General features: G+C 36.3%; 6 protein-coding genes across 8 annotated transcripts in view; 1 reads left to right on the plus strand and 5 right to left on the minus strand.

The window, feature by feature from the left end:
• Positions 1 to 14,758: 14,758 nt before the first annotated feature.
• LOC129277654 (uncharacterized) lies at positions 14,759 to 40,664 on the minus strand. The gene is made up of 9 exons (XM_064109984.1): positions 40,575 to 40,664; positions 33,090 to 34,966; positions 32,236 to 32,452; positions 31,443 to 31,510; positions 30,279 to 30,422; positions 24,540 to 24,622; positions 23,545 to 23,665; positions 21,900 to 22,025; positions 14,759 to 20,296 (listed from the first exon to the last, which is right to left on the minus strand). The coding sequence occupies exons 2-9, from the start codon at positions 34,897 to 34,899 to the stop codon at positions 20,163 to 20,165; spliced, it is 2,703 nt and encodes a 900-aa protein (XP_063966054.1). The 5' UTR covers positions 34,900 to 34,966; positions 40,575 to 40,664; the 3' UTR covers positions 14,759 to 20,162.
• Positions 40,665 to 43,687: 3,023 nt separating this feature from the next.
• Positions 43,688 to 66,592, minus strand: LOC135156804 (uncharacterized). 2 transcript variants are annotated; one of them, XR_010295847.1, is made up of 8 exons: positions 66,456 to 66,569; positions 62,826 to 63,116; positions 60,030 to 60,172; positions 59,257 to 59,373; positions 58,083 to 58,346; positions 56,732 to 56,943; positions 44,147 to 47,052; positions 43,688 to 43,840 (listed from the first exon to the last, which is right to left on the minus strand). XR_010295847.1 is itself a non-coding variant. In XM_064110340.1 (7 exons), exons 2-7 carry the CDS (start codon positions 63,092 to 63,094, stop codon positions 46,723 to 46,725), a joined length of 1,335 nt encoding a protein of 444 aa, XP_063966410.1. In that variant the 5' UTR covers positions 63,095 to 63,116; positions 66,456 to 66,592; the 3' UTR covers positions 43,688 to 46,722. The 2 variants fall into 2 exon arrangements, 1 of the variants encoding a protein (XP_063966410.1); XM_064110340.1 differs by having other exon boundaries at positions 43,688 to 47,052; positions 66,456 to 66,592.
• A 7,907-nt stretch (positions 66,593 to 74,499) lies between these two features.
• On the minus strand, positions 74,500 to 98,776 carry LOC129277655 (uncharacterized). Its single transcript, XM_064110483.1, has 7 exons — positions 98,666 to 98,776; positions 91,921 to 92,211; positions 89,110 to 89,252; positions 88,343 to 88,459; positions 87,463 to 87,723; positions 86,016 to 86,227; positions 74,500 to 78,114 (listed from the first exon to the last, which is right to left on the minus strand). The coding sequence occupies exons 2-7, from the start codon at positions 92,187 to 92,189 to the stop codon at positions 77,785 to 77,787; spliced, it is 1,332 nt and encodes a 443-aa protein (XP_063966553.1). The 5' UTR covers positions 92,190 to 92,211; positions 98,666 to 98,776; the 3' UTR covers positions 74,500 to 77,784.
• Positions 98,777 to 113,239: 14,463 nt separating this feature from the next.
• On the plus strand, positions 113,240 to 120,511 carry LOC129278247 (polyisoprenoid diphosphate/phosphate phosphohydrolase PLPP6-like). Of its 2 annotated transcripts, XM_064110231.1 has the most exons (5): positions 113,240 to 113,318; positions 114,757 to 114,946; positions 115,796 to 115,913; positions 117,977 to 118,344; positions 118,885 to 120,511. In XM_064110231.1, exons 2-4 carry the CDS (start codon positions 114,779 to 114,781, stop codon positions 118,327 to 118,329), a joined length of 639 nt encoding a protein of 212 aa, XP_063966301.1. In that variant the 5' UTR covers positions 113,240 to 113,318; positions 114,757 to 114,778; the 3' UTR covers positions 118,330 to 118,344; positions 118,885 to 120,511. The 2 variants fall into 2 exon arrangements, with proteins under 2 accessions (XP_063966301.1, XP_054770429.2); XM_054914454.2 differs by having other exon boundaries at positions 117,977 to 120,511.
• Positions 120,512 to 122,053: 1,542 nt separating this feature from the next.
• On the minus strand, positions 122,054 to 129,525 carry LOC129277656 (uncharacterized). The gene is made up of 5 exons (XM_064110230.1): positions 128,285 to 129,525; positions 127,693 to 127,891; positions 126,851 to 127,033; positions 126,099 to 126,241; positions 122,054 to 125,500 (listed from the first exon to the last, which is right to left on the minus strand). The coding sequence occupies exons 1-5, from the start codon at positions 129,517 to 129,519 to the stop codon at positions 125,374 to 125,376; spliced, it is 1,887 nt and encodes a 628-aa protein (XP_063966300.1). The 5' UTR covers positions 129,520 to 129,525; the 3' UTR covers positions 122,054 to 125,373.
• An 8,030-nt stretch (positions 129,526 to 137,555) lies between these two features.
• Positions 137,556 to 144,179, minus strand: part of LOC129278251 (alpha-N-acetyl-neuraminyl-2,3-beta-galactosyl-1,3-N-acetyl-galactosaminide alpha-2,6-sialyltransferase-like) — a 14,609-nt gene continuing 7,985 nt past the window's right edge. Inside the window, exons 4-6 of the mRNA XM_054914458.2 lie at positions 143,816 to 143,923; positions 138,316 to 140,707; positions 137,556 to 137,709 (exon numbers count right to left, since the gene is read on the minus strand). Coding sequence (XP_054770433.2) covers positions 140,512 to 140,707; positions 143,816 to 143,923 — 304 coding nt within the window. The 3' untranslated portion in view covers positions 137,556 to 137,709; positions 138,316 to 140,511. The remainder of the gene's footprint in view (positions 137,710 to 138,315; positions 140,708 to 143,815; positions 143,924 to 144,179) is intronic.

Here is a 144,179-nt window from a genome sequence, read left to right on the forward strand (position 1 = left end):
GTCTGCACCTCTTCGCTTCCTTGATTTCTTCACTATACCATGGAGCTTTGGGCTTGATTGTGATGATCTTACTTTCAACAGGAGCATGCTTATTGAGGAGATCCAACAATTTCATATTATACATGTTTACAGATGCTGTAGGATAAGACGATAACAAAGACATGACTAATTAATTCAAAATGTCTTGTCTGAAGGAGCAGATATCAACACTCTGTAACTTCCTGTACGTGATCCGCTTCCTCGGATTCCCAGAACTTTCAGTCTTAATTCTTGCAATGACAGCAGAATGATCAGAAGGCAGGTTGGACAGAAGATGGATACCAGAGACTATGTCATCAACTCTCCTTGAAATGATTAAGTCTATGGTATGTCCAGCACGGTGAGTTGGCTCCTGAACATGCTGCTGAAATCCAAGTGAGTCCAGAGAACCGAGGAACGTCCTTACGTAGCTTGCACTAGTGTTATCAACATGAATGTTGAAGTCCCCAACTATTAGGGGACAATTATCATCGATAGCTGCATACTCCAAGAGAGTGAAGAATTCAGATGTGAACATTCCGCAAGTCAGTTTGTTCGAAGAAGAAGGTGGCGGTCGATAAACTGCATACAGATGCAGAACTGACGACGGTGAGAAACGGATGCTTAAGTCCAGGAGCTCGAAAGATGAAAACTTGTGTATTTCCTTAACGGATGTGGTGGCAGATGATCGATGGATGACACATATGCCTCCTCCTCTAGCGGTCTTTCGAGGACAATGTAGGATTTCATAATTGGGAAGCGTTGACTTTAAGTCAGCTATAACAATGTCATCACTGACAATACAATGTCTTCCCGTCGTTTAGCTAATGGAAGAGAATTTTGTGATTCAAGTCTTGGTTGGTGTTGATGGAGTTTATTATTAGGATTTAGATCCCATGATGTTTGTCATTTATTTCTAATATAAGTATTAACCTTTGATTTTAGATCAGTGTAAGGTATCTGTATTTCTGTTATATCCAGATCTAAAGCTTCTTTGGCTAACTTATCAGCTTTTTCATTACCTTGAATACCTGTATGGCTTGGTATCCAAACAAATATTATTCGTTTACCTAGTGTATTGATTTTATACAGAATTTCAAATAACTGAACAATATAAGGATGTTTATGATTTCTATTTTGTAATGTTGTTAAAAAAGACAAAGAATGACACAATGTTGGGTTTAATCGTTGAAATAACAAACTCAACTGTTAGAATATGAAATTAAAAATGCCATTTCATGGTTTATCTAAAATGATTGAAGCAATATGAATTCAAGGCATTACAACAGTAAAATTAGACAATAGAATTAATTTCGTTTATTTCAATCGTCAGCTGGCCTGGGCACTCTAGCTCAGGAAAAAAAATGATCGGTGTTTACTCAAAGAAAAAATAGGATGAATATACATTGATTTTTGGCATGCGTCACATATTCATTAACATAATTTACTTTGACTAGCACGGTGTAATTCTTGTGTTAGGAGAAACAGGTAAGGTTCCAGATGGTGTTATAACACCAACGTGGCTGTAGTAGACCGTTTCGTTTGACTAATTGATGAGCTCTCCGAGCAGATGACGAATCATAAGCTCCATGTCTACTCGTTTTTCCTCCTCCTCCTCATCCGAGGTGTATTTGTATACGTTCTGCTTGTTCAGTGTCGATGATTTCGCTTCATAGTTTTGAGCCCGTACGTTGTACGACGTAGTGGCAGCGGCGTAACAGGGGTCGGTGGCCAGGGGGGGCAAGAGTCAAACATTTTCCGGTCATATATCATGGAACAGGCAATGGCGTCATAAGGCGAAAAGTTTGAGGGGGCGATATGGCGTATCGGACAAATATATATATACATATAAGCGAGCGAGCGAAGCGAGCGAGCAAAAATTTTTGACATTTTTATTGCAAAAATTCAATTTTGTGATAGATTTTGACATAATGTTAAAAAGATATCATATTTCACCCTCCTCTCTTACGGTTTTTTTTTTCTTTTTTGTACGCCACGGTGAACAGGAGTTTTGTTATGATTGTGAGCATCAGGGCGAAGCTCTATATGCTCGAGGGGGCCGAGTAGGGCGCTTGTGGCAAGAAGTAGCTTAATATAGGTCCCGAGCGAGCGAAGCGAGCGAGATAAGAAATCACCTTTTCATGAGAATCTAACATGAAGATAGATTTTAACGTGATATTCAAAAAAATATAATACACTTTCCTTTATTTCCTCATTTTGGTTTGTTTGGTTGTAGAACTTTTGGGGGCCATGGTCCAAACTCATTAATATAACAGTGCTTTATGGGTGGGGTCCAGGGCAGAGCCCCGCAACCTCTTGATACCAAATTCATGTTAAACCTTACAGATGGCCACTTATTTTAATCAAATTGCGTGTATATTTATATAGCTTTCACACAACATATAAATTCAATGCAGTTGTGTATCGTAATCATCCAAATATTGTGAGGGGCACACCATAGCAAATGTGGGAAAATTTGTAAAAAGTCGCCAGCGAGCGAAGCGAGCCAGAAAAAAAATGGCCTGTTAAAATGAAATTCTAATTATGTGATCGATTTTTACATCATTATAGCAAATATCATGTCATATATATTTTTTTCATTCATGTCATTTCGCTGCCTCCTTTATTTTCTTTTATTTCCCCTTGGCTGTGGAACCACCCCCCGGTACGCCAATGCTTCAACGTAAAGCTTAATGCTTAAAGGAAGGGTCCATATGGGGGCCCGTTATAGAACCAATTAAAGGTTACAGATGAAGAGCCCCCACTGCACGGGGTCTTGACTCTTGGACAGAGCCTTTGGAGATTTAGCAAGATTATGATAGACTTTCATGCTATATTCCATCCATTTTTCTTCCCGCTCGATATCTCAATCCTCGGCAGCCCGGTAGTGTACGTTATCTTGTCCCTATTCTTTATTTTCCAATTTAGATTTTGGCTAATTCCATTCTGCCTTTATTTCCCGCTTTTGTTTGCCTTTTTGTCATCTTTAATTTTTTTCCTGTCTTACTAATCATGCTAATGTATTTGTATATCGGGGAGAATTGTTCTTTCTCACTTGTTCTTCTTTCCTTCCTTTTCCCGTTATCTTTCCGTTTTCCCTTTTTTTGTGTTTTTTCTTAGTTTTATTTTCCTTTCCCTTTCCCCTTCCCGTTTTTTTCTTTCCTTTCCCTTTCCCTTTCTTCCCCCTTTTTTTTTTTTCCCGTTTTTTTTATTTTCCCGGTGAGCTCCGCCAGGGGGGGCAGCTTGCCCTGCCCCTGCCCCCCCCGCCTGTTTCGCCAATGCGTAGTGGTTTCATCTTGACCCCGACTCTCGATATCAGTGCAATAGATGTCCCTTGGCATGAACCCAACAGGCCAAGACAGTCCTCCGACGATGTCGGCCACCTCTTCGATGTCCTCAGCGGTGACACCCGGCAGGCCCAAGCGGTAAATGAGGTACTCGATAGCATCGTGGCGATTCTGGACTTCACCAATGGTCTTGATCTGATTTGGGTTATTCAGTAGATTCATGCAGAGGGGGTGAAGGATTTGTACGGGTTGGAGAGCGGGTGCGGAGGTAGCTTGGTCGTCTTCTTCATCGAAGTCGTCACCGTCCGTTCTCTTTCGCACGAGGTCCTTGTTATCCTAAAAGAAAACACATAAAATCATATTCTAATAGATTTACAACAGGAATTTTGATCCATAAAAAATTGTCATTATTAGAACCGATATCGAATAGATGTCTTCAGTAATACAAATTAACAGCTCAAGCTAGTCTCTGAAAATAAATCAGATTAGGTGTGGGGTGGGACGGTCTTGGAGTAGAGAAGGGACTCGTGGTTCCTGGAACCTACCTAATTCAGGGGCCGCGGAAGCGGGGGGCTGGGGGGCTTCGACCCGCCCCCCCCCCCCACACTTTTTTTTTCCAAAACCGTGTACAAAAACGTAAAAATGAACATATGATTGTGATTTTTTGCATGGTCAGCCCCCCCCCCCCCCCACTTTTGGCTCAGCCCCCCACTTTGAAAACTGTTTCGCGGCCCCTGTAATCAACTAGCATTCTATAACTAATTTCAGTTTGTTGTGTAAGTTTTATAATCCATGCGTTGCGTAACGTTGGGGAAGTACAATAAGAAACAAGATAGCGGCGTAAACATCGGGCAAGTCTCTTTCGTCTTTTCACAATATTTTTTAATTTTTTTGATGAATTCTGGTTTAAAAATAACGAGAGCGTAGAAATGTCGGAAATTAAGTTTTATCCCATGTACATGATTTATGGCTAGATGTTTTAGAAGGAAAGTAGAAATCTCGGGGGCGAAAGTTCCAGGTTTTTTTGTGGTACACGCAGATGAATAGGAAGGACTCCCTGGCTTCATTTAGAGTAAGCCTAAGTACGTTAGTAAATGATTTTTACTCTCAAGAAGCCGCCTGGCTACCCCATCCCCCTCTTAGCAATGGGTCTAAATTCCCCAAGCGCCATCCTCCCCCCGCAAAAAAAAGTATCGGTTTCTGTGATAAGGGAACGTTTATACACAAATCACTTTTTTAGATGAAAATCATAATCTTAGCCCTTGAAAAAAATTATTGTTTTCTGTGATAAAAGAACGTTAATACAAAAATCACTATTTTAAATGAAAATCATAATCTAAGCACTTGCCATTTTTTTTTAAGAGGAATATTCGCCGGTTTTTTTTTTTTGAAAACTGCCCCAAGCCCATCCTAACAATAACTTATGACATAATTGGTTTTCTGCGTATAGAGAGCAATGATAGAAAGAGCATAAAACAGAAATGATCAATTATATATTATTGATAAATCATGAACCCACCCCTTAACATTTTCTCAAATAAAAGTACAATTCGGGATTTTCTCCTGAAAATTGCCACGAAAACTCTTTAAACAATTGAGGGCAGTAATCAGCTTTCCGGGATGGGGACCATTGGTAGACAACTAAAGATAAAAAGTACAAATTTCATATTTAATAAAATCGTGATCTAACCCCCTTGACGTTTTTTCAAAAAAAGATATGATCCTAGAAATATCTGAAACTGCCCCAAGCCCCTTCTAAACAAGATTGGATGAGGGATTATCAATGGAAATATAGAAATAGAGAAAAACAATGTGTTTTTTAAATAAAAATCATGAACTATGATATAAAAACGGTGACAAATCGGGATATTTTTTCTGAAAACTGCCCAAACCTTTTTAAACAACATGAATCATAATTGGTTTTCTGAGATAAGGGGACGTTAACAGATGAATATTTTAGTATAAAAACGTTAACTCCTTGCTGTTTTTCGAAAAGGTGATGATCCCAGGGATTCTGAAAACTGCCCAAGCCCAATTTAAATAGCTTAGTCTAATCTACCCAAACTCCCTCAAAATAAGTAATTCCGCATTATGAATTGGCTTTCTGAACTAGCCAAGGGAACATTAAAAGACAAGAATAAAGATTTAAAGAAACATTTTACATTTATGATTGATAAAAGTCATGACATCCTTATTTCTTTCAAAAGTAGAAATTTAAAAACTGTCCAAAATATCATCTTCCAATGACGTAATGGAAATCCGATATTCTGAAACTGGGGAGCATTAATTATATTTTCTCTAATAAACTCTTGAACAAAACCCTTGCCATTTTCTCCCACAATAAATGATTTCGGGTTTCTTTTCATGAAGACTTTCTCAATGTCTCAATCCCCATCTAAACAATCATCTTTCTAGAAAAGGGACAAAATAAAGTGAAAATTTCTGGATTTTTTTTGTTCTAAAAAACTGCGCCCAAGCCCCCATTTAACAAAAATGAAAAGGTCTACTCGTTTTAGGTGAAAAACACGTATTAAGCTTTTACTATTGATGCTTATAATGGATTTTTCGTATTTGCATCACTTTGCTCTAATAAATTTAATAAAAGAAGGACCTTACACTTTTGAAACTTACTCTTATCTTGAAGTTATGATTTATAGTCGGAGCCCGGTGCGTCGGAGCTGCTGCAGACAAATGGATGCTGCAAACTACGAGAACGAGGACGGTTGGGAGAAACATCATGACAAAAAGCAGTCACTGAATCAAACTATTTAAAAGCTGATCGGTTCTTGCTGAAGAGTTTTCGTCTCATGAGATGCAGAGCAAATGCGATTTATTAATATGGCTGAATTTCAATGTAGAGTGGGTCGTCTGCACCGCGAATCCTCCAGAAGTGACGCTTCACTTCCCGCCCCGCCCATGGGCGTTGCTACAGAGGAAATTGGGGTAGCCGCCCCTATGAGTTTTTTGTTTTTCAAACAATGGGGAAAGGACAAAATGGAAATGGAAAAAGGGAAGACAGAAGAAAGAAGAGTAGAATTTTGGAAAAGATGGTTTGGTTGTAAAACTTCGGAATTCTCAATTTGTACTTAAAAAAATATATATTTAAAAAAATAAATAAAACACCGACAACCCTTGAATTGTCTTGCCACCGTACTCCCTTCCCCCTTACCTCAAAATAAACAGTTGACTCCCCTCCTCCCACCCATGTGATGCGCAGACGTCGTAGAATACAGCACGAATGAATATAGTCCTTCCACCTCAAATAATTCTAGGTATTTCAAGTTTCAAGGATACTAATTCCGTATGATATTCAAATAAATGCATATTTCTTTGCTGCTCCATTTATACTCTGACATCTGTAACAAATACTTTAATCTTAATTGTCGGAATGCGAATTACATTTATAAACCGTTAGGTAAGTTTAAAAAAAAAATCTTGTTTGTGTAGCATGGCAACATAGGCCTTGTTTACACAACATGAATAAGACCTGAAATAGCTATCGTGATAATTTTTTTGTTCTAACTCAAAGATTTTCTTGTGTTTTAGCCCGTCAGATGGACCCTTAATTTTCAAACTCTTATAATTACGCCCACGGTCCTCACGCTAAAACATGATAACGGTTCGTCACTGTTCATTTGTTTTACGCTCGGGAGAATAGTGCACACAGGATTCCCGGTGGAAACTCTAGCGTGATAGAGCTCTCATTTATTACCATAAGTCCAGTTTACACGGAATAAAACTAATTAAAGTTTCACTACCGTCTGGACATAGCTGCAAGAATCGATTTACATTCTGATTAATGAAACCTTCTATCGGCTGGCTTGTAAATGATTAGATGCATCCTTTTTATTCCAGGCACATAACTGTCATTAATGAACTGCAAGTATGAAAGACCTGCGTGGAATTTAGTTCGCCTGTTCTACCTGTTGCTATGTCTGGCAAGACTCTGAAATACTGACAGGGTGTCAAAAGAAAATTCCTTTCCCCTAAAAATATTAGCATAAAGATGGAAGTCAACAGATATGCAAGAAAGATAATTCGAGTTGATATAATTATGCCTGCTTCCTAGGCCTATACAGCCGCAAAAACCCGGGAGGAATGTTTATCGGGACGGGAATAAAAGCTGAAGGCCTTATTAGCCAAGTCTACCCTAAAATTTAGGTTTTTTTTACAAACTGAGGAAAATCAGTGCAATAGAGCTGGAATTACATGTATTATCCATTCTTTGAAAAGGTCCTTATTACAATGAGAGCATTCACAAAGGGTATAAAATGACAAACTTTGCGTGGTTATAGGGCCTTTGCAAAATAAGGAACAAAATATCAGACTGTCACTGCTCAAACTATTGTAATTGTTATTTTTTAGATTCAAATTATTACAATTTGTGTGATAAACTACAACCATCGTCATCATTATAATGAGGGACAGTGTCAGGGCCATGAGTTTTAAGAGATGGAGTTGCAACGAAATGCAAATAAATTCATGTAGCTTTCGATTTCTAAAGAAGTATTAAAGGATACACATGCTTTGGTGGTGACTTGGGATGCTAACAGCTTGATGGAAAAACTGTAAAGTGATTTGTCGAAAATAGATTATTGCAAATATTTCAAATTTTATTTGATCACAAAATGTTGATATTAAAGACATGACGAAATGTATATCAAAGCCTCATTATGTCCTGAAATTGGACGAAATATTGTTTATAATAACAGTTTCAGAATGTGAAAAAACCCTCACATTTTACAAATTTCCACACTGGCTGACTTCCACATTACAAAAAAAAATAGATTCGTTTCAGGGAATTTGTCTATTTGTGAAGTGATGTGTCACAGTTGCGGCCACATGCGGCCGGTCGAGGGATTTAAAATTATATTTCAATAAAATATTGCAACGTTTATTTTTACTTACCCCTTAAGGATTACCAACGTTTCTGCTCATAATGTCCGACCAGAGGCGGCGACGAGTAAGAAATTATCATTACAAAAGTATTTTCCTATTGTATCTGGCCAGTACATCTGTAAGTAGGAATCTTTTGTCTACAATCTGCAAGACAATCCAGTGAAGAACGTGTCTAACATATCTTATTATTTCGGTATCAAAGTGGCTTAAAATGGAATGCGTTGGATGGTTCTCCATCGCTTAAAACTCATTGGTCAGGACATTTTGACAGGAGGTAAAAGGCCTAAAGGTGACGATTATTTTCTTTTTTTTTCTTACAATAGAATAACAAATCTTTTATACTCTTCTTTCTTCCCTTTTTCTCATTTTCTTTTTTCTTTTTGTCGCTATTTTCATTACGACTAAACAAAAAAATCAGAGTAGAGAGGTCACACCTGGGGACCGCTTCATCAACATATCTGTCTGACAAGTTGTCAGATCTGTTATCTTTCCTTGATACTGGTTGGATAAAAAGCACTGTTACTATGGTATCTGATAAAATGGGACTTGTCGGATAAAACTTCCGACAAGTCCTTTCATGAAACGCTCCCCTGGACCTTATGTAACGCAGCCCCTGAGAAATCTATCTTCATCACCACTCCAACATTATTTGTTTTATCTGTATTGGTATACATTTAGATCAGAAAAAAAGAATCAGAATAAGATATCTGTTTTGCAACCTGTTCCTGGGGGGCCGTTTCATATAAAGCTGTCCGTAAGTTAAAAACGACTTTAAGAACGACTGGAGATCCTTGCTTGTTGTAAATAATATGTTCGTTCGTAACTATTTAGCGCGTATGAAAGGTTCACCAGTCGTTCTATAAGTCGCTCTTAACAGTTTTATGAAACACCCACCCGGACAAAAATAATAATTAAGAACTTATGATCGTGGAATTGTCATCATCATCATCATCACCGTATCATCACCACCACCATTACCATCAATGTCATCTTCATTCTCCTTCTTCTCATCACCACCATCATCATCGTCATCACCATCATTGGAGCTACTTTACATCGTCGACTAAGGCTACATCGTGCCAATTCTGCTCAACTTCGTCAACACCCGGGGAGCGTTTCATCAACATTTTCATCCGACAAGTTGTCAGATCTGACATCTTTCCTTGATTCTGATTGGCTGAGAGGTACTGTTACTATGGTGACTGTCGGGTAAAATGGGACTTGTCGGATAAAACGTCCGACAAGTCCTTTCATGAAACGCCCCCCAGATATCCGCTTTTGTATGATTATACGCCTTCTTTTTGTCTTCGTATCTTTTATCTTGGTGATCCGGATTCCAATGTTCTCACCTCGACTCATCACATCATCGCACCTGAGATAACCTCTTCTGTTAAAAATCAAAGCTGCCCTACTTTGTCCATCAAGGCTCCACATTGCCATTTCTGCCGAATTTCGTCAACGCCTCGAATTACCGACGCACTCACGGAATTAACTATGTATGAAGGAACTTTAGCTCCATCTACTGTCCATCATCAGAACAATATAGGGCACACGAGAGTAATAAGCCTGTTCACTGTTGTAAACTGCGCACGAGCAGAAAAAGGTCATTGGAGACAACCATGAAGGTGGCTTTCAAATTCACTGACATAGGCATTTGTCATTTGATGATTATTCATGTATTCCTTAAATTTTTTTTTATCACATCCAAGCTGAAGAGTAATAAATAGAGCTTTCATAATCACTGGTATTTGACAGTAGCCTAAACAATAGTCAAATATGCCAAAGGCAGACAATAAAACAGATTTCCAAACGTTATCCCTGATGTACTATTCTAGTCACCTGGTCTATACAATGCCTTTTGTTCTTAGAATTTGAATACTCTACAGGTAAAGCTTACGCGACATCTACATTTGAAAATGATAGTGCTTATCCTAATGAAAAATCACAAAGGTCATTAGAGAAAAGTTGATCATGAGCTAACCGTGAACTGGCTTATTCATCTGCGCGCAAAGCATGTCGGACAGGCCTATCATCCTAGCTCACAACAGTAAGTTCACTGATTCGACACTAAACAAATCCTGGTTCACCTCTGCGTTTCTGAGTGTGAACATCAACCATTTTGAACTCTACATGACCCGGTCTGCTACCTTAGAACTTAGATAACTCACTATTATCATTATTATTGTTAGTGTTATTATTATTATTATTAGTTGCTGCTGTTGCTAATTTTTACATTTGTCTCTTTTTCCCCTAAATATTTTTTTCTCGTCTCATTTTTTTTTCTCATGTTCTTTTTTATAGACTATTTGTATTTGATATACACAAATACATATAATATTGAAATTCGTTCTTCACTTATCGAATTGTTTGTATATTGTATTTTTGTTTATTATGGCTAACATGACATATACTTGTAAATACCCATGTGCTTCTTGCAAAAAACCTGTTAAGAAAAATCAGAAAGGACTAAAATGTACCATGTGTAACCAATGGCTGCATATAATTTGCGCAGGAGTGTCACGTAATAAATATGATAACATGTCAGAAGGTTTTGTAAATTGACAATGCAACATTTGCATTTTCAAGCAAGTGCCGTTTCATAACATTTTGGTTGAAGATGAAGGAGAGCCACGACTTAAAGATCAGTCAAGTCATGTACAATCAAATTTTCAAAATAATCTTATGTACAATGAATTGAAGGGTTATCAGGGCCTTAAAATTGCCCAGCTGAATGTTAATAGTATCCTTAAGCACATTGATGAGGTGAGGTCATTCGTTAAATGTAACAATATTCATTTACTCGCTTTAAATGAGACCAAAGTTGACAATTCAATTTTTTATGACGAAATTAAGATAATTTCTCCCTTGTACGGAGGGACAGAAATCGACACGGGGGTGGAGTGGCGATCTACATTCACGCATCACTTCACTATGAAGAACTAAGTCATGACTCTATGAATGAATTAGAAATTGTCTCTGTCAAACTTTATTTAAAACATTCAAAACCAACTGTTTTCTCAACCTGGTATAGACCACCATCGTCAAACATTGATGTACTAAATCTCTATGAGCATTTTACAAAATACATAGACGGGCTAAGTCTTGACGTAATTTTAGTCGGTGACATAAATTGTGATTTACTGTCACGAACGCTATCAAGTATGAGTAAACAATATAAAGAAATCAATGATAGGTATGGCTTATTTCAAGTAAACAAAACAATACCAACCAGAGTAACTCATGTTTCTGCTACTTTAGTTGATCACATGATTACTAACTGCCCTGATAAGATAAAAAATTACGGTGTTCTACACAACGGAATGAGCGATCATTCTATTAGTTTCTTAGTATGGAATTCTGGAGAAAAAACATCCCCCAGATTAATATCATATAGAAATTGTAAAGATCTTAATCCAGAATTGTTCAAGGACGACATCCGTGCCCAAGAATGGTCAAAACTCAGTGAATGTAAGACAATAGACGAAGCTGTCAACTTATGGCAGAACCTAGTATTAAATGTAATAGACAAGCACATGCCCATACGTTGTAGGAGAATTAGAGATAGAGAGTCAACCTGGATGAAATCATATATCTACAAACTCATGAAACAACGTGACAAAATAAAAAAGAAAGCTTGTAAACTTAGTGATGATAATCTTATGCGCGAATATAGAAAGTTGCGTAATAAAGTAACTTTCGAAATTGCAAAAGCAAAAAAGAAATACTACTCGAATAAACTGTCGGAATGTAACAATTCCAAAAATACCTGGAAAACTTTGAAATCAATTATACCGAATAAGAAATGTGATTCAAGGGTCACTCTCGGTTCTGATAATGCTTCAAAAGCTGCAAACAATTTTAATAATTTTTTTTTTCTAGCGTTGGAAGCGATCTTGCTAATAAATTACCAAACATTCCCCGAGACCTGCAGGATAACACAAGTACTGGAAAGGGCTCATTTGGCTTTTTCCCTGTAAAAGAAACTGATGTACTAGATATCATACGAAATTTAAGAAACACGAAATCAGTGGGACTGGATGGCATTTCTGTATTCGTTTTGAAATTATGTGCTAACGAAATAACACCCAGCATCACCTATTTGATAAACTTCTCGTTGAAAACGGGCAAATTCCCCAAGCAATGGAAGATACAATTATCCCAATTCATAAAAGTGGAGATAAAACCATTCCATCAAATTTTAGACCCATCTCCCTCCTTCCTTGTGTGTCAAAAATTTTAGAACGTATAGTTCAGAGGCAGGTCCTCTCGTACCTACATATTCACAATATTCTCTCGCCGGCACAATCCGGTTTCCGGGCAAGACATTCAACGATCACAACATTGATCAAAGTAACTGATGACTGGTACCATGCAATTGATAAGAAAGAGTATACCGGTGCGGTGTTTGTCGATCTCAAAAAGGCTTTCGACACCGTAGACTGGGGGATTCTTCTAACGAAGCTTACTAATATCGGGATAAAGGGTACTCCATTGCTATGGATGGAAAGTTACTTGACCGACAGAATTTGTAGGACGCTTGTCAACTCTGAGCTTTCTGCAGAATCTAACATTACCTGCGGAGTCCCGCAAGGTTCACTGCTAGGACCACTATTTTTCATCATGTACATAAATGATTTAATGGACTGTGTGAAATCATGTCAGGTTCAATTGTACGCCGATGACACGGTTCTTTACTTTTCTCACCCATCTATCCAAAACGTAGAGTCAGCTCTTAACTCCGACCTGGAGAATGTTCATAAGTGGATGAATAATAGTAAACTGAGTGTCAATTGTAATAAAACAGAATGCATCCTAATCGGAAGTAAACATATGCTTGCTAAATGCAATGTCTTGAATGTAACATTAAACAATTCCCGTATAAACCAAGTGCGTGAATTTAAGTACTTAGGACTGATCTGTGATGAAACTTTGACCTGGAATAAACATATCGAAAAACTAGTCCAGAAAGTAAGTAAGATGGTTGGTTTTCTAGGACGATTAAGACGCTCGTTGAATGAATCAGTTGTAAACTCGATTTATAAGTCTCTTATACTCCCATATTTTGATTATGGCGATGTAATATACAGCTCAGCATGTAATAAATATATCGAACAACTCCAGAAGGTACAGAACAGAGCAGCTCGTATCATATTAAGAGTAAAACCAGAGTCACACATATCTGTCGCTGAGTTGCATAATTCTCTGGGCTGGCAATTTCTTAACAAAAGGAGAAATCAGCATTGTATTGTTTTTATGTACAAGGTAATGCACGAACTAACTCCACAGTATTTACGTAATGAATTCACGGTCGCACCTCAGTATTACTCTTCTCGTTATGGCGAAAAACTACTTTTACCTAAACCACGGACAGAATTCCTTAAGAAATCCTTTAAATATAGAGGTGCCAAGGTATATAATGCCCTACCTTTGGACTTAAAATTGTCTCCTACCATAAACAATTTCAAAACCAAATTATCATCTCACTTCTTTTTTTTTTTCCCCCTTTTCCTTTTTTTCTTCCCATTTCCCCATTGTTCTTTGAACAAACTTTAAATTACTAACTGACTTTAAGCTTATTCCACTAAATAGTTCCACAAAGCGCATTCTCCTTTTCGGTCTTGTATTTCTTACTGGTCATATGAATCAAATTAGTGCATATACATATTTTTATATATTTATTCCGATGTTGTCTCAATGCAATCTGTACTTTTATCCTGAATTCCATTCAATATTCTTACGCTCTCACTGTTGCCCTCTTAAAATTGTATGCGTGTACCAGAATCAGTTCACAATGATTACATATTCATTTTTATACAATGTATATTCATATTATTCATTTTATTACTCCTTGCTCCTTGTGAAAACCTTTTTCAATAACTTGATAGCAGCCTAATTCATTCAATTATTTCATTTTAAAAATATTTAGTGTAAATTCTTGCCAAACTATTTAATTTTATGATCTTTTCTTATTAGTAACAACATGTATCATGTCATTTTTGTTATTTTGTTTGATTTACCGTATATGTTATGCCTCTTTCATATGTGTTTACTTTTTACTTTGTATTGTATATGGACCCCATGGAAGAACAATATAGTCATGTCGACTAAACTGAAAATGGGCTATCCATCCGTTTTGCTTTTATGTGTTTTTATACGGAAAATAAATACTATACTATACTATACTATCATCATCATCATCACTATCGTCATCTCCACCATCACCATCATTATCATTGCTACCACCAATCATCATCATCATCACCACCACCACCATCACCACCATCATCACCATCATCATCATCATTATCACCATCATCATCATCATCATCATCACCATCATCATCATCATCACCATATCATCGTCATCACCACCACCACCATCTTCTGATAACCCTCACCATGGCCTTTGTATATAAAAACCAACCTCCACAGTTTACAGAGATGTCACTCTTTTTTTTCAATTAATCTATCCAGCTTATTAAATCAACTTTTTCAGAAAATACTGAACCCAATGTTACACAAGTTAATCATGGACAAGACAAGCTTTGATGCAAATAGATTTAAGATTATTAATATATTTTTTACATATCTTACAGTCAGATCTGTACAGAATAAAGCCTCTATGGTATAAAAAGACACACTAGATACACAAAAATATTAGTGTTTCTTAGACATAATACTGAACCCTTAACAGCATATCACAAGATGCGTATGATAAACATATTGCTTATTATTTTTTATTACAAAAAACTTACCTTTAGAAATAACTGCATATGGAAATGTAAAACGGCATCTTAGCTTAAAAAGATGATTATCATTGCATGATTTTCTACAGCAGCATTTGTTAACACTTTGATTATTTGTAAATTTAAAAGGCTGCACCAGTCAAGTGTTCATTAACATTGATGAATCTAATAAAGAATCTAAGAAGAATGTTTTAAAACCATCTCAAAAGGAGATTTTTTTTTCCTTTTTGACTTCATTTTTCTTACTGCTGCCAGGTAGGATCCTCTCTTGAATCTTAAAGACCCTAATTCTCTTAATGGTATCTTTAAGACAGTGCTCAGAAGGATTGGTGTCGCAAACACTTGAAAATGTAAACTGAAAGTCAATATGAAGTTAGATATTAACAGGTAATTAGGAATTTGTTTGTGAATAAAAGAAAAAAATATTTGCAAAGATTAAACAATTTGTCAACTACTTGCAATCTGTTTAGCTTTCACAAACTGACAAAACCAAAATTTGGCTACACTCACAAACATTAACTTTTATTATGGTAACTGGATATGAAAGGTGCAAACACCACCATTGCACTAAATGTCTGCAAGCGTTTTCTTATTGTTTTTCTTTCTCTGGTGTTGGCCTTACCAAGAAATAATAAACAAATATATTCCTGATTTGGAGGAGAAAAAAACATATGGAGGTTTCAAAGACTGCATTTAAGAATGATGAACCATTTTGCTGAACATCCCCCAAAGTTCTCCGGGGACCTCCAAAGTTCTCCGGGACCTCGAAAGTTCTCCAGGGACCTCCAAAGTTCTCCGGGGACCTCCTAAGTTCTACGGGGACCTCCAAAGTTCTCAGGGGACCTCCAAAGTTCTCAGGGGACCTCCAAAGTTCTCCGGGGACCTCCAAAGTTCTCCGGGGACCTCCAGGTCCTCATGATACAAAGTTTTGCAATCAATCACAGAATGACAATGCCACTTCAAAACCATATTTGCATGCATATAGGGTTCAACTCGCCACAATCAAATGATTAGAATCACCCATAATTCATCTTAAATCTTCATGTTAGTGGAACTGTGACACAAGGCTTAGAAAATGATCTTCGAGCAAATCTTTATGATTAATTGCATTCAACACAATGTACAATCAATCATAAAAATCATACATATGACCAATAACTTTGCTTTAAGTTACACTACCTAAGACTTAATGGAAAGGAACAAAATTATGCATTATAATAAAGTAATTTTGATATTGTATCATAACATAAAGCGGACGGAAGTGTTTTATCTGAATTGTTTGAAATATAGACAATTAGTGCATAATACAAATTTGATTACACAACCTGGACAGAAATATGTACCGTTTGAAAAATAGACTAAAATATTTGCATTATGTTACAAACTGGACGGAAATATATGCCTTTAAAAAATATATCTTTCCACTGTGACATTAACTATCTATCTGTACTTTTTGCTTATTTAGTGACAGAATACTTGTAAAACAATTCACAATTGAGCTGATAGGAAGATGTTTGGAATTGCTACAATACAGGACTAGAAAAAAAAGACATTCATAAAATCCATGGAGAGTTATGTTGTGACAGAATTCTTCCAGTAATGTTTGGATTACTGTACAGTGTGTTCAAGAAAAAAGGAAATTCATGAATTAAGTTTTTTTTAAACTATAATACTTTGTCAGGAATTTCTTCAAATGAAAATTCAACCTATTCTCTTTCTTTCAACACCAGTTACAATATGTTTCTGCTATGCATAGCCAGATGAGGACCCTTTCAAATGGTGATATCACACAAAAAATGTGTAGAATAGATATCAAAGATTTAACAGTCTGTAGCACAGGATATTTAAAAAGACATTCAATAGTATTTCCTTTATCTCTTTTATCATGCTTCAGAGAATAGACACCTAATTTTGGCATGGATTATCTAAACTGTCCGTGGCCAATTCGATAAAACACCTGCATTATTCTACACAAAGTGGTTCTGACATGCACAAGTTTAAATTGTTCCATTTTGGTCAGGGATTCAGATACCACCATATGTTTGGTATCTGATGAAAGAAGAGAAAATGTCCTTATTACAAAGTTATAGGATGATTAGATTATGCGCAACAATAAGAAAATCTTCAAAAATACAGGTTTTGTTTTTATTTGGGAAAACATTATAAACAAAAACACACTGATACAACAGACAGGACCCAGTTAGGCTATGGAAGTGATGGGAGTGGCCATTCTTATTCCACAGACAGAATGCGGGTTCGAGAAAGCGTCTGTTTGAACCTGCATTAATGGAAACAGCTAAAATGATGTACCCAGATATTGTTATTCTACCAGGAGGCCGTTTCATAAAGCTGTTCGTAAGTTAACAGCATCTTTAAGAATGACCGTTGATCCTTTCTTGTGGTAAATGATATTCACCATTATATGTTCATCGGTGATCATTTAGCACAGTAGAAAGGTTCACTAGTCATTTTAAAGTCGCTCTTAACTTAATACAAACAGCTTTATGAAACACCCACAAGGAATGGATTGATAAACCTCTTCATGTTATCACAAATAATTTACATTTCCTCAAAGTCTGAAATGCACATACCGTAAATTATCAAGTAAATACATAGGAAGGATTTTGTGCATCAGAAACTGCAAAACATACTTAGTAAAAATAATTCTGGTTCTAGTAATACCTCAAAATGAATTAAGTATGTAGCTAACTTTGTTCAGCCTATATTGTTTTGTGTAATGATTACATCCTAACCATGCATATGTTGTTCATATGTTGTTCCACTACAATGAATATTAAGCTCATTATTTCAAGAACTTGCTGGAAAATCAATAAATCAATGATTAAAGCATGATAAAATTGTTTCTGCTTTTTACTCATGATACAGAGAAATACCTTAATTGTTATTCTTACAAATTGGTAAAAAGGGACATTCTTATTTCTATAAAATAAATTAATTACACTGTACCCAACTGAAAGAGGGATATTTTATCAACCTTTTCTTTCCAAGCTAAGGACCTTAAGAAACCGTCAAACACTTACTTTCAAGTCTAACAACCTGAAGAAAAACTTCAGATGTTCTGAAAAATGTTTGTGTCTGCTGGGATGTGCACCCAGTCATCCAAAGAATCATGAGTCTATTGGCATTTGACAATTTAAATTGTCCAACTGACAAGATCTTCATTGTGTATTTTTATATTGAATAACTTGTAAGTTATAAGGTTATCATCTCAGCCTCATCAGTAGAAGTACAGATTTCTCTTGGAAACAAAATAACAACACAAACATGTAGCAATGCAGGGAGACTGACACACTTCCAAGTGGAGTGACACCCATTCTTCAACACTCCTGCAGCACACACACAAAAATTAAAAATTCAAAGCCTGCAGAAATGTGTCAGTAGCTGGAAGTTAATGACAAATCTTCATATTAATGAGATGTATCTTAAAAAGTTGGAGACTTATCTCATGCGACAACACAAGGGCAGTACATGTATAAGATTAGTTTCACAGCCGCAGCTCAACTGGTGACTGGATGTGTATAATAGCTCTGGACTAGAAGGTGCATGAGCCGATAATGAAAGCATTGTACATTATATTCTACTTAACATTAAGATGGTTGTTAATGGAACAATCTATCCTGACACCTCTAAACTATCAAATACTAATGTAAAGCATGTGGTCCCATGGCATGTCTTTTAGGTGTCCTGATCAACCAAGATGCTGAAGGTGCGGCAGAAAACCTTTCCACAGCAGAACTTGGGTGTAAAGATTCGTGGATAGAACTTGGGGGGGAAGCGCCGTAGTGTAGCAGTTCTGACTCTCGCCTTGTAACCAGAGGGTCGTGCGTTTGAATCCCAGCATGGCCTAGCATCCTTTGGCAAGGCATCAATCCACAGTTTGCCACTCTCACCCAGGTGCTAAATGGGTACTGGTAGGAAACAAACGTCGTTGTAGTTGGTTTAGCAACAGGCTGCTAAAAAGCTATGAATACAGTGACCGGGTAATGATAATTGTGAAGCGCTTTGAGCAGTCGTAGATTGATAAAGCGCTATATAAAAGTCAATTATTATTAAAGATTGTCCTACCCAAACTGCTGTACCATTCTTCAGAGTGTAGCATGTGGTCCTAGGGCATGGCTTTATTGCTTCCTGATCCCCAAAATGCTGAAGGTGGGGTAGCGAACCTCCCGTGAAAAGAACTTGGGTGTGATGATTGTCGTTACTGAGGTACTGTACCCATCCTTCAGAGCGTAGCATGTGGTCCTAGGGCATGGGTTTATTGCTTCCTGATCCCCAAAATGCTGAAGGTGGGGTAGCGAACCTCCCGTGAAAAGAACTTGGGTGTGATGATTGTCGTTACTGAGGTACTGTACCCATCCTTCAGAGCGTAGCATGTGGTCCTAGGGCATGGGTTTATTGCTTCCTGATCCCCAAAATGCTGAAGGTGGGGTAGCGAACCTCCCGTGAAAAGAACTTGGGTGTGATGATTGTCGTTACTGAGGTGCTGTACCCATCCTTCAGAGCGTAGCATGTGGTACTGGGCAAGGCTTTATTGTTTCTTGATCGCCCGAAATGCTGAAGGCGGGGTAGGGAACCTCCCGTGAAAAGAACTTGGGTGTGATGATTGTCGTTACTGAGGTGCTGTACCCATCCTTCAAAGCAAAGCATAGCATGTGGTCCTTGGGCATGGCTTTATTGCTTCCTGATCCCCAAAATGCTGAAGGCGGGGTAGGGAACACTCCCTAAGCAGAACTTGGTGTGAAGATTGTCGTAATGAACCTGCTGTAGCATTGTTCAGAGTGTAGCATGTGGTCCTAGGGCATGGCTTTATTGCTTCCTGATGCCTGCTCTACATCCCACCTCCTTACTACTGCTCAGAGTGTAGAATGTGGTCATGGGCATGGCTTTATTGCTTCACCCGAAATACTGAAGGCAGGGTAGGGAACCTTCCAACAGCAGAACTTGGTGCAAAGATTGTCGTAATCAACCTGCTGTACTATTGTTCAGAGTGTAGCATGTGGTCCTAGGGCGTGGCTTTAAGGTTTCCTGACGCCTGCTCTACATCCCACCTCCTTACTACTGCTCAGGGTGTAGAATGTGGTCATGGGCATGGCTTTATTGCTTCACCCGAAATGCTGAAGGCAGGGTAGGGAACACTCCCCGCGCAGAACTTGGTGCAAAGATTGTCGTAATGGACCTGCTGTAGCATTGTTCAGAGTGTAGCATGTGGTCCTAGGGCATGGCTTTTTGGTTTCCTGATGCCTGAGATGGTGAATGCTGGGTATGTTACCTTTCTTGATGTATAGTTGGTGTGCGGGTTGTAGTAGTTTGGTGCTGGTGTGATTTCTGTTGAGGCAAGGTATGATAAATTTCAAGACATAACAACATAGGAAAATATATGATTTTAAAAATTAGTATACAGTGCGTACCAGAAAAAACGAAACCGAGATTTAGAGATGATTTATCATAACTTAATCATAAATACAATAGATAAATGACCTACCAATGTAAAGCTTAGAATCTCCTCATTCATCTGATATTACTTAGATTATTCCTCATTCACGCATGAGTGAGCAAAAACAATTCGAAGAAAGGATGCCAAAAACTCATTTGGCGGGGGGTATCTGAATTTCAAAAAGAAAATCACATGAATAAAAAGTTCAAAATCTGCTCTTTCGTTTGATACCTTAATCACAGAAAATGGTCAAGAAGTAAAAAAGTTATGATCCCTTTGAAACAATGCTTGTATTTCAATAATTTTATTAAATAAACGTGTTTTCACTGGTTTCCCACAGAAGTAAACTCACGGTAACAAAAGACTTAATGCATGGCTGATCGTCAACAAAACGGAGTGTCGAGTGAGTTTGAACGCTAGCCTGTAAAACCTCTTCATTTTATGAAATTATTGAAATTCAAGCCTTATTTCAAATAACCAGAACTTTGTTGTTTCTTGACCATTTTCTGTAATTGAGGTATCAAATTAAAGAGCAGATATTGAACTTTTTAAAATTGTGGTTTTCTTTTTAAAACCAAGATACGGCCCGCCAAGTGACTTTTTGGTATCCCCTTTTCAAATTGTTTTTGCTCACTCATGCGTGAATGAGAAATAATCTAAGTAATTTGAGATGAAAGAGGAGATTCTAAGCTTTAAAATGGTAGGTAATTTGTCTATTGTGTTTGTGATTAAGTTATGATAAATCATCGATAAATCTCGGTTTCTTTTTTTGTGGGACGCACTGTATAGTATCATTCAGGACAATATTCAATCATTAGAGGAGATGAATGATGGTGCATATATATTTTTTTTTCCTACAGAGGTTATAAAATTATGAACAGCAAAAAAAGATAAATGTCACTAAAGCTAGGAAAGATGATATATGCAACAAATTGTAGTTTGAACTTCAAATAAGGATGGGCTCTGCTTTGAAATTGTATACAAATTTTTGAAAATGAACTTAAAAGACATAGTGCAGGCATACCTTTTAAAGTTTTTACACCCATGATTTCCCATGTTGGGTAAAACACTTAAGTCTGCTGCACACTACACGATCCTACCACATACGATGCAAATTTCAACAAATTACATTTTGCATTCAATATGAAAATTTCAAGAAGGAAAATTATTTTATTTGAAGTTTGGTATAATGCTAGGAATACTAAAATCAGAATTCTGCTTTGCTGAAGGCTTTATTGTCGGAGTATAGTCCAAATAGGATTCAAGTACTTACTGATGATGACATCATTGCGATTTGGAACTGAATTTGTATTTATTCCTACAGTGAGGCTCCAAATAGACTGAAATATTTTTTTCAGTGTTCATTCAACTACTTGGAACTTTGATTGTTAAGATTTTATAGGTTGAAATTTTCATATCTAAGGCTATTACGATTTCTTTGAAAGCAGATCGTGTAGTGTGCAGGGAGCTAAATATGGCAGAAGATGTACTTACCAGGTGCGCCAAAGAGCCTCCCGCGGTTCAGTTTGGCTCCCATACTAAAGGCTGGAGCTCGACGGAAGAGTAATGGATCAGATCGCTGACGGTGATATTGGTCTGGGCCGGGTTCATTCTCAGATCCTGCAGGATAAAACGTTTCATAAAGGTTTTATTCAGGCACTTTTGTTTTGGCCTACCATCAGGGCTTTAAAAAATGTTTAGTTTAGTATCCAGTGTCAAATTATAAAAATATAACTTCTGACAAAGCCAAATATATATACACATAAGCCACAATATCAAATATTTGGTAGTATGCCATTTAAAACATGGCGTAAATCGGTTGAAGCCAGCGGTCATCTAAAGCCATGACTGTGGATGACCTGTCAATTGACCTCTCGCTGGCCTTAGAGATTTGGCCTGAATATTTTTCTATGTGTGCTATAATATAGAATTGTGCCCGAGAGTCCTTGCCCTGAAAATATAAATATTACGCCATTTGTTTTATCCTCATTATGAGGTAAAAAATAAGTTGTTTGCTTGTAATTTTATGACTGCGTTTCATCTGTATATGTCATAACTAGAGGATTAACACATGACTTCCAAATTCTTTCATTCATATAAGCTATGTCGGCATTATTATCATTATCAGCAGTAATGGGATGATTAACAGTTTATGATATAAACAATAATTACATGTAGTTCTACTCTACACGTGCTTACGATATACAAAGCAGATGTTACAGAGAAAATAGATAGATTTTTAGTTTGCTTCTGAGTAACTGTACAAAAGGACATGAATGGATGTCGCTGGGGAGACTATTTCAAATACAGGGACAACTGACACTTTGTTGACCTTTCTTGGGGTTCATTTTTTGATATTTAAAGGTTAAGTCCACCCCAACAAAAGGTTTATTTGAATTTTAAAAAAGAGAAAAATCCAACTAGCATAACACTGAAAAATTCATCAAAATTGGATGAAAAATAAGAAAGTTATGACATTTTAAAGTTTTGCTTAATTTCACAAAACAGTCATACACTGTATGTACATCCTGGTTGGTATGCAAATGAGGAGACTGATGATGTCATCCACTCACTATTTCTTATGTATTTTATTAAGTGAAATACATGTCATCCACTCACTATTTCTTATGTATTTTATTAAGTGAAATACGAAATATTCTAATTTTCTACTCAATGTCAAGGGGAACAACAATTAATTCCCCCCTGAACATGTGGAATTGACATGGTTTAATACTATATGATACAGTCAAGTTGGTCTTTATTGTCAAATCTGTAAAAAAATGAAATATTATATAATTCAAATGATAAAAAACAAAAGAAATAGTGAGTGAGGGACATCATCGACTGTTGTCATTTTCATGTCACTGAGTTGTGCATATCACTGTTTTGTGTAAAATAAGCAAAACCTTAAAATGTCATAAATTTTTATCTTTTTATTTAAATCAATATTTTTCTGGGGTGGACTTGACCTTTAAAGTGGGTCTGTTCTACAGCATACAGAATAGTGAAATTGGTGGACGGAAGAAAACAAACATGAAACGTACTCTGGTGTCAGGTCATTTATGGACATGGATATTTATAGACATGTAAAGAAACAAAAAGCAATCTCATATGTAATTCATGTTGTTGGATGCCTCACCTTTTTTGTTGATGACAAAGTTTGTCTTTCCTCTCATGCTAAATGCCGGATAGTCTTTCTTATCAGGAACCTTCCTACCAACCATAGACCTCCCTCTACCATAGGCGTTGGGTGATGGCCACTGTTAACAAAGAAAGTATTGGGAAAGAAGGTAAACTGCCGATTGGTCTATTGCCATCTCGTCCACTCGTCACATGGTCTACCTTCATTTAGTCTTATGTCATTCCGTCCATCATCATTTCGTTTAGCAGTCATTTGGTCCAATGACCATTTGGTCCAATAATCACTTTGTCTAATCACCAGTTCATCTATGACCATTACGTCTCATGACCAGTTGGTCCAATACCCATTCTATTTTCTGGACTAAGTGGCTATTGGACCAACTGGACATTAGTCCAAATGGAGAGTGGACAAAATGCCAATTAGACCAAGTGGATAGTGGACAAACTGATGGTAGACCAAATGATAGTAGACAAGTTAGTAATTGAACGAATTGGCATTAGACCAACTGAAAATGAACCTTGGTGAATGCCACTTGGTCTAATGACACCCGGTCTAATGTACATTTGGTCAAATGCCAATTGGACTAATGGACATTAATGCCACTAATTCTATTCCCCCTTTATCTAATCCCACATGGTTCAATCTTTCCAAATACAGAATGGTTTAGAATTGCCTAATTGAATTCATCAAACTTACTACCTGCATTTAAACCTGTTCTTTCGTGATATTCTATTCTACTTTTTGGAGCACACAAGGAGCAGTTTGTAAGGTTGTTGCAAACTATAATTATTACTCTATAGCGATGATACATGGCTTATAAATCTCAAACAATGACTCTGATTGGTTGCTGGTGGTAATAAGGGCTTACAACAGAGACCCTGATTGGCCATTTCAATATTGCGATTAATTGCAGACATCTGTGTTACTGGGTTCAGAGTACCAAGACTGGAGGAGAAATGCAGAAATACATGCAGGGCTTGAATCGTACTCACCCTCCTCTCAAATCTTGTTTTGGACGTGAAGTTATCAGTACTGTTGAACCAGGTCTTGGAATAGGCAGTGCGTCCACCCCCAGCTGCGTGCACGACAAAGCAAAAGTGGTTATGATAAGAACAAGGTGCAATTCATTAATAAACATTCATGGATAAGAACAAGGTCATAATTCATACCCCAACAAATTATTCATGTATAAGAGCAATGTCAGTGTAAAATAGTGGACAAACCCAAGTAAGATATTGCTAGAATTTATTAACAAAATTTTTGGTCCATTAATGAGCACTGAATGCTTCTCTGAAATGAATGCTTGACCTACAACTGATCCAATGATACAGGAGCCATCTCTGTTCATCTTCAACATAAACTTTGCTTAGGGAAAATGTGATAACAGCAAATGTTCAACATTTAATGTCAGAAATATCATGCTTTCCACACCTTTCAATAAAAAATTTCAGTTTTTAAGTAAATGTTGATTTTATATACAAGTGGTCTAACATAAACAAGACATCAGTAAATCTAGATTTCTACCTCTCTCTGGAGAAATCATTTCAAAGGTGTACTCAGAAGCATACTCCTTGGACTGAGGCTTAGTCCGGGTTATAATTGAGCAAGATGCCACACGGAAAAGGAGAAATTTTCATATAGTGCCTCTAGACCAGTTTTTTCCGCTGAATATGAATATATGAGGTAACCAGGCTGTATCCTGAAAATTAACCCGTGAGGGCGCTTTTTTCAAAATGGCCGCCAAATTTTCAGAACATTTGAATTTTCGTACATAGATTTTGATATAAACATTCCATTGCCACAAAATTAGTGTCATATGAAAGACAAATAAATTTTCTACAATTTGATACCATTTATGGGGGATAAGTAGGTCATTTGGCTGAGATTTTAAGTAGAAAAGTGCATTTTTTGTCATTTTTTTCCAAAAATTGAAAATTTTGCAAATACATGATTTTACATAATTCAAAAAAAAAATGAATCAATTACCTTGAAATGTTCCAGAAAACTTTATTGATATACTATCATTATGTGGATGAAAATTCAACTCTGTATCATTCTTCTTAGCAAATTTATAAAGTATCAAACTTGAATACGTCAATTTCAGAAATGTCGCTTTTTGTATGCATTTCCATAGACTAATGCGTATAACATGTATAATATGTATAATGTATAGTTACAAATTAAATGCAATTATCTCTGCTCGTTAAAGGGGAATCCAGCCTTGGCCATAAAATGTTGTGCTGGGAAGGAGAAAAATAAACTGAACAGAATGATGAAAGTTTGAAAGAAATCGGACAAGCAATAATAAAGTTATAGATGCTTTAAAATTGAGATCACTAATACTGTGTAGATTTCAAATTGGCAACTGGGTAAGTAAATTATGACAAGGGGCAAGGACAACTTTCCCATAGGCCATGTACTTTATTATCAGGGATTTGTGGTTTTCTCCTAAGTACCCATGCCCCTGGGGCAGTAATCTAAATATAACCCAGATAGTATATTGTTTTATGTCCTCATGAAAGAAAAATTTAATTTGAAATAAAACTTTTAGAAAAAAGGACATTTTAGCCATAATATGTATTGGAGTACATAAAAGAGTAGTCCTTGCCTTACATCACTATGACATCACATATGCGGCCAATTTGAAGTCTCCATGAGTATAGTGATTACCAATATTTAAAACTTTTAAAAATTCATAACTTTCTTGTTGTTTATCTAATATTGTTAAAACTTTCACCTATCAACTTGTCTGATTTTTCTTGTCCTTATAAAAACAAGTTTTTATTTCGGTTGGATTCCCCTTTAATCACTTGGATATTTAAGAATAGGCTTTTCTCTATCAGCTATATAAAAACTAAATGTTGGCACATCAAGGCCTAACACTCTCATGTGGTGGGGGTGTCGAAGCCCTCCCCCCCCCCCCCCCCTTCCTGTCTATATCATGTTGTTGTATATTGCCTATTTGTTGGGAAAAAATCACTGTTTTTTTTAGCCTTTGAAACCACTTGGAGAGGAAAAGAATAAGTTGTTCTACCAGCTACATCAAAAGAAGTGACACGTACATCGTAGCCAACCCCTTTTTTTTTTGGGGGGGTGCGCTGGGGAAGTCACCCCTCCCCTTATTGCTTATTGCCAATTTATTTGGAAATTCACCATTTTGGACCCAAAAAAGCGTTTGTGCTTTATAGTATTTTATTTCTTTGAGAGAGTAGAGTTCGTTCTACAAGCTGCATAAATAAGCGCTAGCACATCGAACTCTAGCCCTCTCTAGCCATGTCTAAGTCGCCCCCTCCTCTATATCATGTATATTGCCTATTTATTGAAAATTTCACTATTTTGGATCACCCATTGAGGCATAAGGGCGTTTCTATATCATACAGCCAATTTTATTTTCTTGCAATTACTTGGAGAGAAAAGCTTAGACTTTGCTCTATCAGCTACATATTATTAAGAAGCGCTGGCATATCGAAACCCGTCTCAGGGGCTGTCTTAGTCAACCCCTTCCCCTCTATGTCATATATATTGCCTATTTATTGGAAATTACACCATTTTGAATCGCCCATTGAGGCAAAAGTGCATTCCTACTATATAGTACAGCCAATATCATTTTCTTGCTATGACTTGATGGATTAATTGATTCTTTATTTCCATGCAAAAATAAATCATACAACAGAAAATATATTGACAATATTTCACGGTAAAATAACAATAAACAATCATTGCATGGGATGGAACAGTCATAAGCACAAAGGCCTGAAAAGGACGCCCCTCAAGAGAGACTACGGCCCTGAATAAAATCAATATAAGTCATATTTAAAAATTACTGTAAAAGCAGGGCCAAAATGAAAACACATCAAGCGTGTCAAGAATAAATCAAATGATAATAACACACAAGCCGTGTATCGATTATGTTTAACATAGATACGTCGTATAAAATAATACAAAAAAAAATAAAGTATGCAATATGATGAAACTGATGATAGAACAATATCTTAACTCAAATAAGTGCTAATAATGGAATGCTTAAACTCAAACTTAAATTTGTTCAATGTAGGAGCACCACGTATTGTTAAAGGTACTTGGACATGCAGGAAAGAGTAGGCTTTGCCCTATCAGCTACATATAAACAAGTGCTGGCAAATAAAAGCCTACCCCCTCCGGGAAGCTGTTGAAATCACCCCATCCCTTTCGCATTATTGCCTATTTATTGGAAAATTCACCATTTTGGAGCCCCCATTTAGGCAAAAAGGCGTTCCTGATATAGATATATAGTTCTGCCACTTTTACTGCCTTGAAACCACTTAGGGAGGAAAGAATAGGTTTCGCTTTATCAGCCTCATATAAAGAAGTGCAGGCAAATACAAGCCTACTTCCTTCAGGGGACTGTCGAAATTACCCCCCCCCCCCCTCCCTTGAAATTCACCATTTTCGATCCCCCATTGAGGCAAAAAGGCGTTTCTGATATATAGTTCTGCCACTTTTAATGCCTTGAAATCACTTAGGGAGGAAAGAATATAGGGTTTTCTTTATCAGCCACAATAAAGAAGTGCAGGCAACTAAAAGCCTACCCCCTCCAGGGGGCTGTCAGAATCACCCATCCTTTTTGCATTATTGCCTATTTATTGAAAAAATCACCACTTTGGAGCCCCCATTGAGGCAGAAAGTCATTTCTGATTATGTTTTTGCCGGTTTTCACCCTTGAAAACACTTGGAGAGAAAAAGAATAGGCTTTGCTTTAACAGCTACGTATAAACACACGCTCGGAAAAAAGGCCTATCCCCATCAGAGGGCTGTTGAATTCACCCCACCCCTTTTTTCATTATTGCTTATTTATTGGAAAATTGACCATTTTGGAGCCCCCATTTAGGAAAAAAGGCGGTTCTGCTATATAGTTCTGCCACTATTACCGCCTTGAAACTACTTGGAGAGGAAAGAGTAGGCTTTCCTCTAACAGCTACATATAAAGAAGTGGCTCTACTATATACCAGAAACATGTTTTTTGCCTCAATGGGGGCTCCAAAATGGCGAGTTTTCCAATAATTAGGCAATAATGCAAGAGGGGTGGGGTGATTTGACAGCTGCCCAGATGGGTAAGCTTTATAGAGCAAAGCATATTCTTTCCTCCTTAATTGGTTTGAAGGCAGTAAAAGTGGCAGAACTATATATATCAGAGATGCCTTTTTACCTCAATGGGGGCTCAAAAATGGTGAATTTCCTATAAATAGGCAATAACGCAAAGGAATGAGGGGGCTGATTTCGACAACAACCAGAAGGGGTAGGCTTTTATTTGCCAGCACAAAATTATGTAGCTGATAGAGCAAAGCCTATTCTTTGCTCTCTAAGTGGTTTTAAGCCAATACAAGTGGCAGAACTATAAATTATATCAGAGACATCTTTTTATTTCAATGGGGGCTCCAAAATGGTGACTTTTCAACAAATAAATACAAAAAAATTAGTGGGGTAACCTCTACAGCCGCCTGAAGGAGATAGGCATTGATTTGCCAACACTTCTTTATATGTAGCTGATAGAGCAAAGCCTACTCTTTTTTTCTCCAATTCATTGCAAGAAAATAAAATTGGCTGTACTATATAGTAGGAATGCGCTTTTGCCTCAATGGGTGATCCAAAATGGTGAAATATCCAATAAATCGGAAATATACATGATATAGAGGGGGGGGGGTGACTTAGACAGCCCCTGAGAGGGCTAGGGTTCGATGTGCCAGCGCTTGATTATATGTAGCTGGTGGAACAAACTCTACTCTTTCCTAAGTGGTTTCAAATCAATAAAATGGGGTGTACAACTAAGCACAAACGCTCTATCGGCCTCAATGTTGGGTCCAAAATTGTGAATTTTCAAATAAATATGCAATATTAACCAAAGGGGGAGGGCTTCGACACCCCCACCCCATGAGTGTGTTAGGCCTTGATGTGCCAACATTTTGTTTTTATGTAGCTGATAGAGAAAAGCCTATTCTTAACTATCCAAGTGATTAACGAGCAGAGATAATTGCATTTAATTTGTAACTATACATTATACATATTATACATGTTATACGTATAAGTCTATGGAAATGCATACAAAAAGCGACATTTCTGAAATTGACGTATTCAAGTTTGATACTTATAAATTTGCTAAGAAGAATGATACAGAGTTGAAATTTCATCCACATGATGATAGTATATCAATAAAGTTTTCTGGAACATTTCAAGGTAATTGATTCATTTTTCTTTGAATTATGTAAAATCATGTATTTGCAAAATTTTCCATTTTTGGAAAAAAATGACAAAAAATGCACTTTTCTACTTAAAATCTCAGCCAAATGACCTACTTATCCCCCATAAATGGTACCAAATTGTAGAAAATTTATTTGTCTTTCATATGACACTAATTTTGTGGCAATGGAATGTTTATATCAAAATCTATGTACGAAAATTCAAATATTCTGAAAATTTGGCGGCCATTTTGAAAAAAGCGCCCTCACGGGTTAATTTTCAGGATACAGCCTGGTTACCTCATATATTCATATTCAGCGTAAAAAACTGGTCTAGAAGCACTATATGAAAATTTCTCCTTTTCCGTGTGGCACCTTGCTCAATTATAACCCGGACTAGTTACTTGGAGAATACTGTTATACATCCTCCCCATTCCCCCCCCCCCTTTTTTTAAAGGAGGATTTCAAAGACAAGTGATCTTAAATAAACAGGCAATCACTATAAATCTAGGTCTTTACCTCTTTCAGGGAATTTCGTGCCAAAGGTGTACTCAGGAGCGTTGTCTTCATACAAAGGCTTGTTTCTTGGAGAATACCGACACGGCCCAGGAGTATCAAGGTCAAACTGCATCGGAGGTCGGCTGTTGATGCACTCATCAAGAGCTGAAAAGAAAAAAAAAGTTAAAAAATTGCCAATTTGTGTTAGAAATCAGTCGTTCTAACTTTAAATCACACTGCTATAGATTTGAAAGGTCTTATTTATCATTTTCCTTTGAATATTTTTAGCAGCATACAAAGATTGATGCAGTAAAAATGGGTAGTTTATCTATTATTTGTTTTGTTCTCTCTGCTCTTGAATGGGTGCGTATTTCAGGCTCTGAATCAAGGTTATTGGGCCAAAATGCAAAGTTTGCAAACCATTTGTATAGAGTTGGGTATGAGGGAAAGAGGAAGGAGGTTATCAAAAATATTACTCCTAAAGTCATCTCTACTTTTAGAGATGACTTTTATTAGTCCCTTGATTAATTTACAAGCACTGCTTTCTTGAAAGTTGGGTAAAACATTCAGGTAGGTTTTCATAAAGCTGATCGTAAAAGTTATGCACGACTTTATGCATAACTTAATAGACATGTTCTTAAATGCTAATCAAGCTATATAGGGATACAGGTTTTAGCACAAGGGTCACCAGACAGGAGTACAGTCATTCCTACGGTAAACTCCCGATTCGTGTATTGCCAACTCGTCAACTCATCACATGGTCTACCTTCATTTAGTCTAATGTCATTCCTTCCATCGACATTTCGTCTAACAACCATTTGGTCCAATAACCACTTCGTCTAATCACCAGTTCATCTATGACCATTTCGTCTAATAACCAGTTGGTCTAATACCCATTTTTTTTTCATTCATTTCATCCAATTAAAATATATCCAATTAGACCAAATGGTTTATGGACTAAAATCACTAAATGGCTATTGGACCAACTGGTTATTACACGAAATGGTGAGTGGACGAAATAGCAATTAGACCATGTGGATAGTGGACAAACTGATGATAAGACCAAATGACAGTAGATGAGTTGGTAATAAGATGAATTGGCATTAGACCAATTGGAAATAAACCATTCCTATCTACCAAAAAGCTACGTATGAAGCATCAACATTGTAAATAGATTATACGTACTCAAGATTTTGTGGAACTGTTTCTCTTCATAGTAAACACTCGCATTTCTGTTCTTCACAGCTTTTTTCCTGAGAGCAATGAGAAATTGTTTATACAGATTTGGTGAAAAATGCAATCCACTGATTGCATAGTAATTATATTATCAATTGTACATGTAATACTTATGCAATGTGGAAAGGTGTCTTAAGAATAAATAATGCTGCTTCACCTTGGTCCTCAATAAAAGAAAAAGACAACCTGTCTACATATAATGTATACCGTTCAGGAGCCTGCTTTATACAGGACTTGCAACTGTTGTAACTTTGCCATAATGGCAACTGCCATGGTAACAGGGCTCAGCAGCCAATCAGAATCAAGGTTACCATGGTAGTTGCAAGTCATTTGTGAAACGGGCCCTGATCATTTATGACATTAATATTAACAAATATAAGTAATACGTTCAAAACTTATTTGAAAGTTCTGTCCTCATATCTAGGTATAAAATAGAGATCTCTACCGAAAGAAGTTATTACCTTGAACTGTAGTTTATAATGATGTTTTTCTTTAAATATTATCAAGGTTCTAGGCACAGAAATTTTGGATGAGTGACACAGGTGTTGAACCTGTTACAGCGAACAAATTATTAATGGTTTTCCTCTCACTATAATACAAAATGAAAATACAATGTAAACATGGCAAAGCAGAGAGGCTGATTCCAAATATAACTAAGGAGGAAATGCGAGTTGTGATGTGATCATCTCAGCAACATGACCATCTGCGCTACAAAGACCTAAAAAATATTTTGAATCCTTACCTAGCATTGACCATCACCGATGACATCTTCATCACCGATGGGGGTAGCCTGCTGGACGTTCTAGTTGAGGCTCTCCTCTCTTCTTCCATCATCATTTGAGCCTTGACGTGAGCGGGCGGGGACGGGATGCGTGCTATCTGGACCCGAGACAGGTTGGTCGCTCGACTTGTTGATTCCAGCTTTGAGCCACTGTGAGGATGTTGCTGGTGATATGGAGCTAAGTATTAAGAACAAAACAGATAATTACGGTTCGGTTTCGAGTAAACAGTACACTGACAAATGGCAACATCTTTCGGTGAAACCTGTAAAGAGGTGCCCTGTACTTTCATTGTAAAACTTGGTCCAAGGTAAGATGTGAATAATCAAAGTAAAAATGGTGGCAGATAATGTTTGACAGTAACTGAACATGATCTTTTGGAGTTTAGTTCCTTTGAATGCACATACATTAAATTTCTTAAAGTAAGTTACCAGGCCTCGAAACACAAAGGTCTGCGATTGACTGCTAAATGAAATGGCCTATCAAGACCATAATTGCATGTGCATTTTGCTCAGTAGTCTGACTAGGAAATTATCAGAACTGTTCTTTCATATTAGTGATTAGCTACGGGGACCAGGTGTACAGTAAAACCCTACACATGAATGCTTCCAATTTCTTCAATCACTATACTTGATTTTTCATCAGAAATCTCTGTTTCCACATTTAAATGTAAGTGCTTACCAAATCTAAACAGATATCCATTTTCTTAGGTCTTAAGATTAGGGTAGGTTTCATAGTAGGGGTAATAAGCCCAGTAACTTTTAAATCTTGGATTAACAATCCACAATAAAGACTCGGCAGAAAATAAGGTACTTACATCTGAGAGGAGATGGTAGAACTCCATGAGCTTGATTGGCCTGGGTTAAGAGCTCTATTGGACTAAGACCTTCCATCCTCTGCCGTTCTTGCAGCTGACGAATGTCATGCCTCACCATCTCTGGTTCTATAGGAGGTAGTGGCTCGACATCAATCGCCAACATTGGTGGTTGGTCATACTCTGAGAAGTTACCATCCGTTGGAACATCCTCTTGGTTGACCGAAGACAAGTTTGGATCTGTTTCATATGGGACAGACCCTGTAGGAACTGTCAGATCTTGTTGATAGGGTTCATCTTGGCTTTCCTCAAAAATTTGACTTTCTAAAGCACTGTCTACTTGAAGTTCTGTGCGATTGTCCACTGCTCCATCATCAGCAATGTTCTCTTCAGGAATGCCATCGAGCAGTTCTTGTTGATTGTCATCCACATGTGCCTCTTTTCCAGCTTCATCACCTTCAGGCACTGGGACTGGGCTATTTAATTCTTGAGCTTCCTCGCTTGTCTGCTCTTCCATAACTAGTGCTTCAACACCATGCTCAGGGGCATTTGACATATAGCTCCTTTGAACATCCACTTCAGTTTGAGCAACATAATGCTCAGCTTCAATCTCCTCAAGTGGAGGGGCATGAACATCCTCTTTAGTTTCATCTCCATCTCCTTCCTCCGGTCCTTCAGCAGATGTTCCAACCTGTTCTATGATTTCCTCAGCAGCAGCTTCAAGCGTAACTTCTGGTGCACTTGACTTCATACTTCTATGAACAACTGTCTCATATTCAATAGCTACCTCCCTTTCTGGTTCTTCAATAAGTTGAGCTACTGGAATATCATCAAGTATCTCCTCTCTATTGCCTTCAGCTTGTTCAGCCTCCAGAACCACCTGTTCTGATGAATTTCCATCTTCTACAGAAGCTTCATTGTCCACTCCTGTATCACTCAAAGGTGCCATCTCTGGAAGCTCTTGCTCACCAATATCATCATGCTCTGTTGTGACTTCATTACTTTCTTCAGGTGTCTTTTCAGCAACTGCTTCCTCAGATGGAGCAGTATTTTCTGCAGAAGCTATGTCTGATGGTTCCGGCTGATCTGATCCAGGTTCTGCCACTGGGGTATCTTCCAATACATCGCCATCTTCTTCATCTAAAACCCGAGCTACAACCTCTGCTTTGTCATCGCCTAGTGAAGGATCGGCTTCAGTTATCACATCGGCAGAGTTATCGTCAATCTCTGCTTTATTTTCATCAGGTTCAACGATGCCTTCCCCATCACCATCTCCCTTTTCAGCAACCACTCCACCATCATCCCCTTCAGCTATTGGCCACTGTTCCTCAAGCTCATCTTCATTCAGCACTTGGACTTCACTGGCAAAGGACACAGTGGTGACTTTGGAAGACACTACCTCATCTCCTTCATCCCCCTTCTTTGATCTTTTTAGCTCTTCTTCTATCTGGACCTCTCCTTGCTCTACAGTCTCTTCACTTGTTCCTTCGGGTTCTATTGCATTGGCATTGTTTGCCTGACTTTCCCTTTCTCCCTCTGCATTCTCATCACCCCCTTCACCTCCTCCATCTATCCCACCCTCGGCCTGTGCATCATTTGTCTTGGTTTCTTCATTTGCATGACAGTCCCCTGCTCCCTGATCTTCCTGCAGCATACTCTCACCTTCATTCGCTTCTACATCTTCCTCATGGCCATCCCCGCTACCATCTTGTCCTAAACTTGCTACCACTTCACCGGTCCCATCATCTTCACATTTGACCTCATCCTTGAGCTCCGACCCGTTATCCAGGCCTTGTTCAGCCTCAGATTCCATGGTGCTTCTAGGCTGCCTAATGTTTCAGTGACAGACAGGCCTCAGTCATCTGGATTCCATGGTGCACCTGGAAAGAAGGGAAAAAATATAATCAGCAAAGTTTACAGATCTAACTGATGTCTACTTTAAAAAATTCCCAGTCATTTAGATTGTATAAAAGTATAAAAGATTGTAATCTAGTCATCATAGCTTGAACTTTTCAGCCTCTTACACACTACCGACAACCTTTCAGTGGATTCTATTATTATGTTTATGAAAAATATGAAAACTTTTACTTTAATGTCTATACATAGATCAGAAACATCTTTAAATGGGAGGCTGGGGCGATTTAGCCCCCAAAATGCCCAAAAGAGCCTTGGAAACTAAAAAAAGGAGCCCAGGAAATCTCCATTGCAATGTTAAAGCTTATCCAATTTTGAAGATTTAGGCAGTAAGTTGTGAAAAGTAGCACCGAAAATAAAAAAAGAAATTTTTGCCTGACAGGTGTACAATAGCTGCGTAGTTATGTCAGACAGAATAAGTAAAACTTTGACCTTGATTGTAAAACTTTGAATTTTTATGTGGCTAGTCTATACTCTTGAGAAGGAGCTGCGGAAGCGGAGGGCTGCAGGGGCTTCAGCCCCCGCACTTTTTTCCAAAACCGTGTACAAAATCGTAAAAATGACCGATTATGATTTTTTTGCATGGTCAGCCCCCCCCCCCTCCCTTCAGTCCTAGGTCAGCATAAAGACTTTAGCCACTAGCCCACACAGTATAGCATATACATGTATTATTTTTAATTACAATTTTAAGTTAGATGGAGATGGCAACAGTGATATACCTGGAAACTACTGCATAATTAATTGCATTTTTCCAGTAGATCTGGTAATAAAGGTAATACAGGGATGGACCAATATGCATGATTTTATGGATTAACATTTAAGCCTCATTTTTCACTATTTAGGAAATTTTGAGCAATGTCTATGATAATACTTAATACTGAATAATAGGCCTCATGCTTGAGTAGACAGGAATAACCGTCGTTTCTGGGGATTTATTCAACAATTTCTGACATTTTACTGTATGTATGGTGAGTGGAGCCAACGTAGTTCAGCGGAACAACCAAATTACAGAGACTGAAGCTTTTGGTCTAATGCTTGAGGTACCGGTACCGGTAATGCTTTTAAATTTTAGTAGAAATGTTGTTTAATTTTTTTGTTTTTTTGTTATTGTCCTACCTCTATCTAGACTTAATATACCACAAACTCAATGATTCAGTTGGGGGGGGGGGGCAAAATCAAAATCACCCGCAACAACCTCATCCCATGCAAATACAGTCAGACCGCAGCTCGCGCGATAATGAGCATATTCATGGAGATTTATTCAGCGGCCCTCTAGCGGTCTCCGAAGGAAAACGTGCGATCAATTTGGCTTGATTTTCCCACTGAATTGGAGGGGCTGAAGTTATAGCTCTGTACTGGTCGCTAACTTCAGTTTACGTTGAAACGAATTGTGGTAAGTTATTCTCAAGACCTTCATCTACATTTTGGTATATAATTTTCCATATTTCGACATTTTCAACCTACCATTTTTACCTCTTTAATTGATGCTTATTTTAGTAATATTTTAACTGCGATTTTGTAGTCGGAATTTCACTTTTGGTTCCTGACTTTGCTACATAACCAAATTGTTTCGATCGGGTTTTTTTAGAAAGAAGAAAAGTCACTGTTCAAAATATGTCAGAACCAACTTGACGCAAACTCACCTTATATTTTTATGTTAGAGAAAATGATACCCTAAAAATCAAGAAATTTACGTTTTACCCGGAAGTAACCTTCTCGTTCACTCCACGATGGCGCGAAATAAAAATTAATGCCAAAATTACGTTCGTCGCGGGTTGGTAGAATTTCGCCTTTGGTCCCATACGTTGAAACTTCTGTAATGATGGCAGATGGCTCGCATTATATTTGTGACTGTGGACGGTGGACTTGTTTTTTTTTTTATTAAGACTTAATATAAACGAAGCTTAATAAGTAGATCCCTTCTAAAGTTTTATTCAAATGATTATCAGGTTTCCGAATTCCATCAAGTTTTTATAGATTGAGATATTTCTTGATTTATGTTGAAAATTGTTAACCTTTTTTCTTAATTAGTCGAAGTTGAGCTGAGCCCCATGATTTTTTGCCCCAGGCTGCGGTTAAGAATTAAATGATGATTAGCTCAGACAGTCTACTCTAGAGACTATAAACAGTTTAAAGTCAAAGTAAAAAGTCTGGTACTACCGTACTCAGTAGTATTTATAAACCATTTTGTTCAAATAAAAAAATTGTGGCTGTCACAGACAGTACTTAGTAATTATTAGTTAGTCTCTTACATGTAACATAATTCATACTTTGAATAATTTAGACTATTTCTCTCTTTTTTGTCTCTTCTACACATAGATATGCATACTTGCTGACTCTGGTCTCTGCTTGCTACTTCATTCTGGGAGATTCCATCATGTACTATAATGGTCAGACCATGATTTGGACAAAGCCCTTTTTTCGTTTGCAAATTTTGGACTGATAATGATACAACAGAAAATTGATCTTTATCGATATTGGAAACAAAAAAATTAGAGCACAGTTTTGGGGAGGACTAAGAATACTGACTTTGACAGGAATACAGCTTGACAAAAATAAAAATTCACAATTCAAAACCAAAGAACATTTTTAATGCATTGCAAGAAACTTTCTACTCAATCACACATTCCAAAATTAAGGGTAAGTCCTTTGATTAAACACAAACATGTAGTTGATTTGCGATTGAACATACATGTAAGTTTCTTGCAATGCCCCATAATTATATTTTGTTCTCAAGCAACTCTGTTATATGTTATCTAATGTGCTGAAGGTTAAGTGCCATGTATGTTCACAATTTTTTTTTTTCGAAAGGTATAATATATTTGTCCTTTTAAACGGTATTTGAATGTGGTTACGCCTTGTTTTTGTTTTCCACAGTAATTATTGCATATATGAACAGAAGTGAAATATTTGTTGTGAAGCACTGTATGAATGTTGTGTGATCATGGAGCTATGGTGTGATGGTATTATAATTAATTCAAAATTTTTGTTATAAGACTGTAAACCTGGTGGATGTGAGGGAGTGGCCTGGATGAAAGGAAAGTGAGCATGTGTCCAATTACTGATTTGCATATGTTTAGACAATGTTGTTAGTGGATAAATATTAATGTGCATTCCCTATTCCAAGCAAAGAGTAAAGGAGAAGTCCACCCCACCAAAAAAATTAATTTGAATTTAAAGAAAAATAAAGTATTGCAGAGAATTTCATAAAAACTATGATTCAAAATTCAAAAAATTACTATTTTGACATTGAGAAATTTGCCTAATTTTATAAAACAATTATATGCTCATCTTGGTCAATGTGCAAATTACAGAACCGATTATGCCACACGCACTCTAATTTCTTGTGTATTTTTTTGTTTGATACATGTACATGACATGTATATTTTATTTTAATTTTCATTAACAAATTTTGAGAGGGATTTTAATTCCTCCATTAACATTCGTAGTTTCCATAAATGTAACCTATTGTGATTCGAGAAAGATTTTTTACATCAAATTTGCTAAAATTTATATAATAAAAATGCAACAAAAATTTAAAAAGTAATTTGATGTGAGTGACATTATCAACTATTTGCATACCATTGTTTTGTGTATATAACTGTTTTGTGTTAAAACAGGGAAATTTCTGTATTTATTCAAATACTTTTTTGTTGATGTGCACTTGACCTTTAACTCACTTCCCTTCCCACCCCTGCCCAAATAAGTGTAATCAAGAACTTGAAAATCAAAAGCAGTGATTAAGAAGAAGTAAGAATTAATCATAGAGCTATTAATAGCTCCATGATTTAATAAATACAGGCCTAAAATAGAACTTCATATGAAAGTAAAAAGAGAATAAAGCTGGGTAGGAACGATGAAGGAATATGATTTAAAGAAAAAGCATAAACATATCCCCATCAACCCCCCCCCCCCCCCCAAAAAAAAAAAAAAAAAAAACACAGTCCGGCGGGTTCGAACCAGGGTCCTTGCACACGTCAAAAACATATCGTTCACGCAACTCGCCATCGATCTCTTCCGTACTACTTCCGGGTTTTTTAAGCTATATATAATGTTGTTAGTCTGTGCGCCGCTGTTGACCAATCAGAACGCGTTGGCAATTCTACTACAATTCCAATCATTTCGCGATGGACATTGCCGTGGTTTTTTGTGGTTCCTGACTTTGCTACATCATGAAATTTCATAATTCTTTTTCAGTCGTAAAGAAGAATGTCTACGCTTTATATTGATTATAATATCAATTTGACGCAAGTGTGATTTCGATGCAAAAATGCGCTCTGTTTATTCACATATATTTCTTGAAAAAAATCATTTTTTCTAGGCTAAATATCGGTCTTCAAAATACATTAAATGTGCATTTTATTTAGCTGATCAGAAATTTCAAAGTTTTATCTATAAAATAAGACCAATTATGTGAGGAATAAACGATTCTAAGAGCAAAAAACACCGATCGGAAAGTTCGTCTTCACAGCTCATTACGTATGCATAACCACTCATTCAATGAACAAGGTTATGATATAACCTTGTTCTCAGTTATATCTCCATGTGTGGCAAAATAAGGATGGCAATGTTTGGCTTATTTTCTCTTTTTCTTTGGGACAAATGCTTGATTTTTTTACACTGACAGTTTCCATTACACCTATTCGTCATACTACTTGGCCCTTAAGTAAATTTGATTCTTTAAATTATTTTTTTCTTCATTAAAAATAGATATAAAAAATGAAAATTTTCTTGCCATATTATTTTCCACCAATAGAGGGCGTACACAAAAATATGCCCAAAATTCAAGTTTTTGAGCGCTCTAGTGAATACAAAAATTATTCCCAAGTTAATAATGAAAAATAAATTGCAACTGTACGAAAATTAGTAATTTTGGTCACAATAGTGATGTTTTAATCATTTTTTAAAGGGTGTGCTATGTACAGCATTGGCATGCCATAGTCCAACCTGTAGATTCCCCACAGGCAGGGTGGTTGCAGTGAACAAGTGTGCATAACCACGGACGGCTATGCATACCGCTGAATAAAATAGAGCACTTTCGGACGGGCTGCGGACTGACTGAAATATTTTTCTTGATAAGATTGCAACTTAACTTCACGAGGGCCTAGAAAAAGTAAAAGAAACTAGGCCTAGTCTTATTTTTAGCTGCTGTGATTAAAAATGATTGAGAATCTAATCTCAAGAGTACGGTACCAGTACCGTAATTGTACCAAAAATCTCATTAAAATTTGAGAGAAATAAATGATTTTCTTGGAAAAAACGCGGCCAGTCATTTTCTCATTGAATAAAAATGGTGCAACATGTCTGCGCACCATTTCACTTACACACCCACATCATACCATGCGGAACGGTAATTCAAAGGCAACTACCCCGGCAGGTTTGGGGCAGATAAGATCTGCGGACCGCTGATGCCGATGGTTGACACCCGTAAACATGCATGACGTTTGCCTAAATCATGGGGAGTTTGCACCAAGCGAACACAGAATTATTACACTTCATATAATTCAGAGCTTATTTCAATGAACACACAATATGATTGAATAAATCAAAACAATCAACAAAGTCAATATTTACCATATTTTATCGGTCGGCTTTCTTGGCTCAGCTCAACGACGAAACCGGATCGATCATGCACGCGCACGTACGTACCGTATACCGTACCCTGGCGCGGCTGTAGCGTCGGGGCGTTACCCAGGCAACCCTAACCAAGCGTACGATCGGTCGTCGCGCGTGCGAGCTCGGACCGACTTCACAAATCGTGTTCGCAAATCGGGTCTGCTCCACTTACCTCCCATTTTTTCCTGTTTTTAAGATGTTCCAAAAGGTTTTCAAAAACATCTTTGACATGGACTTCAATAAAATTATGGAATTGCCAATTACTAACAAGAATTTATAAGTTGACACAGTCCGTGAGAACTGGATAAAGCACCAGCAGATTTTTTTTTTACATTCTGGGACTGGGAACTTTCTGTGTCACAAAATATATAAGCCAACAATATTAAAGGACAAGTCCACCCCAACAAAAAATTGATTTGAATAAAAAGAGAAAAATCCAACAAGCATAACACAGAAAATTTCATCAAAATCGGATGTAAAATAAGAAAGTTATGACACTTTAAAGTTTCGCTTAATTCACAAAACAGTTATACATCCCGGTCGGTATGCAAATGAGGGAACTGATGACATCACTCACTATTTCTTTTGTATTTTATTAAATGAAATAAGAAATATTCTAATTTTCTCCTCATTGTTCTGTGAAACAAAGTTTTACTTCCCTCTGAACATGTTGAATTACCATTGCTTAACATTTTATGGTTCAGTAAAGTTGGTCGTTATTGTCAATCTGCAAAAAGTGAAATAATGTTTAATTCGAACAATAAAATACAAAAGAAATAGTGAGGGACATCATTGATTCTCTTGTACGAATGTGACTAAATTGTGCATATAACTATTTTGTGAAAAGTAAGCGAAACTTTAAAATGTCATAACTTTCTTATTTTACATCCGATTTTGATTAAATTTTCAGCATTATAAGTTCATAAGTTCATTTTATTTGTCTTCCAACTTTGAGTTTGAATACATGACAAACATATAAGTGTGTATGAAACAATGAGCAGAGTACATGATAAAACATACAGGTATATATAAAACAGAGTATGCAGAAAACATTGTTTATAAATACATTATACAGCTTAAGACAGAAAAGAAATAATTTTAAAGGAAGACGAGGAGACCTAAGTGAAGCAATGCTTGTAAATTAAGGTTCCTCATTACGAATTCAAAGAACATTGGATAAACAACAAAGAAATGGCAATACAATATAATATGATAACTAAAGAGAGAGGCGGGGAGAGAAGAGGGACACATTTATGTACAAAAGGGACAAAAAAGGGGACATGAGGACAGAGACCAGCCAGGCCCGGGAAAGGGGGGGATGTTAAGTATTGATAATTTAGCATTAACTGATAAATAACACACGAAAAATAGGCTTTACGAATCACTTCCATAGTTACTCAGTAAATAAGATTTCAATTTTCGTTTAAACACTGTAGAACTGACAGCATGTGTAATGTCAGGGTCAAGTGCATTCCAAAACCTGGGTCCAGTGCAAACTAGAGTGCTCAAAGTGAACTTTGTTCTTGCACGAGATATATGGAGAGTGGAAGATTGTCTAGTATTGTAATTGTGTACTTGACTATTTTTCTTAAATATCAGTGCCAGGGCTGAAGGGAGACTTCCTGAATCAAAATCATACATAAGAGATCCTAGCTGCATAAAGTAAATATCTTCCACTTTCAATAAGTGATTGTCATGAAATAAAACATTATGCTTGTCGGATTTTTCTCTTTTGATTCAATTCAACACTTTAATGAGGTGGACTTGTCCTTTAACAACAAAGACTGGAGCGGATCCAGGATTTTCCAAATGGGGGGACACATTTTCCCAAGGAAAATTTGACAAGCAAAAAAAAAGTTTTCACCAAAAAATTAAGGTAATTTCGTCAACAAAAAATGTTGAAAAGCATAAAAAGCGATCTCGCTTTCGAAGGGGGAAGGCACGCTTGTGTTATAACGGCATATTTACATGACAAATGGGGGAGCACGGGCCGGCTGTGCCCCCCCCCCCCCCCTGGATAAGCCACTTAACACAGACCTAATTCTATAAATGCACCCTTTCCTCTCCCTCTCATTAGAAAGAAATCTAGTTTTGGGTGGTACTTTTGAAAAGCAAGATTTATATAATCCATGAGTTGGCAACAGGGACACTATATATTTAAGAGAATGAAATAAACTGTAAAAAAAAAAAAGGTTTGGAATTCTGAGTTTGGAACATAAATTTTCTAATCTCAGTATTCCATACTTGGTACCATTATAAAGATAATTCCCTTTTTGAATTATTCTCTACTATTATGATATTGCCATCAGTGAAAGGTTAGTATTCAAAAGAAAATGTGAATTGAAAAGGTGAAAAACAAACACAAATGGTCATGAAGAGTCAATAAATTATTTTTCTTTTCTTTTTAATGTATGAAATGACTTTATTGTGGTTCTGTGAGATAGAAAGTTATTTTAATTTATTTGTTATGTGTTTCCTTGTGAAGACGCTTGTTTGTTAGATGTTGATGCTGATGATAGAATGCATGAAAACAAAACAGTCATGGGAAACCCACTCATTGACCTGGCAAAAAGTTACTCAAAATGATGTCATTTTTATGTTTCCCCCACATTTCAAATGACTGTACCTAAATGTCATCACAATAAGTAGGGCGTTTATTTAAGAGAATTATTGAGTCTTTTGATTGTGTAATCAATCATATATCACTTATTACTGTGATGAGAAATGATTGATCAGACTGCCAAACAGTTTCGGAGCTTTTACACCAGGGGCGGTATTCTGAAAACACAATTAGCGCTCAATTAGCTTATTATTGATATACCAGGGTCCCGTTGCATAAAAAATATCATTATCGCAACTCTGTCACCCAATGGTAATTTGCATGGAATCCTTGATTCTAATTGGCTGTTGATCATCGTTACCATTGGATGGCAAAGTTACCATAATAGTAATTGTTATATCCAACAGGACCTGATTGGAATACCACCTTGTTTTCACTTTGCAGTCTTCAACTTTGTGTTGTCTTTTTTCCAATTAGATTACAAACAAAAACAATGAACAAAGAAATACAATTATCTTAGATCCCTGATTTCATTTAATGATTATAGATATTTCATTATTTTTTCATATAATTTCATGATTTCAGAAATTTATCAATGAACACACATATATCAAATGAGATTTAATATTCATATGACAAAAACTAAATCATATAGGCCCGTATTCTGAAGTCGGGTTTAACTCAAGCTCAGGTTTAAAGTTGTGGTTTAAGTATGGACAGCCAATTGTTTCATAATCATTAACAGTAGAGATATCATACGTCAGCTCATTCGGCTCTCAAATCATTCATAATTGTGTAGGAAGTATAAATAGATGATTGTCTTCACCATCGATGAATCAGAAAAGAGCACAGTAAACATATGAAACATACAACTGAATAAAAATTTTGATACTTTTGGCTTCCCATACTTAAACCACAACTTTAAACCAGAGTTTAAGTTAAACCCGACTTAAGAATACGGGCCAAAGACTCTTGAACATAACTTTAGAAGAGACAAAAATACTTTGAGCAGGATATCACCGTTACTGGCAGTTGCAAGGCTTATACTCTTACAAATGAAGGGGTAACTTTCAAACTATGTACAAGGTGGAAATGAGTTGCACACACCTGGTTGATATGGCTTTAACTTGCACATGCTCAGATTGTTATCTAAGAAGTTGGTTATTACAGGTGACCTCAAGATATTGATATAAACACAGATTGTTAAATAAAAACGGATGGGGAATCATAGCAATACATGATGCTTATTAGAAGTTAAGCTGTCTAAAAACGGGGGTATAAATATATATTTTTAAAGGTCAAGTCCACCCCAGCAAAATGTTGATTTAAATAAATAGAGAAAAATCAAACTAGCACAACACTGTAAATTTCATCAAAATCGGATGTAAAATAAGAAAGTTATGACAAAACAAAAGAGTGATATGCACAACTGAGTGACAATAGTCGATGATGTCCCTCACTCACTATTTCTTTTGTTTATTATTGTTTGAATTATACAATATTTCATTTTTTACAAATTTGACAATAAGGACCGACTTGACTGAACCATATAGTATTAAACAATGCTAATTCCACATGTTCAGGGAGGAATTAATCGTTGTTTCACTTGACAATGAGGAGAAAATTAAAATATTTCATATTTCATATAATAAAATACAAAAGAAATAGTGAGTGGATGACGTCATCACTCTCCTCATTTGCATACCAACCAGTATGTGCATATAACTGTTTTGTGAAATTAAGGGAAACTTTAAAATGTCATAACTTTCTTATTTTACATCCGATTTTGATGAAATTTTCAGTGTTATGTTTGTTGGATTTTTCTCTTTTTATTCAAATCAACTTTTTTTTGGAGTGGACTTGTCCTTTAAATATGATTGCACTTGTATATATGGATTGAGGTCATTAAATTCAGGATCCTAGATATTGGCAAGGAAAACATTAAATGGATTGATACAACTCAAATCTCTGGAATTTAAAACATTTTTATAAAAAATAAAACCTAGCAAAAGATGGGGAATAATGGCATTTAAGTAATAATAAGAATGGAGGTAACAAACATGAGAGAGAATAAACCCCATTATCTGAACTGACATTGAATTGATCCCTTCTACACTACTAAGTTCATCTCTAATTAAGGAGTAAGCTCTTTGTTTGCTTAGTTCATCATAGTTATACAAAAATTATCTGAGGTAAGAATTAAGTCTCTGGAATTTTTCTGATCTGTATTGACACCACGACTGAAATACCTTGATAAAGTTGTCACAATGAAAGCACACCAGGAATAACTCAAGGCTAATTCATATTCACACAAAATACAGTAGATATGTATGTACACTTAATAGATATTCAAAGCTAGACAATTCATTTAAAAAAAATAATAATAATTTTGCAGCATGTTCAACGCTCATGAAAAGCAAGAATAAAAATATCCTTCCAAATAGGTAAGCAAAGAGAAACAGTATGAATTGGGCATGTAACAAAATAAAACCAATTTCAAAGTGAAGGAAAATGCTCATATCAATAACATATCTCCCTATCAAAGGTTCTGTTCTTTTCAAATATTACTTCCATGATTCTAGCAACAAATTCCAGTGTAAATTACAATTTACGGTTTTCGAAACATCAATGATTGGCGTGTATATTCATACCATTTATTTCAAAGCATCAAATTGACCAAACCATTCTTTCATGGTTAGATTGTCCTTGTTCATCGGTATTGATATCATCAGCGACTACTTAACACAAAATGTTATCTTTTCTCTATACATCTTCATACGGGGGCTGTGGGTGAATTATACTGCCATACACGTCACCACAGGTTTTTTTTATCCACCCATGAACATTTTTTTTTTTCATAGCATTACCGTACACACATAATTCCAAACAAATAAATGCCCTTATACAGTTAAAACATATAAAATACACTTAAGTCGCCTACTAATCTAGACCAAAATAAGGGAAGATATCCTCAATGTGAGTAGCATTCACAGATACATACCAAATAAAATGATACCGGTATGTTAAAAAAATTTTCACCCTCAATGCGCCATGCGCGTATCATAGTTTTTAATGCCTCTCATGGGTTTGGGTAAATCTGCCAAAGGGGTACTTGGTAACTATTCCAGATAATTATTCATACCATTAATTTGAATGTCCTTAAACTGTTTTATAGTGAGGATGAAAAAGAACAATGACATACATTCGGTTAATGTAAATAAATATGTTGGTCTGGATACTGACCTAGATAAGAAAAAATAAAAACATATTTTTGTTTCTTTTTGGTATAAAACCATTTTTCAAGCATGGAATCTGCTGTAGATTTAAAATCTGTGTTTTTTTCTGGTCACATGTACAACAGTTGAGTGATCCCCTCCCCCACCTAACATTTCATCCACAGTACTTTTCAAAAACCATTATGACTACTCGGTTAACCAAGTACAAAATGTTGAGTCACATGTGCTAGTGGCACTTTCACAAGATACTGCCAACTGCATGAATCCCCATTAAGTGGTTTTACTATAGGGTCAAATTGAAAAAAACCTTTTATTTCCCGATATCCAGAATGTCAATGATAGCATCGCGTAGTGCATAATATTCCTCTTTGTAGTTGTACACTTGCGCACTGATACGTATAAAGATATCCTTTTCATCCCCAGTGACTGCACAGACAACGCCATACTTTTTCAAGACCTCATAACAGAATTCTTTATGCGTCTTATAGAGGGCTCGCTTGGGGGTAGGTGGTACTACGATGAGACGCATATATGGCGCCCTCAACTCCTCGTCAAGTTCAATCCAGGTTGTGTTCCATGCCTTGGCCAACATTTCGGCTGCCCACTGGACAAGATTAGAGTTATAGGCCGTGACTCTTTCCTAATGGTATAAAGAAAGCAAAAATGATTTTAAAAAAGAGAGAGAAAAAAAAAGAGGGGATATATACAGAAAGTAGAACAAAGAAAGGAGAAATAAAGGGAGGGGGAGGTAGACAAAAAAAGTAAAGAGAAAAGAGAGACATATAAAGAGGGTAGATAGAGGTTGTGAAAGAGAGAGCAAGGAGAATGAAAAAAAATACTGTCTGGAATAAACTTGTTTAAACAGATTTGTGTTTAATATGATTGCATATTAACAGTTCATTCTTACATCATTATTACTGTATTATTTGAAACTATAACAAACTATTTACGAGACCCTTTCAAGATTGAAAATGACAATTTAAACATGCTTAGACAATCACACTATACTGTTCTTCACTCAAGGTAATTATATGGGTCTATCTGATATTTACTATTCCCTAAAGTGCATGAATTACCTTGACAACTTACTTCATCAAAATCTAAATCGACTTTTCAGATATCATTTCTCTTATGCTTTCCAACAAAAACAATCTTTTAAAAAATTACAATTTATAGTCAGGACTTTATATTCCCTTTCAAAAATCACTCTTTATTGGAAAGAGAATTTAGGTTAAACAGAATGATTTAAAGGGGTACTCCGGAGTGAAAATATTTAAATCTAAATAAATGAGTAAAATTAACAGGGCAAAATGCTGAAATTTCATCAAAATCTGATTACAAATTAATGAAGTTATTGAATTTTGAAATTTCACAATATTTTTTTTAAACAGTTATATGTACGTTGTCATAAATATTCATTAGGTGGACTGATCATTTTGCATCCCCACTATCACTTTTCCTATGCTCTTACATGAAATCATAATTGCTTCAATTTTTCATACATGAAATAAGTTGCAGCAATGAATATATAATGCACCAAATGAGTTGTCATTTTTTTTAGTTCTTGGAGGAAAAAAAATTGAATAAACCTTATTTTATATAATAAAATACAAAAGAACAAGTGGGGATATAATATTGTCAGTTTGCTCATTAAATATTCATGAAGACATGCCTATAACTGTTTCACCGGAATAATGCAAATCTTTTAAATGCCATAGCTTTGTTATTCCTCATCCGATTTAATCAACTTTCATTGTTCTTATTGTCAGATTTTTCTTTTTCTGTTAACCCTATCTAGGCCGGGGGGGCCTCGGAGGCCCCCCCCCTCAACGAGTCGCGCGATATTTTTGCCGCGCAAAATTTTTTGACCTCGCTGCTCGCTGACTTTTTACTGTCAAGTCTTGCACAACTTTTGAGACCAATTATGCGTCACCCGGGTACGCGGTCCCGAAATTACGCAACATTATGTAAGTGCATGTCAGACCAAAAATTGCTCAAAAACGTGATTTCGTGTACAAAGTCAATGTAAATTGTGTTTTCAACCAAAAATCATAAATGTATGATTATTTTTAGTTTTGCTGGTCTAAATGTATGTATTTTATGCTGTTTATGATCTTAGAAGAGTCCCCAAAAAATTTCATTGAAAAAACAATGAAAAAAAAGGGTAAAAAAAACATAGAAATACATAAGAAATTGCAAAAAACAATATAATACATAAGAAATTGATCTGATATCACAATTTTTTTCATGAAAACTTGCTAAGAACACCACAAAGAGTTTCTATGCCAAAAATTAGAACATTTGGATCTTTATTTAAGGAGTTAGAGGAAAAAGTATGATTTCGCATACTAATTACGCATAAATTAGCATAATTACTTAATAACAATTCGCAAGAAATAAATTACTATACAATTTTGTAGATTATATCCCAGACAACCTGCGTGCCAATTTTCGGCGCGAACGCGCGGTCGATGGCCGAGATCTCAAGGCGGGGCTTGGGAGGCCCCCCCCGGCCATATGAACTCCCAAAATACCCCGGCCTAGATAGGGTTAAAATCATATTATTTTCAGCCTAGAGTACCCCTTTAACAAACTTATTTTAGTAACATTTAGTAACATCACAGAAAATTCCAATGTTTTGTACAAAACTTCAATAAAGCAACCTGTAGGCCACTAAATTTGACATTAAAAATTTTTATGTTCACATTTACTTTTACCTTGTATGCACCGCTTTGTTTGAATTATTTGATAGGTATGCAAGTATATTTCAGTTTGTATATTACTGATGTCTTTGTCAACTTCTTCTTCTCCTCCTGTTTTTAATGTGATTTTCTGATATTGCCATTGATTCTTTTTGTATGGTGTCTAGCCACCATGGTCAGTGTAACGGCTTCCCGGAACCTGCCGGGGCCAAGTACGGCTAAGACTCCCAGAGCAGCTCCTGTGGCTACTAAGCTGTTTAGTAGAGTGAAGAGAAATAATGGCATCTCTTCCTATGCTGAGAATGAAAATATAGTAAGGGATTATGTAAAGGCTTTTACAGAAACAACACCTGCTCGGAGCACTATCTCTGCATCTCGCATCAACAACCAACGAAACGCAATCTATTTAAAATCAAGGGAGGCTGTTGTGTGTGCTGTAGACAAAGGTTTCACTTTCGGGGGAGCACTCATCTCATTTTCCCCTCTTGTACTACCCACGACGAGAATCACCTTGTCAAATGTTTACACCGAAATCCCAAATTCATTAATAGTTACACATTTGAGTTCATTCCGTAAAGTTATTTCACAAATTTGCCCCATACCAATTGGTTTTAAAGACAAAGAATTTGCACACATCATGTTTAGCAGACCGCATTTATTAGCCAACATGTGCCCGCCTTTATCCAGAATTAGAGCACGTTCACAACCTCTGCGCGCATGCAGAAAACGTACCCCTTGTACTGCGACGGACAGTGGTAGTAGTTTGGCTATTGCTAACCACTTGCTGAGCAACCAAGCGTGCACTGAACAATACTGTTCATCTTGGTTTAAGGTGCTCAGCCGAGCAAGGAGTTTCACTCATTTGCACATGCTCGAGTCAACGTATATCCATCTAACAGACCTGATTCTGTGCTGCCAGAAGGAATTCGTAAGAACCCTTGCGTTATTTTAGTTGCTTCGCTTCAATATATGGCTGGTATCAAGCTTAACTTGTTTACTTGACAGCCAATCACGGCTCGCCATTTAGCGTCCATTGTCTAGTTTCAGTTCTATTATATATTGTTTTGCTCTAGCGTTTTAGTCATTCATGTGATTTTACTCCGATAAGTGCATGTCGAAAAGCTTCAGTATGTCCGTTTTATGATATCTTTTTGTATTATCTGTTAATTGATTTGTACTTATATGTCTGGTTTATTAATAAATTTAACTTGAACTTGTATCTCCCTCTTTTTTACAGGCTCAATTGAGTCCCTTTACCCTCCACTCATGCAAGATGACATTGCAGTTTTTCTTTATCTTATCAATGCTTGTCAATATTATTGTTATACAGTGCGTCCCAAAAAAAACTATACACTTTTGAAATGGCTGCCAAATAAAAAATGTAGCACTTTGGGGAAAAAGACTTACATATATGAAAAGCCAATAAAGTCAACTTTCAAATGACACCAAAAAGTTGGAAAACTATTCATGCTTGAGCGAGCACTGCCCACTGAAACAAAGGGTATGAAAATTAGGGTGGGCTGGAATTAGCCTTCCAATTTATGTAAGTTTTTGAGAGGCAAATCCTTTCGAACTTGCAAAGTTAAGGGCGATGTGATAAATTAATGATCAACCATGACCAGTTTTGGTTGCTTAAGCAAATTTTATAAATTATTAAATTGAACTTCAATGCATGAGTGAACACAAGGTACACTTTTTGGGGAGCATTTAAACTTTATCATTTGGATCTCTTTTTGGGCAGCATTTCAAATTTATCATGTGGATCTCAGCAATGTGTTCATGGGCGTCGGGAGAATAGGGGGTGAGATAGGACTTAAGTGAGAGAAGTAGGTTGATGGAATTAGGGTCAACAGAACATTCAGCCCCCGCCCCCTCCCTCTCTCCCGCCCTCCCTCCTGTTGAGAGACTGATGGCTATTGTCATGTACGCGTGAAGTCCAGAGCAGAATGTTGATTTAATGATTAATTCTGAATTGGGACATCAACTTTTTCCTATCAATCATTTAATCAACAATTTATCAGTAAATCAACTTATTCAATGTGCAATGTGATCAATCAAACATTCAGTTTTTTTCAATTAATTATTTCATTAATCATCATAATCATTAAATTTCTTGGTAGTCATTGAAAAAAAAAACTGACCATCAGCCACCGGTCACTTGGCAGTTAAGTTTTGAATAGGCTACAAATGATGCAGGAAGTGAGACAGAGAGAGGGGGGGGGGGGCTGGGAAATGGAGGTGGAGAGGGGAGGGTACATATGACTTTTAATTTGTAAAAGGAAAAAAAAGAAGAGGAATGCCCTTTTAACCAAGTCTTAGCATATCTCGCCCTCTTGCTTGTAACGGGTACCATCACATTACTCTGACTCTCACGAACACACTTTTGAGGTTCACAAGATGAATATGCTACAATAAAATTACAATTCCTGTTCACTCATGCATTACATTTCAATTTAGTAACTCATGAGATTTGCCTAAGAAACCAAAACGTATCTCACTCATTAATTTAGCTTAACAAGTTCCAAAGGACTAACCACTCAAAAAACTGTAAGGCTAATTCCTGCCCATCCTACTTTAGCTGAGCTTAGTCTCTCAGGAGGAGAGAAGCGGGGGGGGGGTGAGATTGAGAGAGGGGTTGCTAAATGTTCTGTTGACCTTTATCCCATCAACGTACTTCACCTACCTAAGTCATATTACCCCCTCTTCTCCTGACTGTCGTGAACACATTGTTGAGATCCACATGATAAGACAAAATGCTGCACCCAATTCATGATCACCCATGCATTAAATTTCAATTTAATAACGCATTAAATTTTCACAAACAACAAACTGATCACAACTGATCTTTAATTCACCAAATAACCATCAACTTTGCAAGTACCAAACAAAAAAAACTGAAAGAAATTGGAAGGCTAATTCCAGCCCACCCTAATTTTCATACCCTTTGTTTCAGTGGGCAGTGCTCGCTCAAGCATGAAAAGTTTTCCAACTTTTTGGTGTCATTTGAAAGTTGACTTTATAGGCTTTCCATATCTATAAGTCTTTTCCCCCAAAGTGGTACATTTTTTTATTTGGCAGCCATTTCAAAAGTGTATAGTTTTTTTTGGGACGCACTGTATTGTGCTTACTTTTTTTTTTACGATGCTCGCTGTTTTACATGTCTATATAGCAATAGTTGAAATACGATCACTACAAGTGTAAAGTACAACATTGATTACATCTTTTTTATTTGTAAAATTTTTATTTTAATAAAGTTTTATTTTAAAATGTCAAGAAAGTCTTCTTGTTCTTCTTTGCCCCTCCTCTTCATCTTTCTATGATCCCTTTATAATATTTTATTGATGCTTAATTCTGTTGATGTTAACATAAAATTTGATTTTATATTGCTTGTTAAACACTGTTTATTAATGTATATTATGTCAATTGTATATTATGTTCCACACACACCTCCAATGGAAATCAGTCTTTGAACTGTTTAACCGTGTATCTTATCTGATTCCTAAAGCCTGCCTAGTGATGTGCGAATGACTGTGGCTGAATCAAATAGAAATTGCAGCCCAGGACCAAAATCCAATTGAAACCAGTTGGATTTCCAACTGGTTTCAATTGGTTTCAATTGGTTTCAACTGGTTTCAATTGGTTTTAACTGGAATTTAACAATTTCCAGTTGAAACCAATTGAAACCAGTTGGGCAACTGGAAATCCTAACTGGAACCAGTTGGGTAACTGGAAATGACTTCCAATTGGGAATGATTTCTAACTGGAACCAGTTGAGTAACTGGAAATCCCAACTGGAACCAGTTGGGCAACTGGAAATCCTAACTGGAACCAGTTGGGTAACTGGAAATGACTTCCAATTGGAAATGATTTCTTACTGGAACCAGTTGAGTAACTGGAAATCCCAACTGGAACCAGTTGGGCAACTGGAAATCCTAACTGGAACCAGTTGGGTAACTGGAAATGACTTCCAATTGGAAATGATTTCTAACTGGAACCAGTTGGGCAACTGGAAATCCTAACTGGAACCAGTTGGGTAACTGGAAATGACTTCCAACTGGAAATGATTTCTAACTGGAACCAGTTGAGTAACTGGAAATCCCAACTGGAACCAGTTGGGCAACTGGAAATCCTAACTGGAACCAGTTGGGTAACTGGAAATGACTTCCAATTGGAAATGATTTCTTACTGGAACCAGTTGAGTAACTGGAAATCCCAACTGGAACCAGTTGGGCAACTGGAAATGACTTCCAATTGGAAATGATTTCTAACTGGAACCAGTTGGGCAACTGGAAATCCTAACTGGAACCAGTTGGGTAACTGGAAATGACTTCCAACTGGAAATGATTTCTAACTGGAACCAGTTGGGTAACTGGAAATCCTAACTTGAACCATTCAGTTGTGTAACTGGAAATCCTAACTGGTACCAATTGGGTAACTGAGATGACTTCTAACTGGAAAGATGGGTAACTGGAAATGAATTCTAATTGGAACCAGTTGGGTAACTGGAAATTATTTCCAATTGGTTTCCAATTGGAAATTTTCCAGTTACCCAACTGGATCCAATTGAAACCAGTTAATTTGCATATTATTTGCCAGTGTGCACAGATTAATGTTTTATGAGATTAATCATCATTAACAATGTATCTATTTAATTCTTTACAATTTCAAGTACCACACTTTTTAAAGATTAGTATTTAGAATACTTAGCAGTGAAAACCATGTTCATAAATGTTATAGATTATAATTAAAACAGATTAAAGGATAATTAGTACACCACTAACTGTTACCAAATTACATCAAATAAAAGTACATATATTTGAAGATCTTCCATATAAATATATATACATGAAAGTCTGTATTTTATCAATGCCCTTTACATTGGTATTAATAGACATATAACACTGCTTCTGTGTTGGCATGAGAAATAGTTACTGCAAATGCTAATTAATTTGTAACTAATTAAGTTCGTTCCAACTGGAAGTTCCAATTGGATCCAGTTGGAAACCAATTGGTTTCAACTGGTTCCAGTTGAAACCAGTTGCCTCCAATTGGTTACAACTGGAACCAATTGAAACCAGTTGCCTCCAATTGGATTCAATTGGTTTTAATAGGGAAATTGGAACAACTGGAACCAATTGACAACAATTGCCAACTGGTTCCAGTTGCCCAATTGGTTTTAACTGGAACCAATTGGCAACTGGTTTTCAATTGGTTTTTAACTGGAACCAATTGGCAACTGGTTTTCAATTGGAACCAGTTGTTCCAATTTCCCTATTGAAACCAGTTGGCCAACTGGTTTCAATTGGTTTTGCCCCAATTGGTTTTAACTGGATTTTGGTCCTGGGAGTGGGAGTTTCAACTTGTAAAATATATCCGACCAAGGTCCAGAGTGGTCATCCAAATCATTACGAGAATCCTGTGTTTAAAAAATACCCCACCAGCTTATAACACAGGAACTCCATTGCCTTGCGTGTTGTGTCAATGGGAGCTCAGGTGGGGTATTTGAAACCCCAATTTCAGATTTTGGGAGAGCTTCATTTCTCTCGTTTAAACTGGGGTGGGGTTCATTTGACTACTGATAATGTCTTGCGTGTTAGGGTGCGTTTATCCGCCACTTTGGGTGCGTTTATCCGCCACTTTTTTACCCTAGAATCATGATCTGAATCATGATTCAAATCATGATTCTGCAGAATCACGATTGCGTTTAGTCGAAATTCAATATAATCATGATTAGAATCACAAACATGACACACGAAAAAAGGGGCGTTTGGAAAGACGTTTCTGCAGAATCACGTACGAAAATGTTCGAATAAACGATATCGTGATTACAATCATGATTATATGACCTCACTGTTGTGTCGGGCTACTTTCGGTTTGACTCTTGCCAAGCTCAAGGCGCTCTATGTGCTCATTGTATGTACATGATTATGTACTACGCATGCATTTCTTGTCATGTTCAAGTTCTGTGTTGGTCATCGCATCGTCCACTACTTTCATTTTTTGGTCATGTCTTCAACTTTAAGTTCTAGTAAATGAATTAACTGGACAGACAATGATCTCAGTTGTTGTTGAGTATACAGTATCAATATTAAATTGGATCTACGTTGAAATTCACTTCCGAACACCATTTTGGATAAACATAAACTAACAAGTTGAATAGAAGCATATGGGCCCTATATGATAGAAGTAAACAAAATGAGGTATAGACTGAATTCTGGAAGCAAACGATTTTTCGAGAGCCGAAACACGTGCGAAAAACTTCCTCTGTCAAACTGCGCACTAGCGATGCGCACTGGATTGGCCCGAATCTGAGGAGAAACAGCATTGGAATGAAAATCGTCCAAACGCTGATTCTGTGATATTGTGATTCATGTTTGTGTTTTGAATCATGATTCAAATCATGATTCTGGCTTGGGGTCGCATAAACGCAGCCTTAGTCAATGGGAGCTCAAGTGGGGTATTGACACCCCATTTTCAGTTTTTGGGAAAGTTTCATTTCTCTCATTTAAACTGGGGTGGGGTCGATTTAGTGACTGCAGCTGCTGATAAGAGCTGATAAAACACTGTGCATGCCACCACATCAGGCTGATGAACGCATGGAGTGGGATTGCAGCTGTCCTTGTTACGTAATAGTATAAACAAACTCTTCAGAGCTTCCTGGCTGACAGTAATCTTGAAAGAATATATTTGTATTCTATTTGTTTTAGGACATTAGCATGTCTAAAAAAGATTCAAAATTTAGATGGAGATCGAACTGAAATTTTCAACGATGCAAAATGACCCACAATTGCCGAAATAACAATAAGTTTAAAAAAAATCACCCCCAGTTAACTCCCTCTCTTGCTCTCTCTCTCCCTCTCTGCCAGGCCTTATGAAGGTCACTTCTCCTGGGGGAAGGTGGATTAGCTGGGAGAGTGCGTGGTTGTTTACTTAAGGATAACCATTCCTTGTTGATATTGGGATGGGGGGGGCGAGTGAAAGTAGCTTGGAATTTGAAATTGGGGTGTCAGAGGAGATCCATTTTTAAACACAAAGTTTCGTAATGTACACACAAAAAAAATATCAAAATTGTCAATTTTTAGCATAAAAGTCAGAGAGAGGGCCAAATGGGATACCAGTTACAAGGCAGTTGTGATGTCATGATGGGTCTTGGGGCCTGTTTCATAAAGGACTTGCAACTATTGTAACTTTGCCATTATGGCAACTACCATGGAAACCTTGATTCTGATTGGCTGCTGAGCCCTGCCATGAAAGTTGCCATTATGGCAAAGTTACAACAGTTGCAAGTCCTTATGAAATGGGCCCTTGGCCTTTAGATTTTTTGCTATTGTCTTGAACAAGACTGGCCGTATCACCCTGTGATCCCAATCAGGGGCGATCCAGGATTTTCCAAAAGGGGGGGGGAGGATTTTTTTTTTTTTAATGATGTGCCCCTATTTGGATCTGCCACTGATCTCAATATTCTTATTCATACATGGTAAATGATTCAGGACATAAATTCAAAAGACTCTACTTTGTAAATAATGTTCAGAACATCTTATCACAATTTCTATCAAAAATCCAATTGTAGCCAATCATACAGTGTAAGGAAGGCTTAGCACATTCACTCAAACTTACCAATCCCCCAAGGTAATTCAGGTAGTGGATACAGTGCTTGGCTGTGAAGTACGGGATCGCATCCCTAGTCCCAATGTAATGGAAGCGCTCTTGGAGATTCTCATCAAATGTCTGATGTGAAGAGATAGCCGTCCGGATCCAACTCTGGTGCTTGGGATGAATATAGAACAAGGCACATCCTCTTGGTGAATAAAGCCACTTATGTAGGTTGCCTGGAAAGTTTGAAGATAATACAGTTTGGCAATAATTCAAAGAGATGGATTTGAATACATCATGGTCTGCAAGTTTATGAAGACTTCATTCATTAATTACCCTTAATTCAGCACATACATGAATATTGAAAAAGAATCCGATAATCAATCACCCTTTTTTCACGGGGAGCTAAATAACACTCTTGTTACAGCATTTATGAGCCAACTGTTCATTCAAATGTATTTTATATCAACAAAGTGCTCATTATTAAAGTTAAAACAATGTAATGTAACTTAACAAGAGCATGAATTTTGCACCCTGTGACAAAAGCAAGTGTTCATTATTGAACTCTCTCAATATACGTGCAAAATTGAATGTTATTAATCAATGAAATTGATTCAAACCATGGATTCCAAAACCATCTTGGTGAATTTGGAACAAACTGTCTAATAATAATGACTGGGCAGTGTATATAATGCACCAAGAAGGCACAAAAGATGTAGGATTATTTCACTAAATGCCAGATATCTTGAATCAACTCTGCTGATGAGAGTTACGAACACCACAAAAAAGTGCATGTATGGGACTACAAAAGTAGTTTGGCCCACTGCTTTTTGTTAAAGAGAAACTTAACATTTCAAAAGCTCACAAATAATATCGTTTTCATATATTTTCCACAGCCTGACTCGCTCTAAGAAGGAACATCAACATCAAAATCTCAAAGAATATGTCAAATAATGTACCTTGTGACAAATTTTCATTTAAAAACAAATCTTTGAGACATATCATTATTACCAACATAGGCCACTGCAGTTTTCGGTGATAATGTGACATTTTCCAGAGTCTGAAAGATTACACAGCCTCAAAAGTTCAATTACTATCTCAGAATAGGATGCAGTATTACATATACACAGAATATAAGAGGTCAACTATCCTTGTGGTAGGCCTATATTTCCGATAAAATGCAAATATACAAGTACCTACATGTACCTCACAAATACATATAATATATAGATTAGGTGAACTAAATGACCCTTGAGGTAGGTGTATATTTCTGATAAAATGCAAATATACAAGTACCTACCTCATGATGCATAATATACAGAATAATAGAGGTCAAATCAAAGATACTTGTTGGAAGCCAATACATGTAACTTACCAAAGTAGAAATCAGCTCCAAGTTCTTCAAGCCTAAGAGGGAGCTGTCCTGGGGCATGCGCTCCATCGACAGCTACTATTACACCACGGCTGTGACACAGCTCAATCAATTCCTTAATCGGCAAAACGATTGCTGAGAAGGACGTGATGTGATCCAGCATTGCCATCTTGATATTTGGGTTCTCATCAAGGGCACGGGCATGGAGATCGATGATCTCCTTGGCTGTCGTCTGGACAGGGATCTTTATTGGCACAATACTAACATCTAAGAGGAAGATGAAAATTGTTGCAGGGACCTTAAACAAATCGCATTTCGTCATGACAGAGCAAGATATTAAGGAAGGATTTAAAAACACACCTAGTCCAAGATCCTTATCACAGTAAGAGGTCAATTAAAAATCATAAAAGAGATGGGTATTATTCTGGAATGTTGTGGCCCAGTGGATAGGTCTCAAGACTTGGGTGGATCGTGAGTTCAAATCCCAGCCATGGCATTATTTCCTTCAGCAACAAATTGATCCACGATGTGCTGCACTCAACCCAGGTGAGGTAATGGGTACCTGGCAGAAATGTATTCCTTGAAACGCATGAGCACGTAACAGCTGCTCTGCTGAAGCCAGGGTAAATATGCTGCATTTCTGTAGAGTGTTTATAATAATAATAATATAGAGTATTTCTAAAGCGCCAAATCCACATTGATTATGTGCTCAAGGCGCTGAAAATATACTTGGTATATTATTACCCCGGCTGTAGCCGAGCATCCATATAGGCGCTAAAGCATTCAAGGAATAAATCCTACCGGGTACCCATTCACCTCACCTGGGTCGAGTGCAGCAGTGTGCATAAATTTCTTGCCGAAGGAAATTACGCCATGGCTGGGATTCGAACCCACGACCCTCTGTTTCAAAGTCCGAAGACTAATCCACTGGGCCACAACGCTCCACGACTTATAGACTTCTTATGAAGTGTTAAGCGCTATATAAGCAAGTATAATTATTATCATAATCATTATCATCATCATTATTGTTATTACTATTGCACCTAAGTTTATAAATTGTATTATAGGAACCTGACAGCATCAGTCAGATTCAAGTTTGCTGCATGAAAGACACGAGGCCCAGTTTTTCATAGACTGTAATTGATGGTAACTGAGGTAAGTAATCATCCAGCATTACCTTTGTTAAGACTGGTAACAAAATCTAAAGTCTTCAGCACAGCCCCGTATGTATGATTGGTCACTAAGATTTGATCACCAGCACTGAACTTGAAAGATTTCACAATGCTGTTAGTTGCTGAAAGAGAGTAGGAAAAAATATTATTACAGATGAACAGAGGTTGTTCAAATGATGGAAATAATTATTATGAACTATCAAATTCTTTCCTCTGAATTCAGGAGGAAAGAAATTGTAAAAAAGGTCTGAATTGTGAAAAAGATTGCTCTACAAATGTCATTACATTAAAAATATAAAAATGACTGCTGTCATGACTGTTTATGACATAGTTTTTCAAAAGTTTGGTGATTTGTGAGATGTAAAGTTTCTTCTTTTTTTACTCACTCGGTACATGTTGATATTACATCATTCATTAACTACAAAATAAAGGAAGATTGTTTGAATAAAGTTATCCCTCAGTTAAGAACCAATTTCTTGAAAGGTAAAACCCAAATTTCTCTGGCTCCTCACAAGCTTTCATAAAAAAATGTTCATGATTTTATAAGACCTTTGTTAGAAAATCATTCTTACAATTTAATAGCTGGAATGGAGTTTGGAATTTACTTCCAGCCAGAATCTAGAGAAAATTAAAATAATCAGAAAAGTAGAGTCTTTGTGATATGTTCAGATATTTAATGAGAATTGCTTTATTTCTGTTCAATATCACAACTTAACCTCAAAGATATTTTTCCACCTAAAAAGTTTGAAAAAAATTGCCCGGCTATTCTAATACCTACCAGTTGTAACATTTTCAATTAAGACAATATTTTCTGGTTTAGCGCTCACAAACTCTGCAACGTTCTTGACAGCATTCCTGTACTTCTCCAGCCTAAGATGGCGACACCACATCTCAGGATTTGATTCTCGTTCATCCATCATTCTATGAAAATAAAGAAAACATGATTGTCATCAAGAACATCCTTGAAGTCATGGACAGCAGAGCAGAAAATTAACTTTTGTGTAGGGGTGGGGGGGGGGGGGTAAGCAACAATATACCCCCCCCCCCCATGAACAAAGGATAATCCTCTGCGCTGACGTCCGTGCTCAAAGTTTCTGTTTCTGTTTATGGTAACTCCCGTAGGAACTCGGCAGGACAGCGTTTTGCTGGTAAACGTCAAGCTGGTATAATATAACCAATTACCTAGGAAACATTTTACGTCTAGGTTAATCAGTCATAGTGGCTGACCTTATAGACGACAGATATTACTCTTGGGCCTTTTTATCAAAGTGGAGACAATGGCAGAGTTGGGATTTAAACTCACAACCTTGCGATTATGAGTCCAATGCTCTAACCACTGGACCACCCGACCCAGTAGAAAGTTACCTTGAGGGCCACATCTTCCATCATCGTGAGGTATATACATACAGAGGTGGGGTTGTGTGGTCTAGTGGTAAGAGCATTGGACTCGTATCGGTAAACGCAAGGTTGTGAATTCAAATCCCAGCTCTGCCATTGTCTCCACTTTTATAAAAAGACCAAAGAATAATATCCGTTATCTATAAGGTCAGCCATTATGCCTGATTAAAAAAGACGTAAAATTTTTACTACATTATTGCTTATTGGTATATACCAGGTTTACCAACAAAAAGCTGTCCTGCTGAGTTCCTACAGGAGTGACAGAAACAGAATGTTTGGTGTGGCAGGTGTGAGGATGTCCCATGGGACCCATTTTAAAAGCCCAGGTTTTACAGTTCTTTCTTAAAATTGAGGAGTGTGAGAGCATCAATGGCAGACTGGCGAAGCTTATTCTATATATGTTTATAACTCTTTGACTATAAAAGTGTTTCCTGAGGTCAAGGTAGTTGGATATGTCGTTCAGGCGCCTCAATATTGACTAACTTGATTTAGTTTACCAGACAGGTATGATATGTGAACTTGATAACAAATGAAATGATCGTTATAAAAATTTTCCGCTTATTACTTTTCAGAATCCCATCAAGCCTTCAAGCCATTCTCAAAATTGTTCTCAACTTGGCATCATCTTCGTGAAAGACCCCCTGTCTAAACTAACCAGTAGTTACATTTTCAACCAAGACAAGGTTTTCCAGTTTAGCGCACACAAACGCGACAAGGATTTTGATGGCATTTCTGTACATATTCAGCCTACGATAGCGACACCACATCTGAGGATCATAATCTCTTTCGTCCCTTATTTTATGAAAATATGGAGCATCATCAATAAACTTATCATTTTTACTGCAGAGTAATTGTTTTTTATTATGGTGATTGATTATGATTGTGTATAAAAGTACACTCATTCTGAAACAATTATACAAATGATTTATGATGATGAAATGATTATGATATTAAGGTATTTGTTATTCATGCTGTAATATCACTGATGCATGAATACAGCACTGTATTGCAAGAATTATATTCATAACAGGTTTTATAGCCTTTTATCACAACAGGGGGCCATTTCATAAAGCTGTTCGTAAGTTAAGAGCGACTTTAAGAACGACTGGTGATCCTTTCTTATGCGCTAAACAATCGCCTATGAATATACCATTTACCACAATAAAGGATCACCCGTCGTTCTTAAAGTCGCTCTTAACTTACGAACAGCTTTATGAAACACCGACCGGAGCTGTTCAGGAAATACCCATACACAGGAAACAGATGTGAATACAAAAAGTGAGGTCATCCAATTCCTTTCTAACCATAAGTAATCTTACAACAGAAACTGAAGAGGTGAATTTGATTTTGAATACTGGATGTAAAGTAATTTTGCTTTCAAAACACCACTCTCTCTCTCTATCTTATGGTTGAAAATGACATAGGCTTTAAACATATAAAGATTACCTATCCAAAGGCTCTAATAGACAGTTTGTATATAAAGATATTTTTTTTGGTCTCATATACATTTTTTTTTCTTCAATTGAATGGAATTTATTCAAACCAGTCAAAAGGAGAACAAAGTACAAACAAAATAAATGGTTACATTGTAAAGAACTGAAAAATTACAGGTTTGGGACCCCAAAGAAGCACAGCTTGTAATCAGCTTGTAACATTCTTAATGGCAAATTGCCATTTAGTCTACACCCACCTGTCTACCCCTGGTTTGGTATCCTCCTACACAGTCAGTTCATCTACAACCAATTCATCTAATAAACATTTAGTCTTATTGCCATTTAGCCCACTAATGTCATTTTGTCTCATTTCCATCCTGATAGGCTAAATATCCATTTCATCTAACGCCAATTAGTCATTATGAATATATAATCTGTTTATGAACCAAATTTTCATTTGCCAAAGAGTAAAATAATAACTAGACAATGTTGAAATTAGGCCATCTGGGCATGAGACTACTGTACAATGTCAATGGCCATTAGACTAAGAGGCAATTAGATTAAGTGGATATTAGACCAAGTGTAGGCTAGACAAAATGACAATTAGGCCTAGACCAAATTGAGAGGACCAAACTATGGTTTAGCCCATGTGGTATTAGGTCAGCTGAGCAGCTGCTTCAGTTGTAGATCAAGTCAATATAAAACTTCTTATGAATATATTCATATGATTAATTTTAACAAACCTTTTCTGGGCATTGAGCACTCTCTGGGGGACGCAACCGTATGAACCATTGTTCAGTGGATAAAAATTCTCGGGAAAGGTGTATTCCCGATCACGCAGACTCTTCCCGAATTCCGGCAAAACGCCACTTTCATGGAGATCGTCAGTTCTCTTCCCATCCTGATCATCTCCAATAGCCCAGGATGCGAGCCGTCTGAGAATCTCATAGATGACGACAGATGCGCAGCCGGAGATGGCGGCTATTGTTAAAGTGTTACTTCTTCCAGACATTGCTTAACTTAGATCCAGTACCCTGATGTTAACACACACAAAAAGAAATAATCATTAAATCAATATACCGTACATGTATGATGTAGCTGGTTTTCAAATATAGCAGACATCATAATTTAAACTCCCAAGAAGGGGGTGGGGGGCATTGCTAAATTGGATCTGATGCTTGTACACAAAACACATAGGCCCGAATTCACAAACGTGGTTTTGAAAACCCACGGTTGAGTCAATGGTTTATGCAGATTTCCTGTATAAATTACGCTTAATTTAGCGCATATCGGGGCTTGTATAAAAAATGTCCAATGCTGATGCGCGCTTTTGTCACAGTGCGCCAAATTGACGCCTGTTACCATGGTTAGATACGCTATTTTATACATGAGTCCACTGTTTGAAGAGTGGACTCATTATTCAAAACAGTAGACTAATGAATAAAATATTGTGGATAACAACGGCAAAAGGGATCAATTTGGCGCACTCAGACAAAAGCGCACATCAGCATTGGACATTTTTTATACAAGCGCCCGATACGCGCTAAATTAAGCGTAATTTATACAGGAAATCTGCATAAACCATGGACTCAACCGTGGGTTTTCAAAACCACGTTTGTGAATTCGGGCCTATGTGTTTTGTGTACAAGCATCAGATCCACCTGTAGGGACAGTGATTTTCCGTTCCAAAAAATTGCCTTTTCCGTTTCAGAATATTTTTTTAAAAATTAAAAAATGCGCATAAATTAGCAAATTTAATGAGTTTCAAAATTCTGTGTAGAAGTTTTGAATCCCCCACCTAGTGCTATCATATAAAGCAAACAGAATTGAAATCGGACTTGAAATGGCGAAGAAGAAGCATTTTGAAATTGTGGACGGACGACAGACAACAGACGACAGACGATGGACGCCACGCCATGGCATAAGCTCATCTGGCCCTTCGGGCCGAATGAGCTAAAAACTGATATTTAATTAAGAAGGAAAGCAAGAGAAAGAAGGAAAGAAAGAAAATGAACACAGAGAGAATGAGAAAGGGTCAGGAAAGAAATATAGGAAATAAAGAAAGATGGAACAAAAAGGGCAAGCAGGAAGGATAGAAGGATGGACAATGAAGGATAGAAAAGAAAGAAAGAAGAAAAAAGGTTCAAACTTCAAGCAGATCCAATCATCTAACAAAAATTATAATGATATTTGGTGTTTTTTAAATATAGGCCTACTTTTAAAATTTCAAAAAAATGTTTTAGAAATGAATAAAATTTCAAAGTGAAACATAGTAAAACTTCAAAATTAGATGAAACATCGCGGCATCATACACACCAAGACTCAAAACGAAAGCTGAAACAACTACTAGATCTAGTTATGAAAACTCAATAACTTGTTCCTCCGATTACATCTCCAAATCAGCAATCTGATAATCCATAATATAATTATTAAAATTTTCCCGCCGATTTTGTGATTATTTTGGTGGACAAACTCAACTGTTTATCATGTGAGATTGTTTGCACCATTGAGAATCTGCTCCAATCTTACATGCCTAGGCCTAGCTAGAAGCCTGCCACACATAGGCAGGAGGCCTGTTCATTTACAATGTATTGGGTTAGCAAGAAAATCACCGCAGAACTTACAAAAGTTTACAGTTATCGATTTTATTGTTGTCTCTGCTTAATCATCTGTTGGTTATTTGATGAAAATTTGTCACTTTTATTAAATGTATTAACTACATTTTGTTCAATATTCTGAAATACGGGACAAATAGGCAATTGCCAATGCAAAAAAATTGACATTTTCCAGGGCCTGGGGCTGGGTTTACCAATTGACAACATACAATTCGGTAGACCAAAAGCTTCAGTCTCTGTATTTTGGTTGTTCCGCTGAACTACGTTGGCTCCACTCACCATACATAGACTGAAGGGGATGGGGCCCCGTACCTACAGCCAACGTATAGTGAACTAGCGTTTTATAGATCGCGATTTAAAACTGTTTTTTAAGCAAAATTGAAAGTTTCAAGGTTTCCATTATCAGGTAAATATAAATAACTTAAGTAATTGCATACCTTGGGCCGGAGTTATTGAAAAAAATCCTCTGGATGATTGAGAAATCTGTCATCTAAGACATTTTCACCTGACCTGACGGTTTTTCTTGCAAGTTGCCATCTTGAATGACGTCATTATCGTTATTAACTTAATGTCTTGAATCGATATATCGCGATTATAACTAGTATGGTAGTGGATCGTATTACCGAACACTTTTCATGAATTCAATCATATCAAACACATTATTCTCATAAAATTCACTAAACTTTCACCATAAATACACAATTACCTACAAAATATAAATATGTAAAAATTTTGCCGAAATTGTTTTTCCTTTTTAGATATTAGCTTCCAATCGGACCCCTCTTCGCATGTGAAATATTTTGGTCACTTGAAAAAGGTATCGTATTACCGAACGTGTGGTTTTTATGGGAAAAGTTGAGAAAACAACAAAACCACTGATGAGCTATTTTGACCATATTTTATTATTTTTAGAATATTAAGACTTTGAAAATGTGTTTTTTACTATTTTTCATCATCTTTCTATTCAAGTTCTCTGTGGAAGGATGTTGCAAAATTATGAGCGTATGAAATTATTTTCTGATGCGTATGATGCGCGCGTTCGGTAATACAAGGCCGGTCGGTAATACAATCACTCACTATACTAGTACTAGTATAACTAATATCGTTTATCTTCGGTTTCGTTCGCATATGGAGCAGATCGTATAATATCGAAAGCAATATCGATATCACATTCGTGATTGTTGACGTTCGTTTGTAAATATTTTATAGTTTGGCTGCCATTTTGACCATTTTTATCGTGTTCAACCCAATTAAACATCGGTAAAGTATATTTTTCATGCCTTTTTCATCTATATCGTTTAAAGTATTTAAACATTGAAATATCAATTTTTAAAAGTTTGTTGTTTATACATCCTTAGATTGTAAATTCGATCTGAATCGATGTGTAAAATTACATCAAACTTTGGACTGTGAATTGACAAAAGGGAGGGAATGAGAACACATGCGAGCCCACACGTACACCCTACCGTCGGTAAATGGGGATTACAGTAAAATGTCAGAAATTGTTGAATAAATCCCCAGAAACGACGGTTATTCCTGTCTAACAATTCGGACCCTGCCTTTCAACTTTCAGCTTAAAAAAGTGGGCGTGGCCACCCGCTCAGGATCCAGCGATGTCGGCTGTCGCTCGCAAAGGCAAAGCCAAAACAAAAGCAAAAGCAGCACTCCTCATAAATAATCATCATGATTTTCGCATTTTTCAATTTTTTTCCATTGTCAAACTTATTCCATGATAATCACAAACATATCAATACATACCCACAAACGTTTGAACAACAAAAGCTCACTAGCACTGTAGTTTTAGGACTTCGTTGTGGATGAATATTGGAAATTGTGAGTCCGTCTCTCTGGAATAGATGGTCTGAAATTATAAGTCTTCTTCTTCTTTAAAGCATGCAGAGAGAGAGAACGTATGGTATCCTTTCATGGAAAATACCATAGAGGTGTACATCTCTATGGAAAATGCCATGAAAAAATAAAATTATTGTCACTGTTGTCATTGATTTTGGTAATTTTTTTAAGTTTTTGTAATTTTTTTTTTTAAATAGTTGGAGCCAAAGCCCCCACCCCCTTCAATTTGCGGCCCTTTTATTGGCTCCAATCCAAATGACTTAGTTTCATGTGACTGTGATGATTAAACTCGGACGACGATAGAGAGTGCGGTGGCATATGGGGTGGAAATCCCGGAAATACATTGGAAATTCCATTTTTGTTCGCCGAAAAATCAAGTAGAATCCATGGGGCCGATTGCACGAAAAGGTCTTTCCAAGGACCGTCTTTCGTGTCGCCCATCTTTTATGATGCGCTATAAGCGGCCGCGCGACTTCACAGATCGTGTTCGCAAATCGGGCCTGGGAGTGCTCGGAGTGCTCCATTTACTCCAATTTTTTTCTCAGTTTTTAAGATGTTCCAAAATGTTTTCAAAAACATCTTTGACATGGACTTCAATAATTTATGGAATTGCCAATTACTAACAAGAATTTATAGGTTGGCATCCATGAAACTTGCGAAAATTTGATAAAGCATGCACCAGCTAATTTTTTTTTAACATTCTCTGGGAACTTTCTGTGTCGCATTGTAGGCCTTGTGTTGAAAGGTAATACGTTTTCTGCTAATAAAGTCACATGCAGAGTTATGATCTCATTTTTAACAATATTTTACTCTCTCCGCACAGGGTGTGTGTTTGGAAATACCACCTACCAGGCAATTTCCGCGAGGGGGTACGTCGGGATCACAGCAAATTGACAAAAATAAAGAAATATTCAAAGGGTGAGGACAAAAATTAAAGGGCCCGCAAAAGGGCCACGCCGGAAAAGAGATTGGGGGAGATAGTTCTTGCTGTGAATCATATCTGCCAAGCACTAGCGTACCTACGGGGGGCCGGGCAGAGGGGGCACTCTGCCCCCCCTGACGAGCCACAACCCATACAAAAGACATATACCTGCCCCCCCCTGACCGTGAGCTTAAAAGACCTTTTTTGCCCCCCCCCCTGACGAACTTGAAGACCTTTAATGCCCCCCCCCCCTGAAGAGCCTGAAGACCTTCTTTTTTTTTTTTTGCTTGTCAAATTTTTTCTGGTACGAAAACCTAAAATTTTTAATGGAAGACCTTTTTTTTTTTTTTTTTTTTTTTTTTGCTTGTCAAATTTTTTGGCGGCCGATTTTGCCCCCCCTGTGGAAAATCCTAGGTACGCCACTGCTGCCAAGTGTATATAACACGGATAAGAATCCGATAAGAATATACTATATGAACATGAAAAATATGTAGCCGATACTATATAGGCTACTAATTAAATTTACTTTGGCTTCGAGATTTTTTTAAAAAATTTATATATCTTTCTCCACTTTCGCTCTCATTATGTTGAGCAATTACTGCAATAACGACTTTTGTCATATTTTTGGTGTTTGATTTTTTATTCTTTGGTCATGCAATACTACATAACAGAATGACCAGCACCCCCCCCCCTTTTTTTTTTTTTACAAATGATGCACCCGTCCCTTTCTCTCTCTCTCAATTATCCTTTCTCCAATTCTTTCCTCTTTTATTTAAGATATTCCTTTCATGAATATTATCCGGGAATATCATCAGAGAACTTAAAATGATGGCATTCAGATATAGCCAATTACAAATATATAAGCCAAGCGGATCCAGGATTTTCCAAAAGGGGGGGGGGCATATTTTCCCCGAGGAAAATTTGACAGGCAAAAAAAAAGTTTTCACCAAAAAATTAAGGTCATTTCATCTAAGATTTTTTTTTTTTAAATCCACAAGAAAAAAAGTCCTTGCTTTCAAAGGGGGAGGGGGGCACAGCATATTTACATTACAAATTTTAATTCTGCCTCTCAAAGGGGGGCGCAAGGACCGGCTATTCCCCCCCCCCCCCCGGATCCGCCACTGAACAAAGCCCTACCCAGGACCAAAATCCAGTTAAAACCAATTAGGGCAAAACCAATTGAAACCAGTTGGCCAACTGGTTTCAATAGGGAAATTGGAACAACTGGTTCCAATTGAAAACCAGTTGCCAATTGGTTCCAGTTAAAAACCAATTGGTTCCAATTGAAAACCAGTTGCCAATTGGTTCCAGTTAAAACCAATTGGGCAACTGGAACCAGTTGGCAATTGTTGTCAATTGGTTCCAGTTGTTCCAATTTCCCTATTAAAACCAATTGAATCCAATTGGAGGCAACTGGTTTCAATTGGTTCCAGTTGAAACCAATTGGAGGCAACTGGTTTCAACTGGAACCAGTTGAAACCAATTGGTTTCCAACTGGATCCAATTGGAACTTCCAGTTGGAACGAACTTAATTAGTTACAAATTAATTAGCATTTGCACTAACTATTTCTCATGCCAACACAGAAGCAGTGTTATATGTCTATTAATACCAATGTAAAGGGCATTGATAAAATGCAGACTTTCATGTGTGTATATTCATATGGAAGATCTTCAAATATATGTACTTTTATTTGATGTAATTTGGTAACAGTTAGTGGTGTACTAATTATCCTTTAATCTGTTTTAATTATAATCTATAACATTTATGAACATGGTTTTCACTGCTAAGTATTCTAAATACTTATCTTTAAAAAGTGTGGTACTTGAAATTGTAAAGAATTAAATAGATACATTGTTAATGATGATTAATCTCATAAAACATTAATCTGTGCACACTGGCAAATAATATGCAAATTAACTGGTTTCAATTGGATCCAGTTGGGTAACTGGAAAAATTCCAATTGGAAACCAATTGGAAATAATATCCAGTTACCCAACTGGTTCCAATTAGAATTCATTTCCAGTTACCCATCTTTCCAGTTAGAAGTCATCTCCAGTTACCCAATTGGTACCAGTTAGGATTTCCAGTTACACAACTGAATGGTTCAAGTTAGGATTTCCAGTTACCCAACTGGTTCCAGTTAGAAATCATTTCCAGTTGGAAGTCATTTCCAGTTACCCAACTGGTTCCAGTTAGGATTTCCAGTTGCCCAACTGGTTCCAGTTGGGATTTCCAGTTACTCAACTGGTTCCAGTTAGAAATCATTTCCAATTGGAAGTCATTTCCAGTTACCCAACAGTTAGGATTTGATTTCCAGTTACTCAACTGGTTCCAGTAAGAAATCATTTCCAATTGGAAGTCATTTCCAGTTACCCAACTGGTTCCAGTTAGGATTTCCAGTTGCCCAACTGGTTCCAGTTGGGATTTCCAGTTACTCAACTGGTTCCAGTAAGAAATCATTTCCAATTGGAAGTCATTTCCAGTTACCCAACTGGTTCCAGTTAGGATTTCCAGTTGCCCAACTGGTTCCAGTTAGGATTTCCAGTTGCCCAACTGGTTCCAGTTGGGATTTCCAGTTACTCAACTGGTTCCAGTTAGAAATCATTTCCAATTGGAAGTCATTTCCAGTTACCCAACTGGTTCCAGTTAGGATTTCCAGTTGCCCAACTGGTTCCAGTTGGGATTTCCAGTTACTCAACTGGTTCCAGTAAGAAATCATTTCCAATTGGAAGTCATTTCCAGTTACCCAACTGGTTCCAGTTAGGATTTCCAGTTGCCCAACTGGTTCCAGTTGAGATTTCCAGTTACTCAACTGGTTCCAGTTAGAAATCATTTCCAATTGGAAGTCATTTCCAGTTACCCAACTGGTTCCAGTTAGGATTTCCAGTTGCCCAACTGGTTCCAGTTGGGATTTCCAGTTACTCAACTGGTTCCAGTAAGAAATCATTTCCAATTGGAAGTCATTTCCAGTTACCCAACTGGTTCCAGTTAGGATTTCCAGTTGTCCAACTGGTTTCAATTGGTTTTAACTGGAATTTAACAATTTCCAGTTGAAACCAATTGAAACCAATTGAAACCAATTGAAACCAGTTGGAAATCCAACTGGTTTCAATTGGATTTTGGTCCTGGGTAATTCTATGAATTCACCCTCTCCTCTCCCTCTCATTAGAAAAAAATCTTGTTTGAGGTGGTACTTTTGAAATGCAAGATATATACACTACTCAAAAAAAGTTAAGGACCACTTTTTAAAACGTACATAAAGATTTTATACAAGGTGTTTTATTTCTGGAAATACCTCAGTACAACTGTCCTAAATGTCCTTAAACACGCTGTAATCAATTTCACGCATGGGTGGTTTCAGTTGTTGCACAATGTCTCTCGCATCACTGCACATCCTGAAAAGTGGGCCCCGAGGGGTATCAGCTACCGACATGAAGTGGTAAAAACGAATGTCTGAGTGTCTTTCAGGCAGTTCAGTAACGAGTGTGACCACCTCCTGCAGCAATAACGGCTTCACAGCGCTGTCTCATGGAGCTGATGAGGCGATTGATGTCTCTGACGTCCAGTGCATCCCATGCAGCCTCCAGAGCCACACCCAGCTGCTGCAGTCCAAGTGGATGGGCTTCGAGCTGCTCGAGACTCCTCCCCATCATGTCCCAGACGTGCTCTATCGGGTTTAAGTCCGGGGACCTCGCAGGCCACTCCATACGCTCAATCCCCTGGCCCTCAAGGAACTCGGTCACCACCCTAGCTTGGTGGGCATGGGCATTGTCATCCATGAAAATGATGTTTTGTCCCACATTTTCTGCAAATGGCACCACTATAGGTTCAAGGACCTCATCCCTGTACCTCACTCCTGTCATTGCTCCCCCTGGGACCACGTAGAGACGAGTACGGTTGGCGTAGGTGATGCCTCCCCACACCATGACGCTGCCTCCCCCATAACGGTCATGTTCTGCAATACAGGGGTCTGCAAATCTCTCTCCTGGTCGCCTCCAGACTCTCGAACGTCCATCATTGTGGTCAAGGGAAAATCTGCTCTCATCTGTGAACAGAACTCTACGCCATTGCTGTCTGGTCCATCTGACATGCTCCCGGGCCCAGTTGAGACGAATTCTTCTGTGAGCAGGGGTGAGTGGGACACACTGAGCTGGCCGTCTGGCATGCATATTGGCTCTGTGAAGTCGGTTACGGATTGTTTGAGTGGAAACAATCACTCCAGTTGCTGCAGCGAAGTCATTGTTGAGGCGGCGTGCACTGTGAAAGCGGTTGCGGAGGCTGAGATTCGTCAAGTAGCGATCATCTCTAGGGGTTGTCGAAACTGGTCGGCCACTGCGGGGTCTCTCGGAGTATAGCCCTGTCTCTCGGTGTCTTTGATTTGCTCTGCTAATGACACTGTGTGACACGCCCATCATTCTGGCTACTCTTCGCTGACTGAGGCCAGCTTCCAGCATCCCTAGGGCTCTGGCTACATCTGTTTCACTTAGGTGGTGTCTTGGCATTGCTGTTGTAGGCAAGTTGTTGATTGTACAGACTAAAGACGGAAAATGCTTTGGAAGACACTTGTCTTATGGCCCACTGCAATGATGCCAGAGACATCATGAAAGAACTGCATGTGTGAAATTGATGTCATTGTGTTTGATGGCATTCTGGACAGCTGTATCTTGGCATTGCTATTGTCAGCAAGTTGTTGATTGTAGAGACTAAAGACAGAAAATGCTTTGGAAGCCACTTTTGTACGGGCACATTGCAATGATGCAAGAGACATGAAAGAACTGCATGTGTGAAATTGATTTCATTGTGTTTGATGGCATCCTGGACAGCTGGATAGCAATGCCAAGACACCACCTAAGTGAAACAGATGTAGCCAGAGCCTATAGGGATGCTGGAAGCTGGCCTCAGTCAGCGAAGAGTAGCCAGAATGATGGGCGTGTCACACAGTGTCATTAGCAGAGCAAATCAAAGACACCGAGAGACAGGGCTATACTCCGAGAGACCCCGCAGTGGCCGACCAGTTTCAACAACCCCTAGAGATGATCGCTACTTGACGAATCTCAGCCTCCGCAACCGCTTTCACAGTGCACGCCGCCTCAACAATGACTTCGCTGCAGCAACTGGAGTGATTGTTTCCACTCAAACAATCCGTAACCGACTTCACAGAGCCAATATGCATGCCAGACGGCCAGCTCAGTGTGTCCCACTCACCCCTGCTCACAGAAGAATTCGTCTCAACTGGGCCCGGGAGCATGTCAGATGGACCAGACAGCAATGGCGTAGAGTTCTGTTCACAGATGAGAGCAGATTTTCCCTTGACCACAATGATGGACGTTCGAGTCTGGAGGCGACCAGGAGAGAGATTTGCAGACCCCTGTATTGCAGAACATGACCGTTATGGGGGAGGCAGCGTCATGGTGTGGGGAGACATCACCTACGCCAACCGTACTCGTCTCTACGTGGTCCCAGGGGGAGCAATGACAGGAGTGAGGTACAGGGATGAGGTCCTTGAACCTATAGTGGTGCCATTTGCAGAAAATGTGGGACAAAACATCATTTTCATGGATGACAATGCCCATGCCCACCGAGCTAGGGTGGTGACCGAGTTCCTTGAGGGCCAGGGGATTGAGCGTATGGAGTGGCCAGCGAGGTCCCCGGACTTAAACCCGATAGAGCACGTCTGGGACATGATGGGGAGGAGTCTCGAGCAGCTCGAAGCCCATCCACTTGGACTGCAGCAGCTGGGTGTGGCTCTGGAGGCTGCATGGGATGCACTGGACGTCAGAGACATCAATCGCCTCATCAGCTCCATGAGACAGCGCTGTGAAGCCGTTATTGCTGCAGGAGGTGGTCACACTCGTTACTGAACTGCCTGAAAGACACTCAGACATTCGTTTTTACCACTTCATGTCGGTAGCTGATACCCCTCGGGGCCCACTTTTCAGGATGTGCAGTGATGCGAGAGACATTGTGCAACAACTGAAACCACCCATGCGTGAAATTGATTACAGCGTGTTTAAGGACATTTAGGACAGTTGTACTGAGGTATTTCCAGAAATAAAACACCTTGTATAAAATCTTTATGTACGTTTTAAAAAGTGGTCCTTAACTTTTTTTGAGTAGTGTATAATCCAAGAGTTGGCAACAGGGATTATAGAGAATGAAATAAACTATAAAAAAAAAAGTTTGGAATTCTGAGTTTGGTCTATAAATTCTCCAATCTCTATGTATTATAGCCAATACATACTTGGTACCATTTTAAAGATAATTCTCTTTTTAATTTACCTCTACTATTATGATATTGCCGTCAGTGAAAGGTTTGTATTCAAAAGTTAAAGAAAAAGTGTGAATCGAAAAGGTGAAAAACAAACATAAATGGTCATGATGAAGAGTCAATAAAGTAAACAGTATATTTATTTATGTGTTTCTTTGTGAAGATGTTTGTTAGATGTTGATGCTAATGTTAGAATGCATGAAAACAAAACAGTCATGGGAAACCCACTCATTGACCTGGCAAAAAGTTACTCAAAATGATGTCATTTTTATGTTTCCCTCACATTCTAAATGACTGTACCTATGTCATCATATCATAATAAATAGGGCGTTTATTTAAGAGAATTATTGAGTCTTTTGATTGTGTAATCAATCATATATCACTTATTACTGTGATGAGAGATGATTGATCAGACTGCCAAACAGTTTCTGAGGAGCTTTTACACCAGGGGCGGTATTTATTCTGAAAACACAATTAGCGCTCAATTAGCTTATTATTGATATACCAGGGTCCCGTCGCATAAAAAATATCATTATGGCAACTCTGTCATCCAATGGTAATTTGCATGGAATCCTTGATTCTAATTGGCTGTTGATCATCGTTACCATGGTCGTTACCATTGGATGGCAAAGTTACCATAATAGTAATTGTTATATCCAACAGTGCCTGATTGGAATACCACCTTGTTTTCACTTTGCAGCCTTCAACTTAGTGTTGTCTTTTTTCCAAGATTACAAACAAAAACAATGAACAAAGAAATAAAATTATCTCATATCCCTGATTTCATTTAATGATTACAGATATTTCATTATTTTTTCATATAATTTCATGATTTCAGAAATTTATCAATGAACACACATATATCACCTGAGATTTAATTTTCATATGACAAACACTAAATCATATAGGCCCATATTCTGAAGTCGGGTTTAACCCAAGCTCAGGTTTAAAGTTGTGGTTTAAGTATGGACAGCCAATTGTAACATAATCATTAACAGTAGAGATATCATACGTCAGCTCATTCGGCTCTCAAATCATTCATAATTGTGTAGGAAGTATAAATAGATGATTGTCTTCACCATCGATGAATCAGAAAAGAGCACAGTAAACATATGAAACATACAACTTAATAAAAATTTTGATACCTTTGGCTTCCCATACTTAAACCACAACTTTAAACCAGAGTTTAAGTTAAACCCGACGGGCCAAAGACTCTTGAACATAACTTTAGAAGATACAAAAATACTTTGAGCAGGATATCACTGTTACTGGCAGTTGGAAGGCTTATACTCTTACAAATGAAGGGGTAACTTTCAAACTATGTACAAGGTGGAAATGAGTTGCACACACCTGGTTGATATGGCTTTAACTTGCACATGCTCAGATTGTTATCTAAGAAGTTGGTTATTACAGGTGACCACAATATATTGATATAAACACAGATTGTGAAATAAAAAGGGATGGGGAATCATAGCAATACATGATGCTTATTAGAAGTTAAGCTGTCTAATAACGGGGGTATAAATATATATTTTTAAAGGTCAAGTCCACCCCAGCAAAATGTTGATTTAAATAAATAGAGAAAAATCAAACTAGCACAACACTGTAAATTTCATCAAAATCGGATGTAAAATAAGAAAGTTATGACAAAACAAAAGAGTGATATGCACAACTGAGTGACAATAGTCGATGATGTCCCTCACTCACTATTTCTTTTGTTTATTATTGTTTGAATTATACAATATTTCATTTTGTACAAATTTGACAATAAGGACCGACTTGACTGAACCATATAGTATTAAACAATGCTAATTCCACATGTTCAGGGAGGAATTAATCGTTGTTTCACTTGACAATGAGGAGAAAATTAGAATATTTCATATTTCATATAATAAAATACAAAAGAAATAGTGAGTGGATGACGTCATCACTCTCCTCATTTGCATACCAACCAGTATGTGCATATAACTGTTTTGTGAAATTAAGGGAAACTTTAAAATGTCATAACTTTCTTATTTTACATCCGATTTTGATGAAATTTTCAGTGTTATGTTTGTTGGATTTTTCTCTTTTTATTCAAATCAACTTTTTTTTGGAGTGGACTTGTCCTTTAAATATGATTGCACTTGTATATATGGATTGAGGTCATTAAATTCAGGATCCTAGATATTGGCATGGACAACATTAAATGGATTGATACAACTAAAATCTCTGGAATTTCAAACATTTTTATAAAAAATAAAACCTAGCAAAAGATGGGGAATAATGGCATTTAAGTAATAATAAGAATGGAGGTAACAAACATGAGAGAGAATAAACCCCATTATCTGAACTGACATTGAATTGATCCCTTCTACACTACTAAGTTCATCTCTACTTAAGGAGTAAGCTCTTTGTTTGCTTAGTTCATCGTAGTTATACAAAAATTATCTGAGGTAAGAATTAAGTCTCTGGAATTTTTCTGATCTGTATTGACACCACGACTGAAATTCCTTGATCATAGTTATACAAAAATTATCTGAGGTAAGAATTAAGTCTCTGGAATTTTTCTGATCTGTATTGACACCACGACTGAAATTCCTTGATCATAGTTATACAAAAATTATCTGAGGTAAGAATTAAGTCTCTGGAATTTTTCTGATCTGTATTGACACCACGACTGAAATTCCTTGATCATAGTTATACAAAAATTATCTGAGGTAAGAATTAAGTCTCTGGAATTTTTCTGATCTGTATTGACACCATGACTGAAATTCCTTGATAAAGTTGTCACAATGAAAGCACACCAGGAATAACTCAAGGCTAATTCATATTCACACAAAATACAGTAGATATGTATGTACACTTAATAGATATTCAAAGCTGGACAATTCATTAAAAAAAAATAATAATAATTTTGCAGCATGTTTAACGCTCATGAAAGAATTAAAAAAAATCCTTCCAAATAGGTAAGCAAAGAGAAACAGTATGAAATGGGCATATATAACAAAATAAAACCAATTTCAAAGTGAAGGAAATTGCTCATATCAACAACATATCTTCCTATCAAAGGTTCTGTTCTTTTCAAATATTACTTCCATGATTCTAGCAAAAAATTCCAGTGTAAATTACAATTTACGGTTTTCGAAACATCAATGATTGGCATGATTGGCATGTATATTCATACCATTTATTTCAAAGCACCAAATTGACCAAACCATTCTTTCATGGTTAGATTGTCCTTGTTCATCGGTATTCATATCATCAGCGATTACTTAACACAAAATGTTATCTTTTCTCTATACATCTTCATACAGGGGGCTATGGGTGAATTATACTGCCATACACGTTACCATGTTTGTTTTTTTCATTTTTCATAGCATTACCGTACACACATAATTCCAAACAAATAAATGCCCTTATACCGTTAAAACATATAAAACACACTTTAAGTCGCCTACTAATCTAGACCAAAATAAGGGAAGATATCCTCAATGTGAGTAGCATTTCACAGAAACATACCAAATAAAATGATACCGGTATGTTAAAAATGTTGTCACCCTCAATGCGCCATGCGCGTATCATAGTTTTCAATGCCTCTCATAGGTTTGGGTAAATCTGCCAAAGGGGTACTTGGTAACTATTCCAGATAATTATTCATACCATTAATTTGAATGTCCTGTAACTGTTTTATAGTGAGGATGAAAAAGAACAATGACATGCTTTCGGTTAATGTAAATATATATGTTGGTCTGGAAACTGACCTAGATAAAAAAATAAAAACATATTTTTGTTTCTTTGTGGTATAAAAACCATTTCTCAAGCATGGAATCTGCTGTAAATTTAAAATCTGTGTTTTTTTCTGGTCACATGTACAACAATTGAATGATCCCCTCCCCCACCTAACATTTCATCCACAGTACTTTTCAAAAACCATTATGACTTCTCGGTTAACCAAGTACAAAATGTTGAGTCACATGTGCTAGTGGCACTTTCACAAGATACTGCCAACTGCATAAATCCCCATTAAGTGGTTTTACTATAGGGTCAAATTGAAAAAATACTTTTATTTCCCGATATCCAGAAGGTCAATGATAGCATCGCGTAGTGCATAATATTCCTCTTTGTAGTTGTACACTTGCGCACTGATACGTATAAAGATATCCTTGTCATCCCCAGTGACTGCACAGACAACGCCATACTTTTTCAAGACCTCATAACGGAATTCTTTATGCGTCTTATAGAGGGCTCGCTTGGGGGTAGGTGGTACTACGATGAGACGCATATATGGCGCCCTCAACTCCTCGTCAAGTTCAATCCAGGTTGTGTTCCATGCCTTGGCCAACATTTCGGCTGCCCACTGGACAAGATTAGAGTTATAGGCCGTGACTCTTTCCTAATGGTATAAAGAAAGCAAAAATGATTAAAAAAAAGAAAGAGAGAGATAAAAAAAAAGAGGGGAGATATACAGAAAGTAGACCAAAGAAAGGAGAAATAAAGAGAGAGGGAGGTAGACAAAAAAGGAAAGAGAAAAGAGAGACATATAAAGAGGGTAGATAGAGGTTGTGAAAGAGAGAGCAAGAAGGAGAATGAAAAATACTGTCTGGAATAAACTTGTTTAAACAGATTTGTGTTTAATATGATGGCATATTAACAGTTCATTCTTACATCATTATTACTGGATTATTTGAAACTATAACAAACTATTTACGAGACCCTTTCAAGATTGAAAATGACAATTTAAACATGCTTAGACAATCACACTATACTGTTCTTCACACAAGGTAATTATATGGGTCTATCTGACATTTACTATTCCCTAAAGTGCATGAATTACCTTGACAACTTACTTCATCAAAATCTAAATCGACTTTTCAGATATCATTTCTCTTATGCTTTCCAACAAAAACAATCTTTTAAAAAATTACAATTTATAGTCAGGACTTTATATTCCCTTTCAAAAATCACTCTTTATTGGAAAGAGAATTTAGGTTAAACAGAATGATTTAAAGGGGTACTCCGGAGTGAAAATATTTAAATCTAAATAAATGAGTAAAATTAACAGGGCAAAATGCTGAAATTTCATCAAAATCTGATAACAAATTAATGAAGTTATTGAATTTTGAAATTTCACAATATTTTTTTTTAACAGTTATATGTACGTTGTCATAAATATTCATTAGGTGGACTGATCATTTTGCATCCCCACTATCACTTTTCCTATGCTCTTACATGAAATCATAATTGCTTCAATTTTTCATACATGAAATAAGTTGCAGCAATGAATATATAATGCACCAAATGAGTTGTCATTTTTTTTAGTTCTTGGAGGAAAAAAAATTAAATAAACCTTATTTTATATAATAAAATACAAAAGAACAAGTGGGGATATAATATTGTCAGTTTGCTCATTAAATATTCATGAAGACATGCCTATAACTGTTTCACCGGAATAATGCAAATCTTTTAAATGCCATAGCTTTGTTATTCCTCATCCGATTTAATCAACTTTCATTGTTCTTATTGTCAGATTTTTCTTTTTCTGTTAACCCTATCTAGGCCGGGGGGGCCTCAGAGGCCCCCCCCCCCCTCAACGAGTCGCGCGATATTTTTGCCGCGCAAAATTTTTTGACCTCGCTGCTCGCTGACTTTTTACTGTCAAGTCTTGCACAACTTTTGAGACCAATTATGCGTCACCCGGGTACGCGGTCCCGAAATTACGCAACGTTATGTAAGTGCATGTCAGACCAAAAATTGCTCAAAAACGTGATTTCGTGTACAAAGTCAATGTAAATTGTGTTTTCAACCAAAAATCATAAATGTATGATTATTTTTAGTTTTGCTGGTCTAAATGTATGTATTTTATGCTGTTTATGATCTTAGAAGAGTCCCAAAAAAATTTCATTGAAAAAACAATGAAAAAAAAGGGTCAAAAAAACATAGAAATACATAAGAAATTGCAAAAAACAATATAATACATAAGAAATTGATCTGATATCACAATTTTTTTCATGAAAACTTGCTAAGAACACCACAAAGAGTTTCTATGCCAAAAATTAGAACATTTGGATCTTTATTTAAGGAGTTAGAGGAAAAAGTATGATTTCGCATACTAATTACGCATAAATTAGCATAATTACTTAATAACAATTCGCAAGAAATAAATTACTATACAATTTTGTAGATTATATCCCAGACAACCTGCGTGCCAATTTTCGGCGCGAACGCGCGGTCGATGGCCGAGATCTCAAGGCGGGGCTTGGGAGGCCCCCCCCGGCCATATGAACTCCCAAAATACCCCGGCCTAGATAGGGTTAAAATCATATTATTTTCAGCCTAGAGTACCCCTTTAACAAACTTATTTTAGTAACATTTAGTAACATCACAGAAAATTCCAATGTTTTGTACAAAACTTCAATAAAGCAACCTGTAGGCCACTAAATTTGACATTAAAAATTTTTATGTTCACATTTACTTTTACCTTGTATGCACCGCTTTGTTTGAATTATTTGATAGGTATGCAAGTATATTTCAGTTTGTATATTACTGATGTCTTTGTCAACTTCTTCTTCTTCTTCTCCTCCTTCTTCCTCCTCCTTCTTCTCCTCCTCCTTCTTCTTCTTCTTCTTCTTCTTTTTTTTTGTTTCTTCTTCGTCCCCTCCTCCTTCTTTTTTTGTAGAAGTATGTGTATTTATCTGGTTCCTTTTTGTTGGTGAGTTTTTGTAGTATTTTATACAGTATAAAGTTTCTATACTAAGTGTTTGTATACACATTATAATTTTTCACATTTTCAGTTATCACTCCAAGTCCACCTTAAGGACGTTCCACAGTTAAAGTAAAATCCATGTCATTTTCACCAAACTTTGCACATAGATACTTTAGAACCTTAATATTTGAAATATGCAAAAATTAACATAGGTCCATGTGCTTGATTTTCTGCTATAGAGCTTCAAAGTTCACCCAAATTGATGTTCTTAAGAATTGCGCATTCAAAAGAATTTGGCATTTTTAGACCTCCCAATATTACTACAATGAGTTTAAACCTCTATTACTCAGTCAAAATACATGAAAAAGTCATCAAATTTCGCAAGAGAGTTAATAATTGTATCGTTATAATGGAGAATCTATTTATAGTGCTATTTGTTTGCAATTTTAAGTTTAACAGCGCTGTCATTTCTTTAAAAAGGCGTAAACGATAACAAAATCCCAATCTAAAAAATGTAAAATTTCAGTAACAAACTACAAACGTACAATAAATGCTGCACTTTATTCAAAATCCATGTCATTTTCACCAAAACTTGCAGAGTTGTAGAGAAAGGTATACCTAAGAGGTACAAACATTAAAAAATAGGGGTTCATGTGCTTGTTTTTAAACTATCAGCATTTCATTAGAGCAAATGTGCTTTTTAAAACACCAAAAATGCGCCGAATGCTTTGTATCTATGTGAAGAAAAAAATCAAAACCACTCTACCATGTATTCAAACTTGGGGTAATATTCGTGATTCTTGGCAGCAATGCAGAGTAAAGTATTTTGAAATTGTAGAATTTTTTTTTTTGAATGGTCCATGGAACAATTCCATTTTTTAGCTTCATGAAATGACGCATCGGATCTGCAGTTAAAGTGCAGAAGATGAGAAAAATCAGCTCATACCCGCAGCTAATTAATCACCTGTTCATCCATTGTGACGTCAGCGCGCAGAGTGTAAACTATGCGCAGATCATAATGCGCACAAACATAACTGTGGAACGTCCTTAAACATGTTTTTAATGTGATTTTCTGATATTGCCATTGATTCTTTTTGTATGGTGTCTAGCCACCATGGTCAGTGTAACGGCTTCCCGGAACCTGCCGGGGCCAAGTACGGCTAAGACTCCCAGAGCAGCTCCTGTGGCTACTAAGCTGTTTAGTAGAGTGAAGAGAAATAACGGCATCTCTTCCTATGCTGAGAATGAAAATATAGTAAGGGATTATGTAAAGGCTTTTACAGAAACAACACCTGCTCGGAGCACTATCTCTGCATCTCGCATCAACAACCAACGAAACGCAATCTATTTAAAATCAAGGGAGGCTGTTGTGTGTGCTGTAGACAAAGGTTTCACTTTCGGGGGAGCACTCATCTCATTTTCCCCTCTTGTACTACCCACGACGAGAATCACCTTGTCAAATGTTTACACCGAAATCCCAAATTCATTATTAGTTACACATTTGAGTTCATTCCGTAAAGTTATTTCACAAATTTGCCCCATACCAATTGGTTTTAAAGACAAAGAATTTGCACACATCATGTTTAGCAGACCGCATTTATTAGCCAACATGTGCCCGCCTTTATCCAGAATTAGAGCACGTTCACAACCTCTGCGCGCATGCAGAAAACGTACCCCTTGTACTGCGACGGACAGTGGTAGTAGTTTGGCTATTGCTAACCACTTGCTGAGCAACCAAGCGTGCACTGAACAATACTGTTCATCTTGGTTTAAGGTGCTCAGCCGAGCAAGGAGTTTCACTCATTTGCACATGCTCGAGTCAACGTATATCCATCTAACAGACCTGATTCTGTGCTGCCAGAAGGAATTCGTAAGAACCCTTGCGTTATTTTAGTTGCTTCGCTTCAATATATGGCTGGTATCAAGCTTAACTTGTTTATTTGACAGCCAATCACGGCTCGCCATTTAGCGTCCATTGTCTAGTTTCAGTTCTATTATATATTGTTTTGCTCTAGCGTTTTAGTCATTCATGTGATTTTACTCCGATAAGTGCATGTCGAAAAGCTTCAGTATGTCCGTTTTAAAGGCCATTTTATTATATCTTTTTGTATTATCTGTTAATTGATTTGTACTTATATGTCTGGTTTATTAATAAATTTAACTTGAACTTGTATCTCCCTCTTTTTTACAGGCTCAATTGAGTCCCTTTACCCTCCACTCATGCAAGATGACATTGCAGTTTTTCTTTATCTTATCAATGCTTGTCAATATTATTGTTATATTGTGCTTACTTTTTTTTTTACGATGCTCGCTGTTTTACATGTCTATATAGCAATAGTTGAAATACGATCACTACAAGTGTAAAGTACAACATTGATTACATCTTTTTTATTTGTACAATTTTTATTTTAATAAAGTTTTATTTTAAAATGTCAAGAAAGTCTTCTTCTTCTTCTTTGCCCCTCCTCTTCATCTTTCTATGATCCCTTTATAATATTTTATTGATGCTTAATTCTGTTGATGTTAACATAAAATTTGATTTTATATTGCTTGTTAAACACTGTTTATTAAAGGAGAATGAAACCCTTGAAACTAGCTGAATCCATATCAAAGAGAAAAATCAAAGAAACATATTGTTGAAAGTTTGAGGAAGATTGAATGAATAATAAGAAAGTTATGAGCATTTGAATATTGAGATCACTAGTGCCATGTAGATCCTCACATCGGCAATGCGACCAAGATCTGTGATATCACACACGTACAACTCCCTCATTACTTTAGTACTTATTTTACTTATATTCTCATTTTTTATAGAGTCTATCACAAGGTTAGGTGTTTTCTTTATGAGATGACAAGTACAGATATTTCACAACATTATATCATTGATGAATCGTTTGTCATATGATTAGAATGAGCAAAAAGAGATGTTTTGGGGTATATTTTCAGTGTCCGAATGGGAGAGTTGTACGTGTGTGACATCACAGATCTTGGTCGCATTGCCAATGGGAGGATCTCCATAGCATTAGTGATCTCGACATTCAAATGCTCATAACTCTTTTATTGCTAGTCCTATTTTACTCAAAGTTTTGTTGATCTTATTCTTTGATTTTTCTGCTTTCACAAAAGCTAACTTGCTCCAAGAGTTTCATTCTCCTTTAATGTATATTATGTCAATTGTATATTATGTTCCACACACACCTCCAATGGAAATCAGTCTTTGAACTGTTTAACCGTGTATCTTATCTGATTCCTAAAGCCTGCCTAGTGATGTGCGAATGACTGTGGCTGAATCAAATAGAAATTGCAGTGGGAGTTTCAACTTGTAAAATATATCCGACCAAGGTCCAGAGTGGTCATCCAAATCATTACGAGAATCCTGTGTTTAAAAAATACCCCACCAGCTTATAACACAGGAACTCCATTGCCTTGCGTGTTGTGTCAATGGGAGCTCAGGTGGGGTATTTGAAACCCCAATTTCAGATTTTGGGAGAGCTTCATTTCTCTCGTTTAAACTGGGGTGGGGTTCATCTGACTACTGATAATGTCTTGCGTGTTAGGGTGCGTTTATCCGCCACTTTGGGTGCGTTTATCCGCCACTTTTTTACCCTAGAATCATGATCTGAATCATGATTCAAATCATGATTCTGCAGAATCACGATTGCGTTTAGTCGAAATTCAATATAATCAGGATTAGAATCACAAACATGAAACACGAAAAAAGGGGCGATTGGAAAGACGTTTCTGCAGAATCACGTACGAAAATGTTCGAATAAACGATATCGTGATTACAATCATGATTATATGACCTCACTGTTGTGTCGGGCTACTTTCGGTTTGACTCTTGCCAAGCTCAAGGCGCTCTATGTGCTCATTGTATGTACATGATTATGTACTACGCATGCATTTCTTGTCATGTTCAAGTTCTGTGTTGGTCATCGCATCGTCCACTACTTTCATTTTTTGGTCATGTCTTCAACTTTAAGTTCTAGTAAATGAATTAACTGGACAGACAATGATCTCAGTTGTTGTTGAGTATACAGTATCAATATTAAATTGGATCTACGTTGAAATTCACTTCCGAACACCATTTTGGATAAACATAAACTAACAAGTTGAATAGAAGCATATGGGCCCTATATGATAGAAGTAAACAAAATGAGGTATAGACTGAATTCTGGAAGCAAACGATTTTTCGAGAGCCGAAACACGTGCGAAAAACTTCCTCTGTCAAACTGCGCACTAGCGATGCGCACTGGATTGGCCCGAATCTGAGGAGAAACAGCATTGGAATGAAAATCGTCTAAACGCTGATTCTGTGATATTGTGATTCATGTTTGTGTTTTGAATCATGATTCAAATCATGATTCAAATCATGATTCTGGCTTGGGGTCGCATAAACGCAGCCTTAGTCAATGGGAGCTCAAGTGGGGTATTGACACCCCACTTTCAGTTTTTGGGAAAGTTTCATTTCTCTCATTTAAACTGGGGTGGGGTCGATTTAGTGACTGCAGCTGCTGATAAGAGCTGATAAAACACTGTGCATGCCACCACATCAGGCTGATGAACGCATGGAGTGGGATTGCAGCTGTCCTTGTTACGTAATAGTATAAACAAACTCTTCAGAGCTTCCTGGCTGACAGTAATCTTGAAAGAATATATTTGTATTCTATTTGTTTTAGGACATTAGCATGTCTAAAAAAGATTCAAAATTTAGATGGAGATCGAACTGAAATTTTCAACGATGCAAAATGACCCACAATTGCCGAAATAACAATAAGTTTTAAAAAAATCACCCCCAGTTAACTCCCTCTCTTGCTCTCTCTCTCTCCCTCTCTGCCAGGCCTTATGAAGGTCACTTCTCCTTGGGGGAAGGTGGATTAGCTGGGAGAGTGCGTGGTTGTTTACTTAAGGATAACCATTCCTTGTTGATATTGGGATGGGGGGGGGGCGAGTGAAAGTAGCTTGGAATTTGAAATTGGGGTGTCAGAGGAGATCCATTTTTAAACACAAAGTTTCGTAATGTACACAAAAAAATATCAAAATTGTCAATTTTTAGCATAAAAGTCAGAGAGAGGGCCAAATGGGATACCAGTTACAAGGCAGTTGTGATGTCATGATGGGTCTTGGGGCCTGTTTCATAAAGGACTTGCAACTATTGTAACTTTGCCATTATGGCAACTACCATGGAAACCTTGATTCTGATTGGCTGCTGAGCCCTGCCATGAGAGTTGCCATTATGGCAAAGTTACAACAGTTGCAAGTCCTTATGAAATGGGCCCTTGGCCTTTAGATTTTTTGCTATTGTCTTGAACAAGACTGGCCGTATCACCCTGTGATCCCAATCAGGGGCGATCCAGGATTTTCCAAAAGGGGGGGGGAGGATTTTTTTTTTTTTAATGATGTGCCCCTATTTGGATCTGCCACTGATCTCAATATTCTTATTCATACATGGTAAATGATTCAGGACATAAATTCAAAAGACTCTACTTTGTAAATAATGTTCAGAACATCTTATCACAATTTCTATCAAAAATCCAATTGTAGCCAATCATACAGTGTAAGGAAGGCTTAGCACATTCACTCAAACTTACCAATCCCCCAAGGTAATTCAGGTAGTGGATACAGTGCTTGGCTGTGAAGTACGGGATCGCATCCCTAGTCCCAATGTAATGGAAGCGCTCTTGGAGATTCTCATCAAATGTCTGATGTGAAGAGATAGCCGTCCGGATCCAACTCTGGTGCTTGGGATGAATATAGAACAAGGCACATCCTCTTGGTGAATAAAGCCACTTATGTAGGTTGCCTGGAAAGTTTGAAGATAATACAGTTTGGCAATAATTCAAAGAGATGGATTTGAATACATCATGGTCTGCAAGTTCATGAAGACTTCATTCATTAATTACCCTTAATTCAGCACATACATGAATATTGAAAAAGAATCCGATAATCAATCACCCTTTTTTCACGGGGAGCTAAATAACACTCTTGTTACAGCATTTATGAGCCAACTGTTCATTCAAATGTATTTTATATCAACAAAGTGCTCATTATTAAAGTTAAAACAATGTAATGTAACTTAACAAGAGCATGAATTTTGCACCCTGTGACAAAAGCAAGTGTTCATTATTGAACTCTCTCAATATACGTGCAAAATTGAATGTTATTAATCAATGAAATTGATTCAAACCATGGATTCCAAAACCATCTTGGTGAATTTGGAACAAACTGTCTAATAATGACTGGGCAGTGTATATAATGCACCAAGAAGGCACAAAAGATGTAGGATTATTTCACTAAATGCCAGATATCTTGAATCAACTCTGCTGATGAGAGTTACGAACACCACAAAAAAGTGCATGTATGGGACTACAAAAATAGTTTGGCCCACTGCTTTTTGTTAAAGAGAAACTGAAAAATTCAAAAGCTCACAAATAATATCGTTTTCATATATTTTCCACAGCCCGACTCGCTCTAAGAAGGAACATCAACATCAAAATCTCAAAGAATAGGTCAAATAATGTACCTTGTGACAAATTTTCATTTAAAAACAAATCTTTGAGACATATCATTATTACCAATATAGGCCACTGCAGTTTTCGGTGATAATGTGACATTTTCCAGAGTCTGAAAGATTGCACAGCCTCAAAAGTTCAATTACTACCTCAGAATAGGATGCAGTATTACATATACACAGAATATAAGAGGTCAACTATCCTTGTGGTAGGCCTGTTGCCCATAAAAAGAAAACATACAAGTATCTACATGTACCTCATGATTAATTTATATACAGAATATTAGAGGTGAACTAAACGATCCTTGTGGTAGATCTATATTTCCGATAAAATGCAAATGTACAAGTACCTACATGTACCTCACAAATACATAATATATAGATTAGGTGAACTAAATGACCCTTGAGGTAGGTGTATATTTCTGATAAAATGCAAATATACAAGTACCTACCTCATGATGCATAATATATAGAATAATAGAGGTCAAATCAAAGATCCTTGTTGGAAGCCAATACATGTAACTGACCAAAGTAGAAATCAGCTCCAAGTTCTTCAAGCCTAAGAGGGAGCTGTCCTGGGGCATGCGCTCCATCGACGGCTACTATTACACCACGGCTGTGACACAGCTCAATCAATTCCTTGATCGGCATAACGATTGAGCAGGATGTGATGTGATCCAGCATTGCCATCTTGATATTTGGGTTCTCATCAAGGGCACGGGCATGGAGATCGATGATCTCCTTGGCTGTCGTCTGGACAGGGATCTTTATTGGCACAATACTAACATCTAAGAGGAAGATAAAGATTGTTGCAGGGACATTAAACAAATCGCATTTCGTCATTACAGAGTAAGATATTAAGGAAGGATTTTAAAAAACACCTAGTCCAAGATCCTTATCACAGTAAGAGGTCAATTAAAAATCATAAATGAGATGGGTATTATTCTGGAATGTTGTGGTCCAGTGGATAGGTCTCCAGACTTGGGTGGATCCTGAGTTCAAATCCCAGCCATGGCATTATTTCCTTCAGCAACAAATTGATCCACGATGTGCTGCACTCAACCCAGGTGAGGTAAATGGGTACCTGGCAGGAATTTATTCCTTGAAACGCATGAGCACGTAACAGCTGCTCTGCTGAAGCCAGGGTAAATATGCTGCATTTCTGTAGAGTGATTATAGACTTCTTATGAAGTAAGTGTTAAGCGCTATATAAGCAAGTATAATTATTATTATAATATCATCATCATTATTGTTATTATTACTATTGCACCTTAGTTTATAAATTGTATTATAGGAACCTGACAGCATCAGTCAGATTCAAGTTTGCTGCATGAAAGACACAAGGCCCAGTTTTTCATCGACTGTAATTGATGGTAACTGAGGTAAGTAATTATAATCCAGCATTACCTTTGTTAAGACTGGTAACAAAATCTAAAGTCTTCAGCACAGCCCCGTATGTATGATTGGTCACTAAGATCTGATCACCAGCACTGAACTTGAAAGATTTCACAATGCTGTTAGTTGCTGAAAGAGAGTAGGAAAAAATATTATTACAGATGAACAGAGGTTGTTCAAATGATGGAAATAATTATCATGAACTATCAAATTCTTTCCTCTGAATTCAGGAGGAAATAAATAGTAAAAAATGGTCCGAATCGTGAAAAAGATTGCTCTTCAAATGTCGTTACATTAAAAATATAAAAATGACTGCTGACATGACTGTTTATGACATAGTTTTTCAAAAGTTTGGTGATTTGTGAGATGTAAGGTTGCTTCTTTTTTTTACTCACTCGGTATATGTTGATATTACATCATTCATTAACTACAAAATAAAGGAAGACTGTTTTGAATAAAGTTATCCCTCAGTTAAGAACCAATTTCTTGAAAGGTAAAACCCAAATTTCTCTGGCTCACAAGCTTTCATAAAAAAATGTTCATGATTTTATAAGACCTTTGTTAGAAAATCATTCTTACAATTTAATAGCTGGAATGGAGTTTGGAATTTACTTCCAGCCAGAATCTAGAGAAAATTAAAATAATCAGAAAAGTAGAGTCTTTGTGATATGTTCAGATATTTAATGAAAATTGCTTTATTTCTGTCAATATCACAACTTAACCTCAAAGAGATTTTTCCACCTAGTTTGAAAATATTGCCTGGCTATTCTAATACCTACCAGTTGTAACATTTTCTATTAAGACAATATTTTCTGGTTTAGCGCTCACAAACTCTGCAATGTTCTTGACAGCATTCCTGTACTTCTCCAGCCTAAGATGGCGACACCACATCTCAGGATTTGATTCTCGTTCATCCATCATTCTATGAAAATAAAGAAAACATGATTGTCATCAAGAACATCCTTGAAGTTACCTTGAAGTCATGGACAGCAGAGCAGAAAATTAACTTTTGTGTTGGGGTGGGGGGGGGGGTAAGCAACAATATACCCCCCCCCCATGAACAAAGGATAATCCTCTGCGCTGACGTCCGTGCTCAAAGTTTCTGTTTCTGTTTATGGTAACTCCCGTAGGAACTCGGCAGGACAGCGTTTTGCTGGTAAACATCAAGCTGGTATAATATAACCAATTACCTAGGAAACATTTTACATCTAGGTTAATCAGTCATAGTGGCTGACCTTTTAGACGACATATATTACTCTTGGGCCTTTTTATCAAAGTGGAGACAATGGCAGAGTTGGGATTCAAACTCACAACCTCGCGATTATGAGTCCAATGCTCTAACCACTGGACCACACGACCCAGTAGAAAGTTACCTTGAAGGCCACATCTTTCCATCATCGTGACGTATATATACATACAGAGGTGGGGTTGTGTGGTCTAGTGGTAAGAGCATTGGACTCGTACCGGTAAACGCAAAGTTGTGAGTTCAAATCCCAGCTCTGCCATTGTCTCCACTTTCATAAAGAGACCAGAGAAAAATATCTGTTAGCCATTATGCCTGACTAAAAAAGACATAAAATGTTTCCTACATAATTGGTTATTGGATACCAGCTTTTGAGTTCCTACTTCCTACAGGAGTTTCATTGACAGAAACAGAATGTATGGTGTGGCAGGTGTGAGGAGGTCCCATGGGAACCATTTTAAAAGCCCAGGTTTTACAGTTCTTTCTTAAAATTGAGGAGTGTGAGAGCATCAATGGCAGACTGGGGAAGCTTATTCCATCCGTTTATAACTCTCTGACTATAAAAGTGTTTCCTGAGGTCAAGGCAGTTGGATATGTTGTTCAGGTGCTTCAATATTGACTAACTTGATTTATTACCAGACAGGTATGATATGTGAACTTGATAACAAATGAAATTATCGTTACAACAATTTTCCGCTTATTACTTTTCAGAGTCCCATCAAGCCTTCAAGCCATTCTCAAAATTGTTCTCAACTTGGCATCATCATCGTGAAAGACCCCCTGTCTAAACTAACCAGTAGTTACATTTTCAACCAAGACAAGGTTTTCCAGTTTAGCGCACACAAACGCGACAAGGATTTTGATGGCATTTCTGTACATATTCAGCCTACGATAGCGACACCACATCTGAGGATCATAATCTCTTTCGTCCCTTATTTTATGAAAATATGGAGCATCATCAATAAACTTATAATTTTTACTGCAAAGTAATTGTTCTTTATCATGGTAATTGATTATGATTGTGTATAAAAGTACACTCATTCTGAAACAATTATACAAATGATTTATGATGATGAAATGATTATGATATTAAGGTATTTGTTATTCATGCTGTAATATTACTGATGCATAAATACAGCACTGTATTGCAAGAATTATATTCATAACAGGTTTTATAGCCTAAGTTTATCACAACAGGGGGCCGTTTCATAAAGCTGTTCGTAAGTTAAGAGCAACTTTAAGAATGACTGGTGATCCTTTCTTAAGCGCTAAACAATCGCCAATGAATATACCATTTACCACAATAAAGGATCACCAGTCGTTTCTTAAAGTCGCTCTTAACTTACGAACAGCTTTATGAAACCCCCACCGGAGCTGTTCAGGAAATACCCATACACAGGAAACAGATGTGAATACAAAAAGCGAGGTCATCCAATTCCTTTCTAACCATAAGTAATCTTACAACAGAATCTGAAGAGGTGAATTTGATTTTGAATACTGGATGTAAGGTTATTTTGCTTTCAAAATACCACTCTCTCTCTATCTTATACTATAGTTGAAAATGGCTTTAAACATGTAAAGATTACCTACCCAAAGGCTCTAATAGACAGTTGTATATAAAAAAAAAAATTGGTCTCATATACATGTTTTTTTTTTGTTTTTTTTAATTGAATTGAATTTATTCAAACCAGTCAAAAGGAGAACAAAGTACATACATGTACAAACAAAATAAATGGTTACATTATAAAGAACGGAAAAATGACAGGTTTGGGACCCAAAAGAAGCACAGCTTGTAATATTCTTAATGACTACACCCACTTGTCTACCCCTGTGGACTGTTGCATAAAACTTTTTACCTGAGAAAACTCTGGTAAAAACTTAAAACTAAGGTTAGTCCGATTTCTGCCATTGACTTTAATACAGGGCAAAAACTCCGGTAAAAACAACCTGAGTTTTCTCAGGTAAAAAGTTTTATGCAATGGGCCCCTGGTTTGATAGGCTAAATATCCATTTCATCTAATGCCAATCAGTCATTATGAATATATAATCTGTTTATGAACCAAATTTTCATTTGACAAAGTGTAAAATAATAACAAGACAATGTTGAAATTAGGCCATCTGGGCATGAGACTACAATGTCAATGGCCATCAGACTAAGTGGCCATAAGACTAAGTGGATATTAGACCAAGTGTAGGCTAGACAAAATGACAATTAGGCCTAGACCAAATTGAGAAGACCAAACTATGGTTTAGCCCATGTGGTATTAGGTCAGCTGAGCAGCTGATTGTAGACCAAGTCAATATAAAACTTCTTATGAATATATTCATATGATTAATTTTTACAAACCTTTTCTGGGCATTGAGCACTCTCTGGGGGACGCAACCGTATGAACCATTGTTCAGTGGATAAAGATTCTCGGGAAAGGTGTATTCCCGATCACGCAGACTCTTCCCAAGTTCCGGCAAAACGCCACTTTCATGGAGATCGTCAGTTCTCTTCCCTTCCTGATCATCTCCAATAGCCCAGGATGCGAGCCGTCTGAGAATCTCATAGATGAGGACAGATGCGCAGCCGGAGATGGCGGCTATTGTTAAAGTGTTACTTCTTCCAGACATTGCTTAACTTAGACCCAGTACCCTAATGTTAGCACACACAAAAAGAAATAATCATTAAATCAATATACATGTATGATTTAGCTGGCTTTAATTTAAACTCTCAAGAAGGGGGTGGGGGGCATTGCTATTACAAGGTGGATCTGATGCTTGTACACAAAACACATAGGCCCGAATTCACAGACGTGGTTTTGAAAACCCACGGTTGAGTCCATGGTTTATGCAGATTTCCTGTATAAATTACGCTTAATTAATTTAGCGCGTATCGGGCGCTTGTATAAAAAAATGTCCAATGCTGATGCGCGCTTTTGTCACAGTGTGCCAAATTGACGCCTGTTACCATGGTTAGATACGCTATTTTATTCATGAGTCCACTGTTTGAAGAGTGGACTCATTATTCAAAACAGTAGACTCATGAATAAAATATTGTGGATAACAACGGCAAAAGGCGTCAATTTGGCGCACTCTGACAAAAGCGCACATCAGCATTGGACATTTTTTAATATACGCGGTAAAATAAGCATAATTTATACAGGAAATCTGCATAAACCATGGACTCAACCGTGGTTTTTCAAAACCACCATAGCTCAGTCGGTAGAGTGGGGGATTCGTATTTCGGTGACCCGGGTTCGATTCCCACTTGGTGCGCTAGTGCCATTTGGTAAGGCATTAATCTTCATTACCAGGTCCTTCGGAGAGGACCTTAAGCCGTCGGTCATCTGGTTGCTTGCTTACAAGCATTCATGCTTTCTTAGCAATCAGGTAAAAATCCCAATCAATCAATCAATGAATAGTAAAAAGTAAAAAAGCCTTTTTTCTATCTGGAGCTTTCAAATAAATCCCACGCAAATAACCTCAGAACTATTCAGCAGCCAAATTTTCATAAGGCCAGGGTCTCATGTTAAAGTAGACAGGAATAACCGTCGTTTCTGGGGATTTCCTTAACAATTCTGATATTTCACCATAATCCCCATTATGTATGGTGAGTGGAGCCAACGTAGTTCAGCGGAACAACCAAAATACAGGGACTGAAGCTTTTGGTCTAATGTTAAAGGGGAAGTTCACCCTGAAGAAAAGGTAGTTGGAAAAATACCTGAAAAAAAATACTAAAAATTGGTGACGGTTTGAGGAAAATCCATAAAAGATTGAGGAAGTTGTAAGAATTCTAAGTTTCTGATTTGTGACGACAGTGACATCATATACGAGCAGCCAGCGGCCCCATATGTTATATATAAAATGCATAAATCAGAGGAGGATGTGCGTCATGCAGCTTGGCGAAGAACAATAAAGAAACAAGATGGCGACGTAAACATCGAGGCAAGTTTTCCCCGTCTTTTCATTATATTTTTCTCGTGTTTTTTATGAATTCTTGATTAAAAATGAAATCAATGTCGTATAAATGTTGGAAATTAAGTTGTATCCCATTTACATGATTTAGGGCTAGATCTTTTAAAAGGAAAGTAGTAATCTCGGGGGCGAAAATTTCAGGTTTTTTCGCGGAACATGCACATGAATGGGACACAATCCCTGGCTCCATGGAGAGTAAGCACACGTTAGTAGACTCTAAATAATTTTTTTCTCTCTAGGAGCCTCCTGGCTACCCAAGAAGCCAAGTAGGCTACCGGTATTCTAACAATTATTTAGGCCTAACAATTTGGTGACCAGTTCCAAAAAGCATGGAATCAGGGTGACCAGATTTCACAAAATGAAATACAGGACAATCGACAAACAAAGAAGGCTACACAGTGTTAGACTTGTGAAAAAAAACTAAAGAATTGGAAGGGAGGGTGAACGAAAGAATGAAGGAGAGAAAGAAAAGACGAAAGAAAAGAGATGAATTGAGAAGAAAGAAAAAATGAAGGGAAAAACTAAAAGAAAGTTTAATACAATAACAGAAGGATGAAAGAAAGAATAAAAGAGAAAAAAAAATGTTTCTGTCATTCTTTTAAATGAATATAGAAAGAAAGAAAAAGAAAGGAAGGGAAGATGAACAAATATGTGAAAGACAAACTAAAGGAGAAAGGAAAAAAAGAAAGAAAAGGAGGAGGAAAGAAGGAAGTAAAGAAAAATGTTTCCTTCATTCCTTGAAAGAAAGAAACAAAGAAAGAAGAAAAACAGGATGGAAGGAAGGAAAGAAGGAAGGAAGGGAAAGAAAGAATTAGGGGAAAGAATTAGAAGGGAAAAATAAAACAAAGAATGAAAGAAAGGAGAAAAGAGAGGGAGGGAAGAATGAAGGGAGGAGAGAATGAAAAAAGAGAAAATATTGGAAGGAGAGAAAAAAGAAAAGGGAGAGGAAGGGAGAAGGAAGCAAAGAAAAGTTTAAGGAAATAAAGAATGGAGCAAATAACTAGCACATCAATGATGTGGAGCTCATCCGGCATCTCGCAACGAAATTTAACACAATTCTAATTTCAGCCCAGTTGACACTGTAGTGAATTATAGTGGTGACATTAATTGAGGATATAGAATTGAAATTTATGAAGAAATGACATAGGAGCATTTTTTTGTGATCTATGAATAAATTTCATATAAATTAAGCATAAATAATTTTCTAGTCAAAATTTCTGAACTCTGTGTAGAACCTTGGTGAATTTCATGTAGCTCTCAGATGGAACAAAAATAATCAAAATCAATCAACAAGTATTTTTGTGAGTTTTGAAAATATATGAATAAATAAGCATATTTAATGAGTTTCAAAATTTTGTGTTGAAATTTTGTATCACAACCTAGAGCTATTATATAAAGCAAATAAAATTGAAATTGATCAACAAATGAAGGAGAAAAAACATTTTTTGTGATTTATGAATAAATTTTTGCATAAATTAGCATAAATAATTTTCTATTCCAAATTTCAAAATTCTGTGTAGAATTTGGTGCACCTTATGAAGCTCTACCAGATGGAAGGAAAAAAATCAAAATCGGTCAACAAATAAAGAAGAAGCATTTCATGTGAATTTTTTAAAATATGCATAAATTAATTTTGCATAAATTAGCATAAAAATTGTTCTAGTCAGAATTTCAAAATTCTGTGTAGAAGTTTGGTGAACCTCATGCAGCTCTACAAGATGGAAGAAAAAAAAATCAAAACCGGTCAACAATTAAAGAAGAAGAAGCATTTTATGTGAATTTTTAAAAATGCGCATAAATTAGCATATTTAATGAGTTTCAAAATTCTGTGTAGAAGTTTTGAATCCCCCACCTAGTGATATCATATAAAGCAAACAGAATTGAAATCGGACTTAAAATGGCGAAGAAGAAGCATTTTGAAATTGTGGACGGACGCTGACAACAGACGACAGACGATGGACGCCACGGCATAAGCTCATCTGGCCCTTCGGGCCGAATGAGCTAAAAACGGATATTTAATAAAGAAGGAAAGAAAGAAAATGAACACAGAGAGAATGAGAAAGGGTCAGGAAAGAAATATAGGAAATAAAGAAAGATGGAACAAAAAGGGCAAGCAGGAAGGATAGAAGGATGAACAATGAAGGATAGAAAAGAAAGAAAGAAGAAAAGGATCAAACTTCAAGCAGATCCAATCATCTAACAAAAATTATGATATTTGGTGTTTTTTTTAATATATTTTTAAAATTTCAAAAAAATGTTTTAGAAATGAATAAAATTTCAAAGTGAAACATAGTAAAACTTCAAAATTAGATGAAACATCGCGGCATCATACACACCAAGACTCAAAACGAAAGCTGAAACAACTACTAGATCTAGTTATGAAAACTCAATTACTTGTTCCTCCGATTACATCTCCATATCAGCAATCTGATAATCCATGGTATAATTATAAAAATTTTCCCGCCGATTTTGTGATTATTTTGGTGGACAAACTGTTTATCATGTGAGCTTGTTTGCACCATTGAGAATCTGCTCCAATCTTTCATGCCTAGGCCTAGCTAGAAGTAGGCACTTCAGGTGAAAATTAGGAAAGGCTGTTCCAGCATATTTGATGGGCTCACAATGAGGCTCAATATCTATGATTCACAAAACTGTTTGAATTTTCAAATTCCGATATCTAGAAGTCGAGTTATTGTCATCTTTGTGATGAAAAAACAGGCCTTTTTGTGGACAAAAGAAGATTGCGAAATCTTTTTATTCTCTTTGTTTTGGGCATGGCACATTTATAATACATAGCTTATGGGGAATTGTACAAGCTTTTTATTTAAATCTTAAAGTACTCAGATTGATTTGACATATTGGCATATGATTTCTTTGGTTCAAGGGCAACTACCCCTGGACGATAACCCCCCACCCCCCCACCCTCGGACAATTCCCCTCCCCCCACCCCCCACCCCCCACCCACCCTGGACAATTACCCCCCCCCCCCCCCCCCGGACAACTACACTGTACCCCTATCCAAAAATCTACACCTAACCTAACCTTATTTCGGGGGTAATTGCCCTGTGGTAGGTTTGTGCACAGGGTAAACATGACTTGATATTGATTTTCTTTGCTTGAACATTAAAATTTAAGTTTTCAATGAATATAATTTGTAATCAAAGAAAGAGAATTAAAATAATAATCTTAGGATTTCTAGAAAAAAATAAAAACAGATTGATTTCAATTGTCTATTATCTCATTATTGTCTTGTTATTATGGTCTCAATAAAATTGTTGATATTATTATTGTCTCATCATCGTTTCATTATTGTCCCAATAAGTATTATAATTATAATAATTATTATTATGATAATTATTTTTCTTTCATTAATATTATTTTCTAAATAATTATTACAATTATAATTACTATCATAGTAATTATTGTTATAATTATTTCATAATAATGATTATTATTGAAATAATAATTATTATTGTCTCAATAATTATAAGGCCTATAATTATAATTATGATTATTTTTATGATTATAATTATAATTATAATAATTTTTATAATAATAATAATTATTGATGACTTATCAATATTACTGTCTCAGTAATTATTACAAGTACAATTACTTTCATTATAATTGTTATCATTATAATTATTTTATAATTATTATCATTGTAATAATAGTTATTTGTCTCAATAATTATAAGGCCTTTAATTATAATTATGAATTTTTTAAAATATGCATAAATTAATTTTGCATAAATTAGCATAAAAATTGTTCTAGTCAGAATTTCAAAATTCTGTGTAGAAGTTTGGTGAACCTCATGCAGCTCTACCAGATGATAGAGAAAAAAATCAAAATCGGTCAACAGTTAAAGAAGGAGCATTTTATGTGAATTTTTAAAAATGCGCATAAATTAGCATATTTAATGAGTTTCAAAATTCTGTGTAGAAGTTTTGAATCCCCCACCTAGTGCTATCATATAAAGCAAACAGAATTGAAATCGGACTTGAAATGGCGAAGAAGAAGCATTTTGAAATTGTGGACAGACGACAGACGATGGACGCCACGCCACGGCATAAGCTCATCTGGCAAGAGAAAGAAGGAAAGAAAGAAAATGTGCACAGAGAGAATGAGAAAGGGTCAGGAAAGAAATATAGGAAATAAAGAAAGATGGAACAAAAAGGGCAAGCAGGAAGGATAGAAGGATGAACAATGAAGGATAGAAAAGAAAGAAAGAAGAAAAAGGTTCAAACTTCAAGCAGATCCAATCATCTAACAAAAATTATAATGATATTTGGTGGTTTTTTTTATATATTTTTAAAATTTCAAATAAATGTTTTAGAAATGAATAAAATTTCAAAGTGAAACATAGTAAAACTTCAAAATTAGATGAAACATCGCGGCATCATACACACCAAGACTCAAAACGAAAGCTGAAACAACTACTAGATCTATTATGAAAACTCAATAACTTGTTCCTCCGATTACATCTCCATATCAGCAATCTGATAATAATCCATGATATAATTATAAAAATTTTCCCGCTGATTTTGTGATTATTTTGGTGGACAAACTGTTTATCATGTGAGCTTGTTTGCACCATTGAGAATCTGCTCCAATCTTTCATGCCTAGGCCTAGCTAGAACTTAGCCTGCCACACACAGGCAGGAGGCCTGTTCATTTACAATGTATTGGGTTAGCAAGAAAATCACCGCAGAACTTACAAAAGTTTACAGTTATCGATTTTATTGTCTCTGCTTCATCATCTTTTGGTTATTTGATGAAAATTCGTCACTTTTAAATGTATTAACTACATTTTGTTCAATATTCTGAAATACGGGACAAATAGGCAATTGCCAATGCAAACAAATTGACATTTTCCAGGGCCTGGGGCTGGGTTTACCAATTGACATTAACATACAATTCGGACCCTGCCTTTCAACTTGGCTTAAAAAAGTGGGCGTGGCCACCCGCTCAGGATCCAGCGATGTCGGCTGTCGCTCGCAAAGGCAAAGCCAAAGCCAAAACAAGAGCAAAAGCAGCACTCCTCATAAATAATCATCATGATTTTCGCATTTTTCAATTTTTTTCCATTGTCAAACTTATTCCATGATAATCACAAACATATCAATACATACCCACAAACGTTTGAACGACAAAAGCTCACTAGCACTGTAGTTTTAGGACTTCGTTGTGGATGAATATTGGAAATTTTGAGTCCGTCTCTCTGGAATAGATGGTCTGAAATTATCAGTCAAAGCAGCGCAGAGAGATATGACGTATGGTATCCTTTCATGGAAAATACCATAGAGGTGTACATCTCTATGGAAAATGCCATGAAAAAATAAAATTATTGTCACTGTTGTCATTGATTTTGGTCATTTTTTTTTAGTTTTTGAATTTTTTTTTTTTAATAGTTGGAGCCAAAGCCCCCACCCCCTTCAATTTGCGGCCCTTTTATTGGCTCCAATCCAAATGACTTAGTTTCATGTGACTGTGATGATTAAACTCGGACGATGATATAGAGAGTGCGGTGGCATGGGGTGGAAATCCTGGAATACATTGGAAATTCCATTTGTGTTCGCCGAAAAATCAAGTAGAATCCAGGTAACTTACGGTGCTGAACTTTTATATTATACCCAGTGAGTAAAAATAAAAAATAAAAAATAAAAATTGACACCTCGCAAAAAATCCCAAATTTAATGAACGCATAATTATTATGTTTATGGCTGTATGTCTCCAAGCTTGGACAATCATTAGGCATTCTTTGCAGTGATGTAAATTTTGATTTGCTCCAAAGTGAGGCATGACTGCAATGAATAAACCCCAGATGCCAATGATGTCATAATCCCACGTGAGTTAGTAAACATATCTGCAATTCCCTTTTCGATTAACTGATACCAAAAAGAGGTTAATAAACAATTATAATGTGAATTATTGAAAGGTGTTTTGAAATGGATTTTAACGCAAGACTTGTAGGATTGTGACATCATTCTCGATTCATTCATTGCAGTCATGCCTTTCGCGCAAATCAAAGCTTACATCACTGCTAAGAATACCTCTTGATTATCAGAGCGTTAAAAGATACCACATAAATCTGGTATCAAATTATTAAGGAGAACATAATTATTCTTTTAGGCCATAAATAATACTTATTTGTTCATGGCATATTTTCCCTTAAATTGGGGATTTGTGAGGTGTCAAGTTTTTTTTTTTTTTTTTTTACTCAGTCACACGGTATTTTGATTTCAGGGTGGTAATTGCCGGGTACACTTGTGTAAATCCGGTCCGAGCAGTGTGGGGGGGGGGTGAAATAAATTTCATGAAAATTAAAATTTTGATGGACGCCCCCACTCCTAGGGCTATATATAGGGGGTATATAATCGTGTACATAATCCTTTTATCTTTCAGTCAAAGGCCTCTCGTAATTTTTTTTTCTATGGCTATAATATTGTGATGAATTTGTTGTGTTTTTATACTGAACTGTATAGAGTTGATATCAAAATGCGAGCGAACAAAGCAAGCGAGCATATTTTCAGTAGTTGGAAGACGTGACCAAAATCATCTTTTATGAGGTGCGATTATTGGATAATGCGGCGAGTGAGCATAGCGAGCGAGCAAATGAGGTGGAAGAAAGATGTTGAAAAACCTCTTTCAAGTGGCGATATCACATCGCGTGCTATTTAGTAGCCCACTGGGCATTTTACCCGATATTACCCGGGTTGTAACAGGTAATAACGTAGTTATTACCACGGTAACACCAGTGGGTAGTAACGGGGAAATAGTAGACCAATCTTTCCCCGTTATTACCCGGACCCGATATTACTCCATTTACCCAATATTACCCAGTATGATGTAACCGATATTTCCAGCATTTTAATGATATCACCACCTCATATTACTCTGTTTACCCAATATTACCCAATTAATGTCGGCTCATTAAAAAAACAATTAGTGTCATTAGGGTCATTGAAGCACATTTTTACAACTCCATACTCTAAGCCATATCATCTTATCCTATCCTAAAATCCTACATCCTAATCCTAATCCTATCCTACACCTATCCACCAAACCCTGTCATTTACTTCTATATATTGAGCGAGTTTACAACACTTGACAAATTATGGTTAACAATTATTCAACCCTAAAACATTTTTCTAAAATTAATGTCATGATTATGACTAATATGATATATAAACTACACATTTTTCTGAAAATTTTCTGGGTGGAATAATTGCATAAACATAAACACATTAATTATTACAGCTATATTAGCTAAAATTTTGGCCATTTATTGTAGTAATGAATATTCATGAGTAACTAATATTCCCAGCATTTTCCTGATATTACCATCTGATATTACTCCATTTACCCAATATTAATGGGTTCCGCATGGGTTGGAGGTCTCGTTTCCATCTGAGTCCTATCTGGGCACCATGTGGGTTCAAGTATATGTTTTCATCTGGGTTCCATGTGGGCCCATATGGGACCCAGATATCCCAGATAAGAACCGTATGTGATCCAGATACTTTGCTGTCTGGGAATGGAAGCGTTTCAACATTACCCATTACCCCTTATCAACCTGTTTGTAACTGGGTAAAATGTTGGTTTCATCAGGGTGATAACAGTAATTTTTTGGACTTTGAAAATTTCGCTGGGATTGCTGTAAGATTGCTCTTATTACTAAAGTTTGCAATGTTATAACCAATCAAAGTCATTCAACATTACCCTTATTACCCCTCATCACCCTGTTGTAACTAGGTAAATGTAGGTTTCATCAGGGTGATAACAGTAACAGGTATCAACAGGAATTATAATTTCGGTAATAACATGGTAATAACGGTAATATTTGGTGTTACTCAAATTTCCGGGTGATATTACCGGTAATAACCGGTAAAATTGGTAATCGGTAACAAATTGCCCAGTGGGAGGGGTATTTGCGTTCATAATACTACCATCTTTCACTTGAAGGACAATCAATGTTTTTGGTTTTTTACGAGGGCTATAATATATATTTTTTGTGACGTAAACTACTCAGAAGATTACAGTTAGTATCCAAATGCGAGCGAGCGAAGCGAACGAGTAAATCGTTGGAAGACCGTTGCGGAGGTGAGCGTATAGTTATATAGCGAGCCTTAAAAAGTTGCTTTAATATGCATTAATTACAGAGGATGATTAGGGTAAATTATATAGCGTAAAGTTTAGAAGAATTAACAAGAAATATATAAAAAGAGCAAATAGGGATTAAATAATCGAGTTTTGTTCATTGAAAACTCATTTGCTCACTGGTTAAAGGTGGGATAAGAATGATAACAAAAATAGGATCATGATTATCAGGAATAAGGGTGTCATTAATGATCAAAGGCCATCACAGGCCACAATATAAACTTCCGGCCAGAAACGTGGAAATAGCATGCACAATAATGCATATAAAAAGGAAAGATTTCGAATAATCTTTAAGATTCTATTGGGAGATGATGCAACATTCCAAATTTTGAGCAAATTTTATTCTTTTAATATTCATTATAGGGGAGACCGGGGCTAGTTCGCACAAGGGGTAAGTTCGCCACCCCCGTTTTTTTTTCATAATCTATACCGGTGACGTCAAACGACGCATTTGCGCTATGTCATGTGACCGACGCTGCGCGCACCAGCCACATTTTTTTTCGCCATTCAAGAATATTTGAAATTCTATCTCGAAATTCATCATTTTCGTCAAAGTGAGTGAAAAATTGGTCCTTATTTAATATTGTATATGCTACTATATGCCTAGATAATTTCATGCTATCAATGCCAGTTTCCGATATGTGCCCTTTTTATCCCCGAATGTAATTTGCCTATCCCTGCCTCCCCTGTTTACACAGAGTCACTTGAGCATGATTTGCACCCGTGAGGCTAGTCCGCCGTCTATCAACGGGGCATGATCGCCCGGGAGGCGAACATGCCTCGTGGAGGAGGCGAATTTACCCCGGTCACTACTGGAAATAGAAAATAAGATATGGTGAGCGCTTTTATTTATTTATTTCAAATCTTTATCCAGAGTAGCCTGTTCAGTTCAATACACAAATATATTAAATTACACAAATATATACAATTAAAATGGTAAAAAAATCACTGGTCTTCCACAGGGCTCTGCATTATTATCTACATACATATAAAAATGCATAACATGCAGAAATCATGTCATTATAAGAATAAACATCAAACAAAGCAAAAGAAGACATCAATTATCATTATAAGAATCAAAATGAGATAGCAACCGGAAATGGTAAGGAGAGAGAGAAAGAGACCTAACGATATGCGACGTTTATGTATTATTAAGAAGTAATATTTTGCACACTTTTTGTTTTCAGGATGGTACGCACATAATCTATGCCAGAAAAACAGAACGGGCGAGAATTCCGCCTGACGTCATGAAGTAGAAAGTGTTACCTCTTACTTCAAGACTGGTCTTAAAATTCAAGTGCAATATGGGTTAAAGCTTAGCCTTACGAAGGTTTGGTCAGCAGTATCTTTTTATTTATTTATTTTGTATTTTCAATTTTAATTTTGATTTATTTTCAATTTATGAAATTTTCAATTGAATTATTTTCGTTCTATGTGAGAACAACGAGTTTTCTGGTTTGTTGTTAATAAAGCAGTTACAGAATTGAATAAAATTGTATAGTTAATTTCTTTGGCGAACTTGCCCCGTCATAGGCGCATTTACCCCGGGGGGGGGGGGTAGGTGAACCTGCCCCAACACGGGGCAGGTTCACCTACTTCGAAAATGTTCATTCAACATTGAATTCCTAAAAAAAAGTGATAGCTAATAGGATTGAAGTGATGCTGTAATTTAGCAAAGAGTCATAGCTATAAAATGAAGACATTTGGGCACTATGTTGACTTGTAATTTGGACTGTACGGCGACTTTAGTAAAAAGGGGGCGAACTAGCCCCGGTCTTCCCTACATTGTTGTGTTAATTCATGTGATTTAACTGAGTCCCCTATAAATTATTGGTAAAGATGAGTGTTTCATTAACGGATTTCATTTCATCAATGTCACCGGGCAATGTCATCATCAGTAACTCATCGTATATATACACACTTAAATTGAAAAATGCGGTAGGCCAAATATTTTTGTACAAAATCCCCGCTATTTCAAGATACCAGACCCTCTCCCCATTTTCACGAAAGTATATTTAAAGGATGTTTTGATTCGTTTATGATCAAACTTGTAATCATATTTAAAAGTCATATTGGAATCACAAATTCATGAATGGACTAATTATTACTAGACTCCCATAATGCAGTGGATATAACTTTTGCAATAAGCTAAACGTAGGGCTTTGTCATAATGGCCAAATTCTTAGATTGAACGCGGGAGCGGAGCGACCGCTGAGAAATTTTGCTTTTTCAGAATGTAAAATTAGACCAAAGATAAGTACTTTGACTGCATTTAAAGCAGGCCTGATTTAAAGATGAATCCACAGATTAACATTTGATATTAACCATTTAATTTTTCTTTTCTATCTTGAAAAGTGGGGTGATTGTAAATGCCGCACCCCTCTCCGAAAAGTATGGGAAATGTATCCCCCACCCCATGCACCCCCCCCCCCCGGATCATTACACGTGTTTCAGGCTAATATAACTACAATCCAGTTTCATTGCATTCATTTATTAATTTGTTAATTTAGTACAAAAACTATTACAGACTTTGCCATATACTCCATGATCTAACGATAATGGTTATAATTAAATTATTCAAGATTGACGCAAAAAAATATTATTAGGCCCTTAAAGGACAAGTCCACCCCAACAAAAAGTTGATTTGAATAAAAATAGAAAAATCCAACAAACATAACGCTGAAAATTTCATAAAAATCGGATGTAAAATAAAAAAGTTATGACATTTTAAAGTTTCGCTTAATTTCACAAAACAGTTATATGCACATCCTGGTCGGTATGCAAATGAGGAACCTGATGACGTCATCCATTCACTATTTCTTTTGTATTTTATTACATGAAATATGAAATATTCTAATTTTCTCCTCATTGTCAAGTGAAACAACGATTAATTCCTCCCTGAACATGTGGAATTAGAATTGTTTAATACTGTATGGTTTAGTCAACTTGGTCCTTATTCTCAAATCTGTATAAAATGAAATATTGTAGAATTCAAACAATAAAAAAGAAAAGAAATAGTGAGTGATGGACATCATCGACTGAGTCATTTGCATGACACTGAGTTGTGTAGATCACTGTTTAGTGAAAAATAAGCAAAACTTTAAAATGCCATAACTTTTTTATTTTACATCCGATTTTGATGAAATTTTCAGCGTTATGCTAGTTTGATTTTTCTCTATTTATTCAAATCAACATTTTCTGGGGTGGACTTGACCTTTAAACATCAAAATGCGACTTGAAGAAGCTAAATCAACCCACGCTTATTAGGGTTAGACTTACCTTGATGATCGACCTCTACACAGTGGCGTACCTAGGATTTTCCACAGGGGGGGCAAAACCGTCCGCCAAAAAATTTGACAAGCAAAAAAAAAACAAAAAAAAAAAAACAAAAAAAAAAAAAGGTCTTCAAGTTCGTCAGGGGGGCATTGAAGGTCTTAAAGCTCGTCAGGGGGGGCAAAAAAGGTTTTTCAAGCCCGTCAGGGGGGGCAAAGATACGTTTTTGCATGGGTTGTGACTCGTCAGGGGGGGCAGAGTGCCCCCCCTGCCCCCCCCCCCCGTAGGTACGCTAGTGCCTCTACATATATAGAGAGGGTTGCTGCTAAACTAAAACAGATTATGCAGGGCCCCATCCACCCACTCTACGAGAATTTCACTTTCAACTGTTCAGGGCAGGCATTCGTCTATGTACACCATGCACACTAAAACCCGTGTGAGACAATCATTTGTCCCCAATGCCATTCATCACTTTAAAGGGATGGTCCGGGCTGAAAGTATGTATAGCTTAATAAATAGAGTAGAATTCACTGAGCAAAATGCCGAAAATTTCATCAAAATCGGATAACAAATTACAAAGTTATTGAATTTTAAAGTTTAGCAATATTTTGTGAAAACAGTCGTCATGAATATTCATTAGGTGGGCTGATGATGTCACATCTCCACTTGTTCTTTTGTATTTTATTAGTTCAGTTCAGTTCAATTCCATTTATTTCCAATTAAAAATCACAATATCAAAATTCATAAAAATACATAATTGAGCAAATGTAAACCATATTCATGTACATGTATTACAAAAGTCTTCCACATAAAATATATATGTATACAATAAGTTAACATTTTAAACAGAGGAAATAGGGAAATTATAAAAACTCCAAAATAGAATTTGTCAAGATAACCTCCCTTAAAGGAATTAGACAAAATATAATTAACAAAATAAAACACAAGATCAAACAATAAAGGGGAACAAACAAAAAAAATCTTTAAAAAAACAAAAACAAACCAAACAAACCCTACACAAAGGTAAAAGGTGGAAAATAAATCTACACAAGTTGAAGATTGATTAAATGCTGCTTTATACTTATTTTAAATGCATTATAATTATTTATTGATGCTATATTACTTGGCAGGTCGTTCCAAACTGTTGGTGCTTTATGGACTCTCTGAATAATCTTGTCGTTCATTGATATCTTTATTTGTTCAAAAATATTTGTATGAAATTGAGATTTTTTACTATGAAAGTAGATTAAATTAGACTTTTCAGCATTCAATGATAATCTGTTACAATTAAACCAGTATGAAACATTGATTAATTTGTCATTTAAATTGTTGTTTATAGATAAGTAATTTTTTGTTGAGTAAAGAATGTTGGTATCATCGGCAAACAAAATAAATTTCAACTCATCAGAGCAATTAGGAAGATCGTTAATAAATAGTAAAAACAACAGGGGGCCGAGGATTGAGCCCTGCGGCACGCCACATGTTACGTTTAGTGAATCAGATAATGTGTTTTGATACAGAACGTGTTGACTTCTACCATAAAAATAATTCTCAAACTAAGATAAAGATAATCCTCTGATTCCGTAAAACTTAAGCTTGTGTAATAAAATTGAAAAATCAATAGAGTCAAAGGCCTTTGTTAAATCCAAGAACACTCCAATAGTATGCTCTTTTTTACTAAAAGAACGGGTAACAAAATCATATAAATCAATTAATGCCATTTCAGGAGAAAGATGCTTCAAGAAACCATATTGACAATGAGTAAATAGTGACTGAGAGGAAATAAAATCATATGTCCTGTTATAGACAATTTTTTCCAAGATTTTTTAGAAGAAAGGAAGAATTGATATTGGTCGGTAATTTGCTATATTATGAATATCATTTTTTTTATGTATGGGCACTACTTTAGCTATTTTTAATTTCTGTGGAAAAACACCAGATATCAAAGAGGAGTTAAAAATATGACTTAGTGGTTTTGAAATTACATGAATAACATTTTTTAATACTCTAGGATTCATATCATCTATTCCACAACTATTTGTAGCCTTTAACTTTTTTACAATATCTACAATTTCACTCTCAGTAACCGGCTTGAAATAAAGAGATTTTGAGCAGGGTATCGGCAAGAATTTGGCAAAGTCATTATTAGTATTGGGTAATGACCTACTTATTTCCTGTCCAATATTCACAAAAAAAATTGTTAAAGTAGTTAGAAATAGTTTTGGGATCATGAATTTCTTGACCATTGAATGAAATATATGAAGGAAGTCTTTTCTTAGACTTGCCAAGGACATCATTTATTACTTCCCATGTCTTTTTTATGTTTCCTTGTGCAATTTTAAATTTAAATCTATAATAATTCTTTTTTGCTGAATTCAAAATGCTGTTAACTCTATTTCGTACTTTATTATATTTTCTTTTGTTAAAGTTATTACGATTCTTAACATATTGCTTATAAAGTCTATTTCTCTTGTCAATTTGATGCAAAATACTACAATTAATCCAAGGTTTTTTAATTTTTCTTTTCCTTGGTTTATTCTTTTTCATTATAAAAGCTTCATTATACAATGATAAAAACAAATCTGAAAATCTATTGTAAGCTTCATCAGTATGGGAACAATCAATCACCTCAGCCCAGTTGACACTACATAATGATTTCTTAAAAGACTCGATAGCCACATCATTAATAATCCGGCTGTGGCATAACGGCTCAACTTGAATCCAATTTTTTTGTTTGGAGATTTGAAATACTGGGAAATGATCAGAAATATCACTATATATTAAGCCAGAAGAAATGTTTATATCAAAATGGTTCGTAAAAATATTATCTATCAATGAGAAAGATGTAGGCGTAATTCTTGTAGGTTTGTCGATAAGAGGAATCATATAACTAGCATGCATACCACTCAAGAAATTATTAACTAAATTATTAGAATTTTTCATAATATTCACATTAAAATCACCCATGATATAATTTATTTTGTTCTCACGATTCATTTTATCCAAACATTTATCAATTTCTTCAGTAAATTCCTTTATGTTAGATTGAGGTTTCCTGTATATAATTCCAACTAAAATGTTTTTTTGTTTCTGACACAAGATTTCAATGAATAGAGACTCATAGTTTGCAGTAGAATCAAATAGATCAGTTCGCATTTTAAAATTATACATGTTAGATATCAAAAGACCAACTCCACCTCCTCGACCTTGAATTCGATCAGAATGTATGAATGTATACCCATCTACGGTAAATAACATAGGGGTATTATTATGTAACCAGGTTTCAGAAAAACCATAAATTGAGAATTGAAAAGGAATATGAGACATGAAATTAGATATTGCATCAAAATTCTTGTTTAAACTTCGTGAATTAAAAAATGAAGAATACTAAATGTATCAGTTTGATTTTCATATATTGAAGAAAATTCATCAACAAAATAATATTTACAATCTAGCTGGAAATCTTGAATAAGTGAACTTATTGGTATATTATCATTTTCGTCATCATCGTCAAAATATGTGTCATCACTGGCATAAGACAAAGAATTTAATGATTGAAAATCAAAAGCATCAACTTGTTTATCATTGAATATTGCACAAAATCTGTCAGTTTCAAGTTCACTGAATGCAAAAATAGAGTTCATACAAACAGGAGAAAGACAATGGCAATTATCATTATTATCAAATTCAGAGATTACATGTAAGCAAGCAGAGCATGTTATATCTTCAATGTCCACTAAACAGTTACAATAAAAACACACATGTAGCATATCAAACACTATTATTAACAGTATAAATACACATGGAATAAAAACATTTGAGATACAGAGAAAAGAAAAGGAGAAGAGAAAAAGGAGGAAAGGGATTAAAGAAAGAAGGATAGAAGAGAAAATACAGATAGAAGAAAAAAAGAATAACAAAGGGCATGTAATCAAGCCCAAACAATGTAATATAAAAAAGTAGGAGCCATAAACACAACCAGGAGGCACATTACTCTATTAGAGTTTATCAATGTCTTGTTGACAGGTAATCAGTTTTTTCCTGCTACCAGGCTTCCTTGAGAGTGCAAAGATTCGACCATCCATTGTCCATGCACTCTTCACATTCTCACAATCACGTACTTTGCTAAGGAGAAACGTTCTTCGCCGTAAGATCTTCCATGATCGATTTCTTCTTTCCAGCAAGTTTGCGGCGATTTCTTATTACTTCGTTACGTTTTCTGTATGATCGAAACTTCACAATGATCGGGCGTGTTTTTTTTCTCATCAGGATTTCCAGTGCGATGACTACGCTCGATATCATCTTTGGTGAGATGTACTCCCAGATCTTCTGATGATAAACTGATGATCTTGCAGTCTGTATCTTCATTAGGCGACTCGGATATTCCAAAAAAACCGCAGACAATTACGTCTGGAGTATTGTTCCTGTCTGTTTAGCTGGTCTTCGATGTTCTTAACTCGATTACAGTTCATTTCGATTTCTGATTGCAGATGTGCATATTTCTCTTTCCGCTTTTCAGCTTCAGATTCAAGCACCAATATTTGACTATCTATCTTCTCAATATCTTCCTTGATTCCTAGCAAACACTTTGCGATGTGGGTCTCGACGATTGAAGCGAAGCGTGGGTCGGCAAAGATATCCTTAATGATTCCTGATATGAGTGAAGCATTGGATTTATCCTCATTCACCCTTTCATCCTTTCTTTTTAGTTTGTCTTTCATTTCATCCTCTCCATCAATAATATCCATATCCTTCTTTCCTCTTTCCTTCATCACCTCTTTGCCCTTCTCAATTCCAGTCTCCTTTACTCTACTTCTGGTGTACATTTTGGCGTCAGAAATTAAGTTTATTCAAATTTTTTCCTCCAAGAACTAGAAAAATATGGATTGACAACTGATTTAGTGCATTATATATTTATTGCTGCAATTTATTTCATTATAAGGGAGACAAATTATTCACACAAGTATGAAATAATGAAAAAAAATGATTTTATGTAATAACATAAGAAAACGGAAAGTGGAGATGTGACATCATCAGCCCACCTAATGAATATTCATGACGACTGTTTTCACAATTTGCTGCTAAATTTTAAACTTTAATAACTTTACTATTTGTTATCCGATTTTGATGAAATTTTTGTCATTTTGCTCAGTGAATTCTACTCTATGTATTAAGATATAAATATTTTCAACCCGGACCATCCCTTTAATGCTCAAGTCCGAAGGTCTGTGCCTCGCCCATAATAAATAAGTGCCCCATTCTATTTGATTGATTGTTAATATAATCACCGTGACGATATAGATAACTTTGACTTTTCACATATAGGGGAAGGCGGGGTAAGTTGTGACACTTTTTGCATTTTGCATTAGAATTGATATGACTAATAATATTGTTGAAATAAGTACCTTGCCTTTAAATTTGATTCTTGGGAAATATTTTTCACCTATATATAACTTCCTACCCCCACACTGAAATTCATTGTGACCTTAAAAAAAACCGATGTCAAATGGCTCAACTTGCCCCATATGTGGGGTAAGTTGAGCCAAAAAAACTGTGTACAAAATGCATGTGGGAAGAACCAGCATGTCAATTTTTTATTTCAAGTCTTCACTTGCTAATTCTTTATAAATACCAACATCCTCTAAAAGTAAAGGAACTGTCATGTGAATTTGCACCTTTCTGCCTGCATATCAATGGCTATTCAAGGTTGTTTTTTTTTTTATTATATACATTACCATACGAATTACCATGGCTCAACTTGCCCCATGTTGGCTGGCTCAAAGTACCCCAGTCCTATAACTTAATGCGAAATTTTTACATCCACACATTTCTTATGCATCCATCATGTAAAAGACTATGACAAGAATGAAGATCCATACCTGGACTACCAATATTGTTCTTATTTCTTTATTATATTTTAAGACGTGTGTGGGTAAAAAGCACTGATCTTTTTTACACCCTTTTTTTTTTGGGCTGAAATTTGTATTTTTCCCTCTCAAAAAGTACTTTTTGTTTCAAAATCGAAATCAATGTGGTGGGGTAAAGGGTTATGTAATGGGTCATCAATACATGACACCACCACAATGTCTGACTCATTCATTATTGACCTGGGGGTGGTGGCTCAACTTGCCCCTATGCTCAACTTACCCCGCCTTCCCCTTCTAATTAGAGATTTTCTAAGAATCAGACACACCACTCTTGCTCTAATTTCCTTACTCTCTATATCAACCCGGCATAATTCAAAGATTCCCCAAATATTTAGAAATAGGGAATTTATCTTAGTTTCATACCTTTGTTAGTTCCAGGGTAATCTGTTCTGGGTATTTTCTTTATCAATCCGTCGACTGTATGCGCGGAGGATCGAATTATGCGGCGATGACCTTTTGCACTGAATTGCACTAGTATTCAACCTAGTGATGATAGATAGCGAATCTCAAAATGGTTTAAATTGCTAAACTAGATCTAGATCTATGTAAGTCTCTGGCTTTGACTAATCCCTGTTTGGTCTCATCTCTAATGGTCCAGTCCATAGTCGGATGGGACAAGGGCAGATTGAGACTGACAGGGCCATCTTTCATCGCGGCTATTGAATACTAGTGCCGACGGGTTGAATACTAGTGCCAAAAACCATCGCTGTATAATTCGATCGCCCGCGCACACAGTCGACGGGTTGACGACAAAAATAACACAAAAAGAATAACCAGCAGTTGCTCTTAGAAATAAGACAGGTCGGTAAATTCCCCCGGGGGGGCCACTTACATTGACGAGTGGATACCATGCGCGACCAAAAAAACACGTAAAAAGGATGTCTTTTTCACGATAGGGCACGTTACGTACGTAACGTGATAAGGGTGTCAAAAACACCAAAATAATGAAAAAAGGGTATCTATTTCGCTAGGAAAAATACGTGTTTAGGGTCGAATTCGCGAGGATGATAATACAAAATTAAAATGTTTTATAAAGGATGTCCTTATTGCCCCCAACACTTCGTGTTTAGAGTCCGATTTGCGCGAGGTGTAGAAGGTGGGGTCGTACTAAACCAAATAAGGTAAAGCCGACGACCGAAGGACCCGTAACAATAAAACATTCCTGCACTTGTTTAGGGGTTCATTTCAGGGAACATTGGCCAAGAGTATTGTTTTGTTACCAATACTTGTTAAGGGTAGGGTTTCACACGCCAATACTTGTTAAGGGGCGCATTTTCAGAATATGGAAATTACGTGTTTAGGGTGCTTTTCGAGACCCCATGGTCGCGCATGGTATCCACTCGTGAATGGAAGTGGCCCCCCCGGGTAAATTCCATATTTCTATATATTTGAGGAAACTCTCCAAACGGGTTGAATACTAGTGCCCTTACGGTAGCTTGCACCTGCATCATTGATCCACTACTTATCTTGCCGATAACTACAGTACACTGGGACACAACTAAACATGTTTATTCTATAATATGAATTTATTCTTACACCCGACTTATAACTTTGACTTGTATTTCAAATACTTGTGTATTGTAAATTTTGCGTGAACCATACCTGAGTTGGAATTACTTCCTCATGTGGACATGTTTTCATCATCTTTTGTTATGTTCTGTGTATATACATTGTATCTACATGTGTGTAAACCAGTGAAAAAAAAATTTCCTTTATGGACAATAAAGTTATTCAATTCAATTCAATTTAGAATGCTTTCCTCATTGAATTGGAGTAATTCTTACTCTCTCTCTCTCACCCTCCCTCTCTTTCCTCATTTATTCTTTTCATTTTTTCAAAAACCTTTTCCTTGTATTTTCGATTAACCAACTTATTTTGTCTTACCCGCATTAACCCTCCCCGCCCCCCTCTCCTCTTTTCATTTTCTTGCTTTGCGTGCCCCCTTCCCTCGGCTTGTGGCTCCAAGGCAAGCGCGGCAGCGCCATGCGATGTTCATGTCAACGTTGCCAGAACTGGCATAATTATGCTTTCTGGCATAATTTCGACCCTCTCAGCATAATTTGGGGCATAATTAGACTTTTTTTTTTTTTTTTGCTTGTCAATTTTTTTTTCTGGTACGAAATCTTTTATTTGTGATTAAAGACCCTTTTTTTTTTTTTTTTTTTTTTTTGCTTGTCAATTTTTTTTTGGCGGACGGTTTTGCCCCCCCCCCCCCCCCCCCTGTGGAAAATCCTAGGGTCCAAAACGGTTTGGCATAATTTTTCGCGATTTAGCATAATTTCGCTGCTCCTCTGGCATAATTGGATTTTTTTTTCACTGGCCACGCTGGACTTCATGTTCATGTTTGGTCGGTATCTTCAGTTCAATGGTGGAAGAAGCAGACTACAGCGATCTCGCTTGTCTACAAAACACATCAAAATTGAAGGTAAAATCGATTACTTCTGAGAGCCAGTGAGATTGTGACGAGCCAACGGCACTGTGAAATGCCTGACACAGCTTTGGCTTTGATGTTCTAATTTTAAATATGTCTCTGTAACTAAGTATTCCAGATATGTTGCGTTTTTGTGATCGTCACTTGTGCGGCACAATTCGTAACTCACTAACTAGTGCTAACCCAGGGAGCTCCCGCTCGCTTCGCGGCCGGGAGCTCCCCGGGTTAACTACTGCATGCGCTGCCGAAACTTACTCAGTCAGGGTCCCACTCACACGTATTGCGAGGTTAGTAATACTAATAGTACCATACTAACCTCGCACCACGAACCGCTTGTGGCAGTGGATTTCTAACTAGTGGGTCGCGCGTGCTGGGATCTCACTTCTTCGGTCCACAACACACGACTTCTATGGCTTGATTTTTCTGTGCGCGGCGGCATGTAATGAACCCTTGGGTGCTCAGGGTCCCAGCCCCACTCATTCAATGAACAAGGTTATGATATAATAACCTTGTTCTCGGTTTCTCCATGTGTGGCAAAATAAGGATGGCAATGTTTGGCTTATTTTCTCTTTTTCTTTGGGACAAATGCTTGATTTTTTTACACTGACACAGTGACAGTTTCCATTAGCCCTACACCTATTCGTCATACAACTTGGCCCTGGCTTAAGTAAATTTGATTCTTTGAATTATTTTTTCTTGATTAAAAATAGACATTAAAAAATGAAAAATTTTGAGCGCTCTAGAGTCTAGTGTATACAAAAATTATTCCCAAGTTACTAATGAAAAATAAACTGCAACTGTATGGAAATTAGTAATTTTGGTCACAAAAGTGATATTTTATTTTTAATCATTTTTTAAAGTGTGTGCTCTGTACAGCATTGGCATTCCATAGTCCAACCTGTAGATTCCCCACAGGCAGGGTGGTTGCAGTGAACAAATGCCCAGCCCCAGGCATGCCAAGGCAAGGGGGTTCCGTGGCCGGCAAGCGCAAGCCTGTCGAATGCGGCTCAGCGCAGCCCAAGTACTAACGGAAGGGCACGCTGGGCTCAGTTCGTTCAGTCAGGTGCAGGTGACCATAGGCGGCAGAAGCGGGGGGGGGGGGGACGTACGTGTCCCCCCTAAATTTGAGGTGGGGGGATGATCCCTCCCGTTTGTTTCCTGTGTCCCCCCTAAAATTGTTGGTTGTCAACCTCGATAACTTTTTTTTTTTTTTTGCTTGTCAATTTTGTTACCTGCGTCCCCCCTAAAATTTTTGGTTGATAACCTTTTTTTTTTTTTTTTGCTTGTCGAAACATTTTGGTGGTCCCCCTAAAATTTTTGGCTTCCGCCCCCAATGCCGGTGACTGACCTGCTGGATAACCAAGGACTAAACTGCTGTTTTGATCAGAGACATAAATCATAACTTTAAACTTGACGTTTTACCCAACTTTAGATCCCAATCTTTGAAGACCACAATGACAAAGAAGGAGCACAACGACCGGATGAAGAAGCCTAGAAGGCGATCTCAGATCTCATCTTCTTGGTGGGATGTTGTACTGCAGTATGACCAGGACTGGACCAGGAGATGGGGTGTGTGTGCCACCAAGGACTCGACCTCAGGATGGCTTCGTCCAGTCATGAAGGTACTTAAAGGAGCTTTCCTTTTAGATGACGGATGCTTCTACGATGGTTTACAAGTATTCTGTGGCGTTGTGTGTTACAGGGTTTCTATCCTGTGAATAAGCCGTTTAGATTTTTAGGACGAGGAATTACTCGGGATGACGTATTGGAGAATGGTCACGTGACCAACATTCTATGCTCGTGTTGTCATTTTCAACACTAATTCATCCTGAAAATAGTTTAACAAATGGAGGACGTACAAAACTTCAGAGTTGAAGCATGGGCAGATAATTTAGTCAATTTCATTGTCGTAGAAGCATTCATTATGCAAAACGAAGCAGCTTGTTTTATGCAGGTAGAACAGTACTTCATCTATTGTACACATCAGTAAGGGGATTGGTTAGAAATCGAGCTAGGCTTCCATATGTACCATGAGGCTTTTATATTAGGTTTACAAGTCATATCTATCTACTGCATAATATTAAAAATGGATGTTGATTTACACCTACTGTTATTGTTAATGCAGTATTTTGTATGATTAATGTTACTGTCGTATACTGAGTTGATGTCCGGACAACCATTTCAAGTAATATCATAGATTGTTGAAAAGTAGTCCTGGACATTATTACCAAAAGCAATGTCTCACAATTTTTTTGTGCTGTTAGAGGCATGGAATTTGTGAGATACAAACTGAAAATAGGATTTAGATTTGTCATGTGTATCCAGATATTACTCCCCCCCCCCTAATTATATATGTAATATAAAGCAGACAGAGAATAGGTGTGATCCAGGATGAGGCTGCAAATCCTGCAATATTCTCTTAGTATATTTTTTTTCTTAGTTTTATCTTTTTGTCTGTCTCTTTGATGAAGGGTCTAGAGATCTCAGGACATGGTCTAGTGTGGTTCACCATTCCATTAGCGATTCTTTACCAGTCATACCTCTCCAAGAATACAGTGGTCTTTAATCCTACAGCAAACCTCATCCTTGGTAAGTTAAAAGCCTCGCCAACAACAAGCTGATATGTACCAAACAAGGAAAGTCAAACATGCATAGCACAAAAAATATTGGTATCAGTCTCAGATGTAAAATAAAATCAGGAAGTTTTAAGATTTTATTCAATAGTTTATAAAATGATTATGCAGATGCACAACAGCGATTGTATGCAAATGAAAGAGTGAGTTTATACCATCACCACTCATTATTTCTTTTGTATTATACAGTGCGTCCCAGAAAAAACGAAACCGAGATTTAGCGATGATTTATCATAACTTAATCATAAATAAAATAGACAAATGACCTACCAATGTAAAGCTTAGAATCTCCTCTTTCATCTGGTATTACTTAGATTATTCCTCATTCACGCATGATTGAGCAAAAACAATTCGAAGAAAGGATGCCAAAAACTCATTTGGCGGGGGGTATCTGAATTTCAAAAAGAAAATCACATGGCTAAAAAGTTCAATATCTTCTCTTTTCTTTGATACCTAAATCACAGAAAATGGTCAAGTAGTAAAAAAGTTATGATCCCTCGAAACAATGCTTGTATTTCCATAATTTCATTAAATAAACGTGTTTTCACCGGTTTCCCACTGAAGCTATCGCACGGTAACAAAAGACTTAATGCATGGCTGATCGTCAACAAAACGGAGTGTCGAGTGAGTTTGAACGCTAGCCTGTAAAACCTCTTCATTTTATGAAATTATTGAAATTCAAGCCTTATTTCAAATAACCAGAACTTCGTTATTTCTTGACCATTTTCTGTAATTGAGGTATCAAATTAAAGAGCAGATATTGAACTTTTAAAAAATGTGGTTTTCTTTTTAAAACCCAGATACGGCCCGCCAAGTGACTTTTTGGTATCCCCTTTTCAAATTGTTTTTGCTCACTCATGCGTGAATGAGAAATAATCTTAGTAATTTCAGATGAAAGAGGAGATTCTAAGCTTTAAAATGGTAGGTCATTTGTCTATTGTATTTGCGATTAAGTTATGATAAATCATCGATAAATCTCGGTTTTGTTTTTTGTGGGACGCACTGTATAGGTGTTATTATGTAATATGAAACCATTTGTTTTCTTCCTCTTACAATGTTAAACATGGGTTTGCTGACCCATTATCATGTACTTGCCATTACTGTATCAAATTGTACTTTTAAAAGATCTGCATGATTGCTAGGGAAATCTGAATGCATGTAAGAAGGCAACAGGAGAACAGACAGCATTAAGGGATGGTACGGGCTGAAAATATTTATATCTAAATAGAGTAAAATTCACTGAGCAAAATGCTGAAAATGTCATCAAAATCTGATACAAATAACAAAGTAATTTTATCAATATTTTGTGAAAATAGTTATATGCACATCATCATGAATATTCATTAGGTGGGCCGATGATGTCATATCCCCACTTTCCTTTTTCTTATGTTATTACATGAAATCATAATTGATTCATTTTTTTCATACATGTGTAAATGATGTGTCTCCATTATGATGAAATAAGTTGCGGCAATAAATAACTAATACACTTAATCAGTTGTCAATCCAATTGTTTTAGTTCTTGGTAGAAAATGTTTGAATAAACCTAATTTCATCTCATAAAATACTACAGAACAAGTGGGGATATGACATCATCAGCTCACCTTATGAATATTCAGGAAGACATGCCTAGAACTATTTCACCAGAATAATGCAAATCTTTAAAATTCATTAACTTTGTTATTATCCGATTTTGATCAAATTTTCAGCATTTTTCTCTGAATTTTACTCTTTTTATTGAGATATAAATATTAGAAAGTCAAAAAGGGGCCTAAGCTTTCGATCCTAGCAGAATCTTCGTCGGAGGTAAATATCTCCAGCCTGGACTATCCATTTAATCCTTTCTGAGGAATCAAGAGATTCTTTATTAATGAATACAGAACACTAATATGTAACACCAAATCATAATACTTGTATTTTTTATCATTCTAATCTCATGAAAATTTTTCCTTTTTTTACTCTTTTGCTGTTTTTATCAAATTTTTCAATTGGTGTATCATTTGATTACTTCTAAAACAGGATTGCTGCTTGACTTGCTCGTCAATTTCATCCTTAAAGGAACAGTACGGCGCCAGCGCCCAGCAGTGAACAAGCCAGACATGCTCCTGACCGTCTCCGTCGATAACTTCTCCTTCCCATCGGGTCATTGCACGAGGGCAGCATTCGTGTTTTATTTCTTCATAACCACATTCTCGTTACCGTTTCTCATACAGTTTCTCCTTCTTCTATGGATGACCTCTGTTTGCGTCTCGCGTGTGCTTCTTGGTCGGCATTACTGGATAGATGTTATATGTGGGACTATCATTGGACTACTTCAGGGTTTTGTTATACAAAGAAATTGGAAAACGTGGGACCTCAATGATGCTTTATGATATTCGGCCTTGATGGTATCTGTTAAAAAATATTGCCATGATTAAAAAGTACAGTTTAGTGTTATCTCTTATGAATGCTCATTCAGACAAGCTTTCACAAATTGAATCTGCTATTTAAGTATGATCACGCTTATTCTTCTGATTAAAATCTTAATCCAGATTTTTTTCCCTGAATGATCTTTATGTTTGTTTCATTGCAGGGAATAGGATGTGTGTTTTTTAAAGAAACATCGAGGATAAGTTGTGTTTACATAATGGAAACTATGTGTGCAATCTTGCCTTTGAAAATTATACATTTACCATGGAGCTTGGCTCCATGCTTTTAGCATTCAAAAAGTCATAGTGGGTGGTGTCCTTGACATGGGCTTTCCTTTGAAGCATGCCGGTAATGCATATGAACCTCCGAAACCCTATCTACTCTTATCTTTTGTTTTAGAGGGCAACTAATATCATACCTTGTTTTTCACAATATTTCATGTCCAAAATAATTATAGATAATTAAATAAGGATTGTTTACATTTGTTTTGACTCTTGAATATTTCTAACTTGTCACAGGTCAGCTTATGCAAACTTGACGGCCAACCTGGCATTTTAAACACCTCCAAGCCTCAAATTCTGACAGCTATGGGGTGTTTAGTCAGCAAGAAGCATTCCCCACTGATAGAGACATCAAGGAAAGTTTTGTCAAGATTTTTCATCTGTCAAAGCAGATTCAACTTGTTAAAACTCAAGTATCTGTATTCCATTTCATCAGAAATTGTTGAGATTTTGATTTATTTATCCATTTAGGATATATTGATATTGCTCATTCATTGTTGTGATAATGAACTTTGTAACAAAATTTATTTGTGATAAATTTTATACTTTGAGAGAAATTACTGCAATATTGCAAGTTTGTTTCTATAAACATAGATGAATATATATAAATCATACTGAGAGACATGGGTCCTATTGCACCAAATATGTTACTTTTGCACCAAAGATGTACCTTTGTATTGGCCTCATTCATGCCAAACACATAAAAATTATGATAACAAATATATTATACGTCATTTATGTTGTATACTTTGTTTTAAGTGCTGTAAACTATAATAATAATATGCAACATTTTTAGCAAGGCTACCGTGATCGGGCGCTTGAGCATTCAAGGAATTTCTTCCTACCGTATACCCATTTACTACACCTTGGTGGAGAGTGGCAAATGTAGACTAACTTGCCAAATGAGGCGAGTGCTGTGGTGGAATTCAAATCCCGGACCTTTTGGTTCAAGCCCGGTGACTTACCCACCGAGCCACAACACCTCTACAATTACCCTGGTTTTAGCACGGCTACTCAGATCTGATGATTAATCATTCAAGGAATTCCTCCTACCAGGTACCCTTTTACTACACCTGGGTTGAGAGTGGAAATGTAGATAAATGCCTTACCAAGATATGCAAGTGATGCAGTGGGATTTGAACCCTGGACCTTATGGCTCAAACTTCAGTTTAATAGAGACTTATCAGCTGAGACACGGCACCTCTAAAAATTGTTTGTCACTATACTGTGTGTTGATATTGTATCTGACCTACTTGGTAAGTTGGGTAACAACAGGGCATAAACTCGTTTTACGTTGCTCTTGCCAGACCAAGGAATTGCCATAAACAAAACAAGTAGTCAGACTCTGTCAATACATGGCTCCTAGGGCAAAATAGAGAATCCATGCTTACAGGTTGCTAAATTTTTGCCATGGTTTTGAGTTCATTGTGTATTTGAATTACTTTACATAATAGTGGATTCCTTAGTTCCAAGTTGCTTCCTCATTAATACCAATTTAATGCCAATACCAAACGTATCAAGTTGATTAATCACCCTGTGACAATGCCAAGATGGATACTCTAAAAATAAATCTAAATATCAAAAAATGGTTCGACAAGTATTATACATGTGATTTCAATGAGAAAAACTGTACAGGACTTTACAATGTAGGTATCCCATTAATGCAGAAGACATAAATATTGGGGTTTGTGGAATAGTTATCATTATGATTTGTTTGATGAAACATGAATGGACATAACTTTTTTTATGTTTATATTTGTGATTTGATGTCACTTAAGTATTTATGCAACTTTATTTGCAAAATGATGTTTTGAATTTTCTATGAAAGTCAAGTTTTTTTAAAAAGAGAATAATTCAATATTTACATTGCTATTTGTCAGTGTGCACTTTATTCAGTCATATAATGAGTGTTAAATTGTATCAATGATAATGGCGACAATAATAGAGATATTATATCATTGACAATGGTGATGATGATGATGCTGGTGATGGTAGTGGTGATGACGACATTGATAAGGATGATGATGGTAGTGATATTGAAAATGATGGTGGTGATGATGGTAGTAGTGATATGGTGGTGATGGTGATGATGGTGGTGGTGATATGGTGATGATGATGATGGTGATTATGGTAGTGGTGATATGGTGATGATGGTAGTGGTGATATGGTGATTATGATGATGGTGATTATGGTAGTGGTGATATGATTATGATGATGGTGAGTGGTGATATGGTGGTGATGATGATGATGGTAATGGTGATGGTGATTATGGTAGTGGTGTTATGATGATGGTGATTATGGTAGTGGTAAGTGGTGATATGGTGGTGATGATGATGATGGTAGTGGTGATATGGTTATTATGATGATGGTGATTATGGTAGTGGTGATATGGTTATTATGATGATGGTGATTATGGTAGTGGTGATATGGTTATTATGATGATGGTGATTATGGTAGTGGTGATAAGGTGATGATGATGATGGTGATTGTGGTGGTATGGTGGTGATGATGGTAGTGGTGTTATGATGATGGTGATTATGGTAGTGGTAAGTGGTGATATGGTGGTGATGGTAGTGGTAATGATGGTAGTGGTGATATGGTGATTATGATGATGGTGATTATGATGGTAGTGGTGATGATGGTGATGGTAGTGGTGATATGGTGATTATGATGATGGTGATTATGATGTTAGTGGTGATGATGGTGATGGTAGTGGTGATATGGTGATTATGATTATGGTAGTGGTAAGTGGTGATGTGGTAAGTGGTGATGATGGTGATTATGGTAGTGGTGATATGGTGATTATGGTAGTGGTAAGTGGTGATATGGTCATGATGATGATGGTGATGGTAGTGGTGATATGGTGATTATGGTAGTGGTGATATGGTGATGATGATGGTGGTGATTATGGTAGTGGTGATATGGTGATGATGATGGTAGTGGTAAGTGGTGATATGGTGATGATGATGATGGTGATGATAGTGGTAATGATGGTAGTGGTAAGTGGTGATATGGTGATGATGATGATGGTGATGATAGTGGTAATGATGGTAGTGGTGATATGGTGATGATGATGATGGTGATTATGATGATGGTGATTATGGTAGTGGTGATATGGTGATGATGATGATGGTGATTATGATGATGGTGATTATGGTAGTGGTGATATGGTGATTATGATGATGGTGATTATGGTAGTGGTGATATGGTGATGATGATTATGATGGTGATGATGCAATTCAGGTGATGACCAAATCCCAATTAGGCTAACTTTATATTATTAGACTAACTTTTAGTTTAGTCATGATGGTGTTAGACAATCTGAACACTGAACCAGCTGCTAGTTGGAACCCCCTTCACTCCTTCAATTTGACAAAAGTGAAATAAAAAAAATGTGACTTAATGATTGGTTTTCTTATGATCTGTTTAATAGTGCTAGGAAATATACAACTGAAGGTTGTAAGTCAAATATTTGTGAAATATTTAAATCAAACACAGCACATCACACAAATTTCAATTAATAGACTATTATTGCAGACAGCAAATTATAACATAATACAGGTTCAAGTGAGTCATGAAATAAAGTTTCTACATTTGTGAAAATCTGTTATTGGTCCTTAAATAAATTCAACCTGAAAATTTGAAAGTTCTTTTTCTTTTTTTCCAATTCTGGAATGCCTACATAACAAATATATTTAATAGAAAGTAAAACAAAAGCATTTTAGTACTATATCTTTTATTTGTAATCAAACCAATACTCTTTTTGATCAATTTGTAGTGAAAGTAGCATCTCTATCATCTGAGATCTTTATGAGCATAAATATATAGTAATATGAAAGACAGAATTGAAAGAAATTCTTTCACTAAATTGCCTTTCATTGTTCAGATGCACTAAAGTATAAGAATAACAGACTTGTAATATTGCCCTACAAACAACATATTTTCAAAAAAAAATACACATTTTCAAAGCTCTCTTCAAAAAGACGATCTACCTATAGAGATGGGGGAACAATGCACCCTGGAGAGTTTAATGAATGGTGTATGGAAAAAAATAATGTAGCCACAATGCCAATAAAGAACATAGTCATTCTTTTGTTTAAAACTGAAATCTTGAATTGAAACTTCATTCCTATTCAATACTTTGCCAACCACCAAAATCCCAAATCAGATAAATAATTGCAATATACTTTTTTTCTTTATTACATTCTGAACTTCAAATACCTTAGCATTGAGTGACATCACAAAATAAGAAAAAATCACAAAATGACTCCTCTTTCAGGAAAAAAAGCATTCTGAAAGAACCAGAAAATGATTGGCAAGTATGCTACTTGAGCTAAGAATTATTGGTAAAAAAAAATAACAGCAAATAAAAATGCCTGTCAATTAGGCCTAAAATCCTAAAATGAAAAAGTGTATACGCAATAAAAGAATTTTAAGGTGATGACCGCAACCATAAAATGTGCTACAACTTTAAAATAGTTTGACTATTAAGATGAAAATACATATTTTAGCCTTTAGGAAATACACAAAGTGCATACTTTTATCCTAAACTGTTTTGACATGGAGACAATTTGACAAGAGCAATGTCCAATCATGAAGATTCAACCTTATTACTTGTTTCATAGTCCTCTCATTGTAAAGGTTCTTAAAGGTCAAGTCCACCCCAGCAAAATGTTGATTTGAATAAATAGAGAAAAATCAAACTAGCATAACGCTGAAAATTTCATCAAAATCGGACATAAAATATAAAGAAAGTTATGGCATTTAAAGTTTCGCTTATTTTTCACAAAACAGTGATATGCACAACTCAGTGAAATGCAAATGAGTCAGTCGATGATGTCCATCACTCACTATTTCTTTTGTTTTTTATTGTTTGAATTGTACAATATTTCATTTTCTTACAGATTTGACCATAGGGACCGACTTGACTGAACCATTAGTATTAGACAATGCTAATTCCATATGTTCAGGGAGGAATTAATCACTGTTTCACTTGACAATGAGGAGAAAATTAGAATATTTCATATAATAAAATACAAAAGAAATAGTGAGTGGATGACGTCATCAGTCTCCGCATTTGCATACCGACCAGGATGTGCATATAACTGTTTTGTGAAATTAAGCGAAACTTTAAAATGTCATAACTTTCTTATTTTACATCCGATTTTGATGAAATTTTCAGTGTTATGCTTGCTGGATTTTTCTCTTTTGATTCAAATCATTCTTTTGTTGGGGTGGACTTGTCGTTTAAGGTGTGGCTATGTGAAAGAAGGATACAAATATCAAGTCACAAAATGTATGCTCGAGGCTTTTTCTGACATTTCTCACAGACGATGCCTATATTAACCTAATTCCGAGTACATATTTTGATTGTAAAAAAAAAAACAATGAAAATCAATGTTAATTAACATCAGAATATTGTAACTTTGGCTATTAAAAATCACTCAAAAACCCACCTGTCCGTCACAAAAATTTGCAGTCAGAGATTTGTTTAAATAACTTTTTGTTGTACAATGTACCAAGATTGGATTAAATGTAAAGCAGAGGGGAATATGAATGATAGAAAATCTGATTAAGCACCCTAGAATATGTTCTAGTCACGAATGCATAAAGTTGTTTGTAACTTATGAGCACTTTTATGAAACATGCTACACTACAGGAGCATTTTATGAAGCATCTTATCAGCTGTTCTCAGCCAATCAGATGTCAGGATTTCAGTAGCTTATAACAGTTAGCACTATCACTGACAAACCACATCATGAAACCTTCCCAAATGACTGAAAAAGGCCAATGAAATGCTACATTGAAAAGAGAAATTTACCAAATGGACAGATGGTATAAGATATCTACAAGCAGAAGCAACTTGAATAACATTTTTTACCACAAATGTCATTGATTCTAAAAAGAACGAAATCAGTTTATGATGGAATCTTGTGTTTACATATACTTTTTTTTTCTTTGATCAGTCTGTAATGGGAGGAAGATTGGCAAAATATTGATAAAGCATCAGAGGCACACATAATTCACAAACTTTATTTAAGTTCTTAATTCATAACATTGTGCACAGTACAATATTATATGATTAAAACTTACGGATTAAAACTCTTATTGTACTTTTGTAGGAAATCACTATGTTTCAACATAAAAAAAAACAATCCACATAATTCATCATAAAATACCACATACAAGGGTAAACTTGCACTATAATTTGACCTTCAATGTGTCATATATATACCCAAGTCAAATCAAGTGACCCAAGTAGAATCTGGGCCCCATCTTACAAAGAGTTACGATTGATCCCATCAATCGTAACTCTATGGAAATCCATCAGTGTCATAATTTTTTCTACAGGAAATTTGCAAAATGTCCTTTGTAAACAAAGGAAATCACGCAAAGTTGTTAAGAAATCAATGACTTTATGGGTATACAATCATATCTAGAACAATTTTTGAACAAACATGCATTTTATATGTTGACTTTGCTGGCTTTCCATAGTTGCGATTGATCAGATCAATCGCAACTCTTTGTAAGACGGGCCCCAGGGCTTATGACTTATGTAGACCAGATTTTACAAAACATGTGTTATACATGTATACTTTTTGTAAATTGAATTTCTCTTAACTCAAACATATATCTGTGCTACCAAAAGATTTGGATTACACAAAGTTACCTGCATGAATCAATATTGCCACTGCCAACTTGTTGAAGAACGAATCCTGGACTTTGTCAGTCTTCAAAGTAATCGTCTTCTCTATAAGGTTCGTTCACAACATGAAGAAGATGCCTGTAGTAAGGGTTGACATCTAGCTTGCACTCTGGACAGGGAAATTCTTTGGAAAAGAACGGTTCATACCTAGAAGAAAACAAATTTAAAGATATGTATTCTGAATTCAGAAATCATATCATTTGTCCTTCATTATGTCATTGGTGAATTTAATTCCAATAATGAATTGATGTGATTTTGTTAACCATGGGAGTATACTCATCATCATCATTTATATCATCCTCCTCCTCCTCATCATCATTATAATAATCATCATCGTCATCCTCCTCCTCATCATCATTAATACTTGCTCTGTATTGTAATGTGTGTATAGAAAAATGTATTAACATTATCTTCAGTATAATAATCACCAACACCACTACTATCCTCATCCTTCATCATCATAATCGATTCATCATCATTAGCATCATCATCACCATCTTCATCTTCATCGCAATCATCATCATCATCATTGATCCATCATCACCATCATCATTATCACCATCATCATCATATAATCATCATCATCATTGATCTATCACCACCATCATCTTCATCACAATCATCATCATTATCATCATCACCATCACCTTCATTATCATAAACCTTTATCGATATCACCATTTAATAAAAGTTGTCTGTTTAAAGAACAAAGAAATTAAAACCTTAAAATGACTTGGGCACTTACCAAAAATTAACTGCTAGATTCCTCCCTTCGATTTCATTTGGATAGGACTGAACCTCATGCCACCAGAACGCTGGCATAAACAGAATGTCACCCTCTGTCAATGTACAGTTTAATGGCCGAGCTTCAGCAAACTCAGGAAACCTCTGTACAGAGACATGATTAATTAAAGGAGAATTATCAAACTCTGTGGAATTATCTATTTCCATGAAATAGCGGATAGAGGGTAGAAATGTTAAAAAGTTCAAAACAGGTTACGAAATTAGAAGAGATATGAAAGTTTGAAAAGTCTCAATTTACTTTGAACATGGCAATCTTTAAATTGGCAATGTTACTTCAAAATATTTGGTGAACATCATTTTCTCTACTGTCTCTAAAGATGGCGATTGTGTTTTCTTTGTTGTTACACAATCTTAAATACATATTCAGATTTCATGATTTCACAAGTTTTCATAAACTAAACATATTAGATCTTAAATGTTTTCTCACAAAATCAATGTTTGCTCCAACTATATGAATAAGCTATAAAGCGCTTATACAAATGTTTCTAAGCAATGCACACTATTACCCCGGGATTAGCACAGCTACCCTGATCTGAATGGCATTATACTAAAAGAAGGTAGAACATGTGAGGAGTGGACGAGTAGGCAGTAGACAAATTGGCAATTTACCACCATTGCAATCACTTGCAAATATATTGTAACCAAATGGTCACAAATGATCCTCCAACCAATTGTGAAGGCCTCTTTACAAACCTTATAATCAGGATCTTTTATGTCTACTGGAGACATGACCATGGACGTGCTATCCATCAGTTTCTTACGCCGAAATCTCTGAGTGCCTGGATCAAAGCCTAGCAGGGCCTCTGGAATGTGGGCCTCGTAGAGCTGGGTGTTGTTATGGGGCTCAAAGAGCGTGAGCTCCTTCCTGCCTCGTAACTGAAAAACAAAATAAGTGGCAAGATCTACTAGTGCACATTATGTGTATTTGTATGAATATGTTTATACATTGTATCTGTTTTTTTTTTTTTGTATGAGAGATGTGAAATATATGAAACTGGAAACTGAAACATCTACAAAAGAGGCATCACACCTGGACATTAGGCTACAGCCAGTGTATGTATGACAAGCCATATAATCATTTTATCATTCACTCCTATCTCTTTATAATCAAGGATTTCAATTCCTGATATATCAAGAAATCAAATTCTTGAAATTTGATGATTATTTTATCACTATATTCATGTTTTCCTTTAACAGCAAGAAATTTATCTACACTGTGCTGCACTCGACCCAGGTGGGGTGAATGGGTACCTGGTAGGAAGAAATTCCTTGAATGCTCGAGCACCCGATCAAGGTAGCCGAGCTAAAGCCAGAGTAATAACATTATCATGTTAAGCAGGGCCCAATGGTAGAACAGTTTTCAGAACTGAAGTGGCTACCTTGGGTAAAATATTACATTATTATTATTACTATCAAAAAAACAAGAATATATCGAAGCATACCAAGGGTAGGCTAAGTTTTTTTCCTTATAAGTAAATTTTCTACTTTTGACTTGATCAGGCATGTGTGAATATGCTTATTCATTAAAGAAGTACCTGACACAGGAAGTTATCAAAGGGGTCAAAGTGTAGTTTGCCTAGAGTGTCACCGTCGCTGAGCCAGATGTTGAGGTGCCTTCTATCAAGGACATCCTGGACGTACGGCGGATCTTCAACGTCTTCCTCCAACTTTGGAAAGTGGGAAGGGATCGAGGAATACTCAAGGTAGGTGGAGACTCTTGGCTGATCTTTGTCTCTGAGGAAAGAAAAGAAAAAAATATCTGTACTGAAAGGAAAAGATCATTACACTGGCTACCAACTAAACAAAGAATATTATTCAATACATTTCATGACTACGTACAGTTGTGTATCCTGAAAAAAAAACATGGTCAAGTAAAGACTTCATATTTTTATTCAAATCTAATACTGATTGAATAATAGGCCTAAATCAAGTATTGTTAATATCTATTCTGGATTACATTCAAACAAATTCAATAGAGTACAATTCACATCCTGGAACTAGACTTCTCTGCCACTTTGTTATGACATTTTCTTGCAATTCCTTAGCATTCTTTCAAGGCTTTAAGAAAGAAACACAAAAAGAAGGAATTCAAATTTGAAGTCTGTCTGTATGAAATTGGAAATTAACCTTTCACTTTTCTTCGCATTGCTGGAATTTTGGATCAGGTCCAAGAACTCTGAGAACTTCACGTTCTGTGTAGCAGGCCTGACGACGACAAGATCGGGATACAGCAGCTGGCTGCTCACTTGCTCGGGAACAGAGAATTGACCGTATTCCTCCCACAATGCCGCTGGTTCAACTCCTTCAAAGACGCCATCAGGAGCCAATTTGATGTGGACCGACTTGTTGCCGTACATCTCTCGAAGGTATTCCATTGTCCATTTTTTGAACGCCGGCCAATGACTCGCCCCATTGGGAATCACCACTGGGCGAGATCGCTTCAGGTAATAGTTTATGAAGTCTCCTTTTGCTGGATCTGATATCCGCTCACACTCAGCCATCGGTGTATTAATAACTTGACTATACTTTGTAGCTTTATGAGCAAAAGTTTCTGATCCATCATTTTGTAGATTTTCTTCAAAGTCATCAACAGTTGATTCAGAGGGAACATTCTCTTGGTGACAGCTTTGTTCCTCCGTTGTGCTTCCTTTCGAACTTTCTGAGCAACCACCACCAGGTTTATCACATTTACCACATGAGCTTGAAAGTTCGGCCATTTTCACACTTTCTGGAAGATAGTGCATGTAGAACATTGTGTCTAGAATACCCTGTCTGTGTAGGCCCTCTATGTTCAGCCCTCCATCAACATCAACATAGGTAAGACATTGGAGATTGATAAAGTCCAACAAGAGTGCTTTACTGTCTTTACTGATCGGCCCCCGATATGCTTCCCCCGTCAAGAATGATTTCGGAGGTGGTAGGAGGCACGTACGATCCTTCTTAATTGGTGGAAATACAATAACTAAATTATCTTTGGATTCAGAGGCAGAATTCTTTATTTTCAAACGATCATCGTTTATATCAATCAGTTTTTCCACAATACCCACGGTCACTGGAGTTTCGGTCGTTGCGAGCGGTTTCATGCCTTCCCCAGTCCCCGAAACTCCGGGCATCCTGGAGCGGACCTGCGCCGGTTGAAATAGCTGCCCGATCTCTTCTGCAGTCTGCAGTAAATTTCCATCATCTGAGGGGAAAACAGCAATGACACATTTCTCTGCCACTTTAGTCCTGATATCATAAACAGACAATGTCGGCAAATTTCCTCCTACTTCACGAAGTAGAAAACAAATTGCCAAAAAGTGTATGAAATGTTTAACTACCGTAGCTGTAGCAGCCGCCATTATTAAATTCGTGAGCTGCATTGCGCCTGCGCCGTCGCGCGAGGCGACAAACCAACACGTAGCACAAAAGGAATTGATGCATTATATAGGCCTATCTCTGTATGACCAGTGATATCTCCTTGATATGACAGGGGGTGGGGGTCTATTTAATAGCTTTATTACCGGGCATATTTCGAGAAACCTTTATATATTGGTAGTTGAAATGATAAAATGATTTTTTTTAGATACATAAATATAAAGGATCATATTGAGACAACATAAATACGGGGTGATTATCCACCTCTATCATGGAACGTTTCATAAACTTGCGCAGGGATGGTGCTACAGATGGGGGGGGGTGGCATAAAAGCATGGTTTTGGGGGCAATCCTGCACCTATAGGCCCAAAGGTGCAAAGATACACCTTTGTGTTTCTGTATGCACCCTAAATGTCACAACTTTGTCTCGATATGCATCTATTCCCTGAATGGTATGTATATACACCGGCCGGTATAGTACCCATTATACGTATAGGCCCTGCAGGATTTCTTATATGGTGCAAATGTGCATTCCAAAAGGAGCAGCTCCCAAAATGTTGCATCTGGGGGGTGAAAAAGCATACTTTTTTCACAATGTGTTTCTTTAATACAGGCCTATCAAGAAAATTGTAATTAAAGGCACTATTCAAGAATAGGCGAAGAATAGTATCACCAAAGCAGAAATTCAATTAATTAAGCAACCCAAATAAAAAGCTAAAGTAGAAATTGAAAATAGGAAAGGGAATCAAGATGAAAACAATAACAAGTTTTGTACATTTACATGTAACTAGGATTCGGGAAATTTTACTTTTGAGGGCAAATAAAGACCATAAAATCGAAAAAGAAATTCACTGTCATCCACTGACTTAAGTGATCCACTTTAAATTGTTTGTCATTCTTGCGGTCATTCTCAGAGAAGAAAATATTTACTTTTCAAATAAAATCTAATAATTAAGACCAACTAACAATAAAAAGGAGTTCAAGGAATTACCAGCATAAATTTAAAAAAATACGGTTTATCAAAGAAAGGGCTTTAATTTTGTGTAAATGAGTACTGACATAATTTTCCATTCGATATCAAAATAATGTGCAAGACCCCCCCCCCCCATAAAATTTGAAAGCATGGATATGAATCACGTTATGGCACTAGATCGAGAAGTGATAGTGTCTTAAAACAAAAAGGATCAGATTTCATTATTTTTTGTTTATAGGCCTGGTAGGGCGCAGGCAATCCCCCCCCCCCCCCCCCCCCCCCCGCTTCAGGACACCATCCCTTGCAGCTCCGTCACTCCGCGACCTCGGCAAATCTGCTGCTTTACGAGGGTTGGCAAGTCGTAGACTACAGTTTCGAACTTTCTTGGGTATAGGCAATAGGGGGATTCAACCAAAAGATACGCTTTTTGACCCCCCCCCCCCCCCAAAAAAAAAAAAAAAAAAAAAAAATCACCAACTACGCTCAAGTGCATGAAAAAGAGAATAGGCGGACTGACTCACTCGGTATCGATGCCGACTTTTTCTACATCATTCAGAGATCAACTGGATAAGCTAATTACCATGGCAACGCCACGCGTTGAAGCTTTTAACTCTCATTTTCATCACACCCTCTTTAAAAAATCATGATTCAGATGGAGTATTTCGTCATAAGAGCATGAAACTAAAAAAAAAGGCCCGCATTGTTTGATGATTGAACATAATGTAAACGACACACTCGATCTCTTTTCTTTTACTGGAAAGTTAAAGCTGGAAACGAGGGTGAATAAGTTATAATTATAGGAAAGATGCTAAAATTGTATTTTTTCAGATTGCATCTCAAATAGCATGCTGAATTGTGCCCCTCACCACCGAAACAAACACACAAAATATTATTCCCTAAATGGGAAACTTTAAAAGAGAAAAAGGGGAAAAATCAGCAAAGCACAATGTGATTATAATGATCATGTATTAGGATACAAGTTACAGTTAGAAGATATGTTAGTTTACGATTTGAATGTCTTCCAATAACAGTGTTTTCTTAAGTAGAAACTCCAGAGAAACGTGTAGGATTATTCTACGGCTTGCTCCTAACAACTGGGTCTTCATATAGCCCAGCTAGCCCTAAACTAAAGCAATCGAAACGAGAAAGCAATATTGATTTTATTATCCGCAAGACATAAATAAACTACCCACATTCTATAGGCCTATTCAGCGTCAACATTCTTAAGTTGTAACAGAAATCGATGATTTTTCTTTTTCCTGTCAATGGTAAGCTTCTATTTGCATGGTGTAAATAGAATCCAACTCCTTAAAATTTTCTTATCTACGGTATGGGCATCCATATAGATTCTTCAGTATTTTCTTTTTACATCATCTCCATTGTCATTAAAATCCCAACCGCTACCATCATGACCATTATCACTGGCTTATTTTGCGTCACAATCGTGTTAAGCAATATCATCAGTATCACTGGCATAGTCAACATCAACACTATAAGAATGCCATCATCCTTCCTTCCTGGTTTTCTCCCTCCGCTGCTTTCGGAGATCAGCCCTATGAAGGCATTAGTATCGTCATCATCATAATCAATAATCACCAACATCGATCATCACCATCTTCATCACCACCACCATCATTATCATCTTCACCATCATCATCATTGTCGTCATCATTATCATCGTCACCATCATCATCACCACCACCATCTTCACCATCATCATCATTGTCGTTGTCATCATCATCATCATCATCAGTATGTCATCACCAACACACCCGCAGGAAATACCAAAACACAAAAGAATGAGGAGGAAGAAGGCAGGAGGAGAGAAAGAGGAAAAGGAAGAAGAAGGATAAAAGGAGAAGAAGATGAGGACAAAACATATTTTGTTGTGTGTATAGAGGGTAGAATAGAACCAATGTTCAACATCTAAAAAAATACAGGGCATAAAACACGGATTGAATTAGATATTTTATTTATATAAATATTGATCATCAATTAAATATCAATTAGATTTCTTTACTGAATGATTTGACAATAATTCTAAATGAAACAACCAAACAGGAAAATTTTGAATTTAGAATTAAAGCATCATTAGAATCAACAGAAACATTAAAGTTTTATTCAACTTTAACATCCTCATTTGAACTCCATAAAAAGAACAATCAACGCCAATAGTCACATTAGAATCATCAACAACCTTATCATTTGAAATATAATCATTGCACCTCGTTCAATCAATAATATAATTATTCAAATACCACATATGAAAGCACAAAAGGAGTAAGAAAAGTACAGAGGAAAAAATTGACGGAATACCAAATCTTTTAGGTCACTAACCATAATAAAAATTCCGCTCATGCTTCTCGATTGTATTATTGTTAAGCGAAGTAACGTATCGTATTTCAGGTCAATATCTAACAAAATTTCAGCTCGTGCTTCGCCATTATAAAACTAAAGAAATTAACAAAAATTATTTCAGATTACCAATGAAAAAAATCAATATTTAATTTGTCAGATATCTGTACATTGCAGAATCATTTAGGCACTTATACTTATCAAAATATTGCTCATAATATCGTTTCATAATTCACATCTTTCTTATGAATAAGTGACAACAAAATAAGTTGTCAGTTGAAATAACCACTACTGCATGTGAGCGATTGATCTTTAAATTTTGATAAGGAGTTTTATTGAAAATTTCGATGAAATTGAAAAGAATATACATTTACAATTCACTCTTTTGAAAACATGCTTGTGACCCAAGCATCATTGAAAACAAGACGACAAAATGCAAACTTTGTATTAAGAAATTTTTCTACACAAACAATCTTTTCAGTTAGTAAGAATTTAGAACAGATATTCAATTCATAAGACAACAAACTCTTCTGTCAGAATATTGCTAATATGTATTTCCAAATTCAAAGATTCTATGAATAAGTACTGTGTTGCAGAAAAGAATGCGGCATGTTTTCACCCTTAATGAATTCTTCAAATCAAAATCAAATGCTAGAGCTGAAATACATCAATAAAAATGCTAGAGCTGAAATACATCCATAAAAATGCTAGAGCTGAAGTACGTCCATAAATTATTAGGATCATATAATGGAATACAAACATTTCTAAATCAAAATTTCCACTGATGACGATATGGATTATTGCTTTTAGGGGCACTAAGGGGCATATACATATATATATATATATATATATATATAAAGTGTGAAAGAAATGGATGAAATATAAAAGAGTTGCCAAAGCTGTAGTACATGTATAACTTCACACATATATATATATATAAATATATATAAATATACTGTATATATTTATATATAAAGGCAAATATTAGAAATATATGTGAACAAAATAAAAGGGACCAAATTTCTCTTTTGTTTCATTAAAAGGCCCCAATCAAACAAAAAATTGAATAGGGAAACAAAAACAGACATTCATGTACATCTTTGATGAAAATAGCTATGGTAGCTTGTAATATCTATCCACATGAAGATTTTGCAAGATAATGATAATAATATTCCACTTTTATATAGCACTTTACATCGGAACAACGTCTGTTAAGCACTATACATATATATTATTACCCGTTCATTTGATCCTGGCATGCCCGCACACAATGTATGCACTTAAGTTAAATAAAGTTGAAGAACAAACACTCAATGAAAATTAAAACACACAAAATAAATAATCATACAATTGATTGTAAACAAATAAGTATTGTATCTTTTCATGTTACACTAGTAAACATTAAAACAAAATTATATGTGTTCATTGGTCACTTCAAGGTGTAATTAATAGAGTTAACAGGCAATTAGATATTACATAACAGCGTGACTGGATATCCAAAATCATGAACATCACGACCAATCACCAGCTTTTATGCACATCTTTTTCATTAATCAAATTCTAATATTCAATTCAATCTATTTATACTTAAAAAAATATATACAAATCAATGCAATAGACAATACATATCAATACTAGATGTGGGGGATCATAAAAAGCTTGTGTAATAGCTTACATGTATCAAACAAGTGGAACACCTCTGGCAGTCTCGCCTGCATTACGCAATTTAATATAGCAGCAGTGCTAACTTTGAAAACTACTATAAAATAATCATTAATAAAAACATCATTCATATAATGACATAATACCGCGTTCATTGACCATAAATGACATTTGAACAGAGACTTAAGACTGTCAACTACACCCATGTCCACATTTCATTCACTCTATCCATAAACTTTCAAAGTTATGATGGCACTTCAACAATTACCCCAACATGGCCTAAGTTTATTGACCTTAACTCACCTTTGACTTGGTTTGTGACCTGAAACTCACAGGGGATGTTCAGTGATGCTTGATTACTCTTATATCCCAAGTTGTATGAACTAGATCCATAAACTTTCAGAGTTAGGATGGTAATTCAACAAATACCCCCAACACGGCCAAAGTTCATTGACCTTAAATGACCATTGACCATGGTCATGTGACCTGAAACTCGCCCAGGATATTCAGTGGTACTTGATTAACCTAATGTCCAAGTTTCATGAACTAAATCCATAAATTTTCAAAGTTATGATGGTAATTCAACAAATACCCCCAACTTGGCCAAAGTTCATTGACCCTAAATGACCTTTGACCTTGGTCATGTGACCTGAAACTCAGGCAGGATGTTCACTAATACTTGATTAACCTTATGTCCAAGTTTCATGGACTAGATCCATAAATTTTCAAAGTTATGATAGTAATTCAACAAATACCCCCAACTTGACCAAAGTTCATTGACCCTAAATGACCTTTGACCTTGGTCACGTGACCTGAAACTCGAGCAGGATGTTCACTAATACTTGATTAACCTTATGCCCAAGTTTCATGAACTAGGTCCATATACTTTCCAAGTTATGATGTCATTTCAAAAACTTAACCTTCGGTTAAGATTTTGAAAATAATTTTCCCAACATGGTCTAAGTTCATTGACCCTAAATGACCTTTGACCTTGGTCATGTGACCTGAAACTCAGGCAGGATGTTCAGTAATACTTGATTAACCTTATGTCCAAGTTTCATGAACTAGGTCTATATACTTTCTAAGTTATGATGTCATTTCAAAAACTTAACCTTAGGTTAAGATTTGATATTGACGCCGCCGCCGTCGCCGTCGGAAAAGCGGCGCCTATAGTCTCGCTCTGCTATGCAGGCGAGACAAAAATGACCCCTCACAATATAACATGCAAAGATGAAATAACAGCAATGGTTACAATGTATAAGACGAAATAATAAAGGGCAAGTACCAAAGAAAGAAGGAAGAAAGGAAACATAATGTATATGAATTGAATCTGCATCAATCAGATAAATAATCCAGAGGTGTTGATTATACAAACGTTTGAATTGTTTTAGTCTTAAAATTCTTAAAATGAAATGGAACGTTGTTCCAAAACTGATTGACTTATTTTCATGACTGTCCATGCTATAGACACTGATTAATATAGGAATAAATGAAAATGATAGCTACACTAAGTTCTGCAGTACTATGCAAGCAATATCAACACATTTTTTTATAGTGATACATTTTGGATACATTTTTCTTGAAAGATATCATACATAGGGTTATTTTTACTCGCAAATATTCAAATTAAAGAATATGAAAATACAACAGGTCTCAGAAGGCTACAGTAATGTATTGAAATAGTTTTATACATGAACTGCACTACATGTAAAGATAAACTTCAGCTGCTATACATGTTGCGTTCTATGTACTTATTTTCTGCTTCTCCTTTTTAATACATATTACAGAGACTGCGGAACTGGGGGGGGGGGCACTTTTTCCAAACGGTGTACAAAACTGTACAAAAATGTCCATCTGATTGTGATATATTTGCATAGTCAGCCCCCCCCCCCCCACTTTCAAAATTGATCTGCTGCCTCTGTATTAAAAGCAATATTTTGTATTTAAGTTAAAGGGGACTGCAAGCCTGGCTTTTAAGCAGTCCGCTCCATTCCTAACCTGTTATATAAACTGCCTATTGTACATTGTTTGATTAATTTTAATACTTTATATTGTATTACTATGCACACTATGTTACTTCAATTATATTTGCTTGTTGGATATGGAAATAAATAAAATGAAAAATAAGAATACTCTGCTGCAAGCTAGGAATGTTTAAATTATATATATGATGACCGCAGTGGCAACAGCAACAAAAAGCAACAGTATTGTTAACCACAATCATAACAAACAATAAATCTTGCAAAAACAATATTTCATGGAACAGTTGTATACTCATAACATGACTGTTAGCTCTAGTGCGCCATCACATGAATTTAAAATTCATCTTCATAATGCTCATTATATTCCTGTCATGAAATTCTGGGCAGGTAGAAGTTAAAATTTACTTAATCAAGATATTTCGCATTAAAATAAACACCAGGAAATAGGCAGTTTTGGCAAAGGAAAATCAAAATGTGCACATGTGTACATATTAACCTAAGCTGCTGGCATATTTCAATTTGCAGTAAGATCAACCCATACATTATTATCGACAATATCAGATCAATTGAGTAATAATTTTTAGAGTGAATGTCAATATTTTCTCAGCACATAAATCAATAATGATATACAACTGACAGGTGACAGCTGTACAATCATATATCAGTATTGTATCAAAATGTTGTGATATAAAAAGAAATGAATAATATATTTAGAAACATTATCTTGACCTCATCATTTACATTTTAAAAACATTCTTCTTTTCATTGTGATCTGATCTGAATCAATTCAGTGCTCAACACATGTGTATGAAATAAAATATATAACATGGTATCCTTTTAAAGCAAACACAACACTTATTGCTCCAACAAAATAGTTTGTCCAATGCCAAGAAATTTCAAATAAATGCCCAATAAGTTACTAACTCTATGATAACATTGATTTGCCGTTTTCTCCGCATTGCAAATTTAGTGCGTATGATAAGCTTTATGTGGTATGATCTGCTTTGCATACTCTACTGGAAATGGTATAAATATTGTCATCTTATATTTTCCATTCCAAAGGCTTTTCTTAAGGAATACTATACCTATTTGAAAATAACCTACAAAAACTCACTGATTACCGTTAAATCAGTACATGCTCAAACAATCCAGTGACATTGGATTTGAACTCTAAACCTTTTGATTGAGTGTCAAAAATGTAAACCACACTTCTTCCATCACATCTTTAAAGGACAAGTCCACCCCAACAAAAACTTGATTTAAATAAAAAGAGAAAAATTCAACAAGCATAACACTGAAAATTTCATCAAAATCCGATGTAAAATAAGAAAGTTATGGCATTTTAAAGTGTCGCTTAATTTCACAAAACAGTTATATGCACATCTCGGTCGGTATGCAAATGAGGAACTGATGACATCACTCACTCACTATTTCTTTTGTATTTCATTATATGAAATATGAAATATTTTTATTTTCTCGTCATTGTCATGTGAAATGAAGTTTCATTCCTCCCTGAACACGTGGAATTCCATTATTTTAACATTTTGTGTTTCAGGCAAGGAGGTCCTAATCGTCAAATTTGTAAAAATTGAAATATTGTATAATTCAAACAATAAAAAACAAAAGAAATAGTGAGTGAGTGACATCATCGACTCTCTCATTTGGATGTAACTGGCTCGTTCATATAACTATTTTGTTAAAAATAAGCGAAACTTTGAAATGTCATAACTTTCTTATTTTACATCCGATTTTGATGAAATTTTCAGCATTGTGCTTGTCTGATTTTTCTCTATTGATTCAAATCAACATTTTTCTGAGGTGGACTTGACCTTTAACATAATGATACATAATACAAATATGCATGTAAACAGGCCTACATGTATGTTTTCCTCAAATGTGATAATACAAACATTAACTACTCATCAATATAAGAAAAAAATGTGTAAAAGGAATACAGTAGAAAGTACTGACTGGCAAAAATAGGTTTCAAAGTTTCTTAAGAATTACAGCATTGTATAGAAGCTATCAGCAAACTAAGTTTGCCTAAATAAAGTTGATCTTTATTTTGCAAAAAAATCAGTAGAATCTTCTTAATAATAATAATTATAGTCTATATATAGCGCTTTTCATGAGATCCATATCAAAGCGCTCTGAAATGTAGAAAATTCGAAATATACAAACAAAAATGAATCAGAAATTCTATAACAAAAATTTAAAATAACGAGGTCACTGTAAATGGAGCTATGTTGAATATGCTTTTTTTCATAAGTCGTTAATCTAGTCTTAAAGAGATTTGTATTGCTAATTTCATATTTTGCACAAATCACTTCTCTCACTGAGAGTTGAATTAAACATTCATTCAAAATCTATAGAAAACAAAAGCTATTCAATAATAACAAACATCATATCAAAACACATATTTCAGTTCAAATGTTTCTGAGCGCATGCATCACACACTTACATTGACATGGGTGAAACACTGTGATTGTAACCCTGATCATTTGGGTTGTGACCGCTTGGTCTAATGCTCAGATTGTCTAACACTATCATAGCTATATAAACACCTTCGATCATTTTGGTCTAACTTTCATTTAGTCTAATGCTCCAGATGGTCTAATTTAATCGCTCTCTACTGATTACTTTAATCTTTGTCATATGAAAATTTGGTTCATATTAACATGTTTTTGCTAATCATATAGACTGAGTTGATTTTGGAGCATAGGGGTGTAGCCTAACTGGAAATTAGTTGCATCGGGTTAAAAACCAATTAGACCAAATGGTTATAGATGACCTTAGATTAGACAACATGGGATATGAGACCAAACAGAATGTGAATAAAATGGTGAAGGCGAGGTGGAATCATTTTATCCCAATCCTCCACCTCACCCCATATAAGCAAGCCTTAAACAAGTTTTCATCTGACGGTTACAATCAGAATACAAAGAATTCAATCATGCATCACACATAACTATATAATAGTTATGAATAATACTACTATTGTACAGTTGTACATCAGTATACCTGAGAAAAACATCCTTCATTCCACAATCACGAAAATTTACCTGTTTTGGGGTAAGCTTTCACTTGCTAGGCTGCAAGCTTCGGCAGACCTTCGTCGCTTTTCTCATGTCTACACACCAATCAGATGAACCTTTTTAGTGATTTAATCAGTATACCTTATATTCTTATTGCTAATAGCAGCAGACTTGTAAAATAAATAGAACAGCGAAGTACTACTTTTTTGTTAGGAACTATTGAGATGTACTAATATTTTGACGAGATAGTCGAGGAAGAGATTTCGTTGTTGCAGATGAATCAAGGTAGAAATACTTTTCTGCTGCGACCACAATATATCATTATCTGACTGCAAACTGACCGTGAAAATGGATTATTTGAAGTTTGGTGGTGATCTGTTGGCTAATCCTGGATTAATTGTCACTAGGGATTTGCGATGAAATTGATTGCATTATTTTTACACACTCAGATAAATTGTTGGGGCTAAGGAATAGCCACCTCAAACTCAATAAGTTACCAAGGAAGGTTCTAAGCATATAACCTTAATAGTATAATTTGGTCTTCGAAAAGCAAAAAACAGAAATATAAGCTTACCTGAAAGAGTAATTCTTGTTCGTCATACTGTACAAATTTGAAGTTGTAAAAATGAATTAAAGACTAGATACAAGACTAGATGCACCCAATAGAACTGGGTGTTGTGGGGAGGTTACAAATTGATGCAGAGAATGTGCATTTTTAAGCTCATTAAAAATCTCAAAATAAATTTTCAGCAACTTATTTTTAGATTTAGGTTGGCTGATCCCAATTGTGCCGGCCTGTAACACCAATACCAAACACCCAGTAATGTGATTTAAATGTTTGTGAACTTAGATTGGGTTTTGGTGCTAAGGCAGGCATTTACAATAGTGCTTCTGACACCAATATCAGCACCAGCACCAAACTTGAAATAAACCAATATCAAGGCTTCTTTAGATGCAGCTTTGACTCACTGAAGTCCCACCAAGATAGAATTATTTTCTTGCAGACCAGTCAGGATACTTGAATGATATCCTAGGCTCCTGTTTGGACCATCGTGAGAAGACGCCTTTCTCTGTCATGAAACGATGACTGTTCTTCTTGGCTTTCTCGCTACTTCGATAGAGTGAGCATTCTTTGATGCTCTGGGCCTGGTAGTAGTGGTATGGCACTTTGGAGTTGGGATTAAGCCTGTTTTAGAATTTACAAAATGAGATTTAAAAAATTAATTAAAACCTAAAAGTGGAATTTTGTGAGGTTTTATAGGTGTAGAAAAAATATGGATTATAGTAAATTTCTTCCTTCCCCCCTTCTCCTCTTCCTTTTTCTTCTGTTTCCTCATCCTCTTCTCCCCCTCCTCCTCCTTATATCCCACTTCTCCTCCTCTATCCCCTCCTTCGGCCTTCCCCTTCTTCTTCTTCTTGCAATCATGGGCGGAAATCCCAGGGGGGACACAATATCAAATGTCCCCCCTACTATTTTTTGTCTTTTATGATGGTAAGAAATTTATCATTCTAAATCGAAATAAAACATGTATTTTGGGACGAGTTGGGATGAGATGACCGTACTTTTGGGATGATAACCTTTTTTTTTTTGCTTGTGAAATTTTCCCTCCCCTTGTCCCCATATAGGCGGATCCAGGGGGCCGAGGCCCCCCCCCCCCCTCTATTGGCGGAGCAAAAAAAAAGAAAAAAGGGAAAGAAAGAAGGAAAAAGGAAAAAAGGATGGAAAAGAGAGGAGAAAAAGAAAAGAAGGACGACGAGTGCATAAAATAAGATGAGGGGAAGACTTGGAAAATAAAAATAATCTTTCGTGCCACTATATAAAATTTTCGCTCGCGCTTCGCGCTCGCATTGCCTGTTAGGTGATTTACATATCTTGTTCAATATGGAGCTCAAATATCAAGTTTGGAAGTCAATATACAAAACATATTTCACCTCGGAAATCGAACTTTCATTATTTTGTGTGATTTACAAATGGATTTTTTCAAAGTGCTCTTTAAAAATGTCAGTTTTATGGTCTGAATAATTTTATCAACATTTGCTGCTTGCGCTGCGTGCTCGCAAATTTTGATTTATCAGGTACCTATTATTTTCGTGTATTCCATAAAGTTTTCAAAATATCCCTTTTCAGGTCTGATTGTCAAGACGTATCAGCTAGCGCTGCACGCTGGCATTTTGATTGGCGAGTTATGTATGTTTAAATATTGATTATACAACAAACTACTTAAAATCCCCTTTTCATGACAGTTTATCAAAAATTTTAGCTCGCGATTTGCGCTCGCATTAATGGTTAAAAATATATTAACTGATACATCCTATTCATAATTACAAAATGAAATGTCCAGTTTTTATGCCATAATTTCATCAGATTTCGCGCCCTCATTAGGCATTAATAAATATGATATTAAAATTAAATTGTCCCTTTAGTTTCATCTCGCGCTTAGCAAGAGGAATAGGAAGATAGTCATCATTTTCATGACATGTCGTAAGGATGTCCCAGTCCTATGTCAAAACTCAAAGTAATAATAACTAAAATTTTTGCTCTTTTTTTAAGTGCGATCCATATCCATCTTACAATTTTCCTGCAAAGTGCTTGAAATATAAACCTGTAATCGACTCTTTTTCAGATCGGAATATCAAAGTTTCATGATTTTCATGATTAAAGATGTATTTAGAATGCCTAGATTCTAGGTCTAAATATGAAATACGCGCGCGCATGTTTATTCAAATACTCAACTTGTTCTCTATTTAAATCATTATCCAGTTTCAGACCACAATATCAACATTTTTCTGCTCGCGCTTTGTGCTCGCATTATTAATGTAGGAAGACCCCCTATTACTCATCCTTTTCATGATTTACAAAACATTGATTTTGATTGATTGATTTTATTCAAACACGGTAAAAAGCCCTCGATCAGCCTATGGCTGTTTACAAAACATGAACAGAGTGGCCCATTTTTGGTTCTAAATGTCGAAAAAAATTCTGCTCGCGCTTCGCGCTCGCATCAATTGTTGAATTATATAGCTATCCTGTTCACGATTACAAAAGTTGATTAAAATTGTCCATTCTTTCTTTAGAAATTTTCAAAGATTTTTAACTCGCGCTTTGCGCTCGCATTTTTTGATTGTTGAAATATTTAACGCCTTCATGGCTAAGTGCAAGCAGTCCTTAACAGGTACCTTTTCAACAGGTACCAGTTCAAAACGTATATAAAAATTTCTGCTCGCGCTTTGCGCTCGCATTATCATCAATACTCATCCTTTTCATGATTTACAAAACATAAATAGAGTGTCTCGTTCAGTAAATATTATAGGACTAAATCTCGAAATTACCTATTCTGCTTGAGTTACAAAAAGTGCTTAGAATTTCCATTCTTTAGGTGAAAATGTCAAAAAAAATTGTTAAAAGCTAACTGCACGCAGTCTTTAACAGGTATCTTTTCCATCAGTTCATTTTTACTCGCGCTTTGCGTTTGTAGTAATTATTAAGTTGCATACACATTTTTTTCAGGATAACAAACATTGCCCAGAATGTTCAAATTTTAGGAAAAAATGCAAAAAATTATCTCGCGCTCGCATCATATAAATAAGGATTATGATATTATATATGAATTTATAAGAAAAAAGCTAAGAAGTGACTAATGAGGACTACCCCTTTACAGAAACAAACACAAATCATCTTCGAGCTGCCGATCGGGGAAAAAATGGCTGAAACAAATTTCCGCCCCCCTCCCTATTGGCGAAGGCTGGATCCGCCCCTGTGTCCCCCCTACCTTTTGGGAGAGATTTCCGCCCCTGCTTGCAATGAATATCTTGTGCATAGAAGGAGCTCTCATATTAACAGCTGTTGTCGAGTTATCAAGTTAGTAAAGATAAAAGATAGGGAATTGTAGTTTATAGATTAAAAATTTGTAATTATAAGTATCATAAGTCCAGGATTGAATATCCAGAATGGCAATTATGCCCTGGAGTAAGGCAGTATCTACAGTTTCTCTTTATGATACATGAAAAAAAATATATGAAAAAAAAATGTGCACAATTATATCAATATCAAATAAAGTGCATGAAATTAGAGTAATTAAATGAAGGTAGTGGAAATAAGAGAACTCTTTTTTTTTAGGAGGGGGGGGGTGGGGTGAAATGACTACGCAATAATAATTATGATAAGGATAATAATAACAACAATAATAGTAATAATTACAATAATTATATATCAACAATAATGATTAATAAATGTAATTATTACAAAACTAATAATAATTATATCTAATGAATTGCAAAAGTTTGAAATACTTACTTGCAGTGGTCTTCTTTTACCATGCCAAAGACTGTAATCTCATCACATATACCACGTGCTAGCATCATGGTGAACCACCCCGTACTCAACCACGAACCAGACGAAATTCTAGGGCAAAACAATGGTAAATATTCATTCCCAAGGAAATCAAAAGTTGTTGGATAGGTGAAAGCAATCGTCATTCTTTTAATTTTATTCTGGGAAGATGATAAATGAAACTGATCATCAAATGCCCTCACATTCAAAGTATGACAAACATGCAAAAGAAATTACTGAAAATGATTTGGGCCAATTTGTGATTTTCTAAGCACTTTGATGAATTCAAAATCTCCCAGATTCTTTGTGAATTAATTATTACCCAATT

This window comes from Lytechinus pictus, chromosome 15, assembly GCF_037042905.1.
Source record: "Lytechinus pictus isolate F3 Inbred chromosome 15, Lp3.0, whole genome shotgun sequence".
Lineage (NCBI taxonomy): Eukaryota > Metazoa > Echinodermata > Echinoidea > Temnopleuroida > Toxopneustidae > Lytechinus > Lytechinus pictus.

What these genes read in the sequence shown, in the direction of transcription:
- LOC129277656 (XM_064110230.1), bottom strand. Translation starts at nt 129,519, where the DNA reads ATGCAGCTCACGAATTTAATAATGGCGGCTGCTACAGCTACGGTAGTT. An exon ending in TTGATAACTTCCTGTGTCAG is followed by an intron (nt 127,034 to 127,692) that starts GTACTTCTTTAA and finishes TTTGTTTTTCAG; the next exon opens with TTACGAGGCAGGAAGGAGCT. An exon ending in TAAAAGATCCTGATTATAAG is followed by an intron (nt 126,242 to 126,850) that starts GTTTGTAAAGAG and finishes GTCTCTGTACAG; the next exon opens with AGGTTTCCTGAGTTTGCTGA.
- LOC135156804 (XM_064110340.1), bottom strand. Translation starts at nt 63,094, where the DNA reads ATGTCTGGAAGAAGTAACACTTTAACAATAGCCGCCATCTCCGGCTGC. An exon ending in GTGCTCAATGCCCAGAAAAG is followed by an intron (nt 60,173 to 62,825) that starts GTTTGTTAAAAT and finishes TTATTTTCATAG; the next exon opens with AATGATGGATGAACGAGAAT. An exon ending in TGAATTACCTTGGGGGATTG is followed by an intron (nt 47,053 to 56,731) that starts GTAAGTTTGAGT and finishes TTATACCATTAG; the next exon opens with GAAAGAGTCACGGCCTATAA.
- LOC129277654 (XM_064109984.1), bottom strand. Translation starts at nt 34,899, where the DNA reads ATGGAATCTGAGGCTGAACAAGGCCTGGATAACGGGTCGGAGCTCAAG. An exon ending in CACGAAATTCCCTGAAAGAG is followed by an intron (nt 24,623 to 30,278) that starts GTAAAGACCTAG and finishes TCGTGCACGCAG; the next exon opens with CTGGGGGTGGACGCACTGCC. An exon ending in GAGGCTCTTTGGCGCACCTG is followed by an intron (nt 20,297 to 21,899) that starts GTAAGTACATCT and finishes TTGCCTCAACAG; the next exon opens with AAATCACACCAGCACCAAAC.
- LOC129277655 (XM_064110483.1), bottom strand. Translation starts at nt 92,189, where the DNA reads ATGTCTGGAAGAAGTAACACTTTAACAATAGCCGCCATCTCCGGCTGC. An exon ending in GTGCTCAATGCCCAGAAAAG is followed by an intron (nt 89,253 to 91,920) that starts GTTTGTAAAAAT and finishes TTATTTTCATAG; the next exon opens with AATGATGGATGAACGAGAAT. An exon ending in AATAGAAAATGTTACAACTG is followed by an intron (nt 88,460 to 89,109) that starts GTAGGTATTAGA and finishes ACTCTCTTTCAG; the next exon opens with CAACTAACAGCATTGTGAAA.
- LOC129278247 (XM_054914454.2), top strand. Translation starts at nt 114,779, where the DNA reads ATGACAAAGAAGGAGCACAACGACCGGATGAAGAAGCCTAGAAGGCGA. An exon ending in GGCTTCGTCCAGTCATGAAG is followed by an intron (nt 114,947 to 115,795) that starts GTACTTAAAGGA and finishes TCTTTGATGAAG; the next exon opens with GGTCTAGAGATCTCAGGACA. An exon ending in TACAGCAAACCTCATCCTTG is followed by an intron (nt 115,914 to 117,976) that starts GTAAGTTAAAAG and finishes CTTCTAAAACAG; the next exon opens with GATTGCTGCTTGACTTGCTC.